The 144,179-nt window shown below is 38.4% G+C and overlaps 1 protein-coding gene, 1 long non-coding RNA gene and 1 pseudogene across 12 annotated transcripts; 1 reads left to right on the top strand and 2 right to left on the bottom strand.

Moving 5' to 3' along the window:
* Nucleotides 1-18,944: 18,944 nt before the first annotated feature.
* LOC100685266 lies at nt 18,945-19,676 on the bottom strand (annotated as a pseudogene).
* A 23,952-nt stretch (nt 19,677-43,628) lies between these two features.
* On the top strand, nt 43,629-50,710 carry LOC111093631. Its single transcript, XR_005382572.1, has 2 exons — nt 43,629-43,739; nt 49,984-50,710. It is a non-coding gene; the product is annotated as an uncharacterized LOC111093631 (long non-coding RNA).
* Nucleotides 50,711-54,170: 3,460 nt separating this feature from the next.
* LOC100685341 (rho GTPase-activating protein 20-like) lies at nt 54,171-141,268 on the bottom strand. 11 transcript variants are annotated; one of them, XR_005382565.1, is made up of 14 exons: nt 141,076-141,267; nt 140,115-140,256; nt 136,204-136,310; nt 132,585-132,731; nt 119,097-119,264; nt 115,382-115,531; nt 112,865-112,906; nt 112,155-112,236; nt 106,027-106,087; nt 103,297-103,485; nt 101,551-101,720; nt 98,389-98,498; nt 57,805-58,284; nt 54,174-55,408 (listed from the first exon to the last, which is right to left on the bottom strand). XR_005382565.1 is itself a non-coding variant. In XM_038581754.1 (14 exons), exons 4-13 carry the CDS (start codon nt 132,713-132,715, stop codon nt 65,564-65,566), a joined length of 1,140 nt encoding a protein of 379 aa, XP_038437682.1. In that variant the 5' UTR covers nt 132,716-132,731; nt 136,204-136,310; nt 140,115-140,256; nt 141,076-141,266; the 3' UTR covers nt 58,154-58,284; nt 65,517-65,563. The 11 variants fall into 11 exon arrangements, 4 of the variants coding, with proteins under 4 accessions (XP_038437680.1, XP_038437682.1, XP_038437681.1 ...); XR_005382566.1 differs by having other exon boundaries at nt 136,204-136,307; XM_038581754.1 differs by lacking the exon at nt 54,174-55,408 and adding an exon at nt 65,517-65,600 and having other exon boundaries at nt 58,154-58,284; nt 141,076-141,266.
* Nucleotides 141,269-144,179: the final 2,911 nt, after the last annotated feature.

Here is a 144,179-nt window from a genome sequence, read left to right as displayed (position 1 = left end):
AGAACTCTGGACCATCCACAAAACATATGAGTCTTGGGATTGTATCCTGATTGTTTCACATTGCTCTTTTGTAGAGGGTAGATATATCCATTTTTATCACTGGGTGTTGAAACATCTTGATTTTCAGGTGGTACTGAGTAAGGGCTGGGAGAGATAGAGGGAGGGCCATGAAATCAGGCTTACAGAAATCCCAAGGGTGCCGAGATGTAAAAAAACAGAGATAAGAGAATAGACCAGACCACCTGGTCCCAGAGGTGAGGGAGTATTTTTCTTTGGTGGCTATAATGTAATCAGAGAAAGTCACCAGACCACAAAGAAGTAAGTCATTAAGGGTGTTATCAATAGTCCTTGCTCAAACCAAGACTGCACAAGAATCTCAAGGCCACAAACTCCCTGGTCAAGTTTTCAATAAAAGACCAGCCTGAAGAGCCCTCAGTGGCAACCCTGTTGGGACCCTCTCACTTCTGAGAGCTTTTTCTGTATCCTTGCTTAATAAACTTCTATTGCTTTACTCACTCTCCTTTGTCCATGAGCTTGTCTCTGTGAGACAAGTACCTCACTCTCGCACTTCAATATAAGAAACCAGAAAGATTTGTATGGGAAACAGTAATATGAGACTATAAAGTATCTAGCAGGGACATTTGTTATTATTTTATTTTTAGCATTTTTTACTTTGGGAATTAATAAACGAAACAGTTCCCCCCCCCCCAGGAGAATTAATGGCTCATTACAGGCAGTGTAGTGAGTGAAAAAAAAAAAAACAAAACAAAACAGGAGACACTTAGAAGCAATTAGTATTTACTGAAAACCTGCTATATGGCAAACTTTTGCTAAACTTTGGCTATCCTGAAGTGAGTAAGACAGATAAGGTCCCTGTCCTCACTGAGTTGACATTTTAGGCAATAGGCAACATGCCAGCTGACTTAAACAAACAAACTAAACAAACAACCAAGTAAACAGGTATTTTCAGTGCTTCATAGGAAAGGAACAAAGTGCTGAGATAGGGCTGGGTGGTGGAGTCTGGGTACAGAGGGACTTTGGAGAGGGCCCGGACAAGGTAAGAGGCCGAGGGATAAGGAGGAGAGCCAGAGTTCAGATACTGGAGAGTATTCCAGACCAATAAACCAAGGGCAAAAATTTGAGGTAGGAAAAATTTGCATGTTAGATCTGGATTTGAGTCTAAACATGGTTATCCAAAACATGAGAGACACCTAACTTTGGGAAATGAACAAGGGGTAGTGGAAGGGGAAGTGGGCAGGGGGTTGGGGTGACTGGGTGATGGGCAATGAGGGGGGCACTTGGTGGGATGAGCACTGGGTGTTATGCTATATGTTGGCAAATTGAACTCCAATAAAAATTTTTTTAAAAATTATAATCAGGGAGAAATATCTGAGCGTGAACTAGGGTGGTAGCAGTGAAGGCAGGGAGAAGCAGCTGGATTCTGGAAATGGCATGTTTCATTAGTTCAAAAGGATGCACACCTTTCACACAATAACCCCTGCAACTGGAATGTATATTAAACTGATAACATGTCTTAAAAAATTAAAAAAATAATAAAATGGTTAAGATGGTAAATTTAAAAAAAAACAAAAAACAAAAAAACATGGTCATCTATGAGCCTAAGTGGGCAAGTTCCTTTACCTAGAATTCTTAGTTTCACATACGTAAAATCAAAATGTTAATGTCTGTGTTGAAAATTGTGTGCAAGTTAAAGCTCTCTATGGCAAAGTGCCCAAGGCCTTGTAGACCTTCCAAAAATGTTGTTTCTCTTCCTGCCAACATTTTATAGCTTTAAATGAATTCCTTACAAAAGTCAGAGCAATAACAGCAACAACAAAAATAGTTAAACTTGTTAAGGATAAGAGTCGTTTTGTTCCAAATAGTACATACTGTAAGAAAAAAAAACAACAAGCCCCCCAAACCCCCATACAACTCTTTTGGAAACTTTAAACAGGATTCAGCTGCATCCTAACAACTGTGACGGTCACTGATTATCATACCTATTTTTTAATGCAAGTATATTTTAGCGACTGCAAAAAAGTCAAGATTGAAATATAATAGATTAAAACCCTTACTTGGTGAGTTTTCAGTAATAGATTAGTGTGTATTTAATTGCTTTTGCAGCATGAGTTAATTTAATCTCTTTTACATTAAACAGACTATTAAACAAGACTTCACAATGCTGCTGTATCACCACCAGCATTATTTTACTATCTATAGGCATTTTGCGTTCGTTTTAAAAACCCTGCAAAAACATGTGTCTGTTTATATGACCTTTCGTAACTAATTCCAGTTGGGTTTTGACAACCAATTGTAGTGCTTGTTTTCTTAACAAGCAAGTAACTTTCCCTTTCTTGGAATGAGAACATATGATACTTTTTTTTTTTTTTTTTTTTTTTTTTTTTGCAAACACAGGAGTTTATTTACAAGCTCGAGCTTGGGTGCAAGTATACCCGACACAGCGGAGCAGGGACTTGGACCCTGAGGTGGGTTTCAGGAAAACCATACCTCGGTAAGATGTCTTCCAGCAGTTTCTTGGTCACAGTCTGTGCTGTTTCATGTTTGGTGGGAAATGCCTCTGTCCATCCTGAAAAAGTGTCTACAAACACCAGTAAATACCTGTATCCCCATTTTCCAGGTTTTACCTCAGTGAAGTCCACTTCCCAGTAGGCTCCTGGGCGGTCCCCCCAGAGCCAGGTACCCGGGTTAGATCCATGGGTGGTGGCATTAGTTAACTGGCATGCGTGGCAGCTTGCCACAATCTGCTCGATCTTTGCTCGAGAGTCTTTAATAATGATCTTTGCATGTCATATGAGGTCTTCCATCTTCCTTGTTCCCATATGAGTACTCCAGTGCATTTTGGATAGGACTCGCCCTCCTAGTTCCTCTGGCAGGATGATGCTGGAGTCTGCGGCCCTCCACCAGCCATGCAAGCACTGGGTCATAGGCAACCGTTTGAGCCAATGTAAATCAGTATCAGTATAGTTGGGGGTGTCGGGCAGGGTCGGTGCCCCCGGATCAGGTCTCCGTTTCCATGGTTACAGCTGCCCCCGCGTATCTGATTCCTTCTCAGACGAATCTGCTGCCATCTGTGTACCAGGTGGTGTCCACATTCTGCAGTGGCTGGTCCTGGAGAGCTCTGATTCTGTGCACCTGTGCCAAAATTTCTTGACAGTCATGCAGAGGGAGGTCCCAGTCTGGGTTAGGGAGACGAGATGCATGGGGTATTGGCGGACCCTGACAGGGTCTGTCCCCGGCTTTAGTTCTATATATATGGCTGTTCAATACGGACCAGCCCAATTTCCCTAGTTTCTGCCCATGCTTGGGGAAATTCCTGCAGCCAATGTTCAATGTCAGTCATTGGGGCTGAGGGCATTTGATGGAGACAATATTCGTCTTCTAAACTCAGGACAAGCATCTGAATCGGGTGCCCCTCTTTGTTTAGGATTTTTCCCCCTTTGGAGTGGAAGCGAATTTGTGCCCCCATCTTGGTGAGCAAATCCTGACCTAACAATGGGTAGGGGCACTCAGGGATGACCATGAAGGAGTGGGATACCCGGCCCATGCCGAGATCCACAGTTCTTCGGGTAATCCATGAGTACTGTTTGGTGCCTGTGGCCCCTTGCACCCATGAAGTCTTGCTTGCCAATTTCCCTTGGGGTTGTAATAAAACCGAATGTTGTGACACAGTGTCCACTAGGAATTCAACAGGTTGCCCTTCCACTCTAAAAGTTACCCTGGGCTCAGGGAGGGGTGCCGAACCCCGACTCCCCTAGTCGTCCAGGTCCTCCATCTCCAAGATCTTGGCAGGGGCCTTAGGTCTTTTGTTAGGGCAGTCTTTCACCCAGTGGCCCTCTTCTTTGCAATAAGCACATTGGTTTTTGTTCAGTTTAGGGCGCTCCCGATGGGGACCAGGGCCATCCTCCTTACCTGTCCCTGAGGCCAGCTTCTTGAGGTGCCTCCATCTTTCCCGTGGGTCGTCCATGGTTGTAGCCAGCAGGATCTTGGCCAGGTTTCGGGTCTGCCAGTCACAGTTTGGTTTGCTGTTCTTCCGGACTTTCTCTATTATTATAGGCTCTTTCTGCTACTATTACTAAGTCCTGCAAGCTCTTCTCTCCTAGTCTCTCTACTCTTTGCAATTTCTTTTTATTTTATTTTTTTTATAAATTTATTTTTTATTGGTGTTCAATTTGCCAACATATAGAATAACACCCAGTGCTCATCCCATCAAGTGCCCACCTCAATGCCCGTCACCTAGTCACCTGGCAATTTCTTTTTAATGTCCGGAGCAGCCTGGTTAACAAAAGCCATGATAATTGCGGCCTTGGTTTCCGGGGCTTTTGGGTTCATAGAGGTGTACTGCCTAAAAGCCTCTATGACTCTAAGAAGGCTGCTGGACTCTCATCCTTACCCTGTCTCACATCATACACCTTGGCCAGATTGGTAGGCTTGTGTGTGGCAGCCTGGAGACCTGCCACTAGAGTCTGGCGGTGGACCTGGAGGGAAACCAAGGGGGGGAATTCTCGATCATGTCCTGCCAGGCCAGGATGTAGGGCACCTGGTCAGGATGGCTGTCTGGTTTGTCCCTGAAGATCACAGCCTTAACCTGTAAGATAATAGGTAGGGGAAAGTTCCTTCTCGGGGCCAACCCACATCAAAGGTTGGCCATTCTGATATGCAATAAATTTGAAATCTCCCTCTCCTTATGTAAACAGTTATGACAGTTAACAAAGACACAGTAACACAGACAAATGCACAGTTAACAAGGACATAGTAACACAGACAAACGTTCCAATGCAGCCACAGAGACAAAACAGAAAGTAACCCAAAGGGCTGGCAGCCAGCCCTTCTTACAGATGAGGACCCTGTCCTCCAGGCAGGGGCACGGGATGTCTCCTCAAGACCCCCGGTCGATAGCCGCCAGCACGTCCGCCTAAGCCAATGTCGACCCAATACAGATTGGAATTCCTACAGGTAAAAGTACAGTTTAGAGCTCTCAGAAAATATGCATGCAAAAGGTGGAAAAAGTTGAGTGCACTCACCAGGCGTGAAACCCTCCAGATGGGGTCCTGGGGGTTTCTCAGATCCCGGACGAGCTCCCAAATGTTGTGCCCAAGATCGCGGATCTGAGAAACCACCAAGGAGCTGACACTGATGCAAACACAGGAGGGTTTATTTACAAGCTCGAGCTTGGGTCCAAGTATACCCGAACAGGGACTTGGACCACATATGATACATTAAATGATTAGAGCAATTTAAGTCCTGAGCAGATTCTATTCACAAAAACATGTTCCTCTGAGGTTTGCTACAGCTATAAAATGAACCATGATAAAATAATCCCTGGTATTAGTAACTCTAGAACCTCTGTGTGTTCTGCTGAAGAATAAGTGGCTGTACATAAGCACAGTCCAGAATGTACCCCCCACACACACACCCCTCTGGTGGCATAAACCAGAACCTATATTGTTTGTGGCTGTCATAATTGCAGAGAGGATAAGGGTCATTTTGTTTCAAATAGCACTTACTGTAAGAAAGCCAGGAAGCCAGGTTTGGATTCACAGTGGCCTAGGTTCCTTGAGACATGGAAGAAGACATGCTTTTCCCAGATATGTTCCACTCTGCTTTAAATTTGATTAGCAGGTAACTTAATTGGTCCTGCTGCCACTGAGACCTCTAGCAAGGCTGAGGTGGCTAGGAAAACTAATGGAGGGAGGTGTTTCTCCTCTTTAAATGTTTACAGAGAGGTAGAAAGAGCCATTTGGAGTTTGTGGTGGTGCTGATGAGGAAAAAAAGAAAAAAAAGTATGTCCAAAGAGCATGCATGGAAGTTCAATTGAAAAGAAAATTGTGGTGTAGGTGAAGTGAAACAAACTGAAATTACTCATTGTAGACAAAGCCAGGCTGAGTCATCTGGGGTAAAAATCTAAACAAAGAAAACCTCACTAAAATTTCCTATTTTAAGAGAATGGAAAGGAATATTTTTTGTCTAAATAACTCCCAGGAATATAGACATTCTTTCTGAGAATGAGAGAGAGTGAAAGATTTCTGTGGTTTTGAGTTAAAGATGATTTCTTCTACTGGATACCTGTGACAAATTGCAATGACTGAGTGAAATGAATCTTACTTTTGATTTTGTTCAGGTAAATTTATGTCTCCCATTGTCTCTTTACTAGTGGCCAGGAATGCCTTTTGTCTCTCCATTTATTTAAATACTACAGTTTCCCGTTAAAAATCTAACCTCTTCTGGAGACCAATCAAAAAACAGACTCTTAACTTTTTGAGAACAAACTGATGGTTACCAGAGCAGAGGAGATGGGGGGTGTGGACTAAAAGGGTAATGGGGATTAAGGAGTGCACTTGCTGTGGTAACATTGGGTGTTGTATGGAAGTGTTGAATCACTATATTGAATACTGAAAACTAATATTCCTCTGTATGCTGAATGAAATTAAAATTTTAAAAAATAAAATAAAAAAAATCTTACCTTCCCTATTAAGTTTCTTTTTTTTTTTTTCCCTATTAAGTTTCTTTTACTGACTCTCTTCTCAGTAAGCTACCCTTTCTGTCTGACTTACTTTAGTACTCTTTTATTATGGAGTTGGAAATCCTAGTTGAACCCAGAGGGGAAATAGAATTAGGCTGTGGAATGGGTAGAGTGATGGTCCCTTTAGGGTCTATATGTAAGATTTGTCAATGTTTTGTTTTGGTCGTAGAAGGAGGGAAGTGTTTTGTGAAAGTTGGGTGGTGAAGGCATGATGCTAACACAGGCGATAAGATTGAATTTTTCCTCTCCTAGCCTTTAGGGTAGGTTTTGAGCCCAGGGGAGAGAAAGGTGAAGGGTGGAGGAATTATAATCCTGAAAGACTCAGTGAGACATCAGATACAAGCAGTGCTGCTTTAGGGCCCATCAGAGAACTTACAACATAGATTTGGTAAGAGGATCACCCCCAATCCTACCTCTTCCTCCTCCCCTAGCCACAGAGCCTAGTGTTGCATTGTCACCTTAAGATTCAGGAGGCCACTGGTGTAGGACTGTTGAGCATGCCATATGGTGTCTCCACAGAAGGCACCAGGAGCAGAACCAACAGAAGAAGCTTACCTAGATGAAGGAACCAGAGTAGATGGACACAAACAGATCGGTTACAAGAAAATACAAGACCTCAAACAAGACAGAAATATATAGGGGGGGCTATGAGATGGAGAAGAAGGGACTGGAGAGGGGCTTAATTTCTGCATGAGCAAATGTAGGTCAAGAATCCTAATAATTCAGCATAAATATTAGTATGATTTTATTTCTCCTCATAGCCTGGCATAGTCCCTTCTAGCTATTTCCTTTACAACTATTCTAGGTAATAATGTTTTTTTTTAAAGTCACTAGTTATAATTAAAAATATCCACATATGTATTTCTTTAAAAATGATATAATTATGCCCAGGTTTTTACCAGAAGTTTATCTAAATTAATTAGTGTATGGATTTGCTAGGACTGCCATTACAAATTGGATGCCACAACAAATGGATGGCTTAAACAACACAAATTTATTTTCTCATAGTTCTGGAAGCTAAAAGTCCAAGATAAGGTGTTGACAGGGGTGGGTCATCCTGAGGGCTATAGGAAAGAATCTGTTCCATGCTTCTTCCTAACTTCTGGTAGTTTGCTGGCAATCTGTGGCATTTTTTGGTTTGCAGATCTCTGCCCTCATTCACATGGAGTTCTCCCTGTGTCTTTGTTCAAACTTTCCCTTTTTATAAGAATATTAGTCATATTGGAGTAGGGATTCACACCTTATTCCAATATGACCTCATCTTAACTAAATGAATGTGCACCAACCCTACTTCCAAATAAGGTTCCATTCTGAGGTAATGGGAATTAGGACTTCAACATAAAAATGTTGAGGAAGACACAATTTCAAAAATCCAAAATAGTTGAACATGTTTAAAAGCTATTGATGAATTAGAATTCTTGGTTCTAGTGGTGGGGGTGGCAGAGTGCTATCTTTGAAAAGGAGACGCTCTAGGATAGTTAAGTTACTGGCTGTTCTTTTGCCCTAGCTATTTCTTAACCTGTGGTGAGGAGAAAAGTGTAACCATGAATTGAAAAAAGTCCCCTTCCCTAGTTATAGTCATCACATTTTTTCAAACCCAAATGAGAGTGCCTGAAATAACACACAGGCTGGCAATTGATAAAATGTACAAAATCAAGGCCAAATAATGTGAGCTTATGACTCCAGAGTTTGTGGCAAACTATTAATGGGAAAGGATTGGTTTTGAAACATGTTTCCAGGTATGGTAGGTGACCAGTCCCCCAAAATGTCCACACCCTAATTCCTGGGATTTGTGAATATGTCATATTTCATGACTCAAGGAATTTTCCAGATGCAATTAGGATTAGAGACCTTTTTTTTATAAATTTATTTTTTATTGGTGTTCAATTTGCCAACATACAGAATAACACCCAGTGCTCATCCCGTCAAGTGCCCACCTCAGTGCCTGTCACCCAGTCACCCCCACCCCCTGCCCACCTCCCCTTCCACCACCCCTAGTTTGTTTCCCAGAGTTAGGAGTCTTTCATGTTCTGTCTCCCTTTCTGATATTTCCCACTCATTTTTTCTCCTTTCCCCTTTATTCCCTTTCACTATTTTTTATATTCCCCAAATGAATGAGACCATATAATGTTTATCCTTCTCCGATTGGCTTATTTCACTCAGCATAACACCCTCCAGTTCCATCCATGTCGAAGCAAATGGTGGGTATTTGTCGTTTCCAATGGCTGAGTAATATTAGGATTAGAGACCTTAAATATGTTATCCTGGATTATTCAAGTGAGCCCAATTAAGCAGGGAAATTTTTTTTTTGGCTGGAGGTAGTAGAGGTAAACCAGAGGGTAAGGTGAGGGAGATACAAAGTCTGAGAAAGATGCAACCTGCTATAGCTGACTTTTTTTTTTTTTTAAGATTTTTTTAAAAATTCATTTATGAAAGACAAGAGAGACAGAGAGAGGCAGAGACACAGGCAGAGGGAGGAGCAGGCTCCATGTAGGGAACCCGACGTGGGACTTGATCCGGGGACTCCTGGATCATGCCGGGGTCAAAGGCAGGCGCTAAACCGCTGAGCCACCCCGGGATCCCCCAATAGCTGACTTTGAAGATGAAAGGAGGTGAGAAATGTGAGCGCTTGTAGACATGGAGAATAACCCCTGGCTGACAAACAGCAAGGACAAAGGAACTCAGTCCTGCAACCACAAGGAATGGGAAACTACCAAATGATCTAAGTGAACTCAGAGGTAGATTTTTCCTAAAACTTCCTAGAACCCAGCTAGCTGAACTTTGACTTTGACCTTGTGAAACCAGGACACAGAAATCAGTGGAGCCAACACAGACTTCTGACATACAGAATTGTGATATAATATATTTGTGTTGTTCTGTGCTCCTGCATTCATGGTAGTTCACTATTGCAGCAACATAAAATGAATACACTAGGTGTCAGCTGGTTTCTCTTTTAAAATCAAAATAATATTGGCTTCAGTCTCCTTTCCAGTGCTCTCCCCAAAATTTCTGCGAAGCTTCAGGTCATATAGGTTAATGAGCTTCTGTTTCTATTAAAGAGTCCTGTAAAGCACATGTGCAGTTGAGTTTGCCTTGTGCTGGCCTGCTGGAAAATGAGTGGCCTGAGGTACAATCCAAGTAGGCCCAGAGGAGGCAGTCAAGGTCATTCTAGATCAGCTGACAGCCATCTCATCTCCAGATAACCTGTAAGCAAGCCTAAGCAAGTGCAGAGCTGACCTGCCTGAGCACCGTGTTAGCGCAAGAAGTAAACTCTCATTGTGTGTCATCAAAGTTTTGTGATTATTTGTCACATATATTTTGGTCTTATTAGATAACCCACATTAAGGGAACTTGTGCTCCCTTACTAGTCCCAGCCTTTTCATTCTGCTCTTTCTCATGCCTTAGCCACACCATTTCTAGACATTTTAGTATTCTTTCTCTTTCTGTTTTTCTATCTCCTACTTATTCCTATTGAAATTAGTTTCCTAGTTTTAAAATAATGGCTTCTTTCAATATCCTCTTTATCAAAGGCAACTCTGTGCAGTAGTCATCTGGAGAATTAGATGAAGACTCTTCCATAAAGAGTGCATTGTAGCAGGAGGTTAATTCTGAAGATGTTTTGAATGATGTCCCGAGGAGCTGGGGTAACCAGAGAATGGTTCTCCAAAAGGAAGAAGTAATGTCATGATTCCTTAGATTAGACAACATCATTCAAGTTCAGCTATATTCAAGGTCCCCTGCATCTGTCCTTCTGACATTCAGTTCCAAATTACCTTGAAATGTTATGTATATATGTCACAGATTTTCAACAAGATTATAAACTCTTGAAAGTAGGCTTTGTTTCCTGTATCTTCTTGAAAGTATGATATGTTTCTCTGTATATAGTGGACCTGAAATCAGTATGTATTAATAATGATTATGAAGGAAAATAAGAGGCTAAAGGAAGAAGAGAGCTCATGTGAGGAATATCTCTAATTAGTTTCAGCTTCTCTTAACCTTTTTATCTTAATTTGGGAAGATACACTATAGATTTAAAAAGGAATACATACAGGGATGCCTGGGTGGCTCAGGGGTTGAGTGTCTGCCTTTGGATCAGCGCATGATTGTGGGGTCCTGGGATCGATTCCCACATCAGGCTCCCCATAGGGAGCCTGCTTCTCCCTCTGGTTCTCTCTGTGTCTCTTATAAATAAATAAACCAAAAAGGAATACATTCAAATAAAATTTCTTTAAGAAAGCATTCTTAGATTCTTAGTATGGAATGTACAAATCAAATAAATGGATTAGAAATTTGGAGACCTTGAAACTACCTAAGTCAAGAAGCAGGAATCCAGCAGTCACTCACTGATGATGACATTAATGAAGATTGTAAGTCACTGAAATAACCACTAGCTCCATGTGCCTAAGACAGCTTGCTGGAAGGCAGCTATTGTCATAAAAATCATTGCTTAATATTAAATTTGCTTTTAATGACTTCTTGGCAGAATCCTACTTGCAATTATGACACAAAGAAAAATACTTTGTGACAACATGTATTTTTTTTTTAAAGATTTTATTTATTTATTCATGAGAGACACACAGAGAGAGAGGGAGAGGGAGAGGCAGAGAAAGACACAGGCAGAGGGAGAAGCAGGCTCCATGCAGGGAGCCTGATGTGGGACTTGATCCTGGGGCTCTAGGATCATGGCCTGGGCTGAAGGCAGGTGCTAAACCACTGAGCCACCCAGGGATCCCCAACAACATGTATTGATGAAAATATCAAGTCTGAAATTTATTTTATGTAGAATATTTATCCTTTACCTTATACTTGGAATTTCCACTGATTCCTATATTCATTTACAATTTATATGATTTTCCCACACTGTTAATAAAGATTAGCTGTAGATTCAGAGAATCTTAGTTTTAAAGATAACTTTTATCATTTTTCTTAATACAAAAGTAACATATAGTAGTGATCCACATGGCCCATTTTAAATTCCTAGCATCTAAACACAGAAGCTTGGCATTTGCCATTATTAGATACACACAACACAACATCCTGACCTTAATATAATGGCCTTTGAAACCATAAAAAGGTAACATCTAGTTGAGTATCCAAATAGCTGTTGAGGGGTATATCTCAACCTAAAGGTAAAGAAGAGGGATGCATGCATTGTTACCTTTAAAGTCTCAATCTTACCATCCTAACTCCTGATGCTCATGTATTGTTCTTGTGATACCAAATATGGAAGACACAGCCTGGCTACAAATTGATTGCTACTCTTCCCATTGAGAAGTAGAGTCCGGTCCTCCCTCCTAGAATCTGAGCTGGCTTTAAGTGACTTGCTTAACTAGTAGAACATGGTGGAAAACACTTTCTGGGACTTTTGAAGGTAGGTCCTAAAAAGCCTTGCAGCTTTTTTTTTTTTTTTTTTTTTTTAATTTTTATTTATGATAGTCACACAGAGAGAGAGAGAGAGGCAGAGACACAGGCAGAGGGAGAATCAGGCTCCATGCACCGGGAGCCCGACGTGGGATTCGATCCCGGGTCTCCAGGATCGCGCCCTGGGCCAAAGGCAGGCGCCAAACCACTGCGCCACCCAGGGATCCCAGCCTTGCAGCTTTTATCGGAGTTTACCAGAACACTGTATGGAAGCTTTGAGTTGCCACATAAGAAATCTGCCTAACCTGAGCCTTCCTTGCTGGAGAAGTCCTTCTGCTGGCAGTCCCAGCTAACCCTCATTTCCAGTGATAGCTTCCTGGATGCCAAGCAGGTAAGTGAAGCAGTGTTGGATTCTTCAGAGCGGTCTGTTAGCCAGTTGATTACCACTAAGTAGCCTCAGTTAGTGCTGTGAGGATCAGAAAGATCACCCAGCCATAGTAAGCCTGAATTCTTAGTCCTTAAATTGAAACTGTAATAGGATGTTGTTTTTTTAAGTCACCAAACTTTGGGAAAGTATGTCAGTTACCTATTCTTGAATAGCAAATCACACCCATATTTAGTGACTTAAAACAGTAACAGCCATTATCTTTCGATGCTTGTGTGGGTTAGGAAGTCAGACAGGGCAGGGTTATCAGGCAGGGTTATCTCTACTTCACAACGTCTAATCTGAGAATACTTGAAAGCTGGTGGTAACTTGATGGCTGAGGGCTTGAGTCATATGGAGACATTTCTCCTGCCATTTCTGGTTGTTGATTCTGACTATTAGGTAAGACTTCAGCTGGACTGTTGGGTGGAACATCAGTGGCTTTGTGGCCTCTCCATATGGCCTCTTTACATAGCCTAGTATGGGCTTCCTCAGAGCTTGGTGCTAGGTTCTAAGAGACATGACTGCTCTATTGCCACTTGTGACCTATTCTTGGAAGTCACATATGATGTAGTCATAAGCCACCTAAATTAAGGGAGGGGAAGATAAATTTCAGGTGACTAAGTCCAGAATGTCCTGGGACTGAGGGGTTTCATAGGGCACAGGACTTTGAGTGCTAAAATCAGAAAAGTTCTAGGAAAGCCAGGATGAATTCATCACCCTACTAAACCCCATGTTCAGTAGGAGTGTTGGAGTCGTATTTAGAGCATGTTGGGTGGGAGAGAGTGTTGGGGCCATCTTTGAAAAATAAATTCTCCCATAGGTGTTTTTCTTTATGCAGGAATGTATAACTGGCATACCAATGAATGTTGCAAGGAAAACAAGCAATTCATAGGAGTGTAAACTCTGTGAGAAAAGAGATTTTGTTATTTTTGTTCATCACTGAGCCTTGAGACCTAGAGTAGTGGTTGGCACATAGTTAATGTTAATAAATATTCATGAAATGACTAAATGAATAAATAGTAAGTCCTATAACATCCTATCCCATAAAATCCAGCCAATACCTGATTTCAGCACACTTTCCTTGCTTACTGATAACCAGAGGACAAATTGCTTTAAATGTTTCTTTAAAATGAAATAGCAGCCTTCAAGGACAGCAGAAATGAGAAAACTAACCAAAACCAATAAACTTCAGAGAATATCACTTCTTCATCATGAGACTAGCCTTTGAATTCTCTTTCTTAGTTTCACTTCAGAGGCAGAATCTCAGATGACCTCAGCGGGGATAAGAAGAGGGTGCTCGGGGTCCTTATATTTTCCTAATTTCTAGAGAGTTCCTGTTGTGACAAGGTCCTATTGGTTAAAAGTTATACTCCTCCTCTCAGTTAGGGGTGGTTAGGAATAATACTGCCTTAGAAAGCGCATAAAAAGAAGAAGGAAGAATAAGACAAATTCTAAAATCAGAACCTAAAGTTTTGATAGAGAAGTAGAAGGTTGGAAAAGTTAGGAGAGGAAGTCCATGCTTAAATCACATTCCTTTAAGGACATGATATAAACCACTGTAGAAAATAAAGGAGGAACAGAATCATTGGGAGGCCATATTAGCAGCTGGCTCTATTCTGTGTTTTTTTCCCTCATCTTTCATATTAAGGAATTAATTGTCCAAGGTTGAAATATGGGGTAACATTATTTAACAACTCCAAATTCTTTTTTTTTTTTTTAGATTTTTATTTATTCATGAGAGACAGAGAGAGACAGAAAGACAGAGAGAGAGAGAGAGAGAGAGGCAGGGGGAGAAGCAGGCTCCATGCAGGGAGCCCGATGCCGGACTCAATCCTGGGTCTCCAGGATCACACCCTGGGCTGAAGGTGGCGCTAAACCGCTGAGCCACTCCGGCTGCCTAAACAACTCCAGATTCTTGATAGTTTTCAAATAGCACGTTTTTGACAGGAAGACATTGATCTTAAAGAATCAAGTCCTCTTTTGGGAAAAAATGGGAAATGAGATGGAATGATAAGATCAAGATAGCGAATAGAAGAGCTTAAAAATCAGACCAAATGATTTTTTTACTATATTGCAAAAGGGTGACTTTTCTCTATTTTTACCTAGACATTCCAGTGCTTTTATATTATTTCTGTATATTCTCTATAATTGTTAGTTTCTTTATCTGAACTTTGTAAAATAGATTTTAAAAAGGTATAAAAGCCTACTTCTAGTCAGTATTCTTCACAATGTTGCTAAAATGAGAGATTAGAAGTTAAATCACATTTCCAAAATAAAATAAGATTAAACTCCATAGAGAAATCCTGTGATTAAGAATAGCATCATTCTGTATAAGCTATAAACTTTACTAAGAGAATTTGTCATGGCATGGGGATAATTCTGGTCTAAATTGTTGACAAATGACAGAAAAAACTCTAATATAGTTACCAAAATGAATTAAAGCCACTTGAAAATAAATCTCTTTAATAGTTTCATGCTATTTAGAAACTTTGGAAAGCTTGGAGTTGTTATGTAATCTCATGTTTCAACTTTGGACAGTATTAATAAATTCCCTATCGTAAAAGATGGGGAAGTGAACACATGGTGTTGCCAACTGCTGAGATGGCCTCTGACACCTCTCCTCCTGGTATTCACACCCCTGTGCCATTCTCTCCCACACTGAATAGGGCTGTCTTATGTGACAAGCTGAACCTATGTGAGATAATAAATGTGTGTTACTTTCAGCAGCTTAATTTTGAGGTAATCTGTTACATAGAAATAATTGATTCATACACCTACACTAATTCCCACTTTCTCATCTGCTTCCAAGTATTTATTACTAATTTGATATTAGTATTTGATAGTAACATCACTAAGATTTATAATCTTATATTTAATTTTGTGACCATAATATCTAATTTTTTAGTCTTAACCATTTTGATGGAAGTATAAAAATTTCAGAGCTTATGAACAGAGCTTTTTCATATGGAATTTTCTCTTCTGAGTACTTAAGGTTTGAATTGTACTTAGTTGGCTGGATTTCAAGTAGGCTTTATTTAAAATAGATGTATTCTGCTCCCAGCTGTACAATAGTTTAAGGCCAATCTAATATTTTCTAACTTGCTTATGAATGGCTTTTTCTGTTTGTTTCCCTTTGTGTGTGTGTGTGTGTGTGTGTGTATGTGTGTGTGTATGTGAAATTAACTTCACGAGACATGGGTCATTAGTAATCATTATCAGTTTTTCCTTGGCCATAATGTCTCCATTTATTTTATTATGTTAATACATATTTTTTTGTTCCATATTTTTAGTTTTCTTTTCAAGAGTTCAGGGATAAGAGATCAGTGTTATGTGCAAGGCTACATATTAAAAGCAGGACTGGGGATCCCTGGGTGGCGCAGCGGTTTAGCGCCTGCCTTTGGCCCAGGGTGCGATCCTGGAGACCCGGGATCGAATCCCATGTCGGGCTCCCGGTGCATGGAGCCTGCTTCTCCCTCTGCCTGTGTCTCTGCCTCTCTCTCTCTCTCTCTCTCTGTGTGACTATCATAAAAAAAAAAAAAAAAAAAAAGGCAGGGCTGGATGCCCGGGTGGCTCAGCGGTTTAGCGCTGCCTGCAGCCCAGGGTGTGATCCTGGAGACCCGGATCGAGTCCCATGTTCGGCTCCCTGCATGGAGCCTGCTTCTCCCTCTGCCTGTGTCTCTGCCTCTCTCTCTCTCTCTCTCTCTCTCATGAATAAATAAATAAAATATTTAAAATTAAAAAACAAACACATAAATAAATAAAAGCAGGGCCTCCAGAGTCAGACTGCTATGATAAGTCTTTGATCATTTATCATCTTGAAGACCTTGTATATGTAATCTAACATTTTTTGTTTCTGGTATGTGTATCACTTTTCTAATCTAAAATATGAAGCTACTAATATTATCTATCTTTTAAAGATTTGACAATGATAAAATAATGTTAGATAGATATAAAAAGGATGAGCAAGAGTGTCCTTGTGTTTCCTGTGTTTGATGTTCATTCAGCATCAGTATCTGTAAGTTTCTTTGTTTCTTCAAATTTGTGATATTTTTAGCCCTTATGCAAATAATTTTTCTGTTCCATTCTCTCTTCTACTTCTGGGATGCCCATTATCTATCTATCTATCTATCTATCTATCTATCTATCTATCTATCATCTATCTACTTATATTTTTAAAATGTTTTATTTATTTATTCATGAGAGACAAAGAGAGGAGAAAGGCAGAGACACAGGCAGAGGGAGAAGCAGGCTCATTGCAGGGAGCCTGATGTGGGACTTCATCTCGGGTCTCCAGGATCACACCCTGGGCCGAAGGCAGCACTAAACCACTGAGCCACCCAGGCTGCCCCCCTTTATCTATATTTTAAATCGTTTGCTATTTAGCAGGTCTGTGAGTTTTTGTTCTGTTTTCACAATTTGATATTTTTACATATTTGATAATTACTACTGATCTTTATTCAATTTTATTTACTTGTTCCTCTGTTATCTCTTCTAGGCTTAGGTTATTAAGTTCATCCAGTGAAATTTTTAGTTCAACAATTGTATATTTCAGTTCTAAAGTTTTCGTTTTGGGGATCCCTGGGTGGCACAGCGGTTTGGCGCCTGCCTTTGGCCCAGGGCGCGATCCTGGAGACCCGGGATGAATCCCACATCGGGCTCCCGGTGCATGGAGCCTGCTTCTCCCTCTGCCTATGTCTCTGCCTCTCTCTCTCTCTCTCTGTGTGTGATTATCATAAATAAATAAAAATTAAAAAAAAATAAAGTTTTCCTTTTGTTAGTTTTAACTTACGTCTTTGCTGAGCTTTCTTATTATTTAATTCATAGTGAGCATATTTTGTTTTATTTCATTCAGAATAGTTCCAGAAGTTTCCCTGCTAGTTTCAATATCTATTTCATCTCAAGATTGATCTTGTTTAATTTTTTGTTGTTGTTGAAACATCTTCCACTTTATGTGCGGATTTTAATTTTTTTGGTATATTAAGCAATTTTCAATTGGGTTTCAGATACTTATGACTACTAAATTGTGGGGATTTTGGATTCTGTTATTTTTCTCCAGTGAGTTGTTTTTTGTTTTATCAGGCTATTATCTTGGCTGAAATTGACATGTGCACTCTGTTTCTTTGATGGAAACTGTAGTGTCAGTTCTTGTTCTTTCTTTTCTTTTCGTTTTTTCTGCTTTTGCTAATCTCCGTTGATTCTGTGCCACACATGCATGTTTCAGGGGCCAGTAAAAAAGAAATATGGGTAGACAGCATTTAGGATTCAATCTCCAAATGGCTCTTTCCCTTCAGGGGTTTCCCCCACTTTCTTCAGCATTGATGGTAGATATGATTTTAGGTTTCTTGTTCTCTTCCGCAGAAAAATTGTAATCTTCACACTGACACCTATCCTGTGTGTGACATGACAACACTCCTTAGCCTCTTGCTAAAAGCCATGGAAACAGAAATTTTCTTGGTATAGCTCCTCTCTTCCCTTATAGATGTTTACACACTGCAAGGGTCTGTCCACTGCTTATACTCTAGTGCCTTCGAGTAATTGCTTTCTGTATTATGTCTGGATTTTACAGTTATTTTCTGGGGGGGGAGGTGTCTAGCATGGTATTAACTCTGTACTAGAATCAGAAATCCCTCCCTTATTTAAAAAAAAAAAATGTGTTCCTTTGTTTTAACTGGGCTTTGAGTCAAAGTAATAGTAAGTAGGTGCTTTTTTACTCAACCAGCTCTAACAGTTCCTCCAATTTGGTTTCTTTTAATGAAAGACTGAAACATATCTAGTTTACAGTTCTTTCTCTTTGTAAATCTCTTTATAGCAAACGTAACCATTAAAAGACAAGGTTGTTTTTGTTGAGCTTGTATTTAAAAACATAGTCTTTCCACTATAATATGTTTCAAAGCACAACTCCAAGAAGGGGTGAAGAGTTGTATAATGAGGCCGAATGAGGCTACTTGTTAAGTGGGTAACATTGGGTAAATTGCTTAATTGTGTGCTTTAGTTCGTCTGTGTATTTGGACAAAAATATCTACTCCAAAGGATAGTGTTGAGGATTTAATGAGGTGATGAATGTAAAGTCTCTATAAAAGAGTAAGAAATAAGGGGTGCCTGGGTGGCTCAGTTGGTGGTTTCTGCTTTCCACTCAGGTCATGATCCCAGGGTCCTCAGATCCAGTCCCACAAGCCCCATGTCCAGCTGCCGCCTCAGCGGGGAGCCTGCTCCTCCCTCTGCCTGCTATTCCCCCTGCTTATGCTTTCTCTGTCGAATAAAAAATAAGCTCTTAAAAAAAGTGTAAGAAATAAGAAAATATTGATTTTTTTTCTCCTGTTGAATTCCACATTTCACATCATATCTGGACTTTCTTAATTACTTGTAATCTGTCCTTTTTTTTTTAATAATCCATACTCTTTATGGTTATTTGAGAATTTAGTTTATATTTCCCATTATGTTTTAAGTTCCCCAGAGAGATTTTGCTTATTTGTGTTTCTCTTGGTGCCATCAACAAACTAGCAATATTCCATGAGTATTTGCAGAATTAAATCTGTTTTCCTGAGCTGCTGTTTCATCAACATTATGGCAGCTTCCTCAGTAGAGATTGTAAAACTCAATATCTGCTCTTAAAATGCATGAGAAACTCTTAGTTACAATGACTTTTCCATTCCTTTGATCCTTTTCAGGTGTTTGAAAATAAACGTAAAGACTTGACTTGATCCTTTGAGATTCAGAAAGCATGCACAATAAGTTTTATCCCTGAACTCATAATGGTGAAAGTCGCTCCATCTTCTTCTTCTTCTTCTTCTTTTTTTTTTTGGAATTAAAAAAGGAATTTGTTTATTGAGGGTAAGAGGATGCAACAAACAATATAAAAATCAAAAGCTTATCTGGCTTTCTTTTACTGACTTTTCTTTCTCTGCTTCTCAAATGGGGGTTGGATTTTATTTGTACATTTTCTGAGGGTCCTGATCTGCTCATGGAATCCTTTATACAGGGGAAAGCTGTGGGACAGATTCCTTGAGACCCTTCGGGACACCTCACTCCGGGCGGAGTGTTGCTCAATGGTGCCTATTTATTGCCCTTCTGCTTCATGTGTATTACAAAATAGTCATTGCATGGGATGGTGAGCCCAGCAAGTAGGGAAAAGAAGATCTGGAAGCCCACTTTGCTATCTCGGCACTGGTCGAGGTCCTTCATTATTTTGTCCACGGCTAGAGGGTCTTTTTGATTTTCCAAAAATCCTGGGAATTCCTTTTCCACGAGTACCCTCAGGTCTTCCTTTGTCAAGTATCCTTTCTCCCCAGCAAATTTGTGAAACATGAACATCATGGTTTCCATGGCATGTTCCATTTGAGACGACATCTTGCTGAGATCTGTTGAAACCTTGGCGCGAGGCGCAGCGGGGACGCTCAGCTGGCGGGGACCCTTGACCAGTCGTCTCTCCATCTTATAACTTCAAATGTAGGAGGACTTGAAAATGTCATCAAAGCACTTCTTTTTCTTTAATCAAATATCTTAAATGATTGACTAGACGGTGTGACTATAAAGTCATAATTTTTTATTGCACAGTTATGTTTAAGTTTATTTATGTATAGGAATGTTTATTTTCTGCTTCAGTGCGTAGTAGCTATTTTTTGGTCTGCCCCATACAAAATGTGCCTTACTCTATTTTTTTTAATAAATTTATTTTTTATTGGTGTTCAATTTGTCAACATACAGAACAACGCCCAGTGCTCATCCCGTCAAGTGCCCAGCTCAGTGCCTGCCACCCAATCACCCCCAACCCCTGCCCACCTCCCCTTCCACCACCCCTAGTGGGTTTCCCAGTGTTAGGAGTCTTCCATGTTCCGTCTCCCTTTCTGATATTTCCCACTTATTTTTTCTCCTTTCCCCTTTATTCCCTTTCACTATTTTTTATATTCCCCAAATGAATGAGAACATACACTGTTTGTCCTTCACTGATTGACTTATTTCACTCAGCATAATACCCTCCAGTTCCATCCACGTCAAAGCAAATGGTAGGTATTTGTCGTTTCTAATGGCTGAGTAATATTCCATTGTATACATAAACCACATCTTCTATATCCATTCATCTTTCTTTCTTTCTTTTTTCTTTTTTCCATTCATCTTTCAATGGACACCGAGGCTCCTTCCACAATTTGGCTATTGTGGACATTGCTGCTAGAAACATTGGGGTGCAGGTATCCCAGCGTTTCATTGCATCTGTATCTTTGGGGTAAATCCCCAACAGTGCAATAGCTGGGTCGTAGGGCAGGTCTATTTTTAACTCTTTGGGGAACCTCCACACAGTTTTCCAGAGTGGCTGCACCAGCTCACATTCCCACCAACAGTGTAAGAGGGTTCCCTTTTCTCCGCATCCACTCCAACATTTGTGGTTTCCTGCCTTGTTAATTTTCCCCATTCTCACTGGTGTGAGGTGGTATCTCATTGTGGTTTTGATTTGTATTTTGCTGATGGTAAGAGATACAGAGCATTTCCTCCTGTGCATGTTGGCCATGTCTGTGTCTTCCTCTGTGAGATTTCTGTTCATGTCTTTGCCCATTTCATGATTGGATTGTTTGTTTCTTTGGTGTTGAGTTTAATGAGTTCTTTATAGATCTTGGAAACTAGCCCTTTATCTGATAGGTCATTTGTAAATATCTTCTCCTATTCTGTAGGTTGTCTTTGAGTTTTGTTGACTGTATCCTTTGCTGTGCAAAAGCTTCTTATCTTGATGAAGTCCCAATAGTTCATTTTTGCTTTTGTTTCTTTTGCCTTCGTGGATGTATCTTGCAAGAAGTTACTGTGGCCAAGTTCAAAAAGGGTGTTGCCTGTGTTCTCCTCTAGGATTTTGATGGAATCTTGTCTCACATTTAGATCTTTCATCCATTTTGAGTTTATCTTTGTGTATGGTGCAAGAGAGTGGTCTAGTTTCATTCTTCTGCATGTGGATGTCCAATTTTCCCAGCACCATTTATTGAAGAGACTGTCTTTTTTCCAGTGGATAGTCTTTCCTGCTTTGTCGAATATTAGTTCACCGTAAAGTTGAGGGTCCACTTCTGGGTTCTCTACTCTTTTCCATTGATCTATGTGTCTGTTTTTGTGCCAGTACCACACTGTCTTGATGACCATAGCTTTGTAATACAACCTGAAATCTGGCATTGTGATGCCCCCAGCTAAGGTTTTCTTTTTTAAAATTCCCCTGGCTATTCAGGGTCTTTTCTGATTCCACACAAATTTTAAAATAATTTGTTCCAACTCTTTGAAGAAAGTCCATGGTATTTTGATAAGGATTGCATTAAATGTGTAAATTGCCCTGGGTAACATTGACATTTTCACAATATTAATTCTGCCAATCCATGAGCATGGAATATTTTTCCATCTCTTTGTGTCTTCCTCAATTTCTTTCAGAAGTGTTCTATAGTTTTTAGGGTATAGATCCTTTATCTCTTTGGTTAGGTTTATTCCTAGGTATCTTATACTTTTGGGTGAAATTTTAAATGGGATTGACTCCTTAATTTCTCTTTCTTCAGTCTCATTATTAGTGTATAGAAATGCCGCTGACTTCTGGGCATTGATTTTGTATCCTGCCACACTGCCAAATTGCTGTATGGGGCGGGGAGTCTTTTGGGTTTTCTATGTAGAGTATCATGTCATTGGCGAAGAGGGAGAGTTATGACTTCTTCTTTGCCAATTTGAATGCCTTTTATGTCTTTTTGTTGTCTGATTGCTGAGGCGAGGACTTCCAGTACTATGTTGAATAGCAGTGGTGAGAGTGGACATCCCTGTCTGGTTCCTGATCTTAGGGGAAAGGCTCCCAGTGCTTCCCCATTGAGAATGATATTTGCTGTGGCCTTTTCGTAGATGGCTTTTAAGATGTTGAGGAATGTTCCCTCTATCCCTACACTCTGAAGAGTTTTGATCAGGAATGGATGCTGTATTTTGTCAAATGCTTTCTCTGCATCTATTGAAAGGATCATATAGTTCTTGTTTTTTCTCTTGCTGATATGATGAATCACATTGATTGTTTTACGAGTGTTGAACCAGCCTTGCATCCCGGGGTTAAATCCTACTTGATCATGGTGAATAATCTTCTTAATGTACTGTTGTATCCTATTGAAAATGTGCTTTACTCTCATGGGCTATGAGTGGGCAAATGATCTTAGCAATGCCAAAGTGATTCTTTATCTTAGAAATATGAATCTCTAGTGGATATACATGAGGACAGAAACAGTTAAAACAGAGTAATTTATGGCAGAGTGACTCTCTAGAGACTACCAACACCATCTACTAAGTCCCCTTCTTTTTCTTCTTGAATTTTGATTATTGAGCTCTACCTATGAGGCAGTATGATTTTCCAAATCTTTTTTTTTAACTGTAGCATAAATTAATCAGAATTCATTTCTTTTCCTTTCAACTGAAAACAGATACAGAAAATCTCTTTTTGGAATTGCTTTAAATGTTAGGCTCAATTGGAATTTTTCTTGGTTCTAGTACTTGGAGAAAAGTTCTGTTCTTCTACCTTTTTTATAATTTAATTCTTATATTATTATTTTTTTTTTAGATTTTATTTCTTTATTCATGAGAGACAGAGAGAGAGAGAGAGGCAGAGACATAGGCAGAGGGAGAAGCAGGCTCCATGGAGGGAGCCTGATGTGGGAATCAATCCTGAAACTCCAGGATCAAGCCCTGGGCCAAAGGCAGGCACTAAGCCACTGAGCCACCCAGGAATCCCAAGTTCTTTCTTCTTTTCCCCTATTCCATCTCTTGTTTCTGCCAGTAACCTTATGCCAATAGCTGAAATATCACCAAATACTCTTTAAGACACAGACAACCTAAGAAGGAAGAGGACCAGAGAAAAATGGCAATGTGGAGACAGGTGATCCTGGAAGTTGGAGAAAAATGTTCAGGCCTTCTGAGAGGGAACAGAATGCTCAGTGTAGGCCATGTGCTAATGGCCTTCTAGTCACAAACGTGACTAAGCACATATTGTGGTTTTTTTGAAAGCTGAATGAGGAAAAATATGCTTGCTTTTGAAGGAATCAATTTGTGGTTTCTTTTAATGAGTTATCAAACTATTAATAAGCATTAATTATTTATTGTGTAAGGCAAAGTGCTTCTTAATAGGTATTCCTTCCTTAACTTAGAACATTCACAGATTCCCAATAGCCTCTAGTGCAGAAGAAGTCTGCCGCTCTTCTTTCCTCCTTTCACTAGTCTCTCCTATATCTGTGATACCTCAAATCATAGCTGATGTGCAAAATTGTGGTTATGGAGTCCCCTGAACTTGTATTCAATATGTTGCCACTGTCAACTGCTGAAAATTTTTTAAAGATTTTTTTTAAAAAATTAAAATTTTAATTTTTAAAAGATTTTTTCTATTCATGAGAGACAGAGAGAGGCAGAGACAGAGGCAGAGGGAGAAGCAGGCTCCCCACAAGGAGACCAATGTGGGACTCGATTCCTGGATCCCAGGATCACCTCCTGAGCCCAAGGCAGATGCTCAACTGCTGAGCCACTCAGGCATCCCAACAGCTAAAATTTTTACACCTTATGAGATGTTTAGTTACTAACACCTGTCCAATACACTAATTCCTGGTGTATTTTCATGCATTAATTCCTAGCCTCTCAGAGAAGCTTATAAAATAAGTCTTAGGAAACATTTAGTGTCAGAGCTCTCAGCTTACATATAAACACTGATGCAAATAGAATTCAACTGTTAAGGTCCCTTTGGAACACATTAGTAGCTGCCAAGATGTTTATGGTGTGGTGCAGTTTAGCTATTTCCCTACAAGCTAATTACTAGATTATAATAAATGCAAATCTCAAACTAAATTATTAAACACAGATTACCAAGGGTGAACAAAATTCTCTTCTGAAAGTTTGATAAAGTTCCAGCCTGCGTCTTTTTAGGTGCCCTAAAGACCATCTTAAATAAAACAGTTACTTGAAACATTTGCAAGAATATTCTGGTCAGATTTTGGTTAATTTATTTCTGGCATCAGAAAAGCAGAGTTCTCCACTCCAGGGTCTTGATCTCAGTACAGTTAAGACCCAGGCCTCAAGCTTTGTGCCCAAAGATACAGGTAATAGGGCTTCCTAGATTATTATACCTTTCATGCAAGAGTGAGTGTGTCTCTAAAACCTAAGGAAACCCACATACCTTGAATATCAGTAATATTACCTGAGAGCTCACTTTTAATATTCATGATAACAAAGAAGCATTAATTCCCTAATGAAATCCAATTTTTGATGCTCATTATTTTAATTAGAAAAATCTAGTATTGATTAGAAATACAGATAGCTGAAACTCTTGGAGTAGCTACATCTGAAGTGTGCACTTTCTCATATAATGCTCAGGGGACCATCCCTTGGATGTGAATTTTCAATTATGATAAGTTATTGAATATAGGGTATAACTTAAGCTAAAGAGCAGATACATAAAACTATACTATCAATGCCGAAGTATTTTAAAGCAAATTTCACATGTGCATTTGTTATTCTGCAAATTTCTGAGATTATAAGTGTTCATGGCTTATAAAGTTCCAAGTCAGGGATTCTAGGATTCAAGACAAGTATTTGTTAAATCTAAGCCATATTGAGATTTAAGTCTAATTTTATATCCTAGCTGGGAAGCAAAACTACTATGGAGTGGTAGTTCCAGAATTCCTGAATCTATTTGGAAGGAGAGTCTAAGGAAGCTGTGTTTTCATAACAAGGCCATTATTTTTACTTGGATTTGGTGCTTATTTGGATAGCTTTGAATATGAGATTATGGAAGACCTTGCTTTGATATTTTCACTGTACAAACTTATGAAATATAGCTCTTTAAAAAGTTGAAGTGGATATGGGTTTTGTTTTTAATAATTCATGTGCAATACATATAAGGTGTTTATGCCTAATTTTAAAAATTTTGAATATTTCATTATTCTGAACTGTATAAGAGCAGGATTATCTATCTATTATCTAAAATGGAAAGCTTTATTGTAGAGTTTGATTTAAGCTCCACAAATGACAGTAAGATTAGTGTAAGTTCGTTTTCTGTAACATTAAGCATTAGTGTGTATTTCCATGGTCCAAACATAATGGCAGGTCTAACAAGAAACATATTTATGGTCTAATAAAAGTGGTATTTTATATCCATATTTGTTTTTCCTAAGAAATTGGTAAATTGGAGTATAACACAATAATTTGTGTTGTCATCATAAATATAGTTTCATGACCAAGTGCAATTTTTAAATATGATTTTTGAAAGCTATTTACAAGGCTGCCTAACCACTATGACACTTCACTTTATTTATAAAACTATGATTCTTTGAAAGCAAATTATATTTGTAAATTGGTAATGAAAAAATCTGTATAAAATTTATAATTTCCTCCTTAGACTCCAAATTATAGTGAAACATTTAAACATATGATTGTCAATAAGTATGGGTTTTTTTCCTTAAATAAACACTCCTGCCCCAAATCTTACTTTTTTCTGTTCTTTAGAAACTAGAGTCATTTATTCTTTGTTCTTAAGAAGTCTCTAATTTCCAAAGCTATTCTATGTTTCAAAAAGGCTTAACGCTCTCATGTGGTCCCCTCAAGCCTAGACAAAGAATGGATTGGGGATCACTAACAGATGGAAGAGACAGATCATCCGGAGAGAGAAAACAGAATTAGAAAAAGGTTAGAATAGAGGAGAGAGCCCTGAGGAAATCCAACATTAGGAAAAAGAAAGAAATTCAGGCAAGGGAAAATTTGAAAATGACGACATCCTGGATGCCAAAGAAAAAGACGAGTGAATAGTCAAGTGTATCAAACACTGTTTTTCACTTCTGGTTAGGATGAAAGACATCAAACAGATCATTAACTCCATTGTTGCTGTGAGAAATAAATGGATGAGCTAAAAAATGTATTTTACTTTAAGTCATCAGAGTTCTGGAATTAAATAAGTCTAAATAAATTCCAAAGATAAGCAGATCTTTCCTAGTTTTCCCAGGTCAGTGGCCATTTGCCTCTTGGGGTAGTCTGGGAATCATAGGCAGATGCAATAGTGAGCTTACTATAGTCAAAGAAAAATTGTGAAGGAGAGGAGAAAACAGCTAAACTGGACTGTTGGATTGGAATCTGAAAAAGCCTTAAGAGCCCCCCTATTATACTAAGTAGGCTCAATCTTGCTGTGAATTCCAAACTGCCCAGAAAATAAACTTCATTAAAAAATACATTTGACATGTAAAATTTATTGGATTGGATTAATACCAGACTGAATTAAACAATAAATTATTGCAACAGGTCAATATAAATAATCAAAACTGAAACAGAGAAGGGAAAAGGTAATTCAAAAATTACTATGCAGAGGCACCTGGGTGGCTCAGTCAGTTAAGCATCTGACTCATTTTGGCTCAGGTCGTGATCTCAGGGTTGTGAGATTGAGCTCTGAGTCAGGCTCTGTACTGAGTATGGAGTTGGCTTAAGATTCTCTCTCTCCCTCTTCCTCTGCCCCTCCGTCCTGCTCATATATTCTCTCTCTTTCTCTCTCTCTAAAAAATAAATGAATAAAATTACTAAAAGAAAATATCTTTGGAAAACATAAGGTGGCCTTGTATATATGTAATTGATGTCCCAGGAAATGAGAAGGAGAATGAGGCAGGAAAAAAAAGTGAAAAGAGAGTAGCTGAAGAATTTTAACAATTGATTAAAGTCTCAGACCACAGAACTAAAAAGTTCGGTAAACACCAGGCAAGATAAATACAAAGAACATCTTGTCTAGGTACATCATAGGCAAGCTACTCAAAACTGAGACAAGATAAACCTTAAAAACAATCTTAGATGAGAATAATAGATGGCTGGCTAAATATATGGAAGCCAGAGACAATGGAATGACATCTTTTAAATGCTAAAAGAAAGTCAGCATATACTTTTTACCTGATGAAAGTATCTACTACAATCACAGTAAAATAAAAATGAAACAAAAAATAAGATTATTCTATATTAACAGAGTAGAGGACATGCGTGAAAAATAGATTGAAGAAGTTTTTTCAGGATGAAGAGAAATAATCCCTGATGTGAGGTTGGAGTTTCAGGAAGAAAATGGAGGGCACAGGAAAGGGTAAATATGTGGATAAATATAAAATATGTTTTAAAATTTTTAAAAGATTACTGTTGGGAGAAAATACAATTAACTGGAATTTAAATAAAAACTTGGAAAAAGAAAAAAATCTCTCCTACGCAAGGTAAATACAATAACAATGCATTATGAATTTTGAAATATATAGACATAAAATGTATACCAATAGCACAGTGGGAAGAGGGCATATGTTAGGTTCTTACGTTGTTTGTGAAGTTGTATACTATTAATTCAAGGTACACTGTGATAAATTAAGGATGGATATTATTGTCTCCAAGTAACTACCAAAAAGTGATACACAATGAAAAGCCCAATGAAATAAATAAAATGAAATACTAAAAAATGTTCAAATAATACATAAGAAGCTATGAAAGAAATGTAGAGCAAAGGAAAAAGAGATGGACAAGTAGAAATCAGTTAGCAAGGTAAAAGACATAACTATATCAATAACTACATAAACATTGATAGAATAAAAATTCCACTGAAAATGCAGAAAATGTCAGATTGGATTTGAAAATGAGATCCAACAAAACAGCTTATAGTTGGGTCTTGTCTTATAAGCCATTCTGACATTCAGCCTTTAAAAATAAGGACACAAAGAGGTTGGAAATAGACTGGAAATCCATTTTTAAATAATCCATTTAGCTGTTTGAGTAGTAAAGTAGACTTCTAGTCAATGAGTACTACCAAGAATGAAGAAAAAAAAATGAATAGTTTATGTAATGAGTTTTAAAGACTTATTCTAAGTTACAGTCATTAAGACAGTGTGGTTTGGGTGTAAGCATAAGCAAAAAAAGCAACAGAACAGAATAAAGTCAACTAATTCATCTGTGTTGTTTAAGTTTCTGTGGCTTTTCAAAAATGCATAATCTCATGTATTTACCATAACAGTTTGATACATAATACGTTCACCATTCTAAAGTACCCTGTGCTTCACCTATTCATTCTTCCTCCATCCACTGAACCCCTGGCAAACAATGATGGTCTTACTATCACCATACTTAGGCTTTTTCCAAAATGTCATGAATATGTTAGAATAATACATGAGGTAGTCTATTCAAAATCTTCCCACCCCGCCCGCCCAGAGGTTCCCTTCTGTATATATTTTTAAAAGATTTTATTTATTTATGCATGAGAGACACACAGAAAGAGAGAGGCAGAGACATAGGCAAAGAGAGAAGCAGGCTCCATGCAGGGAGCCCAGTGTGGGACTCCATCTCAGGACTCCAGGATCATGCCCTGGGCAGAAGACAGATACTTAACTGCTGAGCCAGCCAGGCATCCCCCTTCTGTATATTGGCAATTGGTCATTTTTCCTACTCCCAGCCTCAAGCAACCTCATATCTGTTTTCTGACTGTATAGTATTGCCTCTTCTAAAAATTTTATGTAAGTCTAGTCATACAATATGCAGACTTTTGTAAGTGGCTTTGCTCAGTGGCCATAGTACCTTTATTATATGTATCAGTAGTTTGTCCCACTTTTTATTGTATTCCATTATATGGATATACCACATTTTGCTTAGCCTTTTTTTTTTTTTTAAAGATTTTATTTATTTATTCATGGAAGACACAGAAAGAGAGTCAGAGACTCAGTCAGAAGGAGAAGCAGGCTCCCAGCAAGGAGCCTGATGCAAGACTTGATCCCAAGAATCTGGGATCACACCCTGAGCCAAAGGCAGACGCTCAACCACTGGGCCACCCAGGCATCCCTTGCTTAGCCTTTCACCTGTAAATGGACATTTGGATTGTTTCCACATTTAAGCTACTATGAATAATGACGATATGAATATTCATGTAAAAGGCCTTATGTGAACATAAGGCACAGCATGTGGCCAATTTTAAATTATTACATATGGACTTGAAAAGCATATATATTCTATAATTGTTTAGTAGTATTTTACATATAAATCAAGCTTGTTGACTGTAATTAGAAGCCACATGCTTCTGAAAAATGTTCTTTGTATATTAATTTCTGAGAAAAGTGTGTTGTAATCTCTACTATGATTATTGCTTGGTTTAGTTCCATCAGTGTTTGTTTATATATTTAGTCCTGTATTATTACTTGCATGTATGCTTTGTATTATATGGTGACCTACTTCATCCCTAGTGAGGGTTTTAGCATTGAAGTCTACTTTGTTGACATTAATGTAGCTTTATTAATAAACAAACTCATTTGTTTATTATTTGCCATACATATCTTTTATATATTTTTTCCTTTCAAACTGTATGCTTATGTTTTCAATGTTTCTTTTAAAAAGCACGTAGCTTAATTTTTTTTCAAATCTGGAAGTCTTTTACTTTTACCTAGAAAGGTAGTTTAGATTGGCTGTCATTAGTAATATATTTTAATTTATTAATATTATCTTATTTTTTGTTTTCTATATATGCTACCTTTCTTTCTCCTGGGACTGAGTCCCTGTCGGGCTTCCTGCATGGAGCCTGCTTCTCCCTCTGCGTATGCCTCTACCTCTCTCCGTGTGTCTCTCATGAATAAATAATAAAATCTTTTAAAAAATTATCCTGCTTTGGATGGGTTGTACATCCTGAATCTAATGGTGCACTATACTTCTCTACAAATGCAACATCTTGAGGTATTATCTCTACATATTGCTTTTTTCATCATTCTCTTTGCCTCTTTTCTGGAACTCTAGTTAGAGATTTTTTAAAACCTCACAGTTTAGGGATGCCTGGCTGGCTCATTTGGTAGCGCATGAGACTCTTGACTTCAGCATTATAAGTTTGAGCCCCATGTTGAGTGTAGAAATTCCTTAAAAATAAAATCTTAAAAAAAAAAACCCGGGATCCCTGGGTGGCGCAGCGGTTTGGCGCCTGCCTTTGGCCCAGGGCGCGATCCTGGAGACCCGGGATCGAATCCCACGTCGGGCTCCTGGTGCATGGAGCCTGCTTCTCCCTCTGCCTATGTCTCTGCCTCTCTCTCTCTCTCTCTCTGTGACTATCATAAATAAATAAATAAAATTTAAAAAAAAAAAAAAAAAAACCTTCACATTTTATCCTCTTTGTCTCACCTTCTCTTCCATATTTGTTTTCATTTGTCCCTCTTCTTGGTAGTGTACAATTTCTCCTAATCTTTCAGTCCAATATCTCTAGTCAGCTGTGTCTAAGAAAACACTTTAGTTTCTGGACACAGTTTTACTCACCTCTCACTATCTGATTCCCCTCTCAAGAAGCAAGCACTTTTGGCTTTTCTTAAAACTATTTATCAGAAATCTCTCAACAGAGTCCAGGGCCAGATGGCATCCCAGTGCAATTATACCAAACATTTAAAGAAGAATTAATACCTTTTCTTCTGAAGCTATTCAAAAAATAAAAATAGAAGGAAAACTTCCAAACTCATTCTATGAGGCCAGTATGACATTGATCCCAAAGCAGACAAAGACCCCACCAAAAAGAATTACAGACCAGTATCCTTGATAAACATGGATGCCAAAATTCTCACCAAGATACTAGAAGTTACTAGAGTCCAACAGTACATTAAAAGGCTTAATGACCTGCTGACCAAGTGGGATTTATTCCCTGGCTGCTGGGGTGGTTCAACATTTGCTAATCAATCAATGTGATACACTACATTAATAAAAGAAAGCGCAAGAACTCTCTTCAGTGCAGGGATAGAGGGAACATACCTCAATGTCATAAAAGCCATATACAAAAAACTCAGAGCCAATATCATCCTTAACGGGGAAAAACGGAGAGCTTTTCCTCTAAGGTCAGGAACATGACAGGGATGTCCACTCTGACCACTGTTGTCCACATAATATTGAGTAGCCTAGCCTCAGCAATCAGACAACAAAAAGAAATAAAAGACATCCAAATGGCAAAGAAGTCAAGCTTTCACTCTTTGCAGATGACATGATACTCTTTATAGAAAACTGAAAAGACTCCATACAAAAATAGCTAGAACTCATACAGGAATTCAGCAAAGTTGGCAGGATATAAAATCAATGCCCAGAAGTCAGTTGCATTACTGTACACTGACAATGAGGCAGAAGAAAGAGAAATCAAGGAATTGATTTCATTTACAATTGCACCAAAAACCATAAGCTATTTAGGAATAAATCTAACCAAAGAGGTAAAGGGTCTATACTCTGAAAACTACAGAACACTTACGAAAGAAATTGACGAAGACACAAACAGATGGAAAAATATTCCATGCGAAGATGGCGGAAGAGTAGGGTCCCCAAGTCACCTGTCCCCACCAAATTACCTAGATAACCTTCAAATAATCCTGAAAATCTACGAATTCAGCCTGAGATTTAAAGAGAGAACAGCTGGAATGCTACAGTGAGAAGAGTTCATGCTTCTGTCAATGTAGGAAGACGAGAAAAAAGAAATAAACAAAAGGCATCCAAGGGGGAGGGGCCCCGCGAGGACCTGGGCTAAGGGCCCCACGAGTGCCCCCAGGACAGGAGAGCCCCGTCCCGTAGAAGCAGGAGCTGCACCGACCTTCCCGGGAGAAAAGGCCCCCGCAGGGAGTTAGAGCAGGACCCCAGGAGGGCAGGGATGCCCTCAGGCTCCCTGGGACACTAACAGACACCTGCGCCCCCAGGAAAGTGCACCGAGCTCCCTAAGGGCTGCAGCACCCACGGCGGGACCGGGAGCAGCTCTGAGGGGCTCGGGCGGAGGCTCCACACGGAGGGGGCTGACCGGCCGGGAGCACGAATCCAACAGCGCAGGACCGTGAGCACAGGGCGTTGGGGACACAGCCCAGGATCCAGCCTCCCACCGGGACAGGCAGAAGCCAGGAGGGCCCAGGGCAGCAAGGACGCTCCTGTCCCAAGCTGAGCCGATCAGCGGCCCCAGCCCCGGAGCATCCAGGCCCCTGCAGGCTGAGACCTCTGTAGTTACTGCAGGAGCTGAATCCAGGTCTCCAGAGCTGGCCTCCGCCACTGTGGTTCTTCCTCCTGGGGGCTCACAGGGTAAACAACCCCCCCACTGAGCCTCACAGTGGCCTCACCGGATAAACAGGATAAATGTTACTCACTGAGCCCTGCACCAGGCAGGGGGCAGAGCAGCTCCCCCAAGTGCTAACACCTGAAAATCAGCACAATAGGCCCCACCCCCAGAAGACCAGCTAGAGGGATAAGTTCCAGGGGAAGTCAAGGGACTTAAAGTATACAAAATCAGAAGATACTCCTCCGTGGGTTTTTTTTTTTTTTTTTTTTTTTTTTGATTTCTGTTTGCTTCCCCCACCTTTTTTTCCCTTTCTTTCTTTTTCTACTCTTTTTTCTTTTTTATTTTTCTCTTTTCTTTCCTTCTTTCTCTCCTCTCCTTTTCTTCTTTTCCCAATACAACTCGCTTTTGGCCACTCTGCACTGAGCAAAATGACTAGAAGGAAAACCTCACCTCAAAAGAAAGAATCAGAAACAGTCCTCTTTCCCACAGAGTTACAAAATTTGGATTACAATTCAATGTCAGAAAGCCAATTCAGAAGCACTATTATAGAGCTACTGGTGGCTCTAGAAAAATGCATAAAGGAGTTAAGAGACTTCATGACTGCAGAATTTAGATCTAATCAGGCAGAGATTAAAAATCAATTGAATAAAAAAAAAATTGAATGAGATGCAATCCAAACTACAAGTCCTAAAGACGACGGTTAACGAGGTGGAAGAACGAGTGAGTGACATAGAATACAAGTTGATGGCAAACAGGGAAACTGAGGAAAAAAGAGACAAACAATTAAAAGACCATGAGGATAGATTAAGGGAAATAAATGACAGCCTAAGGAAGAAAAACCTACGTTTAATTGGGGTTCCCGAGGGCGCTGAAAGTAACAGAGGGCCAGAATATGTATTTGAACAAATCATAGCTGAAAACTTTCCTAATCTGGGAAAGGAAGCAGGCATTCAGATCCAGGAAATAGAGAGATTCCCCCGCCCCCCACCTAAAATCAATAAAAACCATTCAACACCTCAACATTTAATAGTTAAGTTTGCAAATTCCAAAGATAAAGAGAAGATCCTTAAAGCAGCAAGAGACAAGAAATCCCTGAATTTTATGGGGAGGAGTATTAGGGTAACAGCAGACCTCTCCACAGAGACCTGGCAGGCCAGAAAGGGCACACAGGATATATTCAGGGTCCTAAATGAGAAGAACATGCAGCCAAGAATACTTTATCCAGCCAGGCTCTCATTCAGAATGGAAGGAGAAATAAAGAGCTTCCAAGACAGGCAGGAACTGAAAGAATATGTGACCTCCAAACCAGCTCTGCAAGAAATTTTAAGGGGGACTCTTAAAATTCCCCTTTAAGAAGAAGTTCAGTGGAACAATCCACAAAAACAAGGACTGAATAGATATCATGATGACACTAAACTCATATCTCTCAATAGTAACTCTGAACGTGAACGGGCTTAAAGACCCCATCAAAAGGGGCAGAGTGTCAGACTGGATAAAAAAGCAGGACCCATCTATTTGCTGTCTACAAGAGACTCATTTTAGACAGGAGGACACCTACAGCCTGAAAATAAAAGGTTGGAGAACAATTTACCATTCAAATGGTCCTCAAAAGAAAGCAGGGGTAGCCATCCTTATATCATATAAACTAAAATTTACCCCGAAGACTGTAGTGAAAGATGAAGAGGGACACTATCTCATACTTAAAGGATCTATCAAACAAGAGGACTTAACAACCCTCAATATATATGCCCCGAATGTGGGAGCTGCCAAATATTTAAATCAATTAATAACAAAAGTTAAGACGTACTTAGATAATAATACGCTTAAACTTGGTGACTTCAATCTAGAGGTTTGTACACTCGATAGGTCCTCTAAACACCACATCTTCAAAGAAACGAGAGCTTTAAATGAGACACTGGACCAGATGGATTTCACAGATATCTACAGAACTTTACATCCAAACTCAACTGAATACACATTCTTCTCCAGGGCACATGGAACTTTCTCCACAATAGACCACATACTGGGTCACAAATAGGGTCTGAACCAATACCAAAAGATTGGGATCCTCCCCTGTGTATTCTCAGACCATAATGCCTTGAAATTAGAACTAAATCACAACAAGAAGTTTGGAAGGACCTGAAACACGTGGAGGTTAAGGACCATCCTGCTAAAAGATGAAAGGGTCAACCAGGAAATTAAGAAAGAATTAAAAAGATTCATGGAAACTAATGTGAATGAAGATACAACCGTTCAAAATCTTTGGGATACAGGAAAAGCAGTCCTAAGGGGGAAATACATCGCAATACAAGAATCCATTCAAAAACTGGAAAGAACTCAAATACAAAAGCTAACCTTACACATAAAGGAGGTAGAGAAAAAATAGCAGATGAACCCCACACCCAGCAGAAGAAGAGAGTTAATTAAAATTCGAGCAGAACTCAACGAAATCGAGATGAGAAGAACTGTGGAACAGATCAACAGAACCAGGAGTTGGTTCTTTGAAAGAATTAATAAGATAGATAAACCATTAGCCAACCTTATTAAAAAGAAGAGTGAGGAGACTCAAATTAATAAACTCAGGAATGAGAAAGGAGAGATCACTACCAACACCAAGGAAATACAAACGATTTTAAAAACATATTATGAACAGCTATACGCCAATAAATTAGGCAATCTAGAAGAAATGGACACATTCCTGGAAAGCCGCAAACTACCAAAACTGGAACAGGAAGAAATAGAAAACCTGAACAGGCCAATAATCAGGGAGGAAATTGAAACAGTCATCAAAAACCTCCCAAGACACAAGAGTCCAGGGCCAGATGGCTTCCCAGGGGAATTCTATCAAACGTTTAAAGAAGAAACCATACCTATTCTACTAAAGCTGTTTGGAAAGATAGAAAGAGATGGAGTACTTCCAAATTCGTTCTATGAGGTCAGCATCACCTTAATTCCAAAACCAGACAAAGACCCCAAAAAAAGGAGAATTACAGACCAATATGCCTGATGAACATGCATGCAAAAATTCTCAACAAGATACTAGCCAATAGGATCCAACAGCACATTAAGAAAATTATTCACCATGACCAAGTAGGATTTATTCCCGGGACACAAGGCTGGTTCAACACTCGTAAAACAATCAATGTGATTCATCATATCAGCAAGAGAAAAAACAAGAACCATATGATCCTCTCATTAGATGCAGAGAAAGCATTTGACAAAATACAGCATCCATTCCTGATCAAAACTCTTCAGAGTGTAGGGATAGAGGGAACTTTCCTCGACACCTTAAAAGACATCTATGAAAAGCCCACAGCAAATATCATTCTCAATGGGGAAGCACTGGGAGCCTTTCCGCTAAGATCAGGAACAAGACAGGGATGTCCACTCTCACCACTGCTATTCAACATAGTACTGAAGTCCTAGCCTCAGCAATCAGACAACACAAAGACATTAAAGGCATTCAAATTGGCGAAGAAGAAGTCAAACTCTCCCTCCTCGCCGATGACATGATACTCTACATAGAAAACCCAAAAGACTCCACCCCAAGATTGCTAGAACTCCTACAGCAATTTAGTAGCATGGCAGGATACAAAATCAATGCCCAGAAATCAATGGCATTTCTATACACTAACAATGAGACTGAAGAAAGAGAAATTAAGGAGTCAATCCCATTTACAATTGCTTCCAAAAGCATAAGATACCTAGGAATAAACCTAACCAAAGAGGTAAAGGATCTATACCCTAAAAACTACAGAACACTTGTGAAAGAAATTGAGGAAGACACAAAGAGATGGAAAAATTATCCATGCTCATGGATTGGCAGAATTAATCTTGTGAAAATGTCAATGTTACCCAGGCAATTACACGTTTAATGCAATCCCTATCAAAATACCATGGACTTTCTTCAGAGAGTTAGAACAAATTATTTTAAAATTTGTGTGGAATCAGAAAGACCCTGAATAGCCAGGGGAATTTTAAAAAAGAAAACCATATCTGGGGGCATCACAATGCCTGATTTCAGGTTGGACTACAAAGCTGTGGTCATCAAGACAGTGTGGTACTGGCACAAAAACAGACACATAGATCAATGGAACAGAATAGAGAACCCAGAAGTGGACCCTGAACTTTATGGTCAACTAATATTCGATAAAGGAGGAAAGACTATCCATTGGAAGAAAGACAAACTCTTCAATAAATGGTGCTTGGAAAGTTGGACATCCACATGCAGAAGAATGAAACTAGACCACTCTCTTGCACTATACACAAAGATAAACTCAAAATGGATGAAAGATCTAAATGTGAGACAAGATTCCATCAAAATCCTAGAGGAGAACACAGGCAACACCCTTTTTGAACTTGGCCACAGTAACTTCTTGCAAGATACATCCACGAAGGCAAAAGAAACAAAAGCAAAAATGAACTATTGGGACTTCATCAAGATAAGAAGCTTTTGCACAGCAAAGGATACAGTCAACAAAACTCAAAGACAACCTACAGAATGGGAGAAGACATTTGCAAAGGACATATCAGATAAAGGGCTAGTTTCCAAGATCTATAAAGAACTTATTAAACACAACACCAAAGAAACAAACAATCCAATCATGAAATGGGCATAAGACATGAAGAGAAATCTCACAGAGGAAGAGGTAGACATGGCCAACATGCACATGAGAAAATGCTCTGCATCACTTGCCATCAGGGAAATATAAATCAAAACCACAATGAGATCCCACCTCACACCAGTAAGAATGGGGAACATTAACAAGGCAGGAAACCACAAATGTTGGAGAGGATGCGGAGAAAAGGGAACCTTCTTACACTGTTGGTGGGAATGTGAACTGATGAAGCCACTCTGGAAAACTGCGTGGAGGTTCCTCAAAGAGTTAAAAATAGACCTGCCCTACGACCCAGCAATTGCACTGTTGGGGATTTACCCCAAAGATTCAGATGCAATGAAACGCCGGGACACCTGCACCCTGATTTTTCTAGCAGCGATGTCCACAATACCCAAACTGTGGAAGGAGCCTCGGTGTCCATCGAAAGATGAATGGATAAAGAAGATGTGGTTTATGCATACAATTACTCAGCCATTAGAAACGACAAATACCCACCATTTGCCTCAACGTGGATGGAACTGGAGGGTATTATGCTGAGTGAAGTAAGTCAATCAGTGAAGGACAAACAGTGTATGTTCTCATTCATTTGGGGAATATAAATAATAGTGAAAGGGAATATAAAGGAAGGGAGAAGAGATGTGTGGGAAATATCAGAAAGGGAGACAGAATATGAAGACTCCTAACTCTGGGAAACGAAGTAGGGGTGGTGGAAGGGGAGGAGGGCGGGGGGTGGGGGTGAGTGGGTGACGGGCACTCAAGGGGACACTTGAAAGGATGAGCACTGGGTGTTATTCTGTATGTTGGTAAATTGAACACCAACAAAAAATTATTTTATTAAAAATAAATAAAGCTGTATTAACGATAAAAAGGCAACAAAAGTATTCTGTGAGAATCAACTGACTATATGAAATTCGTAATAAAGAGCATCAAATATTAAAAAAAAAAAGATAAACTCAAAATGGATGAAAGATCTTAATGTGAGACAAGATTCCATCAAAATCCTAGAGGAGAACACAGGCAACACCCTTTTTGAACTTGGCCATAGCCGCTTCTTCCAAGATACATCCATGAAGGCAAAAGAAACAAAGGCAAAAATGAATTATTGGGACTTCATCAAGATAAGAAGCTTCTGCACAGCAAAAGAAACAGTCAACAAAACTCAAAGACAACCTACAGAATGGGAGAAGATATTTGCAAATGACCTATCAGATAAAGGGCTAGTATCCAACTTATTAAACTTATTAAGCTCAACAGCAAAGAAACAAACAATCAAGTCATGAAATACGTAAAAGATATAAACAGAAATCTCACAGAGGAAGACACAGACATGGCCAACAATCACATGAGAAAATGCTCTGCATCACTGGCCATCAAGGAAATACAAATCAAAATCACAATGAGATACCGCCTCACACCAGTGAGAATGATGAAAATTAACAAGGCAGGAAACCACAAATATTGGGGAGGATGTGGAGAAAGGAGAACCCTCTTGCACTGTTGGTGGGAATGTGAGCTGGTGCAGCCACTCTGGAAAACTGTGGAGGTTCCTCAAAGAGTTAAAAATAGATCTGCCCTAGACCCAGCAATTGTACTGCTGGGCATTTACCCCAAAGATACAGATGCAGTGAAATGCTGGAACACCTGCACCCCGATGTTTCTAGCAGCAATGGCCACAATAGCCAAACTGTGGAAGGAGCCTCAGTGTCCATCGAAAGATGAATGGATAAAGAAGATGTGGTTTATGTATACAATGGAATATTACTCAGCCATTAGAAACGACAAATATCCACCTTTTGCTTCGACGTGGAGGGACCTGGAGGGTATTGTGCTGAGTGAAATAAGTCAATCAGAAAAGGAGAAACATTATATGGTCTCATTCATTTGGGGAATATAAAAAATAGTGAAAGAGAATAAAGAGGAAAGGAGAGAAAATGAGTGAAAATATCAGTGAGGTTGACAAAGCATGACAGACATGTAACTCTGGGAAATGAACAAGGGGTAGTGGAAGGGGAGGTAAGCAGGGGTTTGGGTGACTGGGTGATGGGCACTGAGGGGGGCACTTGGTGGGATGAGCACTGGATGTTATGCTATATGTTGGCAAATTGAACTCCAATAAAAAATAAATTAATTAAAAAAATTAAACTTCCCACATTTGATAAATAATAAGAGTATTGGAGCAAAAACCTATTGATAATTTATTTTCTCATGGCAACATATGGCAAAAATAACAAAGTCACTGATTTCATAGATCTTTACTGTGAAACAGAGGCGGGAAAGGGAAAGAGAAAGATAATGACTAAAAAGATATCAAGCAACAGTAATAGTTACATTTTTGTTAGCAGACCATGTGGAACTGGAAAGGCACTGCTGGAAATAGGAATTTTAAAGTAGAAGAAGAAACACAGTATTATAATCTTTAAACTTAGTAGTTTTTCCTTCAATTGTTTATTCTGCTGACAGTATTGTGATGATAGAGGAGGATAGAAGAGGAAGGAATTCGAGAGTCACATTAATTTTGAAATGCTTATTAGACATCCAAGTAGGTGAAGTAAACTGTTGGATAAATGTAACTCAAACTCAGAGGAAAAGTCTAGACTGGAGATATAAATTTGGAGATCATCATGAAACAATGGTGTTAAGTCATGAAATTGGCTGGTATTACCTCAGTAGATGATAGAGAAAGAGAAGGAAATATTATATTAGGGTAAGAGGAGAAGATTAAAAAAAAAGAGGTAGAAAAAGAAGCCAGTGAAATAAGAAAAAATGCATGAGTGTGTGGTGCTGGGAAAAGAAGGAAAAAGTCAGAGTGGTCAAACATGCTTAAGGTTAGAGCATTTGGAAGAAAAATTTCACTGATTTGGCAATGTCAAAGTCAATGGTGAACTTAGCATGAGCAATTTCAGTGGAATGTGGAAAAAGAATCAGGAATGAAGTGGATGTAAAAATTAACGGGAAGTGATTGTGAGTAGAAAGAGCCTTGAAAAAGAAAAAGAAAAAGAAAGAAAGAAAGAAAGAAAGAAAGAAAGAAAGAAAGAAAGAAAGAAAGAAAGAAAGAAAGAAAGAGCGGGCCTTCATAGGATAATTCCACTGAACTTTTTGTTATTCTCATTAGACAAAACCCTACTGTAATTACTGCCCTCCTTAACTCTATAGTAGCATCGTCCAGTGATGCGGTCATCTTTCCTGTATGTTTGTTTATCTCTTATTTATCACTCTACTTCATCTTGCCTTTCAAAATTTCTTCACTGTGTCTCAGGGAATTCATTTGCTAAGGTAACAAGACTCTCCCAATATCCTCAACAATATTTAAAATGTTATCTTGGGGACGCCTGGGTGGCTCAGCGGTTAAGCTGAGCCTTTGGCTCAGGGCGTGATCCTGGAGTCCTGGGATCGAGTCCCACATTGGGCTCCCTGCATGGAGCCTGCTTCTTCTTCTGTCTGCGTCTCTGCCTCTCTCATGAATAAATAAATAAAATCTTAAAAAAAAAAAAAGTTATCTCGGCTTGTTTTATTTTTGCCTTGACTGGAACATTGTTTGTCTCCCCTCACATGCCATAGTGGCCAGGAGTGGGAGCATTATTTTTGCTCACTTTTGCTATTTCCATGCAATACTCCTTCTCTTTTGAGAGTTTCCCCAAAAGGTTGGATGGCTTGTTATCTTTAAAGTAGCAAAGCTCTGAGACAGTATTACAAATAGCCCTTTCTGTTGCTAATGACATCCAGGGCTCTTACTAGCATTTGTTTATTCTCCTTAATTATTATTTGGTGCCAGAATATAACTCCAAGAAATACTGTTTCAGTTATGTCATAGGGTAAGGATTTTGATTATGAAGTTTTTAGTTGCTTTAACTCCCTCTGGATATTATCTCTGAAAAATAAGAAGCTAACATATTTTTCTAAGTATAAAATACCAAAAATAGTCATGTGTGGAAGAGTATTGTGAAATGTGAATTGAGAAAACCCAGGAGCTAATACAGTGCACAAGAGAATAGATAGAAACTTTGTTGTAACTGTATGATAATGAAAATATTCCATATGCTGATTTCCATTCTAATTTCAAAATTAGGTTATAAAATGCTTTGGCAAAAAAAAAAATAAAATAAAATAAAAAATGCTTTGGCAAAGCAAGATTTTTCTCTGAGTGTATTATCCGTTTTGTCTTCATGAAACATTCATCTCTTTCTAAATCAACCTTTAACCCTAAGAAACATTTGAACCTAGGAAGATTATCTCTTTGGTGCAAGAATTTTCCTATTAAATGATTCATTATTCAGTTTTTATTAACTGAATTTGATCAAGTGCCCAAGAAGTATAATCTGTGATTTTAGATAATCTTTTAATAATCAAATACTTTTCTTTCATATGCTCATAATTAAACCCATGGTTCATTAAATGACATTAATTTTTAAATCTTCTATATTTAAATATAGAAGATTTATCTCAAATCTCTTAAGTAGTTCCTTAGTAAGGGTAAATGATATATTGGATCATGACTAGTTTCATTGTTTAGCATAACAACTTGGAAATGAATCTGCCTTCAGGATTATTTTCCACCTACGAATAGGCCCCAGTGGAGATAATAAACCCTTGGATACCAGAGAGATTAATTAGTGTGATGGTCTCCAGAGGCCCTCACTGTCAGTTCTCTGCTCTATCTTGTGAGAAAGCCTTCTAAGTGAAAGCCTTCCTCTGCTTTGTGAATGTAATGTGGTTTTTCTTTTAGAAAGTGGTCACATATCCCAAGAGTCTAATTTAATGTATTTGCTGGTCAATTTGACTTTTCCTTCTCAATGTAACATAGTTCAAGGTAGAGATTCAATTCTCTAGCTGAATCTTTTCAAACTAGTGGTGCAATCATTAAAATAACAACAAATATGAAATCTGTGGTTAGGTAGACTGTAAGTTCCTTCATTGCAGATAAAACATAACTGTGAATATAGATTGTTTTCCAAATTTTATAAGACAATTTTTAAAAAGATTTTATTTATTTATTCAAGATAGACAGAGAGAGAGAGGCAGAGATACAAGCAGAGGGAGAAGGAGGCTCCATGCAGGGAGCCCAACGTGGGACCTGATCCCAGGTCTCCAGGATCACACCCTGGGCCAAAGGCAGGTGCCAAACCGCCGAGCCACCCAGAGATCCCTATAAGACAATTTTTTTGTAAAAACACTTGCAATTGCTTATTCCCAGAAAATACCATTGAGTCTGTCAAAACCATTTGTTAGTATTAAATACACACACTTGTAGATTTTTTTACATAAAAATTAAGTATATCTCATTTTCTTTTTGCTTCCTGTTTGTAGCAATCACATTGTTTTTCTTACACTGAATATGAAATGTTTTCCTTTTATGAATTAAACAATCACCAGTAAAGTACATTTGGAGACATAGAAAGTGATCTCATATGTTTATTTTTGAGTATAAGAGAGAATTTGCAAGTGAGAGCTAAGTATTATGCCTTACTTTACAAGTTCTTGGGGCTTAATTTACCTCATCTATGAAGTTAAAAACTTGTACTAAATTATAAATCCTTGAAGAGCTGAAGGGTTAGTAATTGTTTGATTGCCATGAGCCCCTCTAAGATTAAAAATTAAAAGTTGAACAATGGATATTTAATAATCATGAAAGAATTATTAAGCACTAAATTTATGCATGACATTTAATTTCTTCAAGAAAATGTAAAAAATAAAGTCTCTTGCCTTGAATTGGCTTATATTTATAAAGAAAGAATCACACAACCAGATACATTAAAGAAGACATTCTATATATCTTGATTTTTTTCCTTCATCCAATCTATTTACTTAAGTATCTTAGTTGGACCTTGTGCAGTGAACAGTGGATTGAAAGATGAATAAAACATAACCTCTTAGCTCAAGGAATTTGTAGTAAATATGTTTTAAAAATCACAGCAAAGGGGCTGGGTGACTCAGTTCGTTAAGGGTCTGACTTTGGCTGAGGTCATGATCTCAGGGTCCTGGGCTTGAGCCTTCCGTCAGGTTCCCCACTCAATGGAGAGTCTGCTTCTCCCTCTAACTCTCTCTCTCTGCCCCTCCTTTTACTCATACTCTCTGTTTCTCTCAAATAAATAAAATATTTTTAAAAATCACAGCAAAAACATGACCACGGAAAACAAAATATTAAATTTATAAATTTATAACTTAGGCTTTAGAACTTACCATTCCAAACTGACATGATTTCTTTATTAAATTAGCGGCTTTCAATGTAAGTGCTAAAGTCTTGAATTTTCCTATTATGGCATTTCTTAATGCCATATTTTTCCTAGATTGTCAGCTTGATGAAATTAGGGACGTGTCTCTCTCTTTTTGTTTTTGTTCTTGTTTCTACACATAAGTTTATTTTTAAAAAATTATGGCCTTTTTACAAAATTTTTCCTTAAATTCCAGTTAGTTAACAGTACAATACTGGTTTCAGGTGTAGAATTTAGTGATTCAACACTTAGAAACAACACCCAGTGCTTATCAGAAGTGCACTTCTCAATCCCCATCACCTATTTAACCCATCCTGCTGGGCATCTCCCCTCTGGTAACCATCATTTTGTTCTCTATGGATAAAAGTCTGTTTCTTGGTTTTCCTCTCCCTCTCCCATGTTGTTTGTTTTTTTTTTTCTTAAATTCAACACATGAATAAAATCATATGGTATTTGTCTTCTATTTAGAGTTGTGAGGCTAACACTTAGCATCATGGCTGGCATGAGAAGATGCTCAATGTGTTTACTGAAGTGAATTTAAGAGTGTAACCATGAGTTGACATTTCTTATCATGGTAAGTTTTTACTTGTCTACTTTGAAGTACAACACACATAGAGAGAAGTGCACAAAATACTAATGTGCAGCTTGATGAGTTAGGGCAAAGTAACACCTGTATAACGACCACTAAGGAAAAAGGAAAGATCATTGTCCTTTCTCAATCCTTACTCCCTCCTTCCTTCCAAGAAGCCACTATTTTGAATTCTTACACTGTCTGCTATGGCCCCAAGGCTGTCAAAAGCACTGCTCAGCTTCTAATCACCTTTAAGAGAATCAGGAGACACTACAATGGAAAATGCTAGACTCCCTTCCTGTGTTTCTTTCTTCTCCTGTTTCTTAGTCCTTAACATTTGGTCTACCACAGCTGGAAATTCATAACAATACTTTAAATAAAGAATAGAAGTCATATTGAAAATTATAGCTGCTTTTTACAACAGAAATAAAAATAGACATGTTAATTTGTTGGTTTTCAAGTTATCTTTATTCCTATTTACCAATATTTGTTCTTCAGGTGTGATTCTTAGACTTAAATACATAAATATTGTCATATACAAAGAATGTATTCAGTCAGATGCACATGAAGTAGGTGGATTTGAATAGGTTTATGTGACAGTAAAACTATTGAGATATATTTTCTATAGAATTAGCTTTTCTTCAAGCCAAGAGGACAATATAGAAGATATGTATTTAATTGTAGATTTAGTTAAGGTTCTAATTATAAGACAGTCTTCTCCTTTCATATTTATTCCAGGGATCCCAGTCCTAGAAAATTTTTATAATAATCTAGTCACAGCTCAATATACATTGTATATATTGAGGATATATATTATATTATCTTCTTCCAACAAATTAATTTATCATAGTTATTTAAGTGTTAGTTTCTTCATAGAATATTTAAATATGATTCAATTTGGGAAGAATGTATTCACATATGCATTTTCAGGACCACAGACTTAGGAAAAACATACTTATATTTTATAATTGGACAGTAATTTCAATTATTATGTCCCTCACATTCCTGGAAATTTAATGGATACATATAGGAAGAGAACCTGGAATACACAGTATAACACTAAGACATGGATTAAATTTCTCTCAGGATCACACAGTTCTGAATGCGATTTTGTTACCTATATCAATGGCAACCTAATTTTCTTCATCTGAAGAAATTGACTTTATTCCGAGAATGAGCAGGCTTCTTTAAATGGAAATGTAAAAATAACTGTTTCTGACTAGTCTTTTATCTATCTATACTCAGGTAATTTGAGATACTTATCATTTAGGGGTTAAATTAATTGTGGTAAAATATCTCAGATATTTTAAAGGTGTTAGTGATCCAAAATACCCATTCTTTGAAAACAAAAAAGGAATTACATGATCTGGGGAATTTGAAAAAGTTGAGTAACCAATGTCTCAACACCTGGAAATAGGACTATTGATATGTGTATACATACATACATATATTTATTTATCTATTTATTAAATTAACAAAATTTTAGAGCAGCTTTAGGTTCATTGCAAAATCAAGACAAAGATACAGAAATCTCCCATATATCCCCTGTACCTATACATGCAGAGCTTCCCACATTATCAACATACTCCACCAACGTATGCTTGTCATTACTGATAAAGGTACACTCCCACACTATTATCACCCAGAGTCCATAGTTTCCATTAGGGTTTACTCCGTGTTGCACATTCTGTGGGTTTGGACAAATGTATAATGACATGTATCCACCAATACACTATCAGACAGAGTATTCTCACTGCCTTAAAAATCCTCTGTGCTCTACCTATTATCCTTCCCTCTTCCCTAATCCCTTTCAAACAGTGATCTTTTTATTGCTTTCACAGTATTGCTTTTTCTGGAAGATCATAGTTGAAATCAAATAGTATAAAGAAAGCTTTTTCAGTCTGGCTTCTTTCACTTAGTAATATGTATTTAAGGTTACTCCATGTCTTTTTGTGGATTGATAGCTTATTTATTTTTAGTACTGACTAATATTCTGTTGTCTGGATGTACCACATTTATTCATTCATTCAGCTACTGAAGGGCATCTTGGTTGTTTCCAAGTCTTGGCAGTTGTGAATAAAACTGCTATGGTAAATACCAAGGAGTGATCTTGGGTTGTATGGGAAAGTATGTTTAGTTTTGTAAGAAACTACCAGATTGCCTTCCAAAGTGACTGTAACCATTTTGCATTCCCATCAGTAGTGAATCAGAGTTCCTGTTATTCTCCGTCCTCTCCACCTTTTGCTTTGTCAGTGTTCCAGATTTTGGCCATTCTAATAGTTGTATACTAGTACCTTGTTGTATTAATTTGCAATTCCCTAGTGACATGTAATGTTGAGCACCTTTTCATGTGCCTGTCTGCCACCTCTATGTCTTTTCCTGGTGATGTGTCTATTAAGACTCTTTGCCCATTTTAAGATCAGATTACTGGAGCTCCTGGATGGCTCAGTTAGTTAGGTGTCTGACTCTTGATTTCGCTCAGGTCATGATCTCAGGGTCATTAGACTGAGTCCCATGTCAGGTTCTGTGCTCAATGTGGGGTCTGCTTGGGACTCTCTCTCTTTCCCTCTGCCCATCCCCCTTTCGTGCATACACGTGCTTGTACATGCTCTCTCTCTCAATAATAAAAAATAATAAAATCAGATTACCCATTTTCTTATTGTCAAGTTTTAAAAATTTTTTGTAAATTTTTGGTAACAGTACTTTATCAGATGTCAGCAGGTTTCCACAATAATAGGCTGACATTTCTATTTTCTGATAGGCTTGTACTAGTCACATTTTCCCATCCATTTCACAACACCTGATTTCTTGTCTCTGCCTGTCTATAGATGGAATGTTCTTTCAGCCAACCCTTGAATAGACCAATTCCTACTTTGAGTAGGGTAAGACTAGATTCAGATCTAATTTCTCCTACCTTCAAGCAGGCTGAGGTCTCTATATGTTATGCTCCAATCCTATTCACTTTCCTCATACTTATTTACTACACTGAGCTAAATAGCTCTGTCAGTTTTCTGTGGACAAGGAACGATTTCTTATTAATTATATCCACTAACAATTATCCCAGGGGTAGTACATGGCAGATGCTCAATAATATACGTATACTGAATGCTTGATTTAAAATAGAGCTACTGAAAACTGACAAAATCTGGGTGATCTTGAAATGTCTAAATCTCCCTCAGATTATTTCTGGTACTAAAAAAGATAGACTAGTAGCTTGTGATTTCAGTGACAAACCTGGAGCCTAAGCATAATTTGTCTTATTTCTTCCAAATAAGGACAAGTAAGGTGGGACATTTCTTTGTTTCTTTTTCTTTTATGTTTATGTTTCAATTCATTTTGAATCCCTGAGTAGCACGGAGAAAGTAATTTGAAGTGGGTTATATACTTTTTCATCTATTTTTATTCTTTTTATTACATTTCAACCAAACATTTTTTTCTCCCTTTATGGAATTAAAATAATTATACAATTACAAAGCAGAGAGTGAAGTAAAGCAATATTTATTTTCACTACCTACTATGCCTCAGGCTCTTAGCAAAGTACTCTGATTCCATTATCTAGTTTAATTTTCATGATAGCCCTAAGAGGGAGGCAAGATTTTAAGATTTAGAACAAAAACAAAACAAAAACCTGAAGCACAACTGTGGTATTCTTAGTGTAGGTGCTGTCTTCCTTATTAGAGAAATGTGATCAGTGGCAGTCATATATTTTGCAAAAACAGAATTCTTTTAAGGCAGTGTAATAATTCTTGACAATTGTCTGGGTGGAATTACCATGAGATGGGATTTCTCACAAGGTCATTTTATTCTAAGTTTTATTAATTTTTGAGAATGAAATTTATTAAAATTTAAACAATTCAGAAACTAAGAGATTGAAAGAATAGAGATGGATGAAGATGGAAAAAGAGATAAAACTTAATTTTTTTTAGAGAGAGTTACTAGTTGGTCCTATAGTACAGTACCTGATACTCAGAGTCTTATTTAGATCTGAAATTTTGGAGGGTCAGTGGTATACACATTCAGATGTACACCCATGCACACACACACGAATGAAATATTTTGAGGGAGGGTTTAGTGGTCTGCCTATCTATTTACCTACCTACCTATCAGTTTACCTGCCCACTTACTTATGTATCACTGAAAACCTTCAATAGTATGATAACTAACATTAATAAACAATTGCTCTAAGTGAATGGAATTGAAATGGGGGATGAAACCACCAAGTCACTGCAACATTGAATAAATATTTTACTTCACCTGTCATCAATTTCTTCATTTGTACATTGAATGGCTTTAATAGATCCCCTCTGAGGACTTCTTTTACTCATTTTGTGATTTAAAAAATTTTCAGTTGTCTACATTTTGATCCAGTTGTTAATTAACAGGAATATAACTAGTTAATAGAAAAAAATCAGAAGAAAAATCTGGGCATTATCATAATCGACAAACAGGAAGATCAGTCCTTTAATAGTCAGTGAACTATGTAGTTTCTTATGAAGTCATTTTCATTCCTTTGATATTTCCATCTATTTTCATGATTTCTTTGTTTTTATATTTCTGAGCAGATTTCAGTCATATGAAACTTTAGGGATTTTTCCAAAGGAGTGTTGCAAATTCTGTTTGTGAAAAACTGCATTTAAAACTGGAATTATTAAAATTAATGTTAATCCTCTCTAGATATATTTCTCAGCAGATGGGAGAATACTTAGGCTATTAAACCTAATTCATGAATCACTATCTAGGGTAATGAGACTTTAATATTCTTTTCAATTTTTCCATTAATTCAAAGTGTCCAGGGCTTTCAGATAAGCTATTTTAGAATAATCACTATGAGATAAATAAGACTCTGTTGCTATGGAAAACTTATTTCCTAAATGTGTTTTCCCTTCTGTATTGAGATCTCTAATTCCTTTTGCCAACTCTCATAATCTTACATATCAAAATATATAAGTATTCTAATTATTAATTTTATTATTATTGGTATATAAAATATGTATCAGATTATGGTAATATTAAAAATGAAAAAGAAGGGATCCCTGGGTGGCGCAGTGGTTGAGTGTCTGCCTTCCGCCCAGGGCCTGATCCTGGAGACCCGGGATGGAATCCCACATCAGTCTCCTGGTGCATGGAGCCTACTTCTCCCTCTGCCTGTGTCTCTGCCTCTCTCTCTCCCTCTCTGTGTCTCGAATGAATAAATAAATAAAAATCTTAAAAAAAAAAAAAAACCAAACAGATGAATGTACTATTATTTTTTAAAGATTTTATTTATTTATTCATGAGAGACACACAGAGAGAGAGGCACAGACACAGGCAGAGGGAGAAGCAGGATCCATGCAGGGAGCCCGATGCGGGACTTGATTCTGGGACTCTGGGATCATGCCCTGAGCGGAAGGGAGACACTCAACCCCTGAGCCATTCAGGCATTCCTGAATGTACCTTTAAAAGGTGACACGTAGAATTATATCTATTTCTTACCTGCCAATTATACAGTATGAATAGTTTCCAAAAATACAGCCAGAAGATTGAACGTAATTTTTTTGAGGATAATTTGACAATTGATGGATTTGGTAAACTGAAATAGCCTCCCAATAAAAATTCCATAAAAAATTTGGAAACCATTTATCTGATAAAGGGTTAAGAACCCTAATATATGAGGAACTCCCACAACTCAATAGCAAAACAAAAACAAGCAAAAAATCTGATTTAAAAATAGACAAGAGATCTGATATTTTTCCAAAGAAGACATACAGATAGCCAACAAGCCACATGAAAAGATGCTCAACATCACTAGTCATTAGATAAATGCAAATCAAAACCACAATGAGATATCATCTCATGCCTGTTATAATGGCTATTATCAAAAAGACAGGATATAATAAATGCTGGCAAGGATGTGGAGAAAAGGCAATGTTTGTGGCTATTGGTGAAAATGTAAATTGGTATAGCCACTATGGAAAACCCCCACTGTCGATGTTTCTTGAAAAATTAAAAATAAAACTACCATATCATCCAAGAATTCCACTTCTGAACATTTATCTGAAGAAAATGAAAGCAGCATATCTGCACTCTCATATTTATCACAGCATTATTTATAGTAGCCAAGACGTAGAAACATCCTAAATGTCTAACAATGGACAAATAAAAAAAGAAAATGTAGTGCATGTATATTGTGTATATATACACGTATATTCCATATATAATAATGGATTATTTTTTTAATTTTTTTTTAATTTTTATTTATTTATGATAGTCACACCACAGAGAGAGAGAGAGAGGCAGAGACACAGGCAGAGGGAGAAGCAGGCTCCATGCACCGGGAGCCCGACGTGGGATTCGATCCCGGATCTCCAGGATCGCGCCCTGGGCCAAAGGCAGGCGCCGAACCGCTGCGCCACCCAGGGATCCCTAATAATGGATTATTAATCAGCCATGAGAAAAACCAAAGAAAATCCTGCCCATTGTGACAGCATTGATGAAATTGAAGGTATTATGCTAAGCAAAATAAATCAGAGAAAGACAAATACTGTATATTACTTACATGTGGAATCCAAAAAATAAAAATAAAAAAGAACTCATAGGAGCAGAGAATATAACAGTAGTTGCCAATGGCCAAGAATTGGGAGAAATGAAGAGATATTGTTCAAAGTATACAAACTTCCAGTTTTAAGATGAATATGTTCTGGGGATCTAACGTATACCAGTTATAATCATAGCTGATGACATTGTACTGTATACTTGCAAGTTGCTAAGAGACTAGTTCTTAAATATTCTCATCATAACAACCACCACCACCATAACAATAACAACAAAATGGTAATTATGTGAGATGAAGGATGTGTTAACTAACTATTGTGGTAATGTTTTGCAATATATACATGTATCAAATCAAATTGTCAACCTTAAACTTATACAATGTTATATGTCAATTAAATATCAATAAACCTGGAAAAAATACTAATTGAAAAGAATTTTACGTACCCCAAGTTATGGACTGGATGTTTTTGTTCCCTCAAAATTCGTATGTTGAAATCCTAACTTCCAGTGTAATATTAGAAGGTTGAACCTTTGGGAAGTGATTAGATCATGAGGATGGCACCCACATGAATGGGATTAGTGCTTATATAAAGAGACTCCAGAGAGCTCCCTTCCTATCTGGGGACACAGCAAGAATACATTCGTCTGTGAACCAGGAGGTGGGCTCTCACTAGATAACAAATCTGCTAATGCCTTGCTCTTGGACTTTCCAGCTCCAGAACTGTGAGAAATAAATGTTGTTGTTTAAGCTACCCAGTCAATGATATTTTCATTATAGCAGCCCCAAAAGACTAAGACATCTTCTACCACAAAGACATCTTCTTGGGGATCTTCACAAGGTCAGACCACAATTTGAAAATCAACTTTGAGGGTTTGATTATAGGACTGGACTAAAAAAAGTACAGCTATGTGCCACATAGAAGAAAAATGTCTAACATAAGGATAAGTTGAAACTGCAAGGAAAAATAAATTTTAAAAAGAAAGTACAAGGAAAGACGAATAAATATGTGTATGTTAGCGTCATGCTAGGTAGGCTTTAAGGCAAAATGCATTATTGCAGATTAGATAACAATATTATACTATTTTCCAGGAACATACAACAATCCTAAACTTATAATGTACCTAATAAAATAGCCTCAATATATATAGTGACAAAAGTGATAAATACATAACCAGAGTGAAATATGTTTACACATAATCTCTAAGTGATTGCTAGTTTCTCAGACAAGTGAACAACAAAATAAACAAGCTTGTTCTAATCGACCTAGTGATGTGCTGACACTCTTATTACTAATGCCAGATATTTTGTAAAATATAAGAGTTGAACCTTCATAAAGTTGAAGGTTAAAAGTGTGGGCTCTTACAGTCTTATGTTCCTACTTCCTAATAAAGTTTGAAGTAATTTAGGCACTCTAGGATTCTTACCTAACTCTTTTGAGCTAGTAGGGTACTTTATGGCACTATTTAGGAAATACCCCTTAGGTGACTCCTGCAAAGATGCTCTACTTATTCAAATGTCATGCTTGCTCCTAATGAGGAATGGTAAGGGACCTTCTCCTTTCCCTTGGAAAGGAGAGAGAACATGGAAATAGAGAAATTAATTTGTCTTTATCTGAATCAGATAATTTATTAGGCATTATTTTAATATTTTATCTGCATACCCCTCAGTTAAGACTTAACCCATAACTTAATTGGAAGTTTTAACACATTGAAGAAAAAGGACTATCATGCAAAGAATAACATGCCTCTTTTAGGAAAGGAAAATTCATAATGTATATTTGCCTGCTGTGTTCCTAGTACTCACCAGGAAAAGCTTACCTTGGTCAATATGTGTGATTATGTAGCCCTTGCTACATACCAGTGGGATAGCTTGAAAGCAAGCAATCAAGAGGAGACAATTAACTTACTTTGCTCTGATTCCTTGCTTTTTGTGCATATAATTTGGCATCTTGAGTAGACTTTACCTATAGGAAAACTATTTACTAATCAAGGAACACAAGTCATAATTGTATTGTCCTCAGAAAAATACAAATAGCATCATTTTTTTTTAATGCCACTTGCTTCACCATCTGGTTAATTGTGAGTTAGCTCTCCAGCTCTGTTGTGATTCCTTCTGGATGTGCCAGAATTTTTTTCTTTCGGCTTTTTAAGTTTTTGCTTTAATTCCAATTAGTTGACATATAGTTTTATGTTATAGATGTACCAGAAATTAAATATGCAGACCTCCTAACCTCAGCCAGAATGAGAGGACAGCCCTAAGGTCCTACTGACTGCATGGACCTATGGGAATCCAACAGATTCCTAAGAAACAATTGACCTCAATGTCCTATGTTCCATTTTCACTGCAACACTGATTATGCCCCAGGTATGAGCATGCTCTGGCTCATCTTGTGTTTGGTCACTGAATGAGAATAAATCAGTACCTTTTCCTTCCCTACTACATTATTGGGTACAGCAGAGTATTCTAAGGTGAAATAAAAATATCTGGGCCCTTAAACAGTTTCTGGTGTAGCAAGGATTAAACAAGGAAGTAATAGTACAAGACAAAATTATTGCAAGGAATCTATAAGGGATACAGAAAATGGGTATGTGGTTCAAAAATAGAAATCACCTCTGCTTGAGAGGAAAGGCGTAATGGGCTAGGTAGTCTGTAAAACAACCTTTATAAATTGTGACTGCTAAAGTGACATTTTCAGTACCCAAATCTGTTTAGAAAAAAAACCTACTTTTTCCCAACATATTCTCCACTCCCCCCACCCCCCAACATATTCTTAAAAGCCTTTGGTGGCTTGGAACATTTTAGGAACAACAGCTAAAATATTTAGCATGCCTGCCTCTCTGACTTTATCTTCTCCTGTACTCTCTGCATTCCGGCTACCTAGGCCTTCTTTTGGCTCCTGTACAATGTCATGCTCCCTCCCTTTAAGGTCTCTGTACATTCCACTGCCTCTGCCTCAAACCCATTCCACTACCATGTCAGTTGTATTTCCTATTTGGGTCCTAAGATCCTCTTAATTTCAGTTCAAAATTTATTTTCTCAGATAAAATCACCTTGTTACATTGTGTGTGTGTGTGTGTGTGTGTGTGTGTGTGTGTGTGTGCTATTTTAAGGGTTTATTTGAGAGAGAGAGCATGAGCAGGGGGACAGGATAGAGGGAGAGGGAGGAGACTCCACTGAGCACAGGGAGCCCTTGTGGGCTTGGCTTGATCCCAAGACCCTGGGATCATGACCGGAGTCAAAGGCAGATACTTGGGATGCCTGAGTGGCTCAACAGTTGAGCATCTGCCTTTGGCTCAGGGCGTGATCCTAGAGTACCGGGATCAAGTCACACATCAGGCTCCCTGCATGGAGCCTGCTTCTCCCTCTGCCTCTGCCCCTCTCTCTGTGTCTCTCATAAATAAATAAATAAATAAATAAATAAATAAATAAATAAATAAATAAATAAAATCTTAAAAAAAAAAAAAGCAGATACTTTGCAGGCCGAGCCACCCAGGTGCCCCCACTTGTGGCATTGTAAGAGAGATCTGCTTAAATGCTGTCGTGTACCACTCTTCTTCCCAGTGCTTATGTTGGTCTGATTCATAGTTCTAATTTCATGTGTACCTGCATAACTACTTGATTACAGTCTCAACCTAAATACTCTAGACTGTAAATTAAAAAGGAACAGGAACTTACCTGCTTTTTTTTTTTTAAAGCATTGAGGGCTTACCACCTTGCATACAGTCACACACCACCTGATACATGGTAACTGTGATAAATATTTGTTGAATAAATGACAAAAGCAAAAAAGATGTTTCATATTGTGAGCACGGCACAGATCAAAATGCAGCAGTGAAAAGAGCTGCCCAAGTTCAAGGACACAAGAAATTATGTTTAAATGGCACCTATTTTATTACTGAGCTACAGGTTATATGGGAACCAATCCCCACTAAAAACAACTCCATTACTATTGACTAGACGCTCCACAACAAAAATGGTTATTGTTTATCAAGTGATGAAAAAAGTGTGACAAAAGTTAATAAGATAGAGAAAAATTAATAATGTTTAAAAAGTATTTGTTAATTATACAAAATATGGTCAACACCAGGTACTACAGCAAAACCAAAAGCCTTGACGGAAATGAACAAAACAACTTGTCTGAGTGTGCAATTACATTGTTAGGCTTTCAGAAAGAATTGTGATCTTGGAGAAAATCACAGGTAGCTGTATTTTAAAATTTTTTTTGATGTAAAATTTATATGCAGTGAAATACACCGATCTTAAGTGTACAGTTTGGAGAGTTTTGACAAATTCATGACTCTCATCCACACCATTTTCAAGATGTAAATATTTTCCCTCATCCCAGAAAGTTCCTTCATGTTCCTTTCCAGTCAACCCCCTTTCCGACAGGAAACTACTGCTGTGAAATCTAAAACCATAGAGTAGTTTGCCATTTCTAGATTTTCGTATAACTGAAGTTATACACTAAATGTATGTAATTGTGTGTCTGGTTTTTCTTGCTGATCTTAAAGTTTTGGAGATGCATTCATATTGTTGTATACATCAGCTGTTCTTTGTATTGCTTAACAGTGTTCTGTTGCCTGATATACATCACTAATAAGAAGACAGTGGGGTTTTTTATTATTATGTATATTACGGTTTTATATTTCATTTTCAAGTTATTCATTGCTAAAATTTAGAAAAACGACTTAGTTTTGTATTTGACTTGTATCGGTATCCTGTATGGAACCTTGTTAAATTCACTTAATAGTTGTAATGGGTATTTAGATTCCTTGGTATTTTATATATAAAAAATTGTATCATATATAAATTGGGAGAATTTTAGTTTTTTCTTTCCAATACTTATGTTTTCTTTCTTTTTTTGCATTACTACATTGGTTAGGACCTCAAAAAAAATGTTGAGTGGTTGTGGTGAGAATGGACTCTCTTGCTTCTTTCCAATCCCTTTTTTTTAAAAATTTTTTATTTATTTATGATAGTCACAGAGAGAGAGAGGCAGAGACATAGACAGAGGGAGAAGCAGGCTCCATGCACCGGGAGCCCGACGTGGGATTCGATCCCGGGTCTCCAGGATCGCACCCTGGGCCAAAGGCAGGCGCTAAACCACTGCACCACCCAGAGATGCCGCTTCTTTCCAATCCTAAGGAGAAAACATTTAGTCTTTTACCATCAATAATTGTAGCTGCAGTTTTGCACAAATACCTTTGATCAGTCTATTCTTAAGGTGTTAAATTTTTTTTTATCGTGAATAAGTGTTGAATTTTTTTCAAAATCCTTTCCCTGCACCTATTGAGATGATCACGTAATTTTTCTTTTTATTTTGTTTATGTGGTTGACTATGTGAATTGATTTTCTAGTGTTGAGCTAACCTTGTTTTCCTCTGAAAAACTTCACTTGGTTGTGATATATTTGCTTTTTTATAAAAGCTAGACTTAAATTATCAATACTTTGTTACAGGTTTTTGTGTCTATATTCACGAGATACTGGTCTGTAAAATATTTACTGTTATGTTCTTACCTGGCTTTAGTATCAAGCTTTTTTAACCCTATAAAATTGCTGCCTCTCCTTCTTCCTATATTTTCTGAACAAAGGAAAGCAATGTATTTCTTCCTGATATGCTAGTATAATTTACCAGAGAGTCTAGATTGGAATTTTCTTTAAGGAAAAGTTTTCAATTACAAACTCAAATTGATATTAGGGCATTCAGATCCACTAACTTCTTACATCTTTTGGCAATTTGTGTCCTCCCCCACCAAGGAATTTTTTTTTTATTTTTTTAATAATAAATTTATTTTTTATTGGTGTTCAATTTGCCAACATACAGAATAACACCCAGTGCTCATCCTGTCAAGTGCCCCCCTCAGTGCCTGTCACCCATTCACCCCACCCCGCGCCCCCCTCCCCTTCCACCACGCCTAGTTCGTTTCCCAGAGTTAGGAGTCTTTATGTTCTGTCTCCCTTTCTGGTATTTCCTACCCATTTCTTCTCCCTTCCCTTCTGTTCCCTTTCACTATATTTATATTTCCCAAATGAATGAGAACATATAATGTTTTACATCTAATCTGAGTTGTCTAGTATTTTAGCAGAAATTTTCAAGTAATATTACCTTATTATATATTTAATGTCTGCAGTTTCCCTAGTGATACACTCTTGTATTCCTCATATTAATATTTGTTTCTCCATCTCTTATTTTTGATCACTTTAGTTATGGATTATCAGTTTCATTAATCTTTTCAAAGAATCAACTTTGGCTTTGTCGGTCACCTTTACCGTTTGATTGTGTTCTATTTTTTTTTTAATTTAATTTATTTGAGAGAGAGAGAGAGAGAGGAGTCACAGTGGGCCAGGGAGGGCAGAGGGAGAAGCAGACTCCCCAAAGAGCAGGGAGCCTTATGTAGGACTTGATCCCAGGACCCTGGGATCATGAGCTGAGCCAAAAGCAGACGCTTAACCAACTGAGCCACCCAGGCACCCTGATTATATTCTATTTCATTGATTTCTGCTTTTATATTTATTTTCTTCCTTTTGTTTATTGGCTAAATGCAAATAAATGTTCAGTCTTCTTTTTATAGCCTTCAGTCTTCTCTTCTAACCTAGAGCCATACCTTTCCCTTCACTACCGTAGTCAGTATCATACAACTTTGGACCTGTGGTGGTTTCATCATCGCTCAAGTCAAAATAGTTTGTAATCATTGTGTGTTTTCTTTTTGAAACCATGGATTCTTTAGAAATATATTGCTTAATTTTAAAATACTTTGATAGTGTCGTCATAGCTTTGTGTTAATTAATTTTAAATTTAGTTTTGGCCGCCGCCTGGAGCCCGGCTTCCCGGGCTGCGGCGGCGCGAGCGGGGAGCGCCCTCGGCCTGGCCCCGCCGGCAGCCGCCCGCCCTCCTCGCGCCGCGCGTCTCCCCGGGACTCCCCCGGCCCGGCTGCCCCCGGCCCGGCTGCCCCCGGCCCGGCTGCCGACCGGCTGCGCCGCGGCGCCCGCGGGATTTGACCCGGAAGGCCCTGCGGCGGGGGCGAGGGGGAGGCCCGGCAGGTCCCGCGGCCCTCGCGCGCGGCGTCCCGGCGGGAACCCTGGCCTCGCCGGCCCAGCGCAGCTCGGGCCTGGTGCGGCGGCGCCGCCAAGGAGCGGGTTGGAGGCGGCGGCGAGGACGACCGCGGAGCCGCCGCGAGGAGCAGGAGCACGACAAGGGCGACTCAAGGAGACCCGGCCGACCCCGAGGGAGGAGGTGCCCCTGTGGGCCTCAAGGACCCAGAGGGTTGCACATCCTTTTGGAATGACGTTTGATGACGTCATCCGGATGACGTGGCTGCCTGTAGACTGAATTAGCACTAGAGGCTGTGGAATGAGAAGGAAGAGTCTGTTAACGAGAAAGGCGATCTGCGAGTCAGATGATGGAGCCCTGGGGCATGTTCAGGAGACTCCACCTCCAGGAACGGTCCAGAACTGGGTTGAATTACTTAGTGGCAGGCCTGGAATCCATTAAAGTTCAATTAATTGAGAAATGTGCGGGATCGGTAAGCTACAAACCTGGTGGAGAAGGGCGGATTGACCACAGAGAAGCAGAACTTCCTACTTTTTGCCGTGACGACACATCCACTCACCACCAACAAGATTAAGTAGCGCCTCATCGAGAAGGTACAGGAAGCTGTTGTCGACAAATTCGTGAATGACCCTCAGCGTGTGGACAAGCGCTCGCGGCCCTCATCGGCCTGGCCAGGCCCCCACACCCCCGGAGAATGCTTTCGGCCCTTCCGGAGGGGCGGCGCGATTCAGCCCCCAGGACTGCGGCAGCTCCTTGCCTTCGTGCTGGCAGCGGCCACCAAGTAACGGCTCAGAGTGAAGGCCCTTTCCGCCATGTAAACCAGCAGTTTTTCTTCTATTGACTTCTGGTTTTCTGCAATTTGTATTTTCCACACTATAATTGGCTTTTGTTTTATGAAATGGTGGATGGCTTTTTCTTTTTTGTATGTATGCAGGATTCTGCTGGTACGAGAGGCCTTCCTCTTCCTGTTAAAAAAAAAAAAAAACAAAACAGTTTTACTGCCATATTGGCAATCCATTCCTTGTTGCCATTCTCACTGTTCACCTGTTTTGGGTTTCTGGTATGCTTTGACTTTCAAATAACTCCAGTCTCCTCACACGCACATCTTTTGGATTACCTCCGGTTTGAGGTTTTCCCACGTGTGCATGTACATCTAGCATTCTGCCTACAATCCAGACAGAAGTCACAAAAAGGCCTTTAACTCACCACAGGTAAATATCTGTATCTATTAGGACATTTTATACATAGACCTCAGTTGAGATGTATACTTAGCAAAATTATTTTTAAATTGAAACAACACAGTAAGTAATATAAAATGCCCCTTGGATTTTGTTTCCCATGTAAATCTATTGTATTATTATACTTGATGTGATTTTAACTATTAAATCATAAAGGTCCAATTGTTTCACAAAGCCAGTTTGGGATGGGCTGCATTCCAGTTATGCTGTATATAGTTTGAATTATATATAAATTGCCCCTTCTGGCCACTCCTGCCTCCGTCTTAGTATTTTGCAAGATTTAATTAGTTGTACACCTGGTGCCCCTCACTTGCTTCCGTCAATATTGTTTGATGACAAAACAGAACACTCATCATTGAAGGAAAGAGAAAAGATGTGTTTGGTCCCAAGAGTTTTTGAGCTGTGCCATTTGTGGTACTCTTTGCCTATGCATCTCCTTTTGGAATTATTTTTGGTCTTAACTGTTTTTTTTTTTTTTTTTAATCATATCTGTAGGGAAGAGGCTTGTGACCAGTACTAATCGTGAGTACAGTTTTTTTCTATCCACAAGTAAATTAATGTCTGCTTTTAAATGTCATTTATCTACTTATACTTTCTTGGGGGAAAAAAATCAAATGTCAATTTTAGCAGATGTTGCATGTAAATTGTTAGCAAGTAATGACTACAACTCAGATGATTAAGAATTTTGTAACAGAAAGCTCTGCTATGTTTTAATTTTTCTATACAATTATGATGCTTAGCACATTGTAAGCATATAAACCTTTGCTTTTTAAAGTTTATTTTTACTATTTCTTTATCACTGTTTATGGTATCAGCATTGGTTTCATAATGCAAATACTATATATTGAACAATTAAATGTCAAAATTCTTATTACCATAGTTCATGCTAATAGTGGGGCTTTCAGGTGTTTAGAGATTTTTTTGGTTAACATTCAATGCAAAAGTACTAGATGGTGTTATAACTTTAGAATTGAATTTTAAGGGATTCCCTAATATGTATACTATCTTTTTATCTGAAGTAATAAATAAACTATGATCTTGAAAGTGCCTGAATCAGAAAAAAATTTTTTTCAATTTAATTTTATTATGGTCAGAAAACATACTCTAGCTAATTTCAATTCTAATATATTTATTGAGACTTCATTCTTTTTGCCCAAGACATGATCTGTCTTGGTGAATGTTACATATCCACTTTAAAAGACTGTGTATTCTCTGGGTGCTGAGTATAGTATTCCATAAATGGAAATTAGATTAAATTCATTGATAATGTTACTAAATTTTTTATATTATTTGTGATTTTTCAGTTTATCAATTACTAAACCAAAAGTATTATAGTATCTAACTATACAAGTGGATTTGTCAGTGCTTCTCTTTAATTCTGTCAGTTTTTACAAGCAACACCCTTTTTGAACTCAGCCATAGTAACTTCTTGCAAGATACATCCACGAAGGCAAAAGAAACAAAAGCAAAAATGAACTATTGGGACTTCATCAAGATAAGAAGCTTTTGCACAGCAAAGGATACAGTCGACAAAACTCAAAGACAACCTACAGAATGGGAGAAGATATTTGCAAATGACATATCAGATAAAGGGCTAGTTTCCAAGATCTATAAAGAACTTCTCAAACTCAACACCAAAGAAACAAACAATCCAATCATGAAATGGGCAAAAGACATGAACAGAAATCTCACAGAGGAAGACATAGACATGGCCAACATGCACATGAGAAAATGCTCTACATCACTTGCCATCAGGGAAATACAAATCAAAACCACAATGAGATACCACCTCACACCAGTGAGAATGGGGAAAATTAACAAGGCAGGAAACAACAAATGTTGGAGAGGATGTGGAGAAAAGGGAACCCTCTTACACTGTTGGTGGGAATGTGAACTGGTGCAGCCACTCTGGAAAACTGTGGAGGTTCCTCAAACAGTTAAAAATATACTTGCCCTACGACCCAGCAATTGCACTGCTGGGGATTTACCCCAAAGATACAGATGCAGTGAAACGCCGGGACACCTGCACCCCGATGTTTATAGCAGCAATGGCCACGATAGCCAAACTGTGGAAGGAGCCTCGGTGTCCAACGAAAGATGAATGGATAAAGAAGATGTGGTCTATGTATACAATGGAATATTACTCAGCTATTAGAAATGACAAATACCCACCATTTGCTTCAACGTGGATGGAACTGGAGGGTATTATGCTGAGTGAAGTAAGTCAATTGGAGAAAGACAAACATTATATGTTCTCATTCATTTGGGGAATATAAATAATAGTGAAAGGGAATATAAGGGAAGGGGGAAGAAATGTGTGGGAAATATCAGAAAGGGAGACAGAACGTAAAGACTGCTAACTCTGGGAAACGAACTAGGGGTGTTGGAAGGGGAGGTGGGCAGGGGGTGGGAGTGAATGGGTGACGGGCACTGGGGGTTATTCTGTATGTTAGTAAATTGAACACCAATAAAAAAAATAAAAAAATAAAAAAAATAAACCATGTCTAAATTAAAAAAAAAATTCTGTCAGTTTTTTCTTCATGTACTTTGAAACTCAGTTACTACATGCATATAAAAGAGCATCCTGATTTCTTGATGATTGACCCTTCACTATCTTGAAATGTACACATCTTTATCTCTTCATCCGTTTATAATAACTCTTTTAGAGACCTTATTTGCCAATTCCGAAGTCTAGGTCCTGGTGGCACAGCGGTTTAGCGCCACCTGCAGCCCAGGGCGTGATCCTGGAAACCCTGGATCGGGTCCCACGTCAGGCTCTCTGCACGGTGCCTGTTTCTGCCTGTGTCTCTGCTTCTCTCTCTCTCTCTCTCTCTCTCTCTCTGTGTCTCTATGAATGAATTAAAAAAAATCCAAAGTCTACATCATCTGGGAGATTGTGTCTTTCATCTGCTGTTTTCATAGTTAGATGTCATATTTTCTTGGGTCGATACACATCTAGTAACTTTTGATAATCTGCAGGTAATTGTGGATGTCATATTACTGAGAATCTAATTTCTTTTCTTCCTGTAAAAATCATACCACTGGGCAGTTAATTTACTATAGGATCAGCTTGATCCTGTTGAGGTTGGTTTAAGACTGTTTTTAGTTGGATTAAAATGGCCTTAGTGTAACCCTCCTGAAGTATATGCTTCTAGGCTTTCAGCTGAATGCCCAAGATAGTCAACAAGTTCTCTCCATTGTGGATAGTTGAAATTCATTTTTTCCAGCACTGTGTTATCTCCAGAGTCATTCAACTCACAGTTACCCAGTAACTGTTCTACTCTAGTCCTTGTAAAATGTTGCTCTGTACATAGCATAAAATAGTATTTGGCACAAACTCTTTCTAGTGACTACATTGATTTCTGATATTCCTTCTCTGAACATCTTTCTCCTGTCTGGTACCTTCCAGTTAGCGTGGCAGCCCCAAGCACTGATTTGTTTCCTTCAACCTGCATGATTGCTGCTTTCTTTTTGAACTCTGCTTCCCTCCATTTCATTATGGAAAGAAGACTTCCCAGGAGAAAATCAGAGTGAATATATAGCTTACCTCGTGCATATCTTTTCTCTGAAGGACTATATCCCGTGTCTTTTTGTTGTCCAATGCCTGAAAACAATTGCTTTACATAATTTTTCCAGTTCCATAGTTATTTATGGCATTTTTTTATCATGACCCGACTTAAAATGCAGATAGACTTTTTCCTTTTTTTTAGACTTTTTTTTCTATATGAAGAATTACATTACTGATTTTTTCTTTTCAAGTTTTTATTTACATTCTAGTTAGTTAACATATATGGTAAAATTGGTTTTAGGTGTAGTATTTAGTGATTCATCACTTAGGTGTAACACTCAGTGCTCATCACAACAAGTGCCCTCCTTAATACCCGTTATCCATTTAGCCCGTGCCCCACCCACTACCTTCCATCAACCCTGTTTGTTCTCTATAATTTGAATCTTTTATTTTTTTTATTTTTATTTTTTTAACGATTTATTTATTTATTTATTCATGATAGATTTAGAGAGAGAGAGAGAGAGGCAGAGACACAGGAGGAGGGAGAAGCAGGCTCCATGCCGGGAGCCTGACATGGGACTCCATCCCGGGACTCCGGGATCGCGCCCGGGCCAAAGGCAGACGCTAAACCGCTGAGCCACCCAGGGATCCCTAATTTGAATCTTTTATGGTTTGCTTTCCTCTCTCTTTTTCTTTCCCTTCCCCTATGTTCATCTGTTTTGTTTCTTGAATTCCACATGAGTGAAATCATATGGTATTTGTCTTTCTTTGACTTAGTTCACCTAAAGTACTACACTCTAGCTCTATCCACATTGTTGCAGATGGCAAGATCTCACTCTTTTTGATGGCTGAGTAATATTCCATTGCACATATATACACACTATATCTTTCTCTTTTTTTGTATTTTTTTTATTGGTGTTCGATTTGCTAACATATAGTATAACACCCAGTGCTCATCCCGTCAAGTCACACTATATCTTCTTTGTCCATCCATCATTTGATGGACATTTTGGCCTTTTATACAATTTGGCTATTGTTGATAATGCTGCTATGAACATTGGGACACATGTGCTCCTTCAAATCAGTTTTTTTTTTTTTTTTGTATCCTTTGGTTAAATGCCTAGTAGTGTAGTTGTTGGATCATAGGATAGTGCTATTTTTAACTTTTTCAGGAACCTCCATACTGTTTCCTAGAGTGGTTGCATCAGTTAGCATTCCCTCCAACAATGTAAGAGAGTTCCCCTTTTTCTGAATCCTTGCCAACATCTTCTGTTTTCCTGTGTTATAATTTTAGCCATTCTGTCATGTGTGAGGTGGTGTCTCATTATGTTTTTTTAAGATTTTATTTATTTATTCATAGACACACAGAGAGAGGCAGAGACACAGGTAGAGGGAGAAGCAGGATCCCCAGGGTCCCCAGGATCACACCCCAGGCTGCAGGCGGTGCCAAAACACTGTGCCACCAGGGCTGCCCTCATTATGGTTTTGATTTGTATTTCCCTGAGGATGAATATGTTGAGCATCATTTCATATGTCTGTTAGCCATCTGGATGTCTTCTTTTGGAAAAATGTCTGTTCATGTCTTCTGCCCATTTCTTAACTGGATAATTTGTTTTTTTGGTGCTGAGTTTGATAAGTTCTTTATAGATTTTGGATACTAACCCTTTATCTGGTATGTCATTTGCAAATATCTTCTCCCGTTCTGTAGGCTGCCTTTTAGTTTCGTTTATTGTTTCCTTTTTTTAAAGATTTAAAAAAAAAGATTTTTAATTTATTTATTCATGAGAACAGAGAGAGAGAGAGAGAGAGGCACAGACACAGGTAGAGGGAGAAGCAGGCTCCATGCAGGAAGCCTGACGTGGGACTCGATTCCAGGTCTCCAGGATCACCCCGGCCGAAGGCCAGCACTAAACCACTGAACCATCCAGGCTGCCCTGTTGATTGTTTCCTTTGTTAAAAAGCAGAGACTTTTTATTTTGATGAAGTCCCAATAGTTCATTTTTGCTTTTGTTTCCCTTTACTCTAGAGATGTATCAGGTATGAAGTTGCTACAGTTGAAGTCAAAGAGGTTGCTGTCTCTGTTCTCTTGTTTGATTTCCTGTCTCAGATTTAGATCTTTCATCCATTTTGAATTTATTTTTGTGTTTGGAGTAAGAAAGTGGTCCAGTTTTCTCAATACCATTTGTTGAAGAGAATTGTCTTTTTGAATATTCTTTCCTGCTTTGTCAAAGATTAGTTGACCATATAGCTGTGGGTCCATTTCTGGGTTTTCTCTTCTGTTCCATTGACCTTTTATGCCAGTATCACACAGTCTTGATGATTATAGCTTTCTAAAATAGCTTGAAGTCCAGAATTGTGATGCCTCCAGCTTTGCTTTGCTTTGGCCATTGGAGGTCTTTTATGGTTCCATACAAATTTTCGGATTGTTTGCTCTAGCTCTGTGAAAAATGCTCATAATATTTTGATACAGATTGCATTAAATGTATAGATTGCTTAGAGTAGTATATAAATGTTAATAATAGTTGTTTTTTTAATCCATGAGTATAAAATGTTTTTCCATTCTCGTCTAAATGGTTTCTACATTCTTTCAGAGACAACAGGTTTGTGGACTATTCTATCAAGAAAGGAGACTGGCTTTTCTGTCTCCTTTTTTTTTTTTTGCTATGAAGGGAGAATTCCCTTATAAAGGATGCTTTTAGTATCAGTTGGGTCTTTTCCAGCTGTTTCCAATTGATTGCTTGAACTCTACACTCCTTTGAATAATCCCTGTTGTGTGTGTGTGTTTTATAATCCCTGTTGTTAATTTGCTTAAAATAATACACAAATAAAATAAAGCTTATCTTTGTTTACAGTTTTTTTTTTTTTCACAGATGCACCAATAGACTGGTAGTGTAAGACAGTACCAAGAAATCCAAAATGCTTATATTTATTTTTTTAAAAGACTTTATTTGTTTATTCATCAGAGAGAGAGTGAGAGGCAGAGACACAGGCAGAGGGAGAAGCAGGCAGGGAGCCCGACGTGGGACTTGATCCTGGGTCTCCAGGATCACACCCTGGGCTGAAGGCGCGCTAAACCACTGAGCCACCTGGGCTGCCCCAAAATGCTTATATCTAAAGGCTTGCAAAATTTTGAGATGATGTAGTATTTCCACACTGATGTCTAATGTCATAAATACATACAATTCCCTTAATTTAGAAATTTACTTGTTTCTACATCTTTAGAATCTACCTACTTTTACACATTTAAGCTCATGTAACCCATAGGTTACAAAAAAGGTGACTCCTTGAATATTTGACTAATTATTTTAGTTGGCTGATAGGAATTTGAATGGAATATAAGATGCATAATGGGAGAGGGAACAGACTTCTGGTTGCTTAGCTGCCATACAGAATGGGGAAAATGAGCACATACCAACTTGTAGCTAATAATGTGATCTTGAATGTACTTTACCCCTGCTATTTTGATCTTCATTTGGTCCGCAGAAGTAAATTTGTACTTCATATCCAAAGTGAATTATTTACTCTTTCATTGGATCTAAAAAGTCAATCAAGACATATCAATATTTCATATCTCTATGAAAACAATTTTTTTCAAAAGTCTATACTCAAATAGGTAGGTTTTGGGCTGCATAGGTGGCTGAGTTTGTTAAATATCTGACTCTTGATTTCGGCTCAGATCAGGATCTCAGGGTTGTGAGATTGAGCCCCATGTTGGGGCTTGGGATGCTCTCTCTTCTTCTCCCTTTGCCCCTCCCCTGTTTTCTCTCTCTCTCTCAAAAAATAAAAATAAAATAAAATAAAACAAAATAAGTAGGTTGATTAAGTACTATTACAGTAAATTTATCCTGGACAAATATGGAAATTCTTAATTATATGTGAGGATTTACAGTAAATAATAATAAAATAAATTTAAAAGTTTAAATTGACAGTAAATACTGCACACAGCAAAACTACAAAATTTGAATGGAGAAATTCTGATTTGATTTATGACTGCAAAAACAGTGCAAACGTGGGTATGAAAAATCAATTAATCACAGAAAAACTTCATGTAAAATGTTTATAGAAAGTAATTGATACCTGATGAATATTTTAAAACAAAATTCCAATGCAGGTATAATTCTTAATATTTACATGCATAAACAAATACCCAGGCATCCCTAGGAGTAAAACAACGGGACAAAAGGGGGACAGGCAAAGCATTTTATGCACGCGCAAAATATATCTAAAACAAGCTACATTTTTTACAGAACAGTGGTAGTTTCTAACATTTTTTTTCAGTAATATTCACTCAGTCTTCTCAGTATGGTCAAAGCTGTAGCTATTACGATAAATGCTATTAAACCTGAAAAGTGTTGAAACCAAATTATTAATATTATGATAGCTCTATCAAAGTGAATTGATAAAGAGATCTTGCTAAAAAATTACTTGCATATCTGGTACAACTACATTTTATGGTATTATTAACATTGGCAAATATTCACTTGCAAAATGTATTTGAATCCAAATCAGACTTATCTGATAGGTCCTCAACAGAGAAAATCAAGGTCCTTTCATACAAGTAGACCTTGGTAAGTTTCCAAGATTCTTTGGTAAGTTTTAAAATACAGTTGAACTTGAATCCAGTTTTGGAAAAAAAATGTTTGCCACTTCTATCTCCTTCTGCATTTCACTAGAGAGAATGTAAGAGAACCTAATATTCTACAAAACTAACATCATATGGATACAAAGTGCCAACATTCTCAAATGCAGTAAAAATTAACCTTATGTAAGTACTTAGTGGGAGGGAGATGACATGAGTGGGACTGTGCTGACAGAAAAGTATACGTGTGTCTTATATTTAAGCTCTTTAAGAAGAGAAACCATACATGGCATATTTATAATGACAGAGCCATGAAAGTGGACCCTACAGAGATTGATGTACAATTACTTCCTAATGCATATGCTGAAAAAGGAAGTTAGGTTCTGCTTTCAGGTTGGTACTCTCCTCTCAAAGCTAAGCACTAATGAGTTGTTTGTTTAAAAAGGAAGGTATTATGCTGAGTGAAATAAGTCAATCAGAGAAGGACAAACATTATATGGTCTCATTCATTTGAGGAATATAAAAAATAGTGAAAGGGAATAAGGGGGAAAGGAGAAAAAATGAGTGGGAAATATCAGAAAGGGAGACAGAACATGAGAGACTCCTAACTCTGGGAAACTAACAAGGGGTGGTAGAAAGGGAGGTGGGTGGGGGGTGGGGGTGACAGGGTGACAGGCACTGAGGGGGGCACTTGATGGGATGAGCACTGGGTGTTATGCTATATGTTGGCAAATTGAACTCCAATAAAAAATTAAAAAAAAATTTTTTTAAAGGTATTTGTCATTGTACCTACCATCCATAGGCTCACCCCATTTGAGTGTTTAAATGGCTCATACCTCAGTGTATCAGAAGAGAAATAAAATCATGTCAATCCGTTGAATAAAGTATGCCTAATCTTTCTAAACTTGTGCCAGCTCCCTCATAAACAAATGAAAAATTTTCTTTAAAAGTTCTTTCAAAAAGCAGCACACATTTAAAAAAGATCAAATCATTCCAGTTTTACACTGATGTGTAGAAACCATTAACAGAAAAATAAGCAAATTATATATATGAAGCTTTGTGCCTACCAAAAAGATAAGAAGGAAGAAAGGACATTTAAAAGTGTGCAGAAGTCTTTTTTTTTTTTTTTTTACAAATGGTAACATCTAATATAGGCCAGCATTTTGCACAATATTCACCTTGATGAGTGTAGATAAGAGAAAATGGAACATAATATTTTGTTCAGTCCATTTACCATTTCACAATACAGGCTAACCCATTTGTTTTTATATTCTATTAATATTTTAAATTTTGTGGTTACTTTTTATACTTTTTATGTGTTTGTTTTTTCTATAACTTATAAGTATTTATCCAAGAATAAAACTTCTTATGTTTAACATTGTTTGTATCACTTTTACATTAGCAAAAAGCCTGATTTTGATTAGCTAGCTTCTTTACATTCTATGTTGTAGGAGGAAAATTACACCTTTTTAAAAATGCTCTGTAGATTTAGTAAAAACTGTTTCTCAGCAACTCTTGACAAATAGCAGCTGAGAGGTCCCACACGTAAATTGAGTGAAATTAAGGCACCTGTAGTCATTTGGCACAGGTAGGCAATTGTCACATTAGCTTTTACTTTCCTAGGTAATGGAGTTGATTTCATAATGCTTTATAATTCCAAATGGGGTACTGTTTGGTCTTCTGAAATCTAAACTTCCAAGATTTAAGACAGTGATGAAAAGCAAATGGTAACTTGGCTGACTTCTTTCTTTCTTTTTTTTTTTTTTTAACTTGGCTGACTTCTTAGCTTTTTGTGTAGAGTATGTGTTTTGTAATGAGAACACACTAATAAACAACTTTTATCAAGATTGGCTTTAACTGTTGGTGCAGTTGGAGGATGTGAGATGGAGAGATGAGAGCCCAAGCCTCACATTTAGTGAGTGACACTCAGATTCCTTTGGTGTATGTGGGATTAGGAAGTTCTGAAAGGGTGAAGTACTACTGATTTTACTTTCAGAATTTTTGCAAGTGAGTCCACTTGCTTTGGCCTCCAGTTTTATTAGAAGTCATAAAAATGTCAATAATTGCTATTTAATATGATAAAATGAAACTTGAAACAAGGAATCAATAAAACAATGATAAGCACCTAAAGTAGTGGAAGGGTGATTCACTTGGTAAGAAAATATGCAATTTAATATTAATTTTTACTCTGAAAATTAGAGCACTTTATTCTGAATCAGGAAATCCTCGTTATGGTTGTTTCTAGTAAAGTCTGGAACCATGGAGAGTCAGTCTTTTGTGGAGGCTGGATATCATTTTACATGGCCTATCATTACAAATTAGGAGTGGGGTAATTTTTATAAAGAATAGTATTATGCAATCCTAAAAGCCTGCATCCCAAAAGAAAACATTCATTTTGTGCTATGCCCAGCGCCTTTTCCAGACTCCTGGACAGAGTCTGGCCCCATCAGTCTAAAGGAAATAAATAAATACTCATTTGACCAATACTGAAACAGAGTATCACCAAGAGCACATATTGTGTTATAAAAGTTCATCCAAGGGATCCCTGGGTGGCGCAGCGGTTTGGCGCCTGCCTTTGGCCCAGGGCGCGATCCTGGAGATCCGGGATCGAATCCCACGTCGGGCTCCTGGTGCATGGAGCCTGCTTCTCCCTCTGCCTGTGTCTCTGCCTCTCTCTCTCTCTCTCTGTGTGACTATCATAAATAAATAAAAATAAAAAAAAATAAAAAATAAAAGTTCATCCAAGATAACTTCTGCAAAATCTTTCAAAAACCTTTAGATGAGAAGCTGCAACTCATTGCATTGAATTCATGCTAAGATCACAAATGTGTGTGTGTGTCATCATTCTCACGTCCTACAGACACAGCAGATACTGCTGCTCAGTCTTTATCCACACAACTCTTCAGACAGCCAACTCCAATAAACCATGTAAATTAAAATCTGACTCTGATCCAGTCCGATGAATTTTATGTTGAAACTGGATGGCCCTACAATCAACTTAATGTAAACGTACTGTTTAATTATCAAATTATCAAAATACTTTGTATAGTATCACAGTGAAACATAAAATACCATGTATACCCCTGGAGGAACTTTAAATCTAGGAGGAGAGACAAGACACAGACTATCATCCTGCGATGTTAACTGGCATTTTGGCGAGATGGCCAAGGCAAGAGAGTTCAATAGGGAATCTAGTTGAAGGAGAGAGCTGTATGTAAAAGATTTAAGGAGACAAAGAGTAACCTCCAGGGAACTTGGCTTAGGTTAGAGACAAGTAAAGAAGGCCAGATGTAGAGTGGAAGAGGTAGGAGAATTGCTAGGAAGGATTCCAGGGTTAGTGAGCGCTGATCCTGAAAAACAGGTGTTTACCCTCTGCTCTTCTCTACATTATCTACTGGATATAGGTATCTGCTAGCCCATGGTAACTCTCTATAGTTAGAGAGCAGGATTATTGTAGCCATAATTGCTGCAGTGATTCTATAAGACCTAATAATAGAAGAAGCAAGTTTGCATTATTTGAACTATCTGTGTTTCTTGTTTTATGAAGAACAAACAGTGACATCAGATTCATTCTTAAATATTAAGTTTTATAAGGTTGAGGGACACTGAGGCATTTTTGTAATATTGAATTGGATATTAGAAATAAAATGTACCTTTGTAAAATATGCCTTATACTGAATTAAATATTTGATGGATAGCCTTCGTGAATGGGTGGCCTTTCATAATTTAAATAAACTAAATATTCTTATCGTATATTTATAAGAAGAAACTAATAGTTCTTTCTACAATTTGTAGAAATGACTTTTGCCATGGAACTCTTTATGAAGTTATCTTCTAATTTTGTTCTCTACCACATTCTGCTTGTGCTAGCTATATATTTGATAGTCTGGCATAGGCAACCTTATTTCAGCTCTGGGATTAAATTTACTGAAAGTAATTATGTTAATTTATGTTAATTTTGAAGATCTAAAATTATTTAATATTGTATCCAAAATCTTATTAATTCTGTGAATATATCAAAGTCAACTTATGTATTTGTTGAAAGTAACTTTTCATAATCCCTATTTGTTGATTGATATCTTAAACTAATCTCATATTTTTGTAGAAATGCACAATGTCAAATTGTATGCATCCAGATATAATCTTCAGAAGTGCTTACTTGGATCATTCTGCTTGAAAAGGATATTTCTCGCAATATAACCAAGGTTTCCCTTTTATTTCCTTTTAAAATAGTTGAAAATATGAAACACTGGATGACCTGATAAAGTACATTTGAACAGATTTCCTACTGGTATCTCAGAGCTTAAGTACTGTTACCAGGATTGCAGATGGTCAGTCTATAAGACAAAACCTATCAAATTACTGATTTCTTCTATCGACAGATGGCTAAGGGGCCTAACAGAAGCTCAGTTTTCAAGTTATAGGGGTGTGTGTGTGTGTGTGTGTGTGTGTGTGTGTGTGTGGCCATATTTGTTAGTACAATGTTGACAACTAACTCTTGAGTTTTGAGTAAAGAATACTTTACCTAACTAAAGCAAAACAAAACAAAAAAATTTAAGACTGTTGTTTTATGTAAACTGTGATCTAAATTTTCCTGTGAAAACCAAAGATAGGGAGGAGGGGCAAGATGGCGGAAGAGTAGGGTCCCCAAATCACCTGTCCCCACCAAATTACCTAGATAACCTTCAAATCATCCTGAAAATCTACGAATTCGGCCTGAGATTTAATGAGAGAACAGCTGGAATGCTACAGTGAGAAGAGTTCGCGCTTCTATCCAGGTAGGAAGACGGGGAGAAGGAAATAAAGAAACAAAAGGCCTCCAAGGGGGAGGGGCCCGCGAGGAGCCGGGCTGAGGCCGGGGCGAGTGTCCCCAAGACAGGAGAGCCCCGTCCCGGAGACGCAGGAGCTGCACCGACCTTCCCGGGCGGAAAGGGGCTCACGGGGAGGTGGAGCAGGGCCCAGGAGGGCGGGGATGCCCTCGGGCTCCCGGGGACACTAACAGACACCTGCGCCCCGGGAGAGTGCGCCGAGCTCCCTAAGGGCTGCAGCGCGCACGGGGGACCCGGAGCAGCTCGGGGGGGCTCGGAGGCGGCTCCGCGGAGGGGGCTGCGGGGGGGGAGCAGCTCGGGGGGCTCGGGGGCGGCTCCGCGGAGGGGGCTGCGGGGCGGTAGCAGCTCGGGGGGCTCGGGGGCGGCTCCGCGGAGGGGGTGCGGGGCGGGAGCAGCTCGGGGGGCTCGGGGGCGGCACCGTGAGGGGGCTGCAGGGTGGGAGCACGAATCCAACAGCGCAGGCCCAAATGCACAGGGCGCCCGGACACAGCCCAGGATCCGGCCTCCCCCGGGACAGGCAGAGGCCGGGAGGGCCCAGGACAGCGAGGACGCTCCTGCCCCAGCTGAGCAGATCAGCGGCCCCGCCCCGGAGCCTCCAGGCCCTGCAGACCGAGAGCTCTGGAGCTACTGCGGGGGCTGACTCCAGGGCTCCAGAGCTGGCCCCGCCACTGGGGTTGTTCCTCCTGGGGCCTCACGGGGTAAACAGCCCCCACTGAACCCTGCACCAGGCAGGGGCAGAGCAGCTCCCCCAAGTGCTCACACCTGAAAATCAGCACAACAGGCCCCTCCCCCAGAAGACCAGCTAGACGGACAAGTTCCAGGGGAAGTCAAGGGACTTAGAGGATACAGAATCAGAAGATACTAGCCTGTTTGTTTTTTTTTTTTTTTTCTGTTTGCTTCCCCCACCCTTTTTTCCCTTTCTTTCTTTTTCTTTCTCTTTTTCTTTTTTTCTTTTTTCTTCCTTTTTCCTTTTTCTTTCTTTTTCTCTTTTTTTCTCTCCTCTCTTTTTCTCCTTTTCCCAATACAACTTGTTTTTGGCCACTCTGCACTGAGCAAAATGACTAGAAGGAAAACCTCACCTCAAAAGAAAGAATCAGAAACAGTCCTCTCTCCCACAGAGTTACAAAATCTGGATTACAATTCAATGTCAGAAAGCCAATTCAGAAGCACTATTATACAGCTACTGGTGGCTCTAGAAAAAAGCATAAAGGACTCAAGAGACTTCATGACTGCAGAATTTAGATCTAATCAGGCAGAAATTAAAAATCAATTGAATGAGATGCAATCCAAACTAGAGGTCCTAATGACCAGAATTAACGAGGTGGAAGAACGAGTGAGTGACCTAGAAGACAAGTTGATGGCAAACAGGGAAACTGAGGAAAAAAGAGACAAACAAAAGACCATGAAGATAGATTAAAGGAGATAAATGACAGCCTAAGGAAGAAAAACCTACGTTTAATTGGGGTTCCCGAGGGCGCCGAAAGGGCCAGAGGGCCAGAATATGTATTTGAACAAATCCTAGCTGAAAACTTTCCTAATCTGGGAAAGGAAACAGGCATTCAGATCCAGGAAATAGAGAGCTTCCCCCCCCAAAAAAAATCAATAAAAACCGTTCAACACCTTGACATTTAATAGTTAAGCTTGCAAATTCCAAAGATAAAGAGAAGATCCTTAAAGCAGCAAGAGACAAGAAATCCCTGAATTTTATGGGGAGGAGTATTAGGGTGAAAGCAGACCTCTCCACAGAGACCTGGCAGGCCAGAAAGGGCACACAGGATATATTCAGGGTCCTAAATGAGAAAAACATGTAACCAAGAATACTTTATCCAGCAAGGCTCTCATTCAGAATGGAAGGAGAGATAAAGAGCTTCCAAGACAGGCAGGAACTGAAAGAATATGTGACCTCCAAACCAGCTCTGCAAGAAATTTTAAGGGAGACTCTTAAAATTCCCCTTAAGAAGAAGTCCAGTGGAACAATCCACAAAAACAAGGACTGAATAGATATCATGATGACACTAAACTCATATCTTTCTTTTTTTTCTTAAAGATATATTTATTTATTCATTCATGATAGACATAGAGAGAGAGAGGCAGAGACACAGGCAGAGGGAGAAGCAGGCTCCATGCCGGGAGCCTGATGTGGGACTCGATCCTGGGACTCCAGGATTGCACCCTGGGCCAAAGGCAGGCGCAAAACCGCTGAGCCACCCAGGGATCCCCCATATCTTTCAATAATAACTCTGAATGTGAACGGGCTTAATGACCCCATCAAAAGGCGCAGGGTTTCAGACTGGATAAAAAAGCAGGACCCATCAACTTGCTGTCTACAAGGGGCTCATTTTAGACATAAGGACACCTACAGCCTGAAAATAAAAGGTTGGAAAACCATTTACCATTCAAATGGTCCTCAAAAGAAAGCAGGGGTAGCCATCCTTATATCAGATAAACTAAAATTTACCCCAAAGACTGTAGTGAGAGATGAAGAGGGACACTATATCATACTTAAAGGATCTATCCAACAAGAGGACTTAACAATCCTCAATATATATGCCCCGAATGTGGGAGCTGCAAATATTTAAATCAATTAATAACCAAAGTTAAGACATACTCAGATAATAATACACTTATACTTGGTGACTTCAATCTAGCGCTTTTTACACTCAATAGGTCTTCTAAACACAAAACTTCAAAGAAACGAGAGCTTTAAATGATACACTGGACCAGATGGATTTCACACTTATCTACAGAACTTTACATCCAAACTCAACTGAATACACATTCTTCTCAAGTGCACACGGAACTTTCTCCACAATAGACCAAATACTGGGTCACAAATTGGGTCTGAACGAATACCAAAAGATTGGGATCGTCCCCTGCATATTCTCAGACCATAATGCCTTGAAATTAGAACTAAATCACAACAAGAAGTTTGGAAGGACCTCAAACACGTGGAGGTTAAGGACCATCCTGCTAAAAGATGAAAGGGTCAACCAGGAAATTAAGGAAGAATTAAAAAGATTCATGGAAACTAATGAGAATGAAGATACAACCGTTCAAAATCTTTGGGATGCAGCAAAAGCAGTCCTAAGGGGGAAATACATCGCAATACAAGCATCCATTCAAAAACTGGAAAGAACTCAAATACAAAAGCTAACCTTACACATAAAGGAGGTAGAGAAAAAACAGCAGATAGATCCTACACTCAGGAGAAGAAGAGAGTTAATAAAGATTCGAGCAGAACTCAACGAAATCGAGACCAGAAGAACTTGGAACAGATCAACAGAACCAGGAGTTGGTTCTTTGAAAGAATTAATAAGATAGATAAACCATTAGCCAGCCTTATTAAAAAGAAGAGAGAGAAGACTCAAATTAATAAAATCATGAATGAGAAAGGAGAGATCACTACCAACACCAAGGAAATACAAACGATTTTAAAAACATATTATGAACAGCTATACGCCAATAAATTAGGCAATCTAGAAGAAATGGACGCATTCCTGGAAAGCCACAAACTACCAAAACTGGAACAGGAAGAAATAGAAAACCTGAACAGGCCAATAACCAGGGAGGAAATTGAAGCAGTCATCAAAAACCTCCCAAGACACAAGAGTCCAGGGCCAGATGGCTTCCCAGGGGAATTCTATCAAACGTTTAAAGAAGAAACCATACCTATTCTACTAAAGCTGTTTGGAAAGATAGAAAGAAATGGAGTACTTCCAAATTCGTTCTATGAGGCCAGCATCACCTTAATTCCAAAACCAAAGACCCCACCAAAAAGGAGAATTACAGACCAATATGCCTGATGAACATGGATGCAAAAATTCTCAACAAGATACTAGCCAATAGGATCCAACAGCACATTAAGAAAATTATTCACCATGACCAAGTAGGATTTATTCCCGGGACACAAGGCTGGTTCAACAGTTGTAAAACAATCAATGTGATTCATCATATCAGCAAGGGAAAAACCAAGAACCATATGATCCTCTCATTAGATGCAGAGAAAGCATTTGACAAAATAAAGCATCCATTCCTGATCAAAACTCTTCAGAGCGTAGGGATAGAGGGAACATTCCTCAGCATCTTAAAAGCCATGTACAAAAAGCCCACAGCAAAAATCATTCTCAATGGGGAAGCACCGGGAGCCTTTCCGCTAAGATCAGGAACAAGACAGGGATGTCCACTCTCACCACTGCTATTCAACATAGTACTGGAAGTCCTAGCCTCAGCAGTCAGACAACAAAAAGACGTTAAAGGCATTCAAATTGGCGAAGAAGTTAAACTCTCCCTCTTCGCCGATGACATGATACTCTACATAGAAAACCCAAAAGCCAAAAAAAAAAAAAAAGAAAGAAAAAAAAAAGAAAACCCAAAAGCCTCCACCCCAAGATTGCTAGAACTCACACAGCAATTGGGCAGTGTGACAGGATACAAAATCAGTGCCCAGAAATCAATGGCATTTCTATACACTAACAATGAGACTGAAGAAAGAGAAATTAAGGAGTCAATCCCATTTACAATTGCACCCAAAAGCATAAGATACCTAGGAATCAACCTAACCAAAGAGATGAAGGATCTATACCCTAAAAACTATAGAACACTTCTGAAAGAAATTGAGGAAGACACAAAGAGAGGGAAAAATATTCCATGCTCATGGATTGGCAGAATTAATATTGTGAAAATGTCAATGTTACCCAGGGCAATTTACACGTTTAATGCAATCCCTATCAAAATGCCATGGACTTTCTTCAGAGAGTTAGAACAAATTATTTTAAGATTTGTGTGGAATCAGAAAAGACCCCGAATAGCCAGGGGAATTTTAAAAAAGAAAACCATATCTGGGGGCATCACAATGCCAGATTTCAGGTTGTACTACAAAGCTGTGGTCATCAAGACAGTGTGGTCCTGGCACAAAAACAGACACATAGATCAATGGAACAGAATAGAGAATCCAGAAGTGGACCCTGAACTTTATGGACAACTAATATTCGATAAAGGAGGAAAGACTATCCATTGGAAGAAAGACAAACTCTTCAATAAATGGTGCTTGGATAGTTGGACATCCACATGCAGAAGAATGAAACTAGACCACTCTCTTTCACCAAACACAAAGATAAACTCAAAATGGATGAAAGATCTAAATGTGAGACAAGATTCCATCCAAATCCTAGAGGAGAACACAGGCAACACCCTTTTTGAACTTGGCCACAGTAACTTCTTGCAAGATACATCCACGAAGGCAAAAGAAACAAAAGCAAAAATGAACTATTGGGGCTTCATCAAGATAAGAAGCTTTTGCATAGCAAAGGATACAGTCAACAAAACTAAAAGACAACCTACAGAATGGGAGAAGATATTTGCAAATGACGTATCAGATAAAGGGCTAGTGTATAAGATCTATAAAGAACTTATTAAACTCAACACCAAAGAAACAGACAATCCAATCATGAAATGGGCAAAAGACATGAATGAAATCTCACAGAGGAAGACATAGACATGGCCAACATGCACATGAGAAAGTGCTCTGCATCACTTGCCATCAGGAAAATACAAATCAAAACCACAATGAGATACCCCCTCACACCAGTGAGAATGGGGAACATTAACAAGGCAGGAAACCACAAATGTTGGAGAGGATGTGGAGAAAAGGGAACCCTCTTCCACTGTTGGTGGGAATGTGAACTGGTGCAGCCACTCTGGAAAACTGTGTGGAGGTTCCTCAAAGAGTTAAAAATAGACCTGCCCTACGACCCAGCTATTGCACTGTTGGGGATTTACCCCAAAGATACAGATGCAATGATGTGCCGGGACACCTGCACCCCGATGTTTCTAGCAGCAATGTCCACAATAGCCAAACTGTGGAAGGAGCCTCGGTGTCCATCGAAAGGTGAGTGGATAAAGAAGATGTGGCTTATGTATACAATGGAATATTCCTCAGCCATTAGAAATGACAAATACCCACTATTTGCTTCAACGTGGATGGAACTGTAGGGTATTATGCTGAGCGAAGTAATCAATTGGAGAAGGACAAACATTATATGGTCTCATTCATTTGGGGAATATAAATAATAGTGAAAGGGAATATAAAGGAAGGGAGAAGATATGTGTGGGAAATATCAGAAAGGAGGACAGAACATAAAGACTCGTAACTCTTGGAAACGAACTAGGGGTGGTGAAGCGGAGGAGGGTGCGGGGTTGGGGTGAATGGTTGATGGGCACTGAGGGGGGCACTTGACGGGATGAGCACTGGGTGTTATTCTGAAGTTGGCAAGTTGAACACCAATAAAAAATAAATTTATTATAAAAAACGAAAAAAAATCATGATTGATAATAAAAAAATAAAAACAAACAAACAAAAAACAAAGATAAAAATAATGAGTACATGAAGTAGTTGAAGGATAATTCATGTCTTTCCATTTAGAAGATTCTACATTACTCCTTTTTATAATCTCTTTCTAACTTTAAAAAAATACAATTTTTTATTCAATTTGAGCTCATCTTTTCTGAGAATTAAATGGAAGACTTTCAAGGAATTGTTAGTTGCAGAACAGCATTTCAATTAGTTGTGCTCCTTTGCTGTATCTATGTAGGACACAATCATTAGCTCCTGGAGCTAGTGAATCTTCTGGAAAGACACCAGGTCAAAAATAATTGTTTAACTTTTAAAATTAGTATGTCATCTGACATAATTCAATCATTTATCAAGATGAGATATTGTTTCCTTTGTTTTTTCTGACCTAAGATGTGGTGAGTAAACAACAAATTTCAGACCTAATTTCCGATGGAACCTGTCTCAGGGAACAAAATACTTTGGGAAGAAAACGATGAAGTCTAGATGTGGGTAAACCAACTCTCTCTTCTGGAGATGGAAGACAGTCACATTTGGCAGGGAAGGCTCAGTCGACTGATAGATCAGGCAATTGACAAAGCAGGAAAAGTGCATCTGGTGCATTATTAAGTATCAAGATGATGAACATACGTCATAATTAAGCTTGTACTTAACAGCTCATTGACTTGAGTAATAATAACAATGACTTTATAAAAGCACCCTCCCTAACTTTTTTCTCATTGTCCTTGCAAAGAAATTTTACAATGTCTGTGTTGTCATTATCAGGAAAATATGTCAGCCTTCTCCTTAATTAAAGCCTTCCCTGTAGTCTTCACATTAAAATTTTTATGTTTTCCATTTTTAAAAATTATTTCAATTGCTCTTTGAGACAAATCACTCTATAAATCCCCACATACAAATAAATGTCTTACAACATGTAAGACAGTTACTTCATTTATATATGTCTGTACATAAGAGGCAAAAAAATTAGAGAAATTTCAGATGAATGCTATATTTTGATGGATGGAAACACTAAAATGAATTATGTAATAGAAATAACAAACACAGTATTCTGTAAAATCTGTATTACATCATCATATATCTTTGCATGAAGATTGAGTGATTGTATGTCTCACCTGTCAGATGAAACAAGAGAGAGGAATGTACTAACTGATAATTAGAAATAATATTTTACAAGACTAGTATGTCCTAATTTATTAAAAGAGAAGGTAAGATTTGAGTTAAGGTTAAATAATAAGGAATTAGAATTCCATATTCAGTGGAAATAAAATGTGTAAGTCTGATTAAATAAGAAATCAATATACATTAGAAAAAAAAATAGCTAACAGAGGGTGATTTTAAGGTGGGAATTAGTCCCTGACCAAATGGACAATAAAAAATTGGGTTAATAACAATGTTATTATGCTTGATGGTGTTGTTGAGTTCCCTAAATCTATTTTCATTTATTATTATTTTTTCTCCCACTTATTCAGCTTGATTGCTTTCTGTTACTCTGCCTTCCAGGTCACTGACCTCATTCTTCTGCTTCCTTGAGTTCTGCTTCCTCTCTTCTATCCAGTGTGTTTTTAATTTCAGTTATTGAGTTCTTCATCTCTGACTGGTTCATTTTATGTTCTCTATCTCTTTGTTGAGTGTCCCATTGAGGTTTTCCACTCTTTTCTCAAATTTAGTGAGTATCTCTATGACTATCACTTTAAATTCTCTATCAGGCGTATTACCTGCATTTCATTTAGCTCTCGTTTTGATACTGTACTGCTCTTTTATTTGGGACATATTCCTCTATCTCCTTATTTTGTCTAATTCTCTGTGTCTGATTCTGTGTGTTTGGAATGTCAGCTACATATCCTGCTCTTAACGATAGTGACCTTTTGAAAAAGAGGTCCTGTTGTGCCTTGCAATGCAATGTCCCCTGTTCCCCAGAACTTGATGCTTCCCAAGTGTCTCCTATGTGGGTTGTCTGTGCCCTACTATTGTGGCTCACTCGTGTTTGTCTTTAGTCCAGTAGTCTGCAATGGTTCTCTTTGCCTGTTGTGGCTAGGGCTTGGTCTCTGTGTTGTTAATAGGTCAGTCTGGGGCCCACCTTGGGCTTGAGTTTACTCAGACCAGCAGTTTTCCAGAGCTTCAGTCTCACTGAACTGCAGGGCAGGCTCCCTATGTTGTGCCCTGCGAAATTTGTTGGTGGTTGGAGCCTATAGAACAGATGTCTGGTCCCAGCCCACTGCTGGGGCTGCAGTCAAACTGTATGTGTGGTTTCTTTCCCTCTCCGCAGGGCAGGAGTCATTGTGAAGTGGTGCTGGTCCCTGTTAGGGCTGCTTGCACACTGCCAGTCTTGTGACACAGCTTTGGATTGACTCCTGCTGAGGGTGTGTTGAAGTGGACAGGTCCTCAGGAGAATACTGGGGTAAGGAATGAAGTGTTAGAAAGCTAAATGGACAGTATTCATGCTGAATCCTGCAGTTGTCCAGATATACAGGCTGAGGGGTAGGGGAGTGCAGTTGCATCCATCAGCTCTTTTGTTCTTGGAGAAGTCTCCTGAAGATCCCTACACCCCCAGCACAAGTTGTGATATGAGGAAATCAATCTAGGTGTGTTTCAAACTGCTGCTCCATGGGATGCCTGGGTGGTTCAGTGGTCGAGCATGTGCGTTTGACTCAGGGAGTGATCCCAGAGTCCCGGACTGGGCCCCACATGGGGTTCCCCACAGGGAGATTGCTTCTCCATCTGCATATGTCTCTGCCTCTCTATGTGTGTCTCTGATGAATAAATAAGTAAAATCTTAAAAAAAAAAAAGCTGCTGCTTCTGTGCTATATTTTGAGTCCATTTCTTGAGGCATTATTAGAGTTCCTAGTACAGTCCTTTTCATGAGGCTGTGAAACTCCCCTACCTTATAAAAAAACAGTGTTTGGCCTCTGCCTCATGTCAGAGCTTTTGGGCAAGCAGGAAAGGAAATCAATATTACCTGTTGAGGATAAGGATGAACTACAATGGTTAATTAAATCAGTAACCAACAACATCAGAATGGAGGAAAGTAAAACCCTATTTTTGGATATGATATACAAATGTTATATAAGGATTATATCTGTTTTCCTTTAGGGTAGTAACATGTTGTGCGTGAAATATGAGTACTTTTCTAAAAGTATATAATCTCAGGGATCCCTGGGTGGCTCAGTGGTTTGGCACCTGCCTTTGGCCCAGGGTGCGATCCTGGAGTCCCGGGATCGAGTCCCATGTCAGGCTCCTGGCATGGAGCCTGCTTCTCCCTCCTCCTGTGTCTCTTCTGCCCCTCTCTCTCTCTATCATAAATAAATAAATAAATATTTTTTTAAAAAAGTATATAATCTCATAAATATTTTTAGATTAATAACACTTTTACCAGAATGTAACAACCAATAAAGTTGAAACTTGTCTAATTTCATAATTCTTCTCTCATAGCTTTTGTGATAGTACTGAGCTAATAATGAAATAGAATACACACACGAAAAAGATTATTTCTAGTAGTATTTCCTACTGTTACCGTTTGTAAGGTAAGAAAAAAAAAGAAAACAAAATAGTTTAAAGAGATATCTTGGATTTGTTCATTCATTTACCCTTGATTTTTCTAAATTTTGTGGCTGGCTTTGAGAAGAAAATTCAAAAGCATTAGCAAAAGAGATTGGTCGCTTGACTTTTAACATAAATACCTGCGAACAATGAATGGTTGTAGCTTGGTTTCTTGCTAATTGAAATGACAACACAGTATTTATAAATAAACATAAGAAGTTAGGGTAACTATAAGCAATCTTAGCTGTCTCAGAAGTAAGAACTTCTGAGTTTTATTTTTTTAAGTAATCAAGACAAAACAAGTAGCATAAGCACAGAAAGTTAATGTGGTGAGAAAGAATCTCACCTATCTGGGCAGATTATGCAGAAAGTATAAATTATATAATATATTAATATATAGTGAATAGACGCATAATATATATCAATTATATATCATATAGTAACATGATTATATATTAAATTGCATATAAATGAAAAATTATAGTCGAATATATAATCAAATATCTTTCATATATAATTCTAATATTTATTTGTATATATATTAGATAGATATCTTTAGATCTTAAACTTATATATTATAGACTTATATAATATATAATTAATGTACATATATTAAATGCATGTTATATAAGTAACAGGATATAGATATAAGATATTCTTATGCTATTAGTATATATTATCTCATATATTAGCTTATATATGTATTATATATTACATATATAGTACATATATTAAATATATATTATTAGAACTTAAACATCTTCAGAAAATAATTCTATCTTAAGATCTATTTTGCCTGACATTAATAGAGCCAATATTGATATATTAATTATATTACATATTAATATACATATTAAGAAGTAAAGATTAATAAGAATATATAGGATATATGATTGATATACAATATAAATATATTACGATGTATCTAATACATAAATATATGTATACACACATACATATGTATATATGCACATAAATACACAAATACAGAGATTGAATCTGTGTGAATCTAAGTTTTCAATATAAGAAACTAGAAAAAAGGAAGAATATACACAAAGTGGAATGGAGAAAAAAAACAAAAAACCCCAAAAAACAAAAACAAAAACATAAAAAACAAAGTGGAATGGAGGAAATAAATGATCAAATTAAGAAAAGATTAATATAGTCTAACTTCACTTATAAACACTAGAAACAAAAATACTGAATAAGATGTCAAGCCAAGCCCAGCAATATGTGTGTGTGTGTATATAAATATATAAATATAATGTGAAAACCCTAAGTGTTCGTAAGATATGGAACAACTGGAACTCTCATACACTGTTGCTTGGAATAGAAATTGATAAAACTACTTTGAACCACTTTTAAAACTTTAATAGAATCATAAATGGAAAAAATACATCTAAACCACAAAAAGCCCTAATACTGTATTTAAGAACCTTTTAATAATTCTCAGAACCATTACTCTAGGATCACCTGAAATTTTCTTCACATTTTTCTGAGCTGAAATTTCTTTGCAACAACAAACATGTACTAAACGTCGGTTATCAATGAGAAATTGTCTAGTGTGCTAGAAAGACGCAATTATGAAGAAGACCTGTTTTTTGCCATAAAGGGACTTATAGATAACTTTGGATGACAGACCTGAAATTACTAATAGAGCAGATCATAAAAATACTAGATGGTTTTACAAAGTGATATGATGAAAGATAAATGGAAAGTAAAAAATTGCTTCTACTCAAAGAGGTAGAGATAGAAAGTACATAGGGAATACTTGCCAGAGATGGTGATATTTAAATCAGGTTCTGCAAGATAAATCAAAGTTTTCCTTGCAAACTTACTTGAGGGGAGAGATAGCATCAAAAAAAGATGCAGTGACAGGAAAGTGTGTGGTATGTTGGAAGGATAATTGTAATAGTCAAAGAAGAACTTCAGGAAGTATAGGGGGAGTAAATTTCTCAAGATATACATTACAAAAAGAAGTAAAACAGCTATTATGACTTCCCAGTACAAATTCCTGAAAATCTGCCTCAAATAAATGATACACATTTGCAAAAGTATATCATGTCACTGCCTAAAATCCTATATATATAATATTAGTAATATCACAAGATTATTGAATATTGAATATTATAAGAAACTCCTGTTCTTTTAATTCAAAAGATTTAGGTCATTTTAATGAGAACATAATTTTGGTGAAGGTAAAATGAAATCTGAAATACTATGTATGTGCATGTTTTATATGCCCCATTACATTGAGAAATTCACTGAATAAGAGTGTTTTTCTTTACTGATATTTTTTTAGAGGTAGTTGACCCTACCTGTTGGCTCTTGAAACAAGTAGATGAGTTTTTTATAGTGAAAAAAATGTACTAAGACATACAGAAGCCTAATATATTGATGACCAGTTTAATATCCTTAAAGGTTTTAAAATTTCAGTTTTAAAGTTGGATTCTTTTGTATATATGTAACAGACACCCACTTATGCTTGCTTAAGCCCCAAGAGGGAATTTACAATAAGGGGACTCTGGTATGTTGAGAATCTAAGGATATTTGAACAATCCAGCCTCAGGTTTTTACCACTAAAAACCAAGTTAAAGAGAAGATCTTGTTCTGTGGTTTCTCAGGTCCAGTTGATTCTCCAAAAGCCAAATGGCTACAGCCACTGGGGGCCTGTTTCACACTCAGCACACACAACTGAAGCTATAACATTTCAGGAATGATTGTTTCTCCAGATAGATATTCTGAAGGATTAAACATTTTGTTCTGTACGCAGGCCAATAAGTCTGGGGGTCTTACATGCTCTATCTCCCTAAACTTACACGTTGTCTTTATTGTAGCACTTGTCTATAAAGTAAAAGTATGCAAAAATAGCACAGGCTGAGTTCAAACACTTTCTTTGTTTTGTTTGGGCAAATGTCTAACATGCTGTTTATCAGAAACAAAATGTGGAAGTTTCCAGGGAGGCGCAGTCAGTGGCTATAAAAAGATTAGGGCAAGCATTGTATTAAATGTTAACTCTTAGCCAGCTAATGAAGAGAGTGGCAAATGAGATGAACATTCTAGACTGATTCTACAGAGGATATGTGAAAGTCGCCTCTCTGGAAAAATCACAAAATCCCTGTTTGAACTTTAAAGATTTATTTATTTATTAATTTATTGTTTATTTATTAGAGAGAGACAGAGACTCAGGCAGAGGGAGAAGCAGGCTCCATGCCTGGAGCCTGATGTGGGACTTGATCCCGGGACTCCAGGATCTCACCCTGGGCCAAAGGCAGGCGCCAAACCACTGAGCCACCCAGGGATCCCCCCTGTTTGAATTTTAATGCCACCTTTCTCTTTGTTTGTAGAGCAGAAGGAAAAGTATTTGAGCCACTGGGGGAGGTAGTACTTCAAGATTGACTCTCCTGGCAAGGGAGATACAGCAGAGAAAGAGAGGGAGAAGGAGAGAGAGAGAGAGAGAGAGAGAGAGAGAACTTGAGGGGCTGAGGAAATAGCCCAGAGTCACATGCCTGAAGCACTCCACTAGGTAAGGGGCACGAGAGGGGAAGATTAAAAGGCTCATGTTTCCCAAGGGCTCTGGAAAGCCCTGAGGAGAAAACACTGTACTTCATAATGCAGTCTAATCATAGCTAATGATAATTGAGGTTTTATTATGTGCTGGATAACCTCACCGAATATTCTCTTGCTTTATTTCACTTAATGTTCAAAATCTCCTAATAAGATTCTTTCACCCAATTTGCAGTTGAAATAATTCAGGCCAAGAGAAATTAAGCAACTTGCTCAAATAAATGGAAGAGTTAGAATTTGAACGTAGAGCCTATGCTCTCAGGTCCATGCTCTCCATGTCATCAGATGGCCTCTCTGGAGTAGGACAGCAGCAGATGTCCTATGTTAGCTTATACCTTTGAAGCTGTTTGCAGAAAGTAGCAAGCGATGGACAGGTGGCCTCACAGGAAGCCCAGGCTTTTGGACCACGTGAATTTACTCTGCTACTCCCTATAAACAGATGTCAGCATAAAGAATATAAGAGCAAATCCAGTCCCTTCATTGTTAAAGGTTTACCCAGAAGTAGAATAAGTGAGGACAGTTTCTCAGGCAGCACCATACCTTAGTGAAGCACTGACTTGGTGCCATATTAAAGATTGGGAAGCTTTACCAGGGTTATGAATTTGATTACTTTTAGATGGTTGGCAATTTAGCAGGTCATGTTTGCCAAACCCATCGAGGCTTTTCTTGCAATTATAAGAGTGCCCAGCACTTTTGCAAGTGGGAATATTTCACATTTGTGTACTATGTAAAATGAGATTAAAGCTGTTTTTTTTTTTTTATAAATTTTTATTTATTTATGATAGTCACACAGAGAGAGGGAGAGAGAGGCAGAGACACAGGCAGAGGGAGAAGCAGGCTCCACGCAGGGAGCCCGACGTGGGATTTGATCCTGAGTCTCCAGGATCATGCCCTGGGCCAAAGGCAGGCGCCAAACCGCTGCGCCACCCAGGGATCCCGAGATTAAAGCTGTTTTTATTTCTCTTTTTACCTAATAGACTTAGAAAGGATATTCATTATTCTGAGCATGTATGACAAGATTAACTGAAATTAAGTAAGTTAATTTATAATATTTATATATAACTTTAAGCAAATATATAATTGATATGTCATTATTAATTACAATTAACAAATTTAATGATAACAAGGTGTGATTCACATCACATGTATTTCTTCTTTTGGGCATTTTTTGTTTCCTAACTTGTATTCTGATTACTTATATATGCCCCCACTGTATTTTTGGCAGCATTAGTCAGGAACTATAACTTAATCATATGCCCAGCATTTGTATCACAGTGGTATTTTCCCTAGTTATGTAGAGTTAGTTTTTTGTACCTCAAGCACACCACTTTTAAAGCTCTTTGGAGATAATTATTTTAGGTGTCTGAGTTTCCCTATCATAGCAATCCCTTATATTGATTGTTTCTATTTTAGGGCTTTGTAAATTTGCTTTAGAGCAGAGTTTTCTAAACCAGATTTTGTGTGCCACCTCCATATTTTTTGCCAAATGTATCATCTGTACTCTTATCTTTTTTAAATTTCATTTATTTATTCATGAGAAATACAGAGAGAGAGAGAGAGGCAGAGACACAGGCAGAGAGACAAGCAGGCTCCATCAGGGACCCCGATGTGGGACTTGATCCTGGGTCTGCAGGACCACGAGCTGGGCCGAAGCCGGCGCTAAACCACTGCGCCACCCGGGCTGCCCACCTGTACTCTTATCTAATGAATCTTTTCCTTAAGTAAATTTAAGGCTTTTATCTAAAATTTTATTTATGATGGAACTATGTAACTATTGCAAATCAGAAACCAGAACTAATTGCCTTAAGTTGTAGAAAATTTATACACTGCAAACAAAATCTGGGTTTATATTCTTACCTGCCCTTAAGTGAAATAAGGAGACAGAGAGAGAGGAGAGTAGTAATTACTGCAGGAGCAATAAATACAAACTGACACCAATTTGAGACTTTATCATTGATGTAATAAAGTTAATTACAAAGAAGTTTTAAAGGGAATAATTTTTTTATGGTCTGATGCTGTTGTTACTTAATGCCACTTTGTTTAGTACCCACAATCATCTTGTTTATAGCCATGGCCTACTTTGGGAACATTTCTTATAACATGGTCCCCAAACAGAACACACAGAAGACCTAAATTCCTTATTGTTTGATTTTTCACAAGTTACTTAATTCCTTTAAGCCTTGATTCCTCATTGTGAAAAAGGGATAATATATTTACATTTCAAGATCACTTTGAGAATTAAATGAGGTAATGTCCACAATGTGTCTAGTCCTGTGCCTGGAATTTATTAAAATACATGAATAACTTGGGGCACCCAGGTGGGCTAAGTGTCAATTGGTTAAGTGTCCTACTCTTGATTTTGGCTCAGGTCATGATCTCAGGGTCATGAGATGGAGCCCCATATTGGCTCCATGCTGAGCGTGGATTTTTCTCTCTCCCTCTCTCTGCCCATCCCCTCCCCCACCCATGCATAAGCTTTCTCTCTCTAAAACAACAAAACAAAAACAAAACAAAACTATGTGCCAAGCACACCTCTTTGGGGCTCAGGCTCTAGAACACGTGACAGAAAATGGCTCTGCTTTCATGGAACTTACGGTCTGCTGAGATAAAAATCAACCATAAACTCAACAAAAGAGCAAGTCATTCCAGGCAATATCGATAAAAGCTCTATAGTAAATAAAATGAAGCACCATGAAAGAAAGTGACTGTTGTTTATAGAATGCTAATTTTCCGGATTTTCAACTGTATGTGATTGGTATTCCATATATGGAGAAAGAGATAAAGGCTATTGAGAATATGCTTGTCAAATGAGATAAGCAAATGGCAAAAGATAGAGAATGAGTAATAACTGCAGTTTAAAACATAAATACGTGGCCCAAATTTTAAATGTCTGTACTGCTCTAAGATGTGCCTTTTTAAATGATCTTTTTTTTTTTTTATTAAATTACTTTCTATAGAACAAATGATCCTCTCAGAAACAGAGAACATTTCATTGTTCATTGTCATGGAAAGGAAATACAGTTGGGGCTTTATCACTTACTTTTGTTGTGGTTGTGCTTTAAAAACAACAACAACAACAAAAAAACAACAACAACAAAACCAACTTCAGAACTTACTGTATTATGTGTGATGAGTTTGATTTTAGTAAAACTAAGAACATTTTGTCACATAATTCAGGCCCCTAACTACACTTTCAGTCCGCAGATTGTGAGTTGGGCTGGGCTCAGAAGTCAGCGTGCTGAGGACAGAATGGGAATAATTAAGTTTTGTATCTAAAACAAAGGATGGATTTATATAGAGAGAACCAGTTCTGAGATTTCTGAGACCTATTATCTGGCCCAAGAATGATAAATGAACTCATTTGAGGCACTGCAGATTAACTTTAGAGGGCCAGGAAAAAAGTTTCCTGTTTTCCAATCCCTTCATCTCTTTGCCACTCTAGTCATTTGAAGTGACTTTGAATCCTGTTGCTCTTACTGGACTCTGTTTAACATCCTTCCAATGTCTAAATGGCTTAATTACTGAAATTAAGATTTTGAAGAATCAATTAAGAGTATCTTGTTGGAGACAGGATACCCAATTAGGAAGTACTGGAAAGCAGCTACTCTGCTCCCACCATCCTTCATCTCAGTCCTAATGGAATTCTGCTTTTCCCCTCTCAAATAACAATAAGTCTTTTGATCTCTGTGAAAGAAGCAAAGATCAAGCTGATCCTCAGAATGAATCTCCTCCTTCCTCTACTTCTTCAAAGATCTAGTTAAGTTTGAGTTGTACTTATTTTTTAAACGTTTTCCAATGCAATTACCAGACACAAAAGAAAATTACTTCCTTTATTATCATAACGCAAAACACCATTTCTTTTTTCTTCTAGTTTTTTTATGTTACATTTTAAATCAATGAGAGTCATGTAAATTTAATTTTTTTCTCTGACAGTTCACAGTAAGAGACTTTCATGGTAATGCCACAAATAGTTGCTTTTTTTTTTTCTTGTGTAAGAACTCTTACCTCAAACACAAGTCGTTCGGGGCTGTTGGTTCATAATTTACTTTAGAAACATAATGATTTTTATTTCCCTGAACAGCAATTGAGAATGTTTAACAGACTAGATGATGTAGTGGATAAAGCTGTGATCTACTTCTGACCCAATATTTACTATTTGTTTTCAGCAAGTGAAATCTGAATTCTGAATCCCCAGTTTCATATCTGTAGAACAATATTTGTCCATGGTGCTATTTGGAGGAAGAATCAAATGTGGAAATACATATGTGCTGTTTTTAAACTGCCAAGGCTGCTACAATTAAGTTTTATTATTACCACGGTGCTAGAAGAAAAACATGAAAGGGCTCATAAAGCAGAGCAATAGTTAATCTCACGTTTTAGTGCTTACTTTATGCAGCTACTTGCATTCATTTGAATGCTTTCAAATGTCATTTCAAGAGTTTGAAATGCCCCTGAATGCTGTATCAGTTCTGCTCTAAAAAAACCCAGGAGATGACTACTGAGATTCCAAATACAGAATGAAAGAGCAGCTCAGATCCACCCTTACCTAGCCACACTCCATCAGTCTTGACATAGACTTCATGAAAATTTACTTCGAGCAATAATGACACAAATGATACACCATCCATGATGTGAATTCAGTGGCAAATGTGTATTAACATTTTGAGATCAGCCTGCCTCATATCCATTTGCTTCTTTCACTCATTGTCTATTCCACCAAACCTACCATGCAGGAAAACCTCTGATACACAAAGCTGTTGGGAATTTGGTCTTTGTGGCTGTGTCATCTAGAGAGCTCTTTGAACTCCTGATTAGTTCAGAGATTTTAGGTCTGTAGCAGATTGGAGACCCTTACAAGGCTGAAATCATACTGCATTTTATTTGGTGGAGTAAGGTGAAACGAAGTGGAGCTGAGTGAGGAAAAGAGGTAGAAAACATAGCCTAATAGATAATGACACACCGTGATGGTTAATTTTATATGTTATCGTGGTTATGCTATGGTGCCCAATAGTTTGGTCAAGAACTAGTGTAGACGTTACTGTGAATATATTTTTTAGACGTGAATAACATTTAAATTAGTAGGCTTTGAGTAAAGCAGATTACATTCCGTAGTGTGGGTGGGCATCATCCAAACAGTTGAAGGCCTTAAGAGCAAAGACAAGTTTCCTATAGAAGAATGAATTCAGCCTCAAGACTGTGCCATAGTAACCTTGCCTGAATTTCTCATTTGCCTGTGCAATTTGGGCTCAAGACTATAACATCAATTATTACCTGAATTTCTAGCCTGCAAGCTTGCCCTATAGATTTTAGACTTGCCAGACTCCACAATTTTGTGAGCCCATTTCCCCTTTTGAAATAAAGATTTTATTGATTGATTGATTGATTGATTGAGAGCATGCAGGAGAAGGGGCAGAGGGAGAAGATAACAAGTTTCTAGATAAAAGTTGTGGTTGTTTTTCCCTCCAAATTCTAATCTTCTCTTAAGGATAATACTTTCCTCTTAAATTATAGCCATTTACAGATTTTCTTAAAATCCATTCATGTGCTTTGGAAAGAAATCTAAAATTTGCGGTCTATAAAGAACTATTAATGCTATAAAATTCGTGTTCATTCTGAGGCACCTTTTTTTTTTTTAAGGAAAATATTAGATGGGAACTAACATTTAGGAGATTGGCACAGAGTTGTTTGAAAGATTAAGAGGAGTGAAGACTATGGATGTAGTCTGCATGTTTGCACACAATCCAATCAAGAATAAGCTGACCCAATTATCTAGACATAACTGTGCCAGTCTCTTTGGGTGCAGAAGCCTGTGTTCTCCTAAGAGAGACAAAGCTAAAACATACTACACATTTATACCAATATTTTTGGGTTCACAAAACTTTTTGCTCAGATCTATAAATAAAATAATAAAGCAAAAAGTATTAAAAAAAAAAAAGAGTTGAGCTGCTTGTTCAAGGCTGTGGAGTGACCAGAGCAAGGCTCCACTGGTTTGCTTAAATTTCCCACTGCTCTAGCCCTACTCTTGTAGGTGCCATGGAGAACCATCTGAAGGGAGGAAATTGAAGCAGTCATCAAAAACCTCCCAAGACACAAGAGTCCAGGGCCAGATGGCTTCCCAGGAGAATTTTATCAAACGTTTAAAGAAGAAATCATACCTATTCTCCTAAAGCTGTTTGGAAAGATAGAAAGAGATGGAGTACTTCCAAATTCGTTCTATGAAGCCAGCATCACCTTAATTCCAAAGCCAGACAAAGACCCCGCCAAAAAGGAGAATTACAGACCAATATCCCTGATGAACATGGATGCAAAAATTCTCAACAAGATACTGGCCAATAGGATCCAACAGTACATTAAGAAAATTATTCACCATGACCAAGTAGGATTTATCCCTGGGACACAAGGCTGGTTCAACACCCGTAAAACAATCAATGTGATTCATCATATCAGCAAGAGAAAAACCAAGAACCATATGATCCTCTCATTGGATGCAGAGAAAGCATTTGACAAAATACAGCATCCATTCCTGATCAAAACTCTTCAGAGTGTAGGGATAGAGGGAACATTCCTCGACATCTTAAAAGCCATCTATGAAAAGCCCACAGCAAATATCATTCTCAATGGGGAAGCACTGGGAGCCTTTCCCCTAAGATCAGGAACAAGACAGGGATGTCCACTCTCACCACTGCTATTCAACATAGTACTGGAAGTCCTAGCCTCAGCAATCAGACAACAAAAAGACATTAAAGGCATTCAAATTGGCAAAGAAGAAGTCAAACTCTCCCTCTTCGCCGATGACATGATACTCTACATAGAAAACCCAAAAGTCTCCACCCCAAGATTGCTAGAACTCATACAGCAATTCGGTAGCGTGGCAGGATACAAAATCAATGCCCAGAAGTCAGTGGCATTTCTATACACTAACAATGAGACTGAAGAAAGAGAAATTAAGGAGTCAATCCCATTTACAATTGCACCCAAAAGCATAAGATACCTAGGAATAAACCTCACCAAACATGTAAAGGATCTATACCCTCAAAACTATAGAACACTTCTGAAAGAAATTGAGGAAGACACAAAGAGATGGAAAAATATTCCATGCTCATGGATTGGCAGAATTAATATTGTGAAAATGTCAATGTTACCCAGGGCAATATACACGTTTAATGCAATCCCTATCAAAATACCATGGACTTTCTTCAGAGAGTTAGAACAAATTATTTTAAGATTTGTGTGGAATCAGAAAAGACCCCGAATAGCCAGGGGAATTTTAAAAAAGAAAACCATATCTGGGGGCATCACAATGCCAGATTTCAGGTTGTACTACAAAGCTGTGGTCATCAAGACAGTGTGGTACTGGCACAAAAACAGACGCATAGATCAGTGGAACAGAATAGAGAATCCAGAAGTGGACCCTGAACTTTATGGGCAACTAATATTCGATAAAGGAGGAAAGACTATCCATTGGAAGAAAGACAGTCTCTTCAATAAATGGTGCTGGGAAAATTGGACATCCACATGCAGAAGAATGAAACTAGACCACTCTCTTACACCATACACAAAGATAAACTCAAAATGGATGAAAGATCTAAATGTGAGACAAGATTCCATCAAAATCCTAGAGAAGAACACAGGCAACACCCTTTTTGAACTCGGCCATAGTAACTTCTTGCAAGATACATCCACGAAGGCAAAAGAAACAAAAGCAAAAATGAACTATTGGGACTTCATCAAGATAAGAAGCTTTTGCACAGCAAAGGATACAGTCAACAAAACTCAAAGACAACCTACAGAATGGGAGAAGATATTTGCAAATGACATATCAGATAAAGGGCTAGTTTCCAAGATCTATAAAGAACTTATTAAACTCAACACCAAAGAAACAAACAATCCAATCATGAAATGGGCAAAAGACATGAACAGAAATCTCACAGAAGAAGACATAGACATGGCCAACATGCACATGAGAAAATGCTCTGCATCACTTGCCATCAGGGAAATACAAATCAAAACCACAATGAGATACCACCTCACACCAGTGAGAATGGGAAAAATTAACAAGGCAGGAAACAACAAATGTTGGAGAGGATGTGGAGAAAAGGGAACCCTCTTACACTGTTGGTGGGAATGTGAACTGGTGCAGCCACTGTGGAAAACTGTGTGGAGGTTCCTCAAAGAGTTAAAAATAGACCTGCCCTACGACCCAGCAATTGCACTGTTGGGGATTTACCCCAAAGATACAAATGCAATGAAACGTTGGGACACCTGCACCCCGATGTTTCTAGCAGCAATGGCCACGATAGCCAAACTGTGGAAGGAGCCTCGGTGTCCAACGAAAGATGAATGGATAAAGAAGATGTGGTTTATGTATACAATGGAATATTACTCAGCTATTAGAAATGACAAATACCCACCATTTGCTTCAACGTGGATGGAACTGGAGGGTATTATGCTGAGTGAAGTAAGTCAGTCGGAGAAGGACAAACATTATATGTTCTCATTCATTTGGGGAATATAAATAATAGTGAAAGGGAAAATAAGGGAAGGGAGAAGAAATGTGTGGGAAATATCAGAAAGGGAGACAGAACATAAAGACTGCTAACTCTGGGAAACGAACTAGGGGTGGTAGAAGGGGAGGAGGGCGGGGGGTGGGAGTGAATGGGTGACGGGCACTGGGTGTTATTCTGTATGTTAGTAAATTGAACACCAATAAAAAAATAAAAAAAAAAATAAAATAAAATAAAAAAAAAAAGAAAAAAAAAATTGTTGAAACTGTAAAAAAAAAAAAAAAAAAAGAGAACCATCTGAGAATCATTCAGAACTCACATTTTCTATTTCCTCATATTCTAGAACCTGTGGATTACATATGTGTTATCCATAAAAAGCATTGAGGCTGGACCTAGAATTGCTGAAAAGATATATGTATATACATAGAAAAAAGAGTAAAATTGAAATTTCAATTTCAGAAGATGTAAAATTAAAAAAAGAAACGGGCATTAAAGACTACATGTCACAAAAATCACAGGAAAATGATTATAAGGCTACAGAAATTCACAAGAGAAAATGCCAACATGACTAAACAAATCAAGACAGACTTTGTTGGGAAGCTGACTCTATAGGTCGGACATGGATGGGAAGAGGACAAGAAGGGAACTGTCTAGGGGTAGCAAGAGCATGAGCACAAGTGCTAGAGCAGAAATGACAAACTGAGAAATTAGGAAACTTGAGAATTTTCCACATCTTTGAGTCCTGACTTCTTTTTGCTTTATACCTTCCTTCAACTCATTTCTCTCTTCTTGCATTTTAGTATAAGGAGTCAGGAGGAAACAAGCTCCTTTAAAACTTTCCTGAGCAATCTACTCAGATAAATATCCGATTTTATTGTTTCCAAGTTCAAACTTCCACAAAATATTAGAACACTCGTTAAGCCAAGTTTCTGCCATTTCATGACAAGGTTCTCCTTTTTTATGGTTTCCAATAACATGTTCCTTATTTCCATTCTGAGATCTCACAGAAAGATCTTCAACATCCATATTTCGAACAATCTGTTTCTGATTAGTTATGTATTCTCTAAGAAGATAGAGTCTATCTCTGAAGCTCTTGCTTTTATTTCTGAACTCTTACCAGAATCGCCTTCAAAATCTATTATTTCTACCAATAGTTCCTTCATAGCAATGTGGGCTTTTCCCAGCATGGCCCTCCAAACTTCTACAGCCTTCCCCCTTACCCAGTTCTAAAGCTGCTTTGGCATTTTTAGGTATTTGTCACAGTAGGACCTACTTCTTGGTACCAAAATCAGAGGGGAAAATGAATGAAATGATCTCTTTAAAGATTTTTATTTAATTAAGAGAGTGCGCATGAGTGAGAGAGAGCAGTGAAGGAGAGGGAGAGAAGGGATCTCAAGCAGACAAAAAAGTATGTAATAAGATAGATATGGTAGGCATTGAAGATAGAGGAGATATTTTGTGGGAAGATATCCTCAATATGAATATATGGGAGCAGGGAAAAAACTTTAAATGGAAATAGCTGGGTCTTGGAAGGGGTTCATTTTTCATTCATTGGAAAAATAAAAAGAAGTATCAAGTGTCATATGGAGATTCCAGTCTTTAGTAACTTAGTAAACTGTAGACATGTAGGTGGATGGACCCATGCCAGATGGGGACTTGGTATCATTCTGCAGTTGTGCCTTTTGGGAAATTACTGTCACTCTCAGTGCTTGGATTCACAGGTGGTTTTTCTGTCACTGATGAAATAAAAAAACAAACATTTATCTTATATCAGAGTACTCTCAGACATGACACTAGACTCCTCTTAATTCCTGATGACATGGATTACACTAAAGAAAAAACGAAGACATGTCAAAACTATGGAGGGATTGATGATATTTGCCTCTAGGTTCTGAATCTAAACTCTGTTTTACAAAATGGCATGTTGCCAGTTAGCTACAATTAGCTAGGCTCCAATAGTACTCGCACTAGTCTCAGGGGAACTTCTCCTAGTTCTATTAATTGCTTTTTTAGAAATGCGTTTTACATCCTTTATCTTATTGAATCTTGACAACATTTCTAAGATTTAGACATTATTTTTATCCACATTTTAGGCATGAATAAAGTGATACTGAGCTAGAATAATTGGCCAAAGGTCATATAGCTGATAAATGGGGGCACTGGAGTTTGTACTCTGGGGGAGGTTGTTTGACATCAAGTCAAGTCCTTTTCTCTCAGTGATGCTGGTTCTTTTCAACTCATTTTACAGAGCACGTGAATCCAGTGTTGGCTCTAGAGCCACTGAATAAAAAGAAGAGGGAGGAGAATTAAAAGCTTCATGCTCTGGTTTCAACCAGAGCACATTTATATATTACAAATATAATTAATTACATATTATATGCTTAACTACCTATATAATATTATGTATAAGTGGCATCCATTTAAAATTTTGTTAGAAAAAATTCCCAAACACTGTATCATACATGCTATCTCCTAATACTGTTAGAAACTGCTTGAAGTTTCTATGCTTCCTTTGGTCTCCAACAGTGTGAAACCTCCCTTGACCTGTGAGCCAGCCTTCGGAAGAAGGAGCAGCTGGGAATCATTGCCCTGGGGATGCTCTGGGCTCCAGAACAGGGCTAAGTATCTGCCAGACCCCCAGCAACCTTGCTGTCTCCATCTGGCTAAAGCCACTTAAATTATTCACAGTACCTGCAGCCTTCTCATTGTTATCACAACTCATTGAATTCTCTCCCAAGAGAGAAGTGATGTCTTCTCCAAATATCTTGAGGCAATTTTCAATCAAAAAGTGTGCAAGAGAGGGATCCCTGGGTGGCACAGCGGTTTGGCGCCTGCCTTTGGCCCAGGGCGCGATCCTGGAGACCCGGGATCGAATCCCACATCAGGCTCCCGGTGCATGGAGCCTGCTTCTCCCTCTGCCTATGTCTCTGCCTCTCTCTCTCTCTCTCTCTCTCTCTCTGTGACTATCATAAATAAATAAAAATTAAAAAAAATTAAAAAAAAAAAGTGTGCAAGAGAAACCTGTAATGAAAAAGACAACAATGGGGTGCTCTTTTTCATAGGACATAGCTATAAGTCACATTTTGTTTATAAATCTTGGATCTAACCATTAATGTGAAAGACTTCTAAGAAGAATTCAGAGTTGATAAAAATATATAGAAACCGGAGTCCTCTAAGAAAAATAACATAGAGTGATACTTTCCGGTGTACTTTGGGTACAGATTTGAAATACTACTAGTCACTGGGCTAAAGTTCTCATTTGTGGCCTATTTTTATAACTTACATTGTGATACCAATGGTTACATTTTTAAAACTAGGATAGTTTTCAAATTAACCTAATTTATTAAAATTTACTTATTTTTTTAAATTTTGTTTCCAGTACAATTGGGTTGTAACTTCTGTATAATATCTTATTAAAATGTATAAAGCAGAAACAAAAACTTATGAAATACATTTCTTAAATGAGAAAATATCTTAGTTGGAAAGTGGAGATTCTTGTGTGTGTGTGTGTGTGTGTGTGTGTGTGTGTGTGTGTGTTTAAGAAAAACATGGCTGGAGAGAAAACATGTCTGTCTGTCCTACTACAGTGCAGTCCCTTCTCATGTCTTGCTTTGCCTAATGCTAGCTCTCAATATGACTGTGGGGAAATTCTATCATCTTACTAGGCATGTGTAGTTCCATTAGGATGTCCTGGAATACTCTAGTTTCTGTCTGATGTAGCAGAGGCAAAACAGTAGCCCACAACTTTTCTAAATGAGCCACAACTTACAGAGGAAGGCCAATGTGTTTGGAGCCATTGGTGCTCATAGTGCCCAAGCCACCTAAGATGTGCCAGTAATGACCAGAGGAGCTAGGTGTTGTTACCATTGTGTCATGAGGAAGCCATGCTTTGCCCAAGGTTACAAGCTCCCTGCTCAAGGATCAGGCTGAATTGATCCTTGGCTTGTCAAACTCCAGAGCCAAAGTTCTTTTCTATCATATTACACCACTCTTCTCTCTCTTTTGTTTAGTCAGTCTAGTATTGTATCTCCTGGATGGAAAAGAAGCGACCCAACTGCTCTGCATTTCCCACTTAACAACATCCCTTCCCATATTAAACCAGAGTAGGATAACGAACTCTGCCATTCCAAGGAATCCTATGAAGATGTGCACTTTTCAGAACTGATCCATCTGATTTACGACTAAACTTTTCAGATTCAAAGCATGGATTCTAAACCCCAGGGGACACATATGAGAGCTCTCTACCTTTTTTATGAAGATGTCTTCCCATTCCAAGCTGCAGGAATTAGGTGGACAAAGAATGCTTTGAGCTATACACACTGATAAATTATAAGCTGTCATCTGATTGGATGAGGATTATTGCTCAATGTTGTATAACACTCTAAAAAGGTATCGCAAGAGAACAACATTCGCTTTTGGCAGCTGGGCTAGAAGCCTAAAGTCAGAAAGATGTACTTTTGAATAAGGCAAGTTATTGCACTTAGAAAGCTGGAAGTATAGAGACGGAGAACAGAGAATATCATTCTAGATCTAGTATACAACCCGCTGTAGCAGAGTTCCAGGCATGAATGTATATAAAAATGTTTCACCGAATTCAATTTCTGAGCTAACCCTCTCTGGCTAAATATTTGACAAGCACAAGGTTATACTACTGGCTGTTGATGTTCTAGCGTCTCTCTTAGGACACTGAATCTTGTCTACCAGTTTTACATATTCAGATTGTGTACAATGGCTAAGGATTCCACATTAATAAGGTCAGGAGAAGAGCAATAATAGCCATAAAGCATGCATATATTCTGAAACTGGCCTCCATGGGTGTGAAGAATTGAAATTCTTTGGCATTGATCATTATTTTGGTGGAAAAAGTGGCAAAATGTAAGCCAATATATTCTTAATAGTATATTGGCTATATTTCTGAGACATGACCAGAATAGAGTAATTATTGCATCATTACCTCTGGGCTGCATTTATTTTCTCCTCCTTGGTCCCTTCATTAATAACACCAAGCCATTTGTCATAGAGGTCGAAGGAAAATATACCTCCTTGGGTGTTTCGAAGAAAATCCTTATGGAGATAAAAAAATATATATATATACACACACATATATATAATAGCATATATATATTGGAAATATTACAGAGAAAACACTTAGTAGAAAACTTCAGTTCAGTCCTTACTTCCTTCATAGATACCCAAACTGTGACCAACATGGAGCTCAGCTCTGACTCTCTATTGCACATGCAAAAGCAGGTGTGTGGATTTTCTCCAACAAATGAAATCATCAAAGCAGAGCCTAGGCTTAAGTGGAAAAGAAGACAAAGCTCCCTTCTATCATATGGCACTTACTCTTTTGTGTGCTTTTTTGCAAACTACTACAAAAGCTACTCTCATAATTGCTTCAATCTTCCTTTCCTTAACTGTACAAAAGTAGAGTCTAATGGCAAACTCATGATGGTCCTGAGGATATATTCATTTCTAGTGTAGGCCAATTCTCCAGATAGTTTTCATGATACTATTCAGGCCAAGGTTGCAGAGTCTGATTCTCCACAAAGATTAGTCAACTTTAGGAAGGGAAAACTTTTGAAATGTCTAAGAACTCTACACACACATGGTCACCATCTTCCTAGTCCGTGCTTATAACACGGAAATAGAAAAGACCCTACTAAGTCTTGCTAGAAAAGTCAATTCCATGTGTGCACCTTATGGAGGGCAACACTTACCATGATATCCGAGTACCTAATGTATCATCATTCTTTCCCCTGTCTCTTGATGCCTATATATATATTTACTGGTGTGTTTTACTGTAGCCCAGTGTAGTAGTGGTCAGGGACTATTGATATTTATCGTATAGTTGAACAATAATGGGGGACAAGGAAAGACCAAATGTGAGAAGGAAGGACCAAATATGACCTTGATTCTAAGAGTGTCATCATTACTGCATTATCATAGTTTTGTTCAGAGCTGTTAACAAGTGCCAAGGTAGATGGATTAAATTCTTTGTTCTAATTCTCACTTGTTTCTCCATTTCTCTTTTAGGAATAGAACTGGATATCTGTCATTTAGCTGTATAATTTCAAAGGTAATCTATTTTTTGAGTCGATCTATTGAATTTTCAGAATTAATTTTGAAATTTAATATGATTGCTAGTAGTCATATTAGTATTAATATTTTGCACGGAAACTTCAGGTTCGTGGTGTGTGGTGAAAACAAAGTATTTCTAATGTATGGGGCTTTTAACTCCTACAGTAGCTTCCTTAAATTTTGATTTCATGAGGTGTCTTCCAGTGTGACAAGTACTTAATCAGTTATGCCTATCATGGTTCTTGGGCAATCAAAATGAAAGACACCAATCACAGCCTCAGGTGCTCATGTGTGGATAAAGCTAGAACTTTCCCCACCGTTAAAACAGATGCTACCACAAGAACAGATTCACTGTCCAAGTTCAAAGTATCCCCAGAATTTAGTTTCCCCTTTAAGATTCTGTATGATTTCATACTGGCTGATTTTCTGAAGATGCCTTCCATGAGTGGTCCTTTCCAATTGATAAAGGAAAGCATATCCTGTAGGATAAAAAGAAGAGTATATGGCATTTCATATCCCAAGCTCAGAGCAAAAGTTTGCTTCCTTTTTGAAAGACCTAAGGAATGTGATGGTATACAGTTTTAGAGCTGGAAGGACAGAAGTCAATTTAGATTCTTCAGTTTTTTTTTTTTTTTTTTTTTTTTAGATTCTTCAGTTAATGTCTATTGTTTCTTTTTTTTTTTTTTTTAAATTTTTATTTATTTATGATAGTCACATCACAGAGAGAGAGAGAGAGAGAGAAAGAGAGAGGCAGAGGGAGAAGCAGGCTCCATGCACCGGGAGCCCGACGCGGGACTCGATCCCGGGTCTCCAGGATCGCGCCCTGGGCCGAAGGCAGGCGCCAAACCGCGGCGCCACCCAGGGATCCCATGTCTATTGTTTCTACCCAAAAATCCACCTTACTTCATACACTGAAACATTGTAATCACTTATTTTAATCAGATTTTTTCATTGAATTTACCCTTTTAAATGAAACTTCCCTGTTTCAAGGCCTTTGTGGAATCCTCGCCTATCTCCTACTTTACCAGTCTTTTCTCCTTATTCCCGTACATAGATGCTCTTCGCCCAAGTATGGAAATCTTTTTGCCATACTCATTTCCCATTTGTTGATTCCTCTTTAAGTGATTGCATCCTCCATTCCTATTATATTTCCCTTCCTCTTTTAAAATCAAGCTCAAATGCTCTCTTCTTATTCTCCGATTACATTCCCTTCATGAGTCTTTCACTGTCCTTTTCTCTATCTTCATGTCCTCTCCCTGCAGCATAGAAAGATAATAAAGGCTGGAGTCAGAAAGACCAAGGGATCGGAAACCTATTATGCTTCTGATCTATTGTGTGATTTGGCACACATGCAAACTGTCGTGAAACCTTTCTAATTCATTTGTAAAGTGTGGAGGATGATAGTGCTAGCTACCCCCTAAAACTGCTGTGATGCAAGGACTGGGGTAGTAGCTAGCATGTAACTAACATGGTAAATTTCTTCGCACCTAGCATAACATTCCCAAATCTAGTGCAGTGCTTGCAGAGGTACTGGGCACTCAGTAAATTTCCACACTGACAATTCAGTACACCGATTTGAGATAACACAGGCTAAACTCTGTGGCTGTCATTTAACATATTCTGTTAGGATTAATGGATTCATTTTTGATGCAGGATGAGTCTTTATGCTTAGGTAAGATGTTTTCAATTGTTAGATTAAGTAGACTCAGTTGAAGGAGACTTGAGACTACTGTGAGTTCAGGAAGACAATGGCAGAATGTGAAGATGATTCATGCACACAGAGTCCATTTTGACTGATCTGAACAGGCCTGCAAGGGTCTCTGTGGAAACAAGTGGAATGGACAAAACGTTGTCCTGTCATATTGGCCTCATGACTCTGCAGTAGCTAAATCAAATGACACTACCAAAGCTTCTCAGCCACAGCCAGGGGCTGTCTAATGCTTTCTCCATTTGGGGGTAGGTTTGCACGGGAACACTTGGCCTCTCCGTGTTCCCCCTCCTCAGGAAGGCAATAAAAGACCAAATTGAGACCTACCAGAATTGGGACGGGCAAGTTGTCATTATCACAGATATGTGTGAGGGAAACTCCAAAGAGCTGTCTGGGTTTTGCAGAAGGAGCAGCTGAGCACAGGTTGTTCTGGCAAGTGCCAGCGTGCCGCCAAAAGGCCAAGTTTCTGAAAGCACTGCTTTTCGTGGTCTTCTGGCCTGAATTTAAGGAAGAAGGGAGATCAGTGTATTTTAATTCCCTTAGCCTTATTTTCACCATTGCCATCATACAGCGTGTATGTAGTGGCTGGAAGAATGAAAGGGAGTCATTTGTTGTGTACAACTCTCCACATTCTGATTTTAACTAATAGCATCCTCATGGTGTTGATGAGTTCTTGCCCATATCCTTCAGACTGATGGTTAAACCTAGAGACTTGATCAGACTCAAGGTCAGTATTTCCTGTGCCATCAGTTACTGTCTGTTACACTGCATCAGGAGGCACTGAACCTATAGATGTTTGTTTTCTACTGGTGTGATCATTGGGTTCAGGTGTCAGATCTTATTTTAAAAGCTAGAAGGATTTGGTATTCAAATCAAACTGAGTGTGGTAATCCTCTGCTTTCACAGCCAGTCTCCCCTCAGCCTCAGATTTCCTCTTTGGCTTTCTCAGTGCTCAAGCTTCTACCATCCAAAGGATCTGTCTCTAAGGACACAAGCTCCCTGACCCCTACTTCTCTGGTTCCTCTGCTCTGAGCCATCTCCAAGAATGACTTTCTGCAGTCAGGGTCCTTGGGAAGTAGTCATTACATGCTGGCTATGTGGTGTCTGTGTTCTCTTGTCATACCCCACCAACCCACCCAGAGATGATGTTTTCGGTTAAATAGGTTTAACATTTACTGAAAAGAGCCTAAACCACAAGGAAGTGTGGAAACACACTTCCTCACACACACACTCAAATATACATGTATATATACACCTACACACAAGTACAAGGCTTGAAAGAAAACATAGAAAAACAATGAGAGGTTATGAATGCATTTATTTACCACCAGTTTTCAGAGGTGATTTTTAATGAGTCAACATTCCCTATCAAAGGAAGAGCTTTCCAAAGAAGAGGTGATCAGCAGTGAAAAGCTGAGTTCAAAGTTTCTACTGCTCAGCTGTGAATGTTTCCCTTTGAAGATACCTTGCTTAAAGTATCTGCTTAAATAACTGAATTCTTTAATAGTCAACAGATGAGCCACGCTGTTGAAGGATAAACAGATAGCAACATTTCACTAAATAACCTTAAACACCTGGACACTTGGCTTTTCTGGGAAGTAGTGCGTGCATCACCACCTCCACTCATGTGGGTGCCAGCACTGCACCAGAAGCATCCTGGTTCTGCCACTTAGGAAGCTCAACATTCTAAAACTTCAGTTTGCTAAACTTTAATATAAATTATTCTGCCTACAACTCAATCAACTAAATATATAATATACTACTCAGCAGAAGGCATGGCTTAGGGCAGCCTTGAAAGTGCTCTGGGGATATAGGGAAAGAAAGGAATAATGGTCTACCTAGAAGATTTAAAATAAGCAAACAACCTTCATAGAAATGAGTTGGGTCTTGATGTCAGATTTTTGAGTTTTTCTAAGCTTGATTTTGGGTAGTTTTTGCGTTCTTGCCTATACTGTTCCTCCTCATCGATGACAATATGCTCACCCAGAAAGAATAAACTGTGTGTCATAAATTGTGTTTAAGCATGGAGACATGAGCCAAGGGAAGGCACTTGAAGAAAGGCAAGTGGCTCACCTCTCCCTTGCTTGTTCTGGGCTGGGTGCCTGGGCTTCAGCATGAACTGAATTTGCATCTCTATGATCTTCTGCTCCAGAAGGAGGGACTCTTGAGTTGTGGAAGGAGAGATGGAGTCCTCTGGTTCCTTTGACAGCGGTTTAGTAGATGGAATATGGCTCATTTTAATTCCATAGGGATGTTCGTGTCCTGTATGGAAATAAACCTGAATATTCAGGCTGGTGGTGATGGCTGTCATCAAACCTACCTTACCATGAGTCTAAGCATCACCCTGGTATATGTTGCTATTTTTCTGGGACTTCTAGATAAGGAAGGCTGTGCCTCCTGAGTGAGCATCATATGCACCCTTGTCAGGCACACCCTACAGAAAGCATGTGCCCAAGGGAAAGATTTTAAGAAGAGAAAAAAAGTTAAAGCATGTTACTTTGCTTGGAATACATATATTCATGAATGCATTAAACAATGCTGACTTTTGCTGTGTTTCTATCTGAGAATGTTTAAGGTTTTCTAGTTTGTGCCTTGACACTAACTAGATCTACACATCTTGGGCAAATTACTTGACCCCGTCGAGCCTTACATTCATTCTTTGAAATGCTTGTCCACACACAAACTTATCAGAGTGAATATATTAATAAGCATTGGTGGTTAATATGTTTTATTTTTTATTTATTATTATTTTTGGTTAATATTTTAAAAAATATTTGGAATATATATATTAAGAATTCTTATCTTCACTATTCTCTCCCACATAATGTCAGTTGAACAGATGTTTTTTTTCATTTCCTTTTGTCAATTCTCAAGCCAGAGCTACTCTAGAGTAGTAGGATGGGTTGCCCTTATGCTTTATGGTTCCCTCCCACTGCTGCCCTCCCTCCAAGGGGAGTCTGACCAGGCAATGATCAGAAGGAAGGGTGTGCAGAGTGGGAAACCCAGAAGCAATATGTAAAACGATGGTTAGAGAATAGAAAACCACACCCAGAGCCATCCAGAATTGCCTGCCAAGTGATTTGTTTTGCTCTTTTATGCTTTAAATTGTTTTTCCTCTCTAGAGAATTCTCAAAGACCCTATGCAATGATATGGATTTCATTTTTTAAGAATAGAATGAAAATTCTCAGTCTGTCATTTCAGATATTATTGAATGTACCTAAAGGAGCTTTTGCTGTTCTTTTCATCCGTCATAAATGCAATGTTCACAAGAATCACAGGGACTTCCCTCCATTAAGGAAAAAGAAGCTTCTATGACAGCAATACAACCAAACCAAGATAACCAGGAGTTAATCCACAATTAAGAATTGAGAGTATGTTAAAAAAAATGCATTTTGAATGCTGTAATGGATCATCATGAACAACAGGCTCTTCAGATTCCTTAGAGCTGCGTTCGTGTGTGAAGCTATTCAAAGTCTAAAAAGTTATCATCTACATCATTTTGTCTAAATTAATGCACTTTATTAAAACATATATAAGTATTTAGCTTTTTTCCTTTTTACTGCTAACCAACTATTTTTTTAGATTTTATTTATTTATTCATGAGAAACAGAGAGAGAGAAAGAGGCAGAGACACAGGCAGAGGGAGAAGCAGGCTCCATGCAGGGAGCCCAAAGTGGGAGTCGACCAGCTCTCCAGGATCACACCCTGGGCTGAAGGCAGCACTAAACCGCTGAGCCACCAGGGCTGCCCCTTCCCAACTTTTACAAAGATGTCAACATTAATTTAAAACAGGAAGTGGTATTGGGGGATTTTGTTCTCAGTGATGCGCTTTGTGACTCTATAGTCTAAGACTGGGAATATATAGTTGCAGAAAGAAATTTTTTTTTTTTTTAAGAAATTGGTTGTTTAGATTTCCAGATTATTTGAAAAAGACTTATAGCTTCACAGGTTTATTAAAAGGATAAAAAAAAATTCATGTAAGAAAGAATGCTTTAAGGTTTCTAGAAGAGATTATTGTCACCATTACCATCCATTACTATACTTCAAGGTCTGCTACAGATCCTGTCTTCTTTTTCTTTTTTAAAAATCCTTCCATTACTGGAAACACTAAACAATTTTGCTAATCCAAACATTTTTTTTCAGAGAACTTGTGCTAATAACTATTTTAGAAGAAGTGCAATCTGCTTATCAATAACCTTAAGAACAGTGATGGAAAAAAACTGAGAAACAGCAAAGTGCAGGCAATTTCATCAGTGAAGACTAGAGGAGTTTAAATGTGATTATCTCATTTTCTTTATGATGCAGAGAAAACTGGGCACAGGGCAAGGGTGTTAAATACATATCTATACCTGGATTCAGAGACATAACTGGATTTCAGAGGATTCTCACAAAATAGAGGCTTCTTAGTAGTTAGGAACTAGAATTCAAGATTGAAATATGAAAAATAAATGTATGGGAAAAATTCCAAACCATTTTGGTTTCATACCTAAGTGAGTAAATAAGTAAGTAAATAATAAATAATCACACTTTTTCAGGACAGCTCTGTTTGTTAGGTAAAAAGAAGTAGAAACAAAAATTTACATTTCTCTCCCTCACTAGATGATAGCTGCTGAATGAAGAGATGTTATCAATGCCTGGGAAACAGTACCTGGTAATTATTTAATAAACATGTGAGGGAATATAGCATGTGATTTTCACTTTTAAGGATTTTGAAGCTTAAGAAAGAACAACCATTACTTTGAAACTTAGAGTTACAATTTTGAACCTAATCAATCCCATCTTAGATTTTCCCTGACACTTACCAATTAGTGGAACTTCTTCCTTGCCAGAACTTGCCCACAGCTGGTAGTCTTTCTCAGAGCCCTTGGAAACAAAAAGAACTAGGTGTCATAACAAATCTTTCACAGTACTTGAAGAACACATTTCCTTAGCATGTCTGTGTTTCCAAAAAGAAAGAATTGGGGCCAGGATAAATGTTATTTGGTCCATGGAGGTAGCTATAGTACTTGTTAACTAGTTCCCCTCACAGCTTCCAATAGACTGTCCCAGATTTTTGTCATTTTTGATAAAGACCAGGAAACCACAGTACAGCTAGCCCCCCACTTTGTGGGTGGCCCATGGCATAAGAAATGAGATTTGTACCCCTTTACTAAGGAGGAAAAGTCTCATCTCAGAGTCCTCTCTTCTGCTGTCTCTAGACTCCTTGGATAGCATTGGCTTTTGTCTCCAAATGTCCCTGCCCAGACATGCATATTGTCCAGAGAGCCGTATACTCTGCTATGACTAATCCTGAGCAAAGTAACTTGAGAGGCATCAATAGCTCAGCAGCCCTGAGCAAAAGGAGACAAATGCCCAAGAGACCTTGAGGAGATAGTGGACTGAAGTCAGCCACTGGCTTTGGTGCAGGCTAGCCCCACTTTAGGGAGAGAAAGGATGAGGAGTCTAGACATGTCAGATGCAGAAAACGATTACTCCCAGCAGAATTATTGCCCAGTAATACTGGAAATCCCACTTGAAACAAACAATTCTAAATTATAAAGATTGCTGAACTATTTTAAAGAGTCTTCCAGGAGACTAAAGCAAAAAATGTTTGAAATGGAATTATTGGTAATAGTTACCATGCTTGCCTTGACTGTTGATTAAAAATCAACATACCTATCATAGGTATGGATGGGCACAGACACAGATACACACAGACACAGACACACACACACACACACACACACACACACATAGCTAAATCTGCTCAAGATTGTGTTGCAAATAAGTAAGAGCTAATAAGGTAGGGTAGGGTTTGGAAATGCTATGCTGGAATCCATTAAATCAGGTATACATAAAGCCAAATAACCCCAGTTCCTCATTAAAATAGAAATTCTTTGCCTAGTGACATTGATCACTTTAAGCAAAGAAAATCACAAACATGAAATAATATGAGTTATATCACTAATCGGTCTCCCCAGCTTCATCCCTTAAACCACTCACTCTTTTCCAGGATTTAATTCTTACTTAGGGTTTATATATCATACAGGTTAGAAAAGTATGTAGAGATGTGCTTTAGTAATATAAATTCAATTTTATTTTGGATGTATTATTAAATGTTTTTTGTACAGAAATCATTGATTTCTTCTGCCAAATTCTAGTTGCTCTGAAATTTTAAAGGGCTTTATTATACCATTGGGTCAGATAGAACTTACAAACAATCTTATGATTATGTCATGTCACATTTACAGAGGATTTTAGATAAGAATCCGTACTTTCCAAGTGCTCCCTTTGGTTCTCTCCATCTATCACTGTCCCTTTTTTTCCCTTATAAAACCTCATCCTCAAATATATTTCTCTTTCATAAAAAGATATCAGCAACTCACACCAGCACCATCAAAGCATAAAGGAGAACAGTTAAAACCAAAACACGATGAAAGTGCTATGTACAAATGCCCCAGATCCATGGTCTTATTCAGAACTTGTCTTTGTCTTTACCAGTTCATAAAGGATATGAGCTGCCTCATCCTCAGGATCTGAATCAAAAGGAGGTAGCTTGTAGCCATGTAGTCTTTATGTCAAAATGTACAACAGAACATGTAATTTAGGATTCATTAAACAGATTGAGTCCTTCCTTATGTGATAACTAGGGCCAATAGGGATGGGAACGTTTCAGAATTGAAGACACAGAAAGAAGAGTCCGATAGAGGAGGAAATATTTAGAAATTTAGAAACATCTTATTTTCTGTGTTTAAAATATATACAATAAACTGCATGTTGTTATTTGTACTCTAAAATTATAGCCTAATTTTAAGCTATGACTTTGAATTTGCTGAAAATTTAAAATGGGAATATAAGAATAGCACTCATGTATAAGCTAATACTATAGCTTTGCTGCCTTATAATTTCTAAATTTGGAAGGACAAATATGATTATGTTATCTATAATAATCAGCTGTCTTATGATGGGAGGTGCACAACACACACATACACACACAAACACAAATCTCAAAAGCCAAAGTTGGTTCTTAAGCTAAAAACAGTTTGTAGGCAACTTATGGCTATTCTCAGCATTGGTAGTAACATGTTGATAGTGTCATTTGCTGTGTCTGAATTTGTCACTGTTACAGTTACAGAGTGTAAAAAATAAATAAGAAAAATTGCTACAAATTTTTTTAAATTTAAAGCATGTGACTGAATAATTGTTGTCAAATTATTACCCATACTCCAAAGGTGAAGATTGTTTTCAGGTAAGGACAAAGTAAAGCACGTGTAGAACATGAACCCTTAATTATATTTTCATTTTTTTATATAACATGAAGCTAGTAGGAAACATGTCAGTAAAACATATATTTCCCTCCAAGAATTTGTGGCATACAAAATACAGCAGCTGAAGCGAGGAAGAGAAAAACTGAGAATTCCAAGAGGGCACATGGGGTGACCCTCAGCTCCATAAGGCTATTTCCAAAATGGAGGGAGGGGGGTAGTATTAAAGGAAGGCACTAGATACTTTCTGTGTTACTGAGTTGTGTTTTTATATTATGGCTTAGTTCCTTTGTAATTACATAGTTTCAGTAAAATCAGAGTAAGAACTGGCTATGAAACACTTTTTAAAAACTACTATTTAGTCTGTATTTTCTTTGTGTCAGACATCATGGTTAACTAAGACTTCCATTGTTGAAATCTGTTAAGACAAATAAAACCAATGAGTCGGGCAGCCCTGGTGGCTCAGCGGTTTAGCGCTGCCTTTAGCCCGGGGTGTGATCCTGGAGACCCGGGATCGAGTCCCATGTCGGGCTCCCTGCATGGAGCCTGCTTCTTCCTCTGCCTGTGTCCCTGCCTCTTTCTCTCTCTGTGTCTGTCATAAATAAATAAAAAATCTTAAAAAAAAAAAAAAAAAAAAAAAAAAAAAAAAAAAAAAAAAAAACCAATGAGTCTAGGAAATGAGACTGGAAATGTTAGAAGTTTATGTTCCATTCACAACTCTGCCAGCGAGTAGATACTTACAATAGCTCTCTATCAGACCATACATTGAGAAACTGCTCCATACAACTAGGAAAAGTTTACAGAAAATTTTCTGAAAGGGGTTAATAGGAATCTGAGATGGATCTATGAAACTATCTGAATTACAAAAGTCATTTTAAAATAAGAGAATATGTAACCAGAACATTTACTATGCATACAGTTTTTATAACATTTTTAGGCAATGGGGCCTGTGTCCTTGGGAAACAGTGCATAAAGAAGATCCAAACAGCACAAGTGGACACCCACAGGCCTTGAAAATATTAAAAACAAAGTTAAAAGAAACTCTTTCATAATTCATTCCTTGTCCTTTCATTGTATTTTTCTTCTTATGAATTGAATGCAATTCCTTGATATCATAGATGGTCCAAAAGTAATACAATAGTCATTCAAATAGTAATTCAAGGGATGTATGTATATTTTCCTGCATGTTGTAGGTTCTCCCAACAGACAAATTCCATTAGATAGAACTGTCTCTAAACAAATAACTTCAGAAAAATAAACTATTTTTTGAAATAATTCAAAAGAAAAAGAAAAGTTAGTTTTTGTTCATGAGTCAAACTGTTACTTAATATATGAAGAACCAGGAAAATGTGGTCAACTTTCAAGAGCTGAAGCCACACCTGAGATGATCTAGATGCTTAGACTATTAGCCAAAAACAGCTATTACAATAATGCTCAATGATACAAATGAAAATATGTATGATAGTTATGTGATAACTAGGGCCAATAGGGATGGGAACGTTTCAGAATTGAAGACACAATAAACAAAAATAGAGGCATCTTAGTATAGAAATAAGAAGTATTTATGACTTTTCCTTTTTTGAGAGGAAAAATATTTAAAAATAGAAATTTTTATCTGAAAAATATTTTTTAAAAATTTATTGACTAGGCTACATTGCATAATGGAGATGATGAAAAGAAGTCAGTGATTTGAAAATAGATACTAGTAATTATCCAGTCTGAAGAAGAAAAGGGGGAAAAGATTGAAAAAATTAACAGAGCCTCAGGGATCTCTGAACAATGTGAAAGTGTCTGATATACAAAGAATGGAACTGTCAGGAGGAGAGAAAGAGAAATAATGAGGAAGAAAATATTTGATGTAATAATGATTAAAATTTCCCAAATTTGGTGAAGACATAAATTTATAAATTTAAGAAATTCAGAATATGTCAAATAGGACAGATTCAAAGAAATCCATGCTTAGGTACTTCATAGCCACACTGCTAAAAACCCAAAATAAAGAGAAAACTTGAAAGCAGCTAGAGAAAAAATGACAAATCACCTACTGAGGATTAATGTTTAATCACAGACTACTCATCAGAAAGCATCAAGACCAAAAGACTGGAACATCTCTAAAGGACTAAAAGGAAAAAATTTGCAAACAAAATTCTACATCCCCAAAAATATCCTTCAAGAGTCAGTGTGAAATAAAGCTGTATTCAGATAAAAGAAATTAAGTAAATCTGTTTGCACCAGTTCTGCACAAGAAATCATCTGCACAAGAATCATCTCTCTACGATGAAGTGAAACAGTGCAGTGGGAAACTTGGATCTTTAAGAATGGGTGAAGAACATCAGAAATGTTTATTTCATACAAACTATACCTCAATAAAGTTGATTTTTAAAAATTTCAAGGTAATTTTCCAAGGAAAGTTCTGAATGTAAACCACTGCCACAACTGATATCAAAGGCAGAGACAATGTGCTCTGCTGCTAGAGAATTCTGTCTCCTTCATGCAGTGCATCTAGCCAGCACTTAGATCAAAATATTTGCATGGCTTTTGCTTTAGCCAGGAATACCTTTTTTTTCCCCCACCTTCAAATACTGTTTTGTGTGATCTAGAGCTACTTCAAACTATAACAACAACTACAAAAAATACCACTTAAAGATACCCAAAGTATCTTGTTCATCATTGTAAATGTCTTGGCTACTGTATTACAATTTCAGAAATCGAATTTTACACACAAAACTGGGCCAATTGATTTTTTTCTCTCCACGGTATAAAGAAAATGAAATAGAAATATGCTGATCCCTTAAAAGTGTCATCCCTCTTAGTTCAATTCAATCCTGATATTCCTTGGAACAAAAGACTTTTCAAAACTCCTCTGCATTTGACATAACTACTCAATGAAACACTTGATCCTTAAGTGGATCCTGTACTAGAAAGGAGACATTATTGAGGCCAACTGACAAAATGAGAATGGGAATGGCAGAGTAAAGTATTATTCCAAGGTTAAATTCACTAAAGGTGATAACTGTAGAATATCTTTATTCTTAAGAAATGCTCAGGTTTAAGGAAAAAGGGCCATAGTATATGTATGACCCTCAAACGTAAGTATACACATACATGTAATAGACACAGAGAAAGAAAATAAATCATAAAGCAAATGGAATAAAGTGTTACCAATAGTGAATCTAGATAAAGAGTATATGGGGTGTTTTTTGTATTACTTTTATATTTACAACTTTTCTCTGAGTTTATAGTTATACCAAATAAAATATCATGGAGGGGATAAAGAACTGTGGAGACAATCCAGACCATTGGTGGCCATTGGAAAAAAATGGCTGATTCTAAATCACTGTATTACAAGCCACTACAAGCAATTAGAAGGATCCAGAGAAATGTTATAGACATTTAACATCCAATACTCTTTCCTTGCTTAAGCCTGTAGTATGTATTCCTCTTGCTTCATATTACCTAGGACACAGTTTTTAGGTCTACAAAGAAGTACATGTAGAGGGGGAAAATACATTTTTCTGCATGGTACTTTTCTAAATATTCTCTCTCTTTTCCTATCTTTTGCTCTCTCCTTGCTCCCTCCCCAACTCATTGCTTCCTCCCTCTCTGTCTCTCCACCTCTATCTCCATGTTTCATTCAGTCAGAATTAGGAACTCGGAATTCAATTGTTGGTCTTAAAAATACTTACACAGGCACTGTTCTTGTCGTCTGTGAAGATTTTGAGGTGAATGCTTTTTGGCTGCTCCTTCTCTTTGGCTAGCATGATGTACCTAATCGAATTCGATAGTAACCCAAAATAGAGTAGGATAAATTACCTTACTTTTAAATCGATTTATGTTGCTCATATTTTCAACATACTTTGTTATTTTTAAATGCATATAAATAAGCTCAGCAAAACCAAATTTTGGGTTGGAAGGAAACATGCAAAAATATTTCAGGAAAATAAACTGTGACTCGGAAAACAATAGATCACTCTGGTCATCTGAGATTTGACCAGCAGATCCAGTCACCAAAGCTTTCCTGCCTACACCGGAGGGCATACTAGCACCTTCAAATGTAGGAATGAGAAGCTGCTTTGAGCATTACTCAGTAGAGTAAGCTGCACTTACGGAAATTTAATATGTTTTGAGAATAATGTTAGCTATAATCGTGAGTTGGAGAGTGGGGGAAGATGAGAGTGATAACCAGAATTTCATAAAAAATAAGCAATATATGCATGTAAAGGAGAGCAGGTTATTTGTAGTAATGGCCAGGGTACAATTATATGAGAAATCATTGGAGGATAGTGTAGCAATTTCTACTAAGGGGAGGGAACATAGTTTGGGGGCACTGCTTTGAAGAGATCTACATTTTTTCCATCATGGGTTAAAGACTTATAATAGTACACCGACAAAATACCTTTGAAGGTAAGAACGCCATTTTTCCTTTTGTTCTGAAGAACTGCAATTTAAAAAATGAGAAGAAAAAAATTGAGGAACGTACAATACTCCTACTAACATATTAAGATCACCATTCCAGATTAAAAATATCAGGAGCCCGTTGTTAAGGGATGTGGATGTATAAATTGTACTCCCCTTAGAGTTGGGCTTTTGATGGACTCCACTCTTTTGTGAGTGGTATTAAAGCAATGGGAAGTTGATTTCAAATCTGAAAGCTTAATTGTGACTATGTGATGCAAGCTATGTGATCACGGGCACGTTGTTAACCACTTTGATATTTAGTTTCCAGAACTGGAAAAGGGTTAATTATAGCTCAGTGTTCCTGCAGCTGCAAGGGCTACTCGGATATAAAGAATATTACCATTCAAATTAAATCATATTTAAGAAATTTAGCATTTTGATGGAACTGTCTTGGCTCAGAAACAAGAATATCTTTTTAGGAAAAAAACACCTGTAATATTTTTATTTCTTTATACATATGGCAGATTGTAATATGTTAAATTAGTTCCTAAAGACCGTATTCTTCATCACTGTGATCTTCTGAGAAAGATCGATCCCCTGATGCAAAATTACTAAAGATCAGTATTTTCTCTGCTAAAATTTTCACAGCATTTAATATCCAAAGTCGCGAATGTTTTAAGGCTCATTCACACGTGGACTTATCACTCACCAGCATTTTTTTTTTTTGTGGTAAATTACACATAAAAGAAAATTGACCATTAGTGACCTTTAGTACATTCAGTTTTGTGCAATCATCGTGACTGAACATTTTTATCACCCCAAAGCAAACATGTGTCTATTAAGCAGTCACTCTCCCTTCCCTCCTGTCCCTAGCTCCTGTACCACCACGTTTTGTATATTTGTTGATAAACACTTGGTTTGTTTCTTCTTTCTTTCTTTCTTTCTTTCTTTCTTTCTTTCTTTCTTTCTTTTTTTTTCTTTTCTTTCTTTCTTTCTTTCTTTCTTTCTTTCTTTCTTTCTTTCTTTCTTTCTTTCTTTTGCTATTGTCAACAATGCTGCTACAAACATTTGTGTATCAATTTTTGCATGGACATATGTTTTCCTTTCTCTTGGATATGTGTCTGGAGGTCAGATGTAATTCTGTTTCACTTATTGAGGAGCCATCAAACTGTCCACCGTGGCTGTCACATTCTATATTTCTACCAGCAACACTGCTCCCCACCCCCTCCATCACCATTTCAGGACCTGTCGCGTCAAGAAAGTAGAATGCCCATTTAGTGTTCCAACCTGTCTAGGTGCATAGACACAGCTTCTAGTTACTCATGCCAATCTGCAGAACAGTAATAATAATCAGTAACAAAAGCATTAGGTGCCAGGTGTTGTTATAAATGCCTTGTATGTATTTATACAGCTTTTTAACTAATATAACATGTATAAACTTGGCTTCCACATTTTCCTCCTATTAGGGGAAAAAAACTGTCTTGGAAACTCCCCTACCAAAGACTTTATATATTCCCATTTGAAACTATTTCCTTCCATTTGCGACCTGGAGAAGACATAAGCAATGGGAACTGATGATCTTTATGGAAAAGAAGACCTGCAGAGAGGATATAAATACATGTTTCTTCCCAATAAGCTTTGAAATTTTTTCACAAAGTCAACAGCTGCATTATAGGATTAATACATTAACAACTTGTAAACATTTTTGTTGTCTTACCTTGATGATGACCTGTGAGATTTTGGTGGAGTGGGGTGAGGAGAAGAAAGCAGTGTGTTAAGTGCAACTGTGTAAAACAGGAATGAGGCTTGGGGTGTGGATGTTTCAAACAGAGATGCAAGTGTGGCATGATCCCTGTAAACTCAGAGGTGTCTGCTCAGGATATCCAGGGTAGAGATCCACATTCCCCATCCTCATGTCAGCCTAAGAATGTGTCTTACACAACTAAACTCTACTCAATGGAATCATATTTTTGTTTTAGATCGTCACCAACTAAGATAATCTGTACACAGCAATTCAGGCAACCTAGTATCCAATGACATGATCAATTTATTTATATAATTACATACTGTTGTTAAGGGAATTAACTTGGGAGTGTGAAAGCAATTTTTCAAATTTAATTGGACCCTTTAATAGTACTTGCTCAAGAAATCTATTCCGGTGATTTAAAAATGCAGATACTCCCTGGGAATCAGAGGGCAGGATCTTGGAGAGGAGACTTTGAACCTCACTCTGTTGATTCTCCTTCCACATAACTAGAACTCCTAACTCCTCAAGTGGCTACTAGAGCCCATTTGAAAAACCACTGATCAAAACTGAAGGAAATTACTCCAGTAGTTCCCACTATATATTATCTACTTGTTTCCATGTGATTATAAGCACCTTCTTTGGCAGAGTACAAGGCAAAACAAGTGTCATGGGAGGTCAAAAAGCGAGTCACCAGCTTGGTAGACAATAGATTACAATGTTATCCTTTTCAAGCCATGTAGATACAGGACACCAAGGCATCGGTCTTACCTGAAGGTGGCCACAAAGTTCACCATGGGCCAGCCCAACACAAAGGACCTCCCAGAATGGTTGTTGGCATCTCCCACTGTATCCATGCAGTTGGCAATCCACATGGTGTTCAGTGGTATTTTCTTTTTTATCTTAAAGTTTTTTTTATACCTAGAAAGATCCCAAACAAGACCTCTCTTAGTTCGTTTCAAAAATGTTATGGGAGCAGCTGTGCTCATTAGAGACCAGTTCTCACTGCTCCAGGGAAAATCATGCCTCCCGCATCTCTATTACCCTCTGTGCACACACAGCAAATGGTTAGATGGGCCTTTGCAATGTGTGTGTTGAGCATACTCTGGGTTGGAAACCTGAAAACACTTACTCTAATGGCAGCAAATAGCCGTATTTTTGAATGGTGAGTGTTGAGTAACCACTGTATATTTTAAGCTTTGTAAGAAAACCATTAATTCATTTGCTATTGCTGGATTTGTTACTTATTACACATAATTTTTATGGCTATTATTACAGTTAATTATTCATTTATGACTTGCATACTTCAAAAAGTGTTTGAAGGGCTGAACAAAGGTACCTGATACATGACTTATAAATATAGTTATACAACTTTTTTCTTAAGAGAGACAAACCAGGGACACCTGGGTGGTTCAGTCAGTTAAGCATCCAACTCTTGGTTTTGGCTTAGGCCACGATCTCAGGCTCTTGAGATCATGCCCCTGTGTAGGGCTCCCCACTCAATGAGGAGTCTGCTTCCTCTCTCCCTCTGCCCCTGCCCCCACTCATGCTTGCTCTCTCTCTCTCTCTAAAATAAATGAATCTTTTAAAGAGTGAGAGGGAGAGAGATGAAGTCAAAACAAAAAAAAATAAGCTTTTTAAATCAGAAAGATTTAAAAGGTACTTTCAACCTTAATTTAAAAAAATATTTTCTAGCCTTTAAAGCATAGGTTATTTTCAATTTCCCTTCTTAAAATTTTGTCCATATCATTTTCCCTTAGATTCTGGCTAAAACGAAAAAACTGTTAGCCTACAGACTGAACCCGACTGAAAAATCATCCATCCATCCATCCATCCATCCATCCATCAATCAATTCCAGATCAGTGGTCCGGAGGTCTTATATGTAAGTCATGGATACTTCCCATTTCTCTGAGGAGTCAGAAGGGGTGAAACGGCTTTTTGATAATTTCTGCCTAATCTTCTTTGACCTCAAAGATGAAAACAACCATTGATTTATTTTGGTTGATTAATTAATTGATTAATTTGATTAATTCACAACTTTGACTCGCAGGTGGGCTTGAGATTTAAATAGTTACAAGTCCTATAAGGGATGCCTGGGGAACTTGGATCTTCCACTCTGGAACTCCTTAATATTCAGAAACACATGTGGAAAACACTGAACTAAACTGAGATGAAAGACACCTCATGTGCAAAAATCCCTATGACTCCACTGATTCATGGAACAATTAGAGCTAAAACTCTTCGATGGGATTTATGAAATAAAAATAATCTTTTAGGAAGCCCACTTGAAGTATAATCTAGATTCAAAGCTTAGGACAGAATGAATATAAATATGATGGATACCAACATCTTTCCACATTTTTTTATTTCAACATTACATCCAAGTGCCTGTATCTGTGTACTTGAAGATTTTTATGAAGCATAATCAATTAACAGATAAAATCATTTTTCTAGATAGTAATTCCAAAGGCATTGTCACATCAAAAATATATGGCCAAGGGGAATGATAGATATCTGTTTGATTTTACAGATTTTTTTCTTTCTAATATAGGTATCTGTGTATATACAGACACCTAAGATCCTGTGTGGAAACTTCCAAATACATTGACCTGGAAAAAGCCATCCAATAACCTTAGTTCAATAAAGCACCAGGATTAGTTGAACCAAGGAATTATCCTAGAGCCCAGAGTGTGGTTTCTACTCTCCTATAACATTTTGAACACTTATCATATGCCAAGCTCTGTTCTAAATATTTTAAAAATATAAATATAAAAAATTTAATCCTCAAGCAACTACACTAGATGGTCTCTATTAGCTCGATTTTACAAATAACAAAACTCACAGAAAGGTTAAATAAATTGTCAAATGCAGGAGACGGGGTTTGAACCCAGACAGCCTAACTCATAAGCCCATGTTTGTAACCACTTGGCAATGAAGTAACCTTTCCATCTTTCCTACCCTCAGCCTCATTTCTGTCCCCAGAGCCATCAGGCTTTCTCATGGGATTTATCTTGGGAGTGAGAAGGTAAATCTCAAGGCATTATATTAATAAAGCCAGTTGCTAGCTTGGAAATCTTTAAAATGTGTTACAACAAAGCTTTATACTTCAATAGATTCTTCTAAGGTCTTATTGTGTTTACTCTCAATCACTGACCCAATTGGATTATCTCAGCAGAAATTAGAAAGTGTTAATCTACTGTAAACTGACTCAAGAAGGAAGAGGAGGAAAACTGCAGTTTTTATTTCTAAACTATAGTCCTTTACTATAGTTGTATTAACATGATGGATGTCCTTCTTGCTTTCCACTACCTTAACCTTTATACCAGAAAGTAAGCCCCAGTGAACTGTGGAGATTTGCAGGATTCTAGGGAGATTTCCTCTGTTCTAAGATAGAGGCATTCTCTTACAAATGTTGGGAGCAGGGGTCATAGTCTATTCTTTTTTTAAAAAAAATTATTTATTTATTTGTTTATGATAGACACAGAGAGAGTGAGAGAGAGAGAGGCAGAGACACAGGCAGAGGGAGAAGTAGGCCCCCAGCAGGGAGCCTGACGTGGGACTCGATCCTGGGTCTCCAGGATCACACCCTGGGCTAAAGGTGGTGCTAAACCCCTGAGCCACCCGGGCTACCCTGCTCCATCTTTCCTTTTTACTAAACTGCTAAGGTAGAGACCTGATACCATCCATCAGGACTATTGCCTCCCCTAACTACTCTCCCTGCTTCCACTCTTGCTTACCCATCCATCTATTATCTACCAACTGTCAGAAAAATTTGCTAGAAATATAAATCAGATTTGGTCAGTCCCCTAGTTAAAACTCCTTCAGCAAAATATTTCCACATTTTTTACCATGGCCTGTGAAGACCCTGTGTGACTAGACCCCTGAGCACAGTACCATATCTGATAGCATGGCCCATGCTCCAGGCTCTAGTCAGAGCTCGGCCAAGTAATAGCTAAACTCTTGTGTTCAGAAACTTTCTGAGGTTATCATATCTGATAGCATGACCCATGCTCTAGCTTCCCTGAGCCCCTCTCTCTGAGGGGTCAGATTGTACCCACTTAGGCCTGTGCCTCGATGGCTCAGGCACATTGTCTGGGAATGTGGCTGCTTCTCCTCTCATAGATTTGGTTTTAATGCTCCACTTCAGAGAGGCCCTCCTAGACTATTTCTCTCTAACACGTTCCCACCCTCTCGGCACAGCCCCCTATCCACCTTCTATCAGCAGCACTAATCATTATCATTCCCCCTCTTATTTTTATCATTTGTAAGTCCCAGGCAGGAGAGACACTGGCCTGTCACATTGTCAATTGTATTCGCTGCAGGGACATGACACGAAACAAGACCTCCAGAAGTACTCGTGGAATGAAGGATTCAACCATTGGCAAACACAAAAGGAAAAAAAAATGTAATGTTTTCTTATAGTAAGGGTTAACGGGAAGGCAATTTTCTTGAGAATCACAAGAGTACGAAACATGCTACACCTACTTGGTATTAGACATCAGCAACAAATCACTGTACAAGAAAAGCTGCTGCTTCTGCCTCCTCCAGCCTCTCTTGAGCTCAACAGGGCCATGGATGAGCAAGGTACGAGTGGCACCCTCAGATGATGTAGTGCTTTCGCTGTCGGTGTCCACCTCCACAGATGAGCTCTTCCTGCAACACATCAAACACAGAGCAGCTAGTTACTGGTCAATCTTTTTTTTTTATTTTTATTTATTTATGATAGTCACACACAGAGAGAGAGAGAGAGGCAGAGACATAGGCAGAGGGAGAAGCAGGCTCCATGCACCGGGAGCCCGATGTGGGATTCGATCCCAGGTCTCCAGGTTCACGCCCTGAGCCAAAGACAGGTGCTAAACTGCTGCGCCACCCAGGGATCCCCTAGTTACTAGTCAAATACACAACATAGTTTAATGCCAAGTGTCAAGGTTCACACAACACTAAAATTCAGTCTCAACCCCCAAAACAGAGCTCCAGAGCTCAGAATCAGGGATCCCTGAGTTACAGAAAGCTATAGAAAGAGGTGAGGTCACTTGGGGAACTGATGCAGAGGGAGGACAGTTTCAAGGACAAAGCCTTTGGGCATGCCAACACTTAGAGGTGTGGTGGAGAAAGCAGCAAAGCTAATCATGAGCCATTAGGTAGGCAAGAGCCAAGAAGCCAAAGGTAGAGCAGATTACAAGAAGGTGAATGAACAACAACAAACAGGACAACTTGTGGCCTAATATAAAATAAACAACATGTGAAGAATCAATTACAATTTGCTTTTATGTTAAGATAAAAATGAAGATAACTGAAGATCCTGGAAATTGACCCCCATCTTATCTAATTCAATATTCAAAATTGGGGTAAAAATTCTCAAAGATCAGCAAAAATACTGGAAACCTCAGAAAGTTTCTGAACACAAGAGTTTAGCCATTAGTTGGCTGAGGTCTGACAGGACTTCCTGGTCAAAATAGGTAAAACAGGGGGATCCCTGGGTGGCTCAGCGGTTTGGTGCCTGCCTTTGGCCCAGGGCGCGATCCCGGAGTCTCGGGATCGAGTCCCATGTCGGGCTCCTGGCATGGAGCCCGCTTCTCCCTCTGCCTGTGTCTCTGCCTCTCTCTCCTCTCTCTATGACTATCATGAATAAATAATAAAAAAAATTAAAAAAAAAAAAAAAAAACAAAATAGGTAAAACAACTCAATTGAACAGAATGTAAAAATTCTTTCATAACTAGGACAGGTATTTTCATAGACCCGCTGAAAATTCTGTCTCATGGAGAGAGAGAGTTGGCTCTCTCGTGGAGCCAAGAAAGTGTCTCCACCTCCCCCAAGGATGTATAAAGCCTGCTCCCTTCTGCTCAGCAGCACTGAATCTTATGAACAGGAGCAGCTTTTCAGGAAGCTGGTGCTGGAGTTACTAATTAGTTTCTATGTATTAGAGGAAACAAAACAACAGTTCCTGTTATTGCCGGTCTGTTTGGATGGTCAGAAATAGTGGATCAGAAGACTACCTCATGCGCTGAAGCCTTGAATGTCCACCTGTAAGCTCAGCGTGCTTTCTGATTGACGGGAACATGCTTTTGTCTTCAATTCAAGGGACGGGAAATCGAGTGAGTCTACAGCACTTGGCAGAGTACTGTCAAATGCTTGAAGCCTGAAGATTCCACAGTGGTCCCTGGTCACTGCAATTATGATGTCACAGATTCAGAGCTCATGTCATAACTGCCAAACTGACATACTGGTTTCCCTATCTTGGCCTCCAAGTTTTGATTTTTTAAAAGTAATCTTTTTGAGATAACTGTAGATACATTTGCAGCTATAAGAAATAACACAGAGAGATGACATCAGTTTTTTACAGTCTTCCAGAGACACTTCCATCACCACAAGGGTCCTTCCTATTACCCGTTTACAACCACACAAATTTCTTTCCCCCTCCACCACTTCTTTAATCCCTGGCAATCATAAATCTGTTCTCCACGTGTATAATGTTACCATTTCAAGAATGTTATACAGATGGGATCATATACTTTATGACATTCGGGGATTTGCTTTTTTCCATTTGATGTAACTGGAGATTCATCTGGATGGCTGCAAGTATTCACAGTTCATTTCTTGGTTTCCCTTAGTAGTACATCATGATATGGATGTATCACAGTTTGCTTAACTTCCTGTTGAAGGAGTTCGAAGTGTCTGCAGGTTTTGGCTGTCACTAATAAAGCTACTATAAACATCTGTGTACAGGTTTCAGTGTCAGCATGAAGTCTTCACTTCTCTGGGCTAAATGCCCAGGACGGGAAGAGCCAGGTCATATGGTAGCTGCTAGGTTTTGTTTTTTAAGAAACTGTCCAACTGTTTTCCAAAATGGCTGTGCTGTTTCACATTCTCCCCAGTACTGTATGAGTCATTCAGTTTCCCCTCATCCACAGGAGCATTTGGTGTTGTCATTTTTTATTTTAGCTATTCTGATAGCTGTGTAGTGTGATATCTCACTGTGGATTTCACTTGCATTTCCCAAATGGTTAGTGATACTAACCATTGATTTGCCACCTGGACATCTCCTTCAGTGTCAAAGCACCTACAGGAGCCTGTTAAAAACATGTTACATGAAGACAGTGTTCCCTTTCCACTAGGAAACTGACGATTTTACAGATGATGAGCCTCCTGCGCATACAGGTTGGACTCTGAATCCAAGCAGCCGTGACGTAACATGAAGGATTCAAATCCAGCTGACTCAGGAGGTCACGCAGCTTTCTGTGAGGGCCCCTCCCCCACTCTTCCCATATGTGCAGTGTCTTTCTTTGACAACCCTGGAGGACTGAAATTTGATCCTACAGACAAAGTTTGTGGTTTCCCTTACAGGCTCCTGTAACAGGCATGTGAAAACCTATCTTTTATTCCCCACTAGACTCTATGGACCTCAAGGAAAGAGTCTATGTCTGATTTACCATTAAATTCTCACAAACATTGGCACATCAGAGGAATCAAAAAATTCTGTATTGAACAAGTGAATGAAATGGTTTTCTGGGGGATGGACAGGGAAAAAGGCATGACATAAAATAGCCTTTCTCTTATTTACTTCATTCATTCAACAGATAGTGTTTGAACCTGTACTAGGAGAAAGGCACTTGATAGGTCTGGGCAACAGGGAGCCAGGCCCAACTCTCACAAAACCAGGATTTAAATAAGGGGAGGTGGAGACAGAAATTAAACAGAGAATGCCATCAATACTGCCTAACACAGCCTCTGGAACATACTGCAGAGGAAAATTAAAGAGTGAGATGAGAAATTTAGAGAGGGACTTGACACCTGATTTCAATTATGGAGAGGAAGGCTTCTTTGACGAGCTCATTTGAAATGACCTTTATTTTTTATTTTTTTGAAATGACCTTTAAAGAATAACTTGGGATTACTTAGAAGAGAGAAAGAGGAAGGAAGGGGGAAGGGAGGGAAGATACATTTGTCAGTTGAAGGGACAGAATGTAACTAACTGATGTTTCAGAAACATGGAAGATTTTGCTGGATTGGAGACACAGGCAGAAGGTATGGGGGGCGGAAATCAGCCTGTAAATTAGGTAGAGGCGAGGGCACAAGTCCTGGTAGTCCACCCACTTTAGGCTTTTTTAAGGCTTCTTATCTTAAAACCAAACTAGCACAAAAAAAATGGCATGTAGATAGTAGCCTCCAGAGTTCTCACCACTTTTATTTATTTTTAAAAAATATTTTATTTATTTGAGAGAGAGAGAGACAGTGCATGGCACAAGAGGTGGGGGGAGGGGCAGAGAGAGAGAGAGAGAGAGAGAGAGAGGAAGAAGCACAAATGGTGCTGAGTGTGGAGTCTGACCTGGGGCTCTGTCTCATGACCCTGAGATCATAACCCTGAGCTGAAATCAAGAGTCGGGAACTCAACCAAGTAAGCCACCAGGCGCCACTTCTCACCACTTTTAAAGGACAAGTGCTAGTGTGGCCATGCTTGACTGTATTTAGAACCATGGAGGCTCATTGGGCAACACCTTCTGTCCTCCCATCAAGCACCTGTCAAAATCTATTTCAGGTAAAAAGTAATCTATTTCAGGTAAAAAAATATAGGCAGACTTATCTCTGCACCTTCCCCAAACTCAGATTATGTCCCATTCTCTGCATCTCCCTTTAGAGAGGTTAGAGATTTAGAGGCCAGGGAAACCTCTCCTTTTAGAATCTAGTCCTGTTGATCAATTCTGATATGCAAAAGACTCACTTGGGAGGTTTTTCAGGCACTCATTCTGAAACTGCCTCCCCCAGAGGTTCTGATTCATCAGATCTGGAAAAAGTTCTTTGAGTGATTCTTACATGTAACCAGGATTGTGAGTCACTGGTTTTCAGGAATTAATTGAGAAAGATACAGTGTTTGATAGTATCTTCTCCTTGTAGTAATAGTAAAGCAAAGGAGAGAAAAGTTTGAGAAAGATAAAGGGAGCTTTGTTTTACCATGTCACAGTTACCTTTGCAGTAATAGCTAAAGCTTAATTTCTTCCATAATACCATTTTTATTTTAATTTGATGAATGAACTCTAAATAGAATAATAGTGATAGGGTCTGTTTTCTTTTCTTTTTTAAAGATTTTATTTATGTATTTATTCATGAGAGACACAGAATGAGAGAGAGAGAGAGGCAGAGACACAGGCAGAGGGAGAAGCAGGCTCCATGCAGGGAGCCCGACGTGGGACTCCATCCCGGGTCTCCAGGATCATGCCCTGGGCTGACGGCAGCGCTAAACCGCTGAGCCACCCGGGCTGCCCTAGGGTCTGTTTTCATCTATTTCACCAAACACATGTTTTCAGCCTAAATATCAAATAGAAGAGATACTGTAAGGTGATCTTTATGCCCATAATACCATATTATTATACCATTTTTGTCAATACCATACTGTTTTGATTATTACAGCTTTGTAATGTATCTTGAAATCTGGGACTGTGATACCTCCAGTTTTTTTTCTTTTTCAGATTGCTTTGGCTATTTGGGGTCTTTTGTGGTTCCATACATGCTTATGAATTGTTTTAGTTGTGTGAAAAATATTATTGGCTCTTTGCTAGGGATTCCATCAAATCTGTAGATTATTTTGAGTATGGGACATTTTATTAATACTTGTTCTCTCATCAATAAGCATGGAATATTTTTCCATTTGTGTTGTCTTCAATTTTTTTCACCAATGTTTTATAGTTTTTCAGTGTATATATATATGTCTTTCACTTATTTCTAGGTATCTTATTATTTTTGGTGCAATTGTTAATGGGAATGTTAATTTCTCTTTTTGCTCTTCATTATTAGTGTATAGAAATGCAGTGGATTTCTGTATATTGGTTTGTATCCTGTGACTTTCCTGAACTCATTTATCAGTTCTAGTCAATTTTTGGTAGAATCCTGAGGGTTTTCTATGTATAGTATCATGGCACCTGCAAATAGTAAAAGTTTTACCTCTTCTTTACCCATTTGGATGCCATTTATTTCTTTTCTTGTCTGATTGCTGGGGCTAGGACTTCCAGTACTATGCTGAATAAAAGTAGTGAGAGTGGAAATCCTTGTTTTGTTCTTGATCTTGGGGAAAAGCTCTCACTTTTTAACCATTGAGTACGATATTAGCTGTAGTTTTTTCATATGTGGTTTTCATTCTGTTGAGGTATATTCCCTCTAAACCTACTTTGTTGAGTTTGTATCATGAATGGATGTTGTGATTTTAAATGCTTTTCTGCATCTATTAAAATGATCATGCATTTTTACCCTTCTCTTGTTGATGGGATATATGATGTTAATTGATTTGTGGATATTGAATCACATTTGCATACTAAGAATAAATCCCACTTGATCATGGTAAATGACTTTTTTAATGTATTGTTGGATTTGGTTGGCTAATACTTTGTTGAGGCTTTTTGCATGTACATTAATCAAAGATATTGGCTTGTAGTTCTCTCTTTCTCTCTCTCTCTCTGTAGTCTCTTTATCTGGTTTTGGTATCAGGGTAATGCTGGCCTCATGGAATACACAGAAGCTTTCCTTCTTCTGTTTTTTGAAGTAGTTTGAGAAGAGTAGGTGTTAATTCTTCTTTATATGTTTGGTAAAAAAAAATTTTTAAAGATTTTATTTATTTATCCATGACAGAGAGAGACAGAGGCAGAGACACAGGCAGAAGGAGAAGCAGGCTCCACGGAAGGAGCACAATGTAGGCCTTGATCCCAGGACTCTGGGATCAAGACCTGAGCTGAAGGCAGACGCTCAATCGCTGAGCCACCCAGGCATCCCCTCTCTTTTTTATGGGTCTGGCTAAAGGTTTATCAATTTGGTTGATCTTTTTAAAGAATCAGCTCCTGGTTTTATTGATCTGTTCTCTTGTTTTTTGTTTTTAATTTCTATTTCATTTATTTCTGCTCTAATCTTTATTATTTTATTTCTTCTGCTGGTTTGGGGTTTTATTTGTTCTTTTTCCAGCTTCTGTAGTGTAAGGTTAGGTTGTTTATTTGATATTTTTCTTGCTTCTTGAGGTAGGGCTGGATTGCTCTAAAGTTCCCTCTTAGAACAGATTTTGCTGGATTCTAAAGTTTTTGGACCATTGTGTTTTCATTTTCATTGGTCTCCAAGTATTTTTAAACTTCTTTGATTTCTTCTCTTAAAATTTTAAATCTTTGATTACATGTGCACATTGGAAAACATTATGTAATGGCAAGAGCATGAGGTCTGGAATCAAATTACATAGTTTTAATCCTTCCTCATAATTTACTACCTACATGACATTGGGTAAACTAGTTACACTTCTGAAGCCTCACTGTTGTCATTTATAAAATCAGGAGGTGATATAAGCACCTGCTTCATAGGGTTGTTCTGAGAAATAAATGAGATCATAACGCATAGGAGACTCCTGGGACTTTACAGAATGAGATCTTAGGCTTTAGACAGGCTGGGAGTAAGAGTCAGGACTTTGAAAGTCTAATGATTCCCCGCCTAATGTCCAGCGGTTCACATCTCTTTGATATATACCAGGCTATGAATTTGTGGCTAAACATTTCCACTGCCTTCTAAGCTTGATACCCATCCTGGATCAGTATTATGAGTAATTTCTCTCCTGATTCTGGCACTCTGGATTTTCTACTACCACTAATTGATCTCTATAAAGAGGAAAAAAAGGATGCCCAGGCCTTGGCAGTTGAGTGTTCACTCCACTACCCTTTGCTGCTGTCTACTGACCATATCTGGAAATTACATTTAACCTTCCAGGTCCTTGTCCCAAAGCAGATAGAGATACTGCAGTGAGTGAAACCAGGCACACAAAATTTGAGATGCATCAAAAAACTAAGTAAATAAGATATGATATTTTAATTTAACATTTTTAGAAGTCAATTTTCAAAAAACACATGATGAACAAAATACCAAAATGTACCCTAAAACAGTACTACTAGCTTATATGTACAAAGACCCTGCCATCCATCTTTTCATTAAAGAAAGAGGTCTAATACCACAGTGGAAAATCATGATACCAGTGCTGATGAACCCTTTTCATCACTCGCATATATGGGAAAAAGACCCAGAAAATTTAGAATAAACCAAAAAAAAAAAAAAAAGAGAGAGAGAGAGAGAGAGAGATGGTGCAAGTGGAACAGATATTATGACTTCTGAGGAAAACGAGTAAGAGAACGGAAAAAAAAAATTAAGAAAACAAAACCAACTAACATCTTCAGAGTCAAGAAGCCAAAAAAGAGGTGGCTATGAAATAAGAACAAAGGCAGATAAATATTTCTTGTATACTAATGGTATCATCGACCAAATTGAATTTAATAAAAAGTCTTGAAGATTGAGTTCAAGGAATCCCATTTGACCTTGACACTTGGAACATTCATTTCAGTTTTAATGACCTAAGGTTACCCTTTTTTTCTCAATAAATAGAATTATTTAGTCCTTCAGTAAGGAGTAATTTAATCATTGGAATAACAGAAATGCCATTTTAATTTGTAGAATCAACATACAAACAAAGCTTGGAAGACAACAACTGTAAAAGAGAATCTGACTAATATTAACACTGATAATATGAAACAATGGAAGTCTGAATATTAAAGCAGCAGAGAGATATGGAAGATAATGTCACAGAATTTTCTCACCTATTTATTTATATAGCAAGAAATCAATTATATACTGTCTAAAATTGATGTAACAAAATAGAGTTTAAGTATACTCTTTAAAATGATAATCACCAGAAATATCAAAGCAATGTAACTGGAAAAACGTAGACATGGATGGATCAAAGAAATAAGTTTCTCATCTTCCAATAGACACTATCTAAAGTTGATAAACAAGATAAAAGAAGAAATCAAGTATTAACATATATTTCAGAGGTACTGTGATAACCACCAGGAGAACAGAAAATACTTAAGAATAGGGAGCTGGAAATGAGCCGGGGAACAAGTTCAGGCTGAGAATTTACTTTTCACTTGGTATCACTCTGTACTGCTTGATTTTTAAAACAGGTGTATGTAGTAATTTTAAGTATAAAAGAAGAAAAAAAACTCGATTTTTTGCAGCTGCAGCTCTTGGCACCACTCCCTTTCCAGCTGCAATCTCTCTCCTTACACCAGTAGTCCGATTCTACGGAGACAGGAAGGAGTAAAAGAGACTAGAAAAGTTTCTGCCCTGAATTTAAGTTTTTTGGAATCTTTTTGGTTTGTGCTCAGGTTCTATCTTTTCAATGGTGCAACTCTTTGGAATACTAACTTTTGACTACTTTAATCTGTGATATCTAGAATCTCCTTAACGTTTTGCTAAACTTTGTTATCCTTCTTTTACTCCTTGACAAAAGACTAATCCTGACTCATTGCCTCTTACTGTGATCACAGTATTTTATTTTCTTAGATTCTTGATTCTGGCCAACTACTGCTTGGCCTGGCCCAACTCAACCTGCCTAGGTAGGAATGAAACGTCTATGGAAGAGAGATGACAATTACCATTTTCAGAATAAATAAAAAGTCATATACTAGTAAGTTAAACATAGTACTAAGGGAGTAGGGTGATGTTCATTATCCCATTCCTCATGTGTTTATAAAGGAGAGTGACTGTTCCAGTTCACTGTTCTGGAGAGAACAGACTTGGAAGAATTTGGGAGTAGAAGTTTTCTCTAGACTTGTGGTCTCACCATCTTGTACCAAAGTAGCCAAAACATGAGACACAAGACACAAAGAAATGGAGAAACCAGAATATCTACCTACATTTTTGAAGAAGGCAATAATGTCTCAAATGTCACTCTCTGAGAGAAAATAGGTAATATATATATGGGAAACCACGCACACATCACCAAAACAAAACAATAACAGCCAAAGCAAAGGAATACCTATATTAAACATGTGGAAGCACAACTATTGATGAGCACTTTCTGCTCAGTCATACAGATTCACAGGCCGTGGATTCAGTGCGGGTGCAGCTGGCTGGCTTGCCACCGGACTGAGACCAGGTCCTCGCTGTCTCCAGCATAGGTGCTACTAAGTTATCTGCTGTGCTCTTTGGCCGATAGCAGTGTCAGATGACATTAGTCACTTAATTGGGGTACCACAGTTTTGTGACAACTTCTATAGTGGATATGCAGTTTCTTTTTTGACTGCTGACCCCTTGGAGACTAGAACTAATTAGAGATTTGAACCAACTTTGAGGAGGCTGAAGAAGCTATACTCTTTCCTGTGCCAGGACACAGCTTTAGCTATAGGAACCTTGGCTCAGAGTAAAAGCCTCTGGCTGACACTGAGCCAATTGTATAAAATGGAGAGTGAGAGCATTTGGACTTTAATTTCTATGAGCTTTTATTTGCAAGGGGATTTAGTTTGTGGGGAAGTTGAGTAACAAAAATGAGTTTCATATTGTTAAAATTTGGGACATTTTAATGTTGATACAGTTCTCTGTATTCATTTCATAAAGTCTGGTGAGCTATTTTGGACAACATGACTGGGCATAATTAGTGATAAGAAATAGAATTAGAGAGTGAACTTTCAGCTTAGTACTATCTGACTCATGGTGCTAGTCTTTTATGGGCAAAAAGCAAAATGCCCTTCAAGCAGTCCCAGAAGGACTCTGTGTAGGGAGAAGCAGACTTGGGGACTGTGTGAGCACAGCAGCACTGTGAGCATGCACCACTCAGCTGAGAGGGACAGTTGCCTGGTCCCCCTCTGATGCCTGAGTACAAAGGGTTATGACATTGTTTCTCAGCCTTCCATCATGTGTACACCGCCTTCATGACTTTTCTACAAATACTGACATGTTTTTAAGTATTCAGCATGGACTTTACAATCTTTGCTCAGGTAATAATATGCATTAAAACATGTTAGGAAAAAAAAAACAGGTATTTTTCTGACTACAGATGAAAATACATACATAATTACTAAAACTGAAAAAAAAATGCCTGTGAGTATGCTACTTAAAACAACTCACATGGGGATCCCTGGGTGGTGCAGCGGTGTAGCGCCTGCCTTTGGCCCAGGGTGCGATCCTGGAGACCCGGGATCGAATCCCACGTTGGGCTCCTGGTGCATGGAGCCTGCTTCTTCCTCTGCCTGTGTCTCTGCCTCTCTCCCTCTCTCTGTGACTATCATAAAAAAAAAAAAAAACTCACATGATGCCAGTGGAATCCACAATGTAATATATTTAAAAAATTAAAAAGCTGGCAAATGTTAGAAGGGATGCATGTTATTCCACTCCTCAGGATTTTTCTCCAATCCTGAGGACAGAACAGTGTTGGAGAAGATATTTGGGGTCGCTGTCTTCACTTTCTCACACCATCCCAAGCAATGTAGAACAGACCTTTTTAAGACCTATAGAACCTGTGTAAAGTGCTTTTGTATTTAAAGAGCTTCTTGGTCCCCTATTGGAGTGGGCTTGAATGAGGACAACTGCAGTTGTCTGGCCATCCCATGGCTTGTTTATGGAGATGCAGTAGCAAACCCTGTTTTTGCATGAGGTCTAAGCCTCTACCCAGCTTTACTAGGAAACTCTATAATTTGGATGATAACATATATCTCAATCGCCTTCTGTCTCCCCTCTTTCTCAAACTGGTTCCAACCCGTAAAGAAGCCCAAATTCCAACACAGCATGTAGTTACAAAAACAAGTGAAAGAATGAGAGAAGAAAACGTTGATGGAAGAAAATGCATGCTGCTATTATACAGCAAAATACTATGTATATATAAACATTTAATGAAAGCTTATTTTGAAAAAGTGTTTAAAAAATTTAAGTGTTTTAAAAAATTGCAACTCGATACTCAAATAGTGTTGAGTTCTTCTTCCCCAACTTGCTTCCAGAGTCATGTAGTATTCCAGTCTTTCTGGCTGAGTCCCTGCCGCTGGAGCATGGCACCTTCTCCTGTTGCCTAGTTTCTGAAAACCAGTGAGAAAGAATATTGGTTTTGGGGTTCAGCCTGGGGCTAGACCCTGGATGTATGAAGTTCAGCGAATTACCTAGCCTTCCTGAGTCTCAGGTTTTATACATGTAAAATGGGACAATACCCCCTCTAGGGTTGTTGTGAGGATTAAGTAATAATGCATGTGAGACAGTGACACTGCCATTCAGAAAGAAATCCAGATCCATGTCTAGGTATCCACTGGGTATGTCCATAACTAGATAGTTTTTGAAGCAGTTTGAGATCTTTCCCTTGCATGGAAGTGGAGCATGAGTGGTCATGCTTATACTCAGAGGCTTTTTTTAGCACAGATAAAATGCCAAAACAATAAAGATTTTGATCTCATGTGTTCCTTTGTGCAAACAAGCTTGCCTAGCAAAACGGTGCAGATAAACGCAGATGAAAATGGACTTTATACAAATAAATGAAATTATGTTTCTCTAGTATAAAAATAGATCAAATGGTAGAGCACAAAAATAGGTGAAATGGTAACATAAACTGACTTGTGTAATCAGAGGGTCAACTCTTGACATTTTTCTCTCTAAGCTTTTTCTAATAGTTTTGTTGCTAAGGCTACAATACAATGTTTTTGCCAGATTGGAACAGGATTGTCAACTCTAATGAAGATTAAGTAGCTTTCCCAACTAGATTTTTTTTAAATAAGCATCAGTTAATGCTGCTGGCTTTCAAAGCCATATTCATGAAGAATGGAAAGATCTTTAAAGAGCTGCTCTTAGAGACTCCTAACTCTGGGAAATGAACAAGGGGTAGTGGAAGGGGAGGTGGGCTGGGGGGATGGGGTGACTGGGTGACAGGCACTGAGGGGGGCACTTGACAGGATGAGCGCTGTGTGTTATGTTCTATGTTGGCAAATTGAACTCCATTAAAAAATAAACAAAAATAAATAAAAAATAAAGATCTGCTCTAAGAAGATATAACTAATAAAATTTGAAATTTAGCAGCATTTCTATTCCATAGTTATTCCAACACACAAGTTTTTATCATGGTTACATTGAACAAAAATAACTTAAAACAGAACTTTACATATTTAATAAAAAGATGAAGATATTATTATTTACAACTTTAGCCAAAAATTAATTCCTTCAAAAGGAACAGGTTATTTAATGAACAATTCTTTTGACTGGTTGGGAAAGTGTTGCACCACGGCTCACAAATTCACACTTGATTTATTCTTTGAAGATATAGATAAGTTACAGGATTAAGTCCTCGTCTTTTGGTTCCTGCCATTAATTGGTTAAAGTCATCTGAAGACTGTGTAATTACAATGCTCCCAAAGAAACCTGGAGTTTTGTAAAGTACAGTAAATGGAAAGTAATGTGTTATGGACATTCAATTGCTAAAAGGATGTAAAAGGGTAGGAGCCATTAGGAAAGGTGAAGAAACACTTCTCTTGATGTGCTTGCTGAGGAGCCAAATGAGCTTCTTGATCATGGACAGAAGAGACCATCTAAAATTTAAAAAATGTAGAGCTGTTTGTGTGTCCATTGATCCTGCATTTCTACTTGTGCACTAAAGCAGGAAAACTAAATGAAATATTACCTAGCCAATACAGGTGATGTGTTTTCTTCCTCTGATGTCTTTATATCTTTGTAGCAAGAAATCCCAATGTTAATTTCCAATAGGAAAAGCTGAATATTAAAGTTAAAAGTTTACCTTAACTTGAATATTGTAGCATTAGTGACATCTGGTGGAAAACGCGTTACAGTGTAGCATTATTTAGGTATCCTGATCTTTCCTGTATACTATCACTTTCATCAGATTTTCACACAGCCCTCTCCCCAAGTCCATGGGAAGAGTGTACTTTCTGGCCCCATTGAAGTTTGGCTTAGCCTTAAGACTTACCTGCATCAGTGGAATATGGGCAAAAATGTCAGTGTGAAAGTTCTGAAGATAAGCTTTAAGAGTCCTGGTGAGGCATTGCCCCTTCAATGATAGAAGGAGACATGTGCCCTGCAGATTTGCATGAGAAGAAGACAAGCACTACAGATAACCCACAGACTTACAGGAAAAAAAGTTGTTATTCTATGGTTGTTTGCTGCAAAAGCCAATTAATACATGAGACTATTACACACCTCTGTATGAATTCCCATGGAGGCTTGACTCCTCTCTCCAATTGATGACACTGGGAGAAGAATCCTGGAGACATGTGGTTCAGCCCCTTCTGGGGCTCTATTTCAGATCCTGATAGGTCCAGTCGGAACATGTTTCCATTCCTCTACCTATGGTAAGCAAAACTGAGTCAAGAGTCCAGGGCAGGCTCATCAGACTCTCTTAGAATCTTGGTTTCTCTGTTTAACATGGTGTGGAAGTCATGTAGGGCTTTTTTTTTCTTCCAAATTTTTATTTAAATTTTAGTTAGTTAACATATAGTGTTATTGGTTTCAGGAGTATAATTTAGTGATTTATCACTTACATATAATACCCACTGTCCATAGGTCATTCGCAATTCTTGCATCTGTTGGTTTAAATATCTTCCTCTTAAAGTGGACTTCAAGGTATAAGAGGGCAGGACAAGTTTAGTTAGAGCCATAGGCCAAAGCTTTTCCAATTGAGCTTTACCAATAAAGCTCGTAGCTTGGCTCCTACTCAGCTCCAATATATGTACTAGTAGGAGTCAGTAGTGTTATAAGCCACAAATTATGAGTGGTAATATTAGGATCGTTTAATTTGGCGAATAAAAACAACTAACAGAAATTTAAGTATTATCAGTGATCTATTAAAAAAGTTGTTACTGGTGAACATTTTTCAGGGAATGACCACATTATTTCTGGTTATTTAGCAGAGGCATTTAGTGTTTCCTAAAGCAGTTACTGCTTTCTAAAAAGAATTTCAAACTTTTGTCCCAAAAGTAGGGCCAAAATTTTTAACTCTTCATATTTTTACTGAACTTCCAGTTCTGCTCTCCTCAACCAAATGTTTCATGTTTAGAGGTTACAAACAGCCCAGAATTTAAATGTTTTAATCTTACTAGTGTCCACTTTGTAACATACCTCATGCTTGGAAAACCAGACTCTTGACCATACCTTAATTCAAAATCATTTTCATTTCTGCAGAACTGCTTTTCTTATTCAGGAAAAAGACATATATGGGTGGACCTCAATTAGATAGCTTCAACAATTCTCAAGGCAATGGGCTTTCACTATAGCATTTACTATACCTGTCATCAAATACTGGCACTTATTTGTCTTGCAATGAGAGAATTGCCCTTTATTCTTAACAAGCAGGCAACTGGATCGAAGAGATTAGATTACTCAGGTGAAAAAACAAAGACAAATACATAATGAGATAAACCTGTGTAGTAACTGCCTGGAAGTTTGCCATCTATTTTCCTCTCCATATCTCAAGCTTCAGAAAGACCAGGACTTTGTTTCATTCATCCTAATACTTGGCACTTTAACAGGTGCTCACTTTGTAATTTCTGAATGAGTGATACAGGCTATACGTGTTTTTACTTTATAGTGAAGGTTAATGAGTTAATTCATATAAAAAGCTTAGAGCGGTGTATGATATTAAGCACTTAATTACAAAACAAGGTAACATTTAGAATAGAGATTAGAAAAGACTTCAAAAATTTGCCTTAAACTGACCCTTAAAAAATAAGGAAAACTAGGCTGGCAATAAGGCTAAGAGGATAGAAAAGTTCTCCAGTCCACTATATGCTAAAATGAATTAATTCCAAATGACATGTATTATTTTATACAGAGAATGATGCTTATTTTAAGTCTAAGGTTATAAGATTAAAGGGATATAATAAAAGCTTGTTCGTTAAATTGAAAGTACCTCCAGATTTATTAGTTTGTATCCATAGGCCTCAGTAGGCACAAGATATTATTTGCTATACTGAATCCATTCTATTGTATGTGATAATACCACACCAATATAAACATATTTTAAGACAAATTTTAAACATACATATTTAACTTTATTTCATCATCATTTAAAGCTTGATTTTATAAAACATAAAAAAATTAAAAGTTCTGTATCACAAGAATTTAAACAGTGGCAATATACATAGTGGCATATACATACATTTGTAGGTTCGAGTTCTACAACAAATTAAAATCAAATAATTGGAAATGTTTTCAATATGGAAAATATACAAATGAAATAAATGGCAGAGACTTATTATGAGCAATGTTTCATTACTTGCAGGTTATCATTAGATAATTTCAGAATCTAAACAAAGACTCTCAATATTCAGACTTCTGTTTCTGTATTTTACATTTAATATCTCCCTACCTATATTCCAGAGTCAAAGTCCTTGACCAAAAGGTCTGATTTAAGAAGGTCTGATTTAGCTTTATGGCAAAAGTTATCCATCTACAGTTACCACTTTTAAGGAATTGACAACAATGCCGATGTGATCTGCTAGTTCCCTTTTGAACAACGTGCAATAATTTATGCCAACCCTGTATAAAGTCATACAGGTAACAAAAAATGGAACAATTGTGCACAGTTCAATAGATGTATAATGTTAAGTTTTCCCAGTCTAAAAATTAACCAGTGAAACAAAATTTATCAACTATAGTTGACTTGGTTTCAGGAAAACCGTATCTGAGAACTACAAGTACATCACTGTCCTTATCTCATCCTCAGTCATTGGTGGGAATTTTATAGGCCACCATGCTATTTACTTTGTGGATAGTAGTAGTAAATGAACGAAGACAGACTTCCTCAGAATTGGTAATAAACTGTGGTCCTGACTCTTCCCATTTTTCAGGTACAACCAAATCTTTGTATAAATCAGTAGGTCAAATGAACTTAAATTGGGGATAAGATCATTAAAGTACAATTATTTTTTAAAAGGTACAACTATCCTTCCTGTCTCCCTCACATGTGAGCCACCTATCATGTCAGAAAAGCTAGTTTAGGGATCCCTGGGTGGTGCAGCGATTTAGCGCCTGCCTTTGGCCCAGGGCGCGATCCTGGAGACTCAGGATCGAATCCCACGTCAGGCTCCCGGTGTATGGAGCCTGCTTCTCCCTCTGCCTATGTCTCTGCCTCTCTCTCTCTCGCTCTCTGTGTGACTATCATAAATAAATAAAAAATTAAAAAAAAAAAAAAGAAAAGCTAGTTTAGCTTGATCTTTAATCAGTTATATTAGCTAATTGCTTTTCTTCAATGGAAATTTTAGTACAGAAAATACTGTACTCCTTTTTACTTAATGAAAAACTCAAGCTTTTTATTTTCTTCAAAGAGAAAAGCCATTAAAGATATTTGCAGAAAGCATATAATTAATCACGAGACAGCAGAATCTAAGCCAGAGAAAGAGAACATCTTGGTTCTGTGACCGCTGTATCCTAATGCCCAGAACTGTGTCAGGCATACAGTAGTAGGCATTTAGGGTATATCTGATGAATGAAGGAGTAACTAAGCTAGAAAAGAAAGACACAGTTATACCTGTAAGTCTTAATTATATACAAGGAAATGTGTAGAAAATAAAAATAATGGAAGAAATTACATCAAAATATTCATCAGGAAACTTTCATTCCTGTAGGAAACTTTCATTCTTTCCCTATTCAGCACTTGCAAATAAAATGCAACCAGCATTACTTTAGATTCATGACGTTTTTCTCACTTATATACCATGACATGGATAATTAAGAAAAAATTCAACAAAACTGTTAATTCTTAAATAGCTTAGTCTTTCCACAACAAGTCTGAACCAATGTGAAGTCACATAATACTTACAAGAGACTTCCAACAGTAGCAGAAACGTCATGGTAGCTGTGATCTGTCGGATTACAGAGCGGATCTCATCCTGGATGGCCTTCTGAGACTTTTCTCTGGGTGTGCTACTGAAGAAAGCAAATGAGTTGATTCATTTTAAGCTTTAACAAGTTATTTAAAACACCGGTAAGATTATTTGTTTGATTAAATGCTTCAAAACTCAAATTAAGTAATGCATTCAAAAGGAGTTTTTAAAAAATGATCATAATTTCATTTATTATTCCAGGTTTTAAGGCTGATCTTAGTATCAGGTCATTAAATAACAGATGACTAGAAAACCTGCCAAGTGCTTCAAGTCAGGAAACATTCAGCATATTGTAAAATAAAGATAACAATTAGTATCTAAGATCTTTAATTGGCATAATCATTTTGGCATTTTTAGGAATACCTAAATGTCTAATTCTGTAGTACTTCAAATAAGATGTTCTATCAAGTTGTTTTTATAATTAAACGTTTTCTAAAATAGACCAAAGGCTTCAGGAACAAACTACATTTCATTATGAGAGAGAGTTCTAAGTTTACAGGTAAGCATGCCTAGGACAATGCTAAGAATTAGCATATAATGAGGGGTATTTCCCATCCAGAGGATCTAAGAACTTCAGTTCAGAGTGTCTTAGGAAGTTCATAGCATTAAATGAAATACAGTAGAGCTGCATATCAAGCTAGGAGAAAATCTAGGATAATACTTCATGGTTAAAAGTACCTTGACACAATCCATTAAATGGCCTACCTAATACATCATGTGTAGCTTACATATAGCACCATAAATACTAAAGGTTGAAATTTAAGGATTTTAGACTAAGGGCAGTTATGTTAAAAGTACACTATACAAGTCCATAATAGGCACGACTCTTTTGTGAGCACAGTCTGTGAGTCTTATTCTTCTCCACGGGAGATCTAACATAGTTAGAAACAAACTACCTTATACGAAACGAGTTCAATATAGTTAGAACTCATTTAGTCAAGAAAACAAGTTTTAGGGAAAAAAAATCTATGAAAAGTGGAAGCAATTTAATTCATACTTACCTGTCATCTTTTGTAGTCTTGTCGCACTCATTATCAAACTGCCACCTTTCGGGCAGCCCGGGTGGCTCAGCGGTTTGGGGCCGGCTTCAGCCCAGGGCCTGATTCTGGAGACTCGGGATCGAGTCCCATGTCAGGCTCCCTGCATGGAGCCTGCTTCTCCCTCTGCGTCTCTGTCTCTGTCTCTCTCTCTCTCTCATGAATAAATAAAATCTTTAAAAAAAAAAAAAACTGCCACCTTTCAAGGACTTCACCGCTTTCAATATTTGAGATGAATACCACCAGTTTCTGAACTGAACACTTGTATAACCAATCTGCAATACATAACAAGCATCTTTTTTGGTTCACTGCATTACAAAGTAACTCTTTCCAGGTCTCACTTTCTACCCTTAGCAAATTTCTACCACTGGTATTTTGGAACTCCTCCAACCTGTACAGAAAACTTGCCTCACAATAACCTAGCTCCTGTTGTCCAATTCTCAGTATCTGTACCAGATGTAGTTAGTACTGAATGCTAAGCACAGAGTAGTGAACATGCAGTATACTCTAATCCAAGGTAAACTGCAGAAGATGAGCATTAATCTAATCACTGCAGCAATAAATGTAAAATTTTAATTGTAATAAATATTAAGAAGGTGCAGTATGTGATCCAATGAGAGAATATGGGAAAATTTGACTCAGGGAATTCTCACTTGACTTCAGTTCTACAAGTAAATACCATTAAATATGCAAAAAGTTACAGAAAAGGGTACAGGTCTAAAATACTGAAAAGCGAAAAGTATCTGACCAGAGGATTGAAAGGGTAATACAAATACAATTAAGAAAGGGAGAATGAACAAGGTCGGTTTGTGCAAGATACATAGGGGTCAGACCACACAAGGTCACATGGGCTAAATTAAAGAACTTATACTTCAAGAATCAGGGAAGTCATTACTGTGTCTGAAGTAGGGTGTGATGTGATTAAACTTATATTTCAGAACTATCCTTTAGGCTGTGATGTGTGGAAAGTAGAGTGGAAGTAAAGAGAGGATCTAGGGACGCTAATTGATTAGTAATTCAAGCAAGAGGTACTGAAGGCTTAAGGAAGGATAAATTGGTAGAGATGGATCATTATAGGTAGAGTCAAGAGATTTCATGGTTAAAATTGTTAAGATTTATTGGATACTTATGAGACTAAGGAAGAGGAAATACTCAGGGATAGTTTCCAACTTTCTGGTTTATACCACTGGTTGGAAGGTTGATCCATTCATTGGGAGAAAGAGAATGGAAATGAGACATGATGCTTACAGTTGTTGTTGTTGTTGTTGTTTTTTTTTTTTTTTGGTTTTGTTTTGTTTTTTAAGGTTTTCTTTTTCTTCTTCTCTTTTAAAGATTTTATTTATTTATTCATGAGAGAGAGAGAGAGAGAGGCAGAGACACAGGCAGAGGGAGAAGCAGGCTCCATGCAGGGAGCCTGATGTGGGACTCGATCCCAGGTCTCCAAGATCATGCCCTATTGGGACAAAAGACATGAGCAGAAATCTCACAGAGGAAGACAAAGACATGGCCAACAAGCACATGAGGAAATGCTCCGCATCACTTGCCATCAGGGAAAGATAAATCAAAACCACAATGAGATACCACCTCACACCAGTGAGAATGGGGAAAATTAATAAGGCAGGAAACCACAAATGTTGGAGAGGATGTGGAGAAAGGGGAACCATCCTGCACTGTTGGTGGGAATGTGAACTGGTGCAGCCACTCTGGAAAACTGTGTGGAGGTTCCTCAAAGAGTTAAAAATAGACCTGCCCTACGACCCAGCAGTTGCACTGTTGGGGATTTACCCCAAAGATACAGATGCAATGAAACGCCAGGACACCTGCACCCCGATGTTTCTAGCAGCAATGGCCACAATAGCCGAACTGTGGAAGGAGCCTCGGTGTCCAACGAAAGATGAATGGATACAGAAGATGTGGTTTATGTATACAATGGAATATTCCTCAGCCCTTAGAAACAACAAATACCCACCATTTGCTTCGACGTGGATGGAACTGGAGGGTATTATGCTAAGTGAAATAAGTCAATCAGAGAAGGACAAACATTATATGGTCATTTGGGGAATATAAAAAATAGTGAAAGGGAGTAAAGGGGAAAGGAGAAAAAATGAGTGGGAAATATCAGAAAGGGAGACAGAACATGAAGACTCCTAACTCTGGGAAAGGAACTAGGGGTGGTGGAAGGGGAGGTGGGCGGGGGGACGGGGTGACTGGGTGATGGGCACTGAGGGAGGCATTTGATGGGATGTCACTGGGTGTTATTCTATATGTTGGCAAATTGAACACCAATAAAAAATAAATTTATAATAATAAAAAAAACTTTATTGGGTACTCTATTAGTAGTATTTTCTTTTTTTTTAAGTTTAATTCCCAGGCTGGATACAATTTCATTTTCTTTTATCTTAAAATAATGATGGTTTTGAATTCTAGGCAGCTATAGAAAATACATCATGTGAAAAATATATAGTGGATTTCTCTCCAATAATAAACATCATCATAGTTATGTAAAATTCCAACTCGTTCCACCTGGCTACACGAACTGCAAAAATCACTTCAAAGGGAGTTGATAGAGATTGTTTTGTGAAGCCAGATCAGATTCCTAACATCAACGTATTTAACTCACTCAAAATGTGGTAGGGAAGAGTGGACTTTCTTTCAACTTATTTGCTTCCTTCCGATGGAGAATCACTATATTTGAGATTGCAGTGTTCTACACCTCTTTGTATAGAGCTGAAAAATGAACACCAAGATGCCAGAAAGTACGGGTCCAAGAAGGCCTGCAAAACTCAAATTGGTTTTCAACAATTAAATACCTTTCACTTGTTCCACTACATGATTATTTTATGAGCTCAGGATCTGTTGTTATAAGCAAGGTGAGTCCGTATTTCTGCACTCTGGTAGAGGTTTCAGATGGATATATGCCACGCTGATATAAAATGCTGTTGATGCCAAATGCTGAAAACAAAAGGAATATTAAAGTTATTTCCACTTTGTAACTCTGGAAAATAAAGCCTATTTAGATGTGGCTGCGGTTTCAGTCATGGCGTCAAACTGAAAAAGCCTAAACGTGCGTTTGTGCGTGTCTTGCTGAAAGCAGAGTAGGTGAAAAGTGCCACCGAAAATCCTTAAAAATGTTGCTTCTAAATCAAAAGAACACGATACCTGCGTTTATGCGGAAATAAAAATGCCAAACTGCATTAACCTAGCGTCAAAGTAGAACTACAAGCTCAGGGTAATGCAAGCCCCAATTCAGGTTACGTGATCACAGGGTGTGGAAATAGGCTTTTGCGTCTGGATTAGCAATTGATTGATTAACCGGTCGGATGCTCCAGAGCAAGCCTCTCCCTCACTTTTCCCTCCTCTTCTCCTGCCAGAGTCTATCAGAGGGTACAAACACGGCCTGGTCCAGGACAGAGTTTCCTAAATCTAGCCCATCGCCCTCAGTACCGGAATCAAAGCTTGGTGGATGGGCTGTTCAAAGTGCACTGGGCTCCACCGCTCGGGGTGGTGCCGGGCGGCCGGGCTGGGCAGCCTGTGGGATCCGCAGTTTCCCGCAAGGCTGCTGCTGGTGCAGGGGCGCGGCGCGAGGCAGGCCGGGCAGCACCTGGGCTTCCCGCTCCCCCAGGAGCAAGGCGCCTAGATTAGATTCTCCAGCCAGGCGGGCGCTGGAGCAGAGCCGCCCCCACCCCCGGTCCCCGCCTCCGGGCCGGCCGGGCCTCCAGGGCCGCTGGCCTCAGCTGTCCCCGCCCTCTGGCCTGCGGGAGGGGGACTCACAGAAGAACTCGGCCACGATTTCCGCCTCCAGCGCAGGGTGATGCCTTGCTCGCGGGAGAGCTGCGGCGCCATGGCCAGGCCTAGGGACGAGGGAGCGCGCTGCTGCCCGGCAGACCAGACGGCGACCGCACAGCCTCCAACGGTTCCCGCCAGTCCTTTGGAAAGTAACGACGCTGCTCCCCGGGGCCTTCGCGCAGGCGCGACGAGCCTCTCGGCCCGCCCAGCGCCAGTCTCCCCGCTCGCCGGAGGGGGGCGCCTCGCGCAGGCGCAGTGCGTAGGCGTGGTCAGGCGCTTCCGGGCTGTCGGGGCTCGAAGGGTCCTGGCGGGCACCTGGAATTGTGGTCGCGGGGCCGCAGCTGAGGCGAGAGGACTGCAAAACCTGGCTCTGACGCCCGCTCCGAGGCCTGCGGAGTGAGGCCCAGGATCCCGGTTCGGCAGTTTCAAAGCGATTTTCATTTTTTTTTTTCCCAAAGCTATTTTCAAAGTGATGTGAACTGCGCGCCGGTTGCATCTTAACGTGGCCCCAGGGACACCCCCCCCCCCCCGCAAACTTTTGCTTAGATACTTCGAGCCAGTCAAGAAGCCGCCTGCGTGGCACCGAGCACAGCTTGAGAGGGCCTGGTGACTGTCTGCCCGCGCAGCTTTTAAGAAATTGGGGGCGGCCCGGGCGGCCCAGCGGTTGAGGCGCCTTCAGCCTGGGCCTGACCCTGGAGCCCAGGGGTGGAGTCCGCGTGGGGCTCCCTGCGTGGAGCCTGCTTCTGCTCTGCCTGTGTCTCTGCCTCGCTCTCTCTCTTTCTCTGTGTGTCTATCATGAATAAATAAATTCTTCTTCAAAAACAAAGGAATCGGGTTGGGGTTAAAGGGGTGAGCCGCAGCCCTTGTCCTGTGCTGTCAGCCGGGAGCCGCAGGGGCAGCCTCTGTGCCCGGGAATAAGTTGCTCGGGAATAAGTTCCCCCACCAAACAGGCCCAGACACAGTGAAGAAGTTGTCAGGGAATTTTGACCCACGAATTCACTGATTTTACGTTAGGATGAGAAGCTTGGCAGAGAGCGCACAATCCATGTCAATTGCAAAAACAGTGTAGTCCTTGAAGGAGCTAGAAATATTATTTGTAAAACTCAAGCCTCGAAAACTACCTACCAGACATGCTATCTTACTTGCTTAAATGAGAAATGCCCTAGTGTCTTACTGTTCTATGATCGCATGACAAGTGACCGCAAATTGATGGCTTAACACACATTTATTATGGTCGGGTAGATCAGGGGTTGGTGTGACACAGCTGGATGCTCAGCTTAAGAGTCTCACGCAGTTGAAATACAGGTGTCTCTGCAAGTGGAATCTCATCCGCTTGCATCCATCAACCCAGAAGATCCAGGGTTCTCGTCCAAGCCCCTTGGTTGTTGGCAGAATTAATAACCTTGTGTTTCTTGGACTGGCGTTATTGTTTTGCTCGTTGGCCAGAGGGGAGTCTTGTGCCTTAGCCAGATGGCTCTTCCATAGACCTTCTCATACTGCGAGTCTCTCTGACTTCATGGAGATCCCTTTTAAGGATTCATCTGATTGGGTTAGACCTAGTCAGTTAATTTCCCCTTAGCTGATTTTTTTTTTTTTAACCTTTGATGAATTTAATCCGGGAAGTGAATCCTATCATAGTCACAGGCTCTGGCCACACTCAAACAGAGGAGAGTATCTAAAATGTGCTCCTTCGAAGTCATGGATTTTTCTGCCATCTTAGAATGCTGCCTATGACCGTGTTATCAGATTTTGATCAGTTTGAAACATAGCTAATAGGCCAAGTAGCCGTAAAATATTTTCCTTACACCCTTTACTCTTTTGTACCTGTGTATACACAGGTGTGTTTAAATCACCATCTTTCACTCCTTCCACCAGGAACGTAGAGGCAGAACTCAGGCATGATACTGGTAGAGCCACATGCTCAGCTTACAAAAATAAAAATTGTTTCTCTTTCTGAGGAATTTTATATCGATACTGAGCACTTAAGGAAATATTTTTTTCGGTTTCATTTTTCTGAATATGTAAATAATTGTTGGTATAATTCTGGAGATTCTAGAATTTATTTTTTTAATTTTTTTATTTAATAAATTTATTTTTTATTGGTGTTCAATTTACAACATACAGAATAACACCCAGTGCTCATCCTGTCAAGTGCGCCCCTCAGTGCCTGTCACCCATTCACCCCCACCCCCCACCCTCTTCCCCTTCCACCACACCTAGTTCATTTCCCAGAGTTAGGAGTCTTTATGTTCTGTCTCCCTTTCTGATATTTCCCACACATTTCTTCTCCCTTCCCTTATATTCCCTTTCACTATTATTTATATTCCCCAAATGAATGAGAACATACAATGTTTGTCCTTCTCCGATTGACTTATTTCACTCAGCATAATACCCTCCAGTTCCATCCACGTCGAAGCAAATGGTGGGTATTTGTCATTTCTAATGGCTGAGTAATATTCCATTGTATACATAAACCACATTTCTTTATCCATTCATCTTTCAATGGACACCGAGGCTCCTTCCACAGTTTGGCTATTGTGACCATTGCTGCTAGAAACATCGGGGTGCAGGTGTCCCGGCGTATCATTGCATCTGTATCTTTGGGGTAAACCCCAACAGTGCAACTGCTGGGTCGTAGGGCAGGTCTATTTTTAACTCTTTGAGGAACCTCCACACAGTTTTCCAGAGTGGCTGCACCAGTTCACATTCCCACCAACAGTGTAAGAGGGTTCCCTTTTCTCTGCATCCTCTCCAACATTTGTGGTTTCCTGCCTTGTTAATTTTCCCCATTCTCACTGGTGTGAGGTGGTATCTCATTGTGGTTTTGATTTGTATTTCCCGATGGCCAGTGTTGCAGAGCATTTCCTCATGTGCTTGTTGGCCATGTCTATGTCTTCCTCTGTGATATTTCTCTTCATGTCTTTTGCCCATTTCATGATTGGATTGTTTGTTTCTTTGGTGTTGAGTTTAATAAGTTCTTTATAGATCTTGGAAACTAGCTCTTTATGTGATACGTCATTTGCAAATATCTTCTCCCATTCTGTAGGTTGTATTTGAGTTTTGTTGACTGTATCCTTTGCTGTGCAAAA

Source organism: Canis lupus, chromosome 32 (assembly GCF_011100685.1).
Source record: "Canis lupus familiaris isolate Mischka breed German Shepherd chromosome 32, alternate assembly UU_Cfam_GSD_1.0, whole genome shotgun sequence".
Lineage (NCBI taxonomy): Eukaryota > Metazoa > Chordata > Mammalia > Carnivora > Canidae > Canis > Canis lupus.
The sequence above is the reverse complement of the archived record's forward strand: the minus strand, read 5'-3'. Positions and strand labels throughout refer to the sequence as shown.

Coding starts and splice junctions, on each gene's coding strand:
- LOC100685341 (XM_038581752.1), bottom strand. CDS start 132,715: ATGTTCCGACTGGACCTATCAGGATCTGAAATAGAGCCCCAGAAGGGG. Junction 98,499..101,550: donor ACTTGCCCGTCCCAATTCTG/GTAGGTCTCAAT, acceptor TATCTCCATAAG/GATTTTCTTCGAAACACCCA. Junction 58,285..98,388: donor AAAATAAATGCAGCCCAGAG/GTAATGATGCAA, acceptor TTTTTTTAACAG/GAAGAGGAAGGCCTCTCGTA.